Source organism: Pelodiscus sinensis, chromosome 2 (genome assembly GCF_049634645.1).
Source record: "Pelodiscus sinensis isolate JC-2024 chromosome 2, ASM4963464v1, whole genome shotgun sequence".
Classification (NCBI taxonomy): domain Eukaryota; kingdom Metazoa; phylum Chordata; order Testudines; family Trionychidae; genus Pelodiscus; species Pelodiscus sinensis.
In genome coordinates, this window is record NC_134712.1 from 3210736 (window position 1) to 3328497 (window position 117762).

General features: G+C 52.5%; 1 protein-coding gene across 4 annotated transcripts; it reads right to left on the reverse strand.

Moving 5' to 3' along the window:
- Positions 1-20645: 20645 nt before the first annotated feature.
- Positions 20646-81038, reverse strand: RHPN1 (rhophilin Rho GTPase binding protein 1). 4 transcript variants are annotated; one of them, XM_075920002.1, is made up of 15 exons: positions 80840-81038; positions 68417-68535; positions 60091-60219; positions 54743-54818; positions 52502-52579; positions 51207-51331; positions 50150-50316; positions 48364-48551; positions 42992-43148; positions 40360-40479; positions 32199-32393; positions 31016-31092; positions 28108-28254; positions 26323-26481; positions 20646-24255 (listed from the first exon to the last, which is right to left on the reverse strand). In XM_075920002.1, the coding sequence occupies exons 1-15, from the start codon at positions 80924-80926 to the stop codon at positions 24061-24063; spliced, it is 2019 nt and encodes a 672-aa protein (XP_075776117.1). In that variant the 5' UTR covers positions 80927-81038; the 3' UTR covers positions 20646-24060. The 4 variants fall into 4 exon arrangements, with proteins under 4 accessions (XP_075776117.1, XP_075776118.1, XP_075776120.1 ...); XM_075920003.1 differs by having other exon boundaries at positions 68417-68532; positions 80840-81035; XM_075920005.1 differs by lacking the exon at positions 68417-68535 and having other exon boundaries at positions 80840-80986.
- Between the last annotated feature and the right edge of the window lie 36724 nt (positions 81039-117762).

The window sequence follows — 117762 nt, forward strand, 5'->3', positions numbered from 1 at the left end:
CCCCGCGGCGGCCCGGCTGAGCGGCGCAGAAGTCAGCCGAGCGCCACGGCGGGAGGCAAAGGGGGATGGGGCGGTGACATACACGGCCAAGGGGCGGGGCCTAGAGCCACTGTCACGCTGCACATCACTGCCCCGCCTCCCTTCGCCTCCCACCGTGGCGCTCGGCTGACTTCTGCGCAGCTCAGCCGGGCCGCCACGGGGGAACAAGCGACCGTTTGGGCCCCGCAATCCCCATGCAGCACGGGCCGCCCAGAGGGAACAGCCAGCATTTCAGCAACAGCGCCGCCCAGAGGGTACAGCCAGAATTTCAGCAACAGCGCCGCCCAGAGGGAACAGCCAGCATTTCAGCAACAGCACCGCCCACAGGGAACAGCCAGCATTTCAGGCAACAGCACCGTCCAGAGGGAACAGCCAGCATTTCAGGCAACAGCGCCGCCCAGAGGGAACAGCCAGCATTTCAGCAACAGCGCCGTCCAGAGGGAACAGCCAGCATTTCAGGCAACAGCACCGTCCAGAGGGAACAGCCAGCATTTCAGCAACAGCGCCGTCCAGAGGGAACAGCCAGCATTTCAGGCAACAGCACCGTCCAGAGGGTACAGCCAGCATTTCAGGCAACAGCGCCGCCCAGAGGGAACAGCCAGCATTTCAGCAACAGCACCGCCCACAGGGAACAGCCAGCATTTCAGGCAACAGCACCGTCCAGAGGGAACAGCCAGCATTTCAGGCAACAGCGCCGCCCAGAGGGAACAGCCAGCATTTCAGCAACAGCACCGCCCAGAGGGAACAGCCAGCATTTCAGGCAACAGCACCGCCCAGAGGGAACAGCCAGCATTTCAGCAACAGCGCCGCCCAGAGGGAACAGCCAGCATTTCAGCAACAGCGCCGCCCAGAGGGAACAGCCAGCATTTCAGGCAACAGCGCCCCCCAGAGGGAACAGCCAGCATTTCAGGCAACAGCGCCGCCCAGAGGGAACAGCCAGCATTTCAGCAACAGCGCCGCCCAGAGGGAACAGCCAGCATTTCAGGCAACAGCGCCCCCCAGAGGGAACAGCCAGCATTTCAGGCAACAGCGCCGCCCAGAGGGAACAGCCAGCATTTCAGGCAACAGCGCCCCCCAGAGGGAACAGCCAGCATTTCAGGCAACAGCGCCCCCCAGAGGGAACAGCCAGCATTTCAGGCAACAGCGCCCCCCAGAGGGAACAGCCAGCATTTCAGGCAACAGCGCCGCCCAGAGGGAACAGCCAGCATTTCAGGCAACAGCACCGCCCAGAGGGAACAGCCAGCATTTCAGCAACAGCGCCGCCCAGAGGGAACAGCCAGCATTTCAGGCAACAGCGCCCCCCAGAGGGAACAGCCAGCATTTCAGGCAACAGCGCCGCCCAGAGGGAACAGCCAGCATTTCAGGCAACAGCGCCCCCCAGAGGGAACAGCCAGCATTTCAGGCAACAGCGCCCCCCAGAGGGAACAGCCAGCATTTCAGGCAACAGCGCCCCCCAGAGGGAACAGCCAGCATTTCAGGCAACAGCGCCGCCCAGAGGGAACAGCCAGCATTTCAGGCAACAGCACCGCCCAGAGGGAACAGCCAGCATTTCAGCAACAGCGCCGCCCAGAGGGAACAGCCAGCATTTCAGGCAACAGCGCCCCCCAGAGGGAACAGCCAGCATTTCAGGCAACAGCGCCCCCCAGAGGGAACAGCCAGCATTTCAGCAACAGCGCCGCCCAGAGGGAACAGCCAGCATTTCAGGCAACAGCACCGCCCAGAGGGAACAGCCAGCATTTCAGCAACAGCGCCGCCCAGAGGGAACAGCCAGCATTTCAGGCAACAGCGCCCCCCAGAGGGAACAGCCAGCATTTCAGCAACAGCACCGCCCAGAGGGAACAGCCAGCATTTCAGCAACAGCGCCCCCCAGAGGGAACAGCCAGCATTTCAGCAACAGCGCTGCCCAGAGGGAACAGCCAGCATTTCAGCAACAGCGCTGCCCAGAGGGAACAGCCAGCATTTCAGGCAACAGCGCCGCCCAGAGGGAACAGCCAGCATTTCAGGCAACAGCGCCCCCCAGAGGGAACAGCCAGCATTTCAGCAACAGCACCGCCCAGAGGGAACAGCCAGCATTTCAGGCAACAGCGCCGCCCAGAGGGAACAGCCAGCATTTCAGCAACAGCGCCCCCCAGAGGGAACAGCCAGCATTTCAGCAACAGCGCTGCCCAGAGGGAACAGCCAGCATTTCAGCAACAGCGCTGCCCAGAGGGAACAGCCAGCATTTCAGGCAACAGCGCCGCCCAGAGGGAACAGCCAGCATTTCAGGCAACAGCGCCCCCCAGAGGGAACAGCCAGCATTTCAGCAACAGCACCGCCCAGAGGGAACAGCCAGCATTTCAGGCAACAGCGCCGCCCAGAGGGAAGAGCCAGCATTTCAGGCAACAGCGCCGCCCAGAGGGAACAGCCAGCATTTCAGGCAACAGCGCCGCCCAGAGGGAACAGCCAGCATTTCAGGCAACAGCACCGCCCAGAGGGAACAGCCAGCATTTCAGCAACAGCGCCGCCCAGAGGGAACAGCCAGCATTTCAGGCAACAGCGCCCCCCAGAGGGAACAGCCAGCATTTCAGCAACAGCACCGCCCAGAGGGAACAGCCAGCATTTCAGGCAACAGCGCCGCCCAGAGGGAACAGCCAGCATTTCAGCAACAGCGCCCCCCAGAGGGAACAGCCAGCATTTCAGCAACAGCGCTGCCCAGAGGGAACAGCCAGCATTTCAGCAACAGCGCTGCCCAGAGGGAACAGCCAGCATTTCAGGCAACAGCGCCGCCCAGAGGGAACAGCCAGCATTTCAGGCAACAGCGCCCCCCAGAGGGAACAGCCAGCATTTCAGCAACAGCACCGCCCAGAGGGAACAGCCAGCATTTCAGGCAACAGCGCCGCCCAGAGGGAACAGCCAGCATTTCAGCAACAGCGCCCCCCAGAGGGAACAGCCAGCATTTCAGCAACAGCGCTGCCCAGAGGGAACAGCCAGCATTTCAGCAACAGCGCTGCCCAGAGGGAACAGCCAGCATTTCAGCAACAGCGCTGCCCAGAGGGAACAGCCAGCATTTCAGGCAACAGCGCCGCCCAGAGGGAACAGCCAGCATTTCAGCAACAGCGCCGCCCAGAGGGAACAGCCAGCATTTCAGGCAACAGCGCCCCCCAGAGGGAACAGCCAGCATTTCAGGCAACAGCGCCGCCCAGAGGGAACAGCCAGCATTTCAGCAACAGCGCCGCCCAGAGGGTACAGCCAGCATTTCAGGCAACAGCGCCGCCCAGAGGGAACAGCCAGCATTTCAGGCAACAGCGCCGCCCAGAGGGAACAGCCAGCATTTCAGGCAACACCACCGCCCAGAGGAAACAGCCAGCATTTCAGGCAACACCACCGCCCAGAGGAAACAGCCAGCATTTCAGGCAACAGCGCCGCCCAGAGGGTACAGCCAGCATTTCAGGCAACACCACCGCCCAGAGGAAACAGCCAGCATTTCAGGCAACAGCGCCGCCCAGAGGGAACAGCCAGCATTTCAGGCAACAGCACCGCCCAGAGGGAACAGCCAGCATTTCAGGCAACAGCGCCGCCCAGAGGGAACAGCCAGCATTTCAGGCAACAGCACCGCCCAGAGGGAACAGCCAGCATTTCAGCAACAGCGCCGCCCAGAGGGAACAGCCAGCATTTCAGGCAACAGCGCTGCCCAGAGGGAACAGCCAGCATTTCAGCAACAGCGCCGCCCAGAGGGAACAGCCAGCATTTCAGGCAACAGCGCTGCCCAGAGGGTACAGCCAGCATTTCAGGCAACAGCGCCCCCCAGAGGGAACAGCCAGCATTTCTGGCAATAGCGCCACCCAGAGAGAACAGCCAGCATTTCAGGCAACAGCACCGTCCAGAGGGAACAGCCAGCATTTCTGGCAATAGCGCCACCCAGAGAGAACAGCCAGCATTTCAGGCAACAGCGCCGCCCAGAGGGTACAGCCAGCATTTCAGGCAACAGTGCCGCCCAGAGGGAACAGCCAGCATTTCAGGCAACAGCGCCACCCAGAGGGTACAGCCAGCATTTCAGGCAACAGCACCGTCCAGAGGGAACAGCCAGCATTTCTACCGACAGTGGCCAGCACCAGGTGCCCCAGAGAGGGTGGACCGAAGACAATGATCAAGCGATTTGTCTCCTGCCATCTCTCTCCAGCCTCTGACAAACAGAGGCCAAGGACACCATTTCTATCCCCTGGCTAATAGCCTTTTATGGACCTAACCTCCATGAAATTATCTAGCTTCTCTTTAAACTCTATTATAGTCCTAGCCTTCACAGCCTCCTCTGGCAAGGAGTTCCACAGGTTGACTACACGCTGTGTGAAGAAGAACTTTCTTTTATTAGTTTTAAACCTGCTACCCATTAATTTCATTTGGTGTCCTCTAGTTCTTCTATTTAGGGAACTAATAAATAATTTTTATCGGTCCTCTCCACACCACTCATGATTTTATAGACCTCTATCATATCCCCCCTCAGTCTCCTCTTTTCTAAACTGAAAAGTCCCAGTCGCTTTAACCTCTCCTCATATGGGTCCCGTTCCAAACCCCTAATCATTTTAGTTGCCCTTTTCTGAACCCTTTCCAAGGCCAAAATATCTTTTTTGAGGTGAGGAGACCACATCTGTACACAGTATTCAAGATGTGGGCGTAGCATAGTTTTATACAGGGGCAGTAAGATATTCTGTGTCTTATTTTCTATCCCTTTCCCAATAGGGTTCAACTGATCCCTATATAGAGTGTGGCTGGGGAGATGGATGGCCAGAGACTTATTTTAATCCCAGCAGATCCTGTTTTTATAGTTTTTTATTGAGCATTTGGGGGGCTTTTGTCACAGAACACGCAGCCCCCTGCTCGCCACAGCTAACATCTGAGAACGGCTCCCTCCCTGATGTCCAGCATGGCCACAAGACCTGGTCACATCCCCCTCTCCTAGGCACATCCTCCCAGGAATTCAGGCTGTGACTTGCCGGCTGAACTCGGTGGAAGCCGGGTGCCTGAGGAAAGCTGCGATCTAGGATGCCGGAGCCCCGGAAGTTTCCAGCTCTGTGATCTCCCGGAGGAGGGAAATCCGCTCCCCAGGAAGAGAAGGCCCTAGGTCAGGTGTGTTAATCGGCCTCAGTCTAACACCGCTCGGTGGCTCGTCTCCCTCCATGATTGATGGCTCCCGCCGCGAGGAAAAAAAATAGCTGGCAGCAGCACGGCCCATCCATCAGCGGCTCTGTGCTCACCCGGAGCTAACACGGCCCTCTTCTCCTTGGCTGTTCTCCAGGCCTGCTTGGCCCAGGGGCTATCTCCCCCCTTCTGTGTTCGACGCTGTTTGGGAGCAAAGACGCAGGAGCTGCTGGGATCACATGCAGCAGAGAAAACTTGTAGCAGGTTTGCTGGACTCCCCCGCTCCTGGGGCAATAGACCCCAGATACCTGGATTGGAGGTTTGGTGACTATTTAGAGTGGGACCCTGGGACCCAGGCCAGCTCCTTCCGGTGGCAGGAGTGTTATCAATCGGAGAGACGTGTGGGGAAAGCATATGGGGTACCCTGCCCACCGAACCACCCCAACGCTGGCCTGTCACCCCCCTGCTCGGCCAGCTCTGAATACTCGCCAGTGGTCCCCAAATCTGGCCCATCGCACCCCTTACGATTCTGCTCTCTCCAAAGGCCATGCTCCCCCGTGTTTGCTATTGAGGAACCCAGGATAAGTTTCCAGGATATTCTCTGAGTCTCGTGGAAGCCTAGAACGTGTGTTGAGTCAGTGCAAAGCGCCGGAAGCCTGGACAGCCGTGGTGGGGGGCTCTTTGGGGTCCCAATTTCCCTACGTTCAGTCATCACAGAGATTCACACCCGGTGCCTGGCCAGTTTTTAAAAGTTCTGTGCACCCCTCCCAAGCAGCACGTCCTAAACCGTCGTGAGAGCAGAGGTAACGCAACCAATCCCTGCCTTGATCCTACAGCTCATTTGCATGCAGTAATGTCATTGGTTGGAAGAGGGAGCTCGCCCAAATGGCAGATCACATAGCCACGGCTAGTTCCTCAGGGAGTTTCTATCCAGTTAGGGAGCAAGCAAGGTCCGTGGTGACGCCTGACGGAAGCGAGCAGCGTGGTATCTGTGCCCGTGGCCAGCACGTGGCTTTCTTCCTGTGACCGGATTGGTCCTCTGGATGGGGACGTCTTGAAAGTTTCTTTGCTTGGCCTGGCCGGCCCTCCCCCAGCTCTGTTTGGTTCATGCGTCCCCCAAAACATCCCCTCGTGGGATGCTCTGAGGGTGCACAATCCCCCAGACTGTCCCTGAATGAACAGGGGATACAACTCAACCACCGCTTGTTAATCACAACAGCGAGAGCCATCAATAGACCTCAAAGCGTGTTAGGAAGGGGACTGTACCATCACCCCATTTTACAGCAGGGGTTGCTGCTGCCAGGTCGGGAATGGGTGTCGCAAACCCTCGGGAGAGATTCAGATGCCACCCTGCTGATTGGCAGAGCACCCACAGCCAGGTTCTTTGTTTCTACCGGTGGTGCACATTGGCGTCCGCTGATTGGAGGCCCAGAATCAGACACAACACTCCAGATGTGGCCTCCCCAGAGCCGAATTAAGGGGAATAATCACTTCTCTGGATCTTCCGGCAACGCTCCTTCTAGTGCACTCCAATGTGCCCTGCGCTGGCGCTGGGAGGTATCCCCTTTGCTGGATCTCGGTCCCGGGGTGACCGGTTGTCATGGGAAAGGATCCGGGATGCGGCTGTTCACACGGTTCTGCGTCACACGAGTCATTTGGAAACTCCAGGTCCTTCCTCAAGCACGCCGAGCAGGTGAGGAGACCTGCTAATGCAGGGACGGATTCTGAACCGCACCAAGCCCCCCTGCCTTTCGGGGCAAGCGATGGCCGCAGTGTCTGCCCGCCGAGCCTGGCACCACTCATAGACTCACAGACTTTAAGGTCAGAAGGGACCATTATGATCATCTAGTCCGATCCCCTGCACAGTGCAGGTCACAGAATCTCACCCACCCCTCCTAGAATAATCCTCTCACCTATATCTCAGATATTGAAGCCAACCACAGTAGCCATGGAGAAAGAGCGTGACCCTGGCGGGCACGCGGCATGGGCATGGTCGGTTCAGGCTCCCGCCTCCTGCCCCTTCCCCGCCACCTCCAGAAGCCGCCGGCTCCCCCCCAGCCCCAGTGGAGCAGGGCCCTGTCCGCCCTGGTGTTTAATTAGCACAAGTGAAGCATGTGTGTTGGGGGGGGGGGGGTTTGGGAAACTGTCCCTCGGAGGGACAGCCGCTGACAACCTTGTCGTCCCCAATTAGTGGGTAATTACCTCTGTGACGTACGTCTTCATTAATCCAATTAATAAAGCGGGTGCCGTGACCTCGGCCGATCCGCTGACTCAGCACGAAGCTCCCCAGGAGCGGATCGGCGGGGGGGGGGGGGGTGTCGGGGGAGGGGAAGGATTTCCCCTTCCTTCCTCCCCTCCCCCGGATTTGCTGCTAATGAAAACGACTGTTTACAAACAGCCCAGCAATCACCTGCTCTCCCTCCTCCAGGCACTTCCCGGGCCCTGCTCAGTCACCGGAGGGGAACCGGAGCCCTGCCACCTCCTGGGGTCTTTGTCCCCTGTCTGCCTGGATCCGCCTGCCGTCCCCTCTCTCCTAATGGTCACCTCTCTGGGGCTGCCGTCTGGTGCCGGGTTTGTGCAGCGCCTGGCGCGCCGGGCCCTGGGCTGCGGTATCCCAGGGAACACATCACAGCGAGACACTGACACGGTGCAGACTCGCTGGCGCAGGCCGGCTTCAGCTGCTTCAGCCGGAGCCTCCAGGCCAGTCCTGTTGCCAGGAGAAGACACACCCGGATGGAGCAGCCATTTAGCGCCGGGGCTCGGTGCTGCTGGTTCCAGCCAGGAGTTTGGCCTCCTGCTGCGAGTTCTCTGAGTGCTCCGCAAGCCCACCTGGGCTGAGGGCCTCAGAACGTAGCATGCCTGGGGAGGGCTGTGGGTGGGCAGGAGCTCAGATACCTGCAGGGGGTAGCGGGACGGGTGCCGGGGGCGAGATGAGGGCAGATCGAGAGAGAAGATGTGCATAGGGATAGATAGATAGATAGATAGATAGATAGATAGATAGATATGACGTAGTGGGGGGTACCTTGCTGGTTGCTATGCTGGGCAGTGGGTTGTGAGTGACCTCCACTGGCTGCTGGCTGCAGCAGGGCCCAGCAGGGCAGGGGATGAGTCATGATGCAAGGGGGCTTCGAACCTGTCTGACCAGTTATCTCCCAGGGAGCGGAACAATGGGAAGAAGGGGAGTGGAGCCCTGGCTGGGGGCAGGGCTGGAAGTGGGGGAGTTCGGTTTCTGCCTGGTTTCATGGAGGAAGCAGCCTAGGCAATGGGCTGGGATTTAGGGGCCCAGGCTCCCCCATCTCAAGAGGGGCTGAGGCATCCTAGGCCTGCCCTGGAACCAGATGACATCTGTGCTGTGCTGTATCCTGGAGAAGCAATAAACTCCTTCTATTCTACTGGCTGGTGGAGTCTGTCCGTGCCAATTACGGGGGTGCAGGAGACGGGGAAACCCCAACGCACCGTCACAATACACAGACAGACAGAGGGGGTGTGTGAGGATAGATAGATAGATAGATAGATAGATAGATAGATAGATAGATAGATAGATAGATAGATAGATAGATAGATAGATAGATAGATAGATAGATAGATAGAAGGGGTGGATGGGGATGGATAGACAGATAGAAGGGGTGGATGGGGAGGGATAGACAGATAGAAGGGGTGGATGGGGATGGATAGATAGATAGAAGGGGTGGATGGGGATGGATAGACAGATAGAAGGGGTGGATGGGGAGGGATAGATAGATAGAAGGGGTGGATGGGGATGGATAGACAGATAGAAGGGGTGGATGGGGATGGATAGACAGATAGAAGGAGTGGATGGGGAGGGATAGACAGATAGAAGGAGTGGATGGGGAGGGATAGACAGATAGAAGGGGTGGATGGGGATGGATAGACAGATAGAAGGGGTGGATGGGGATGGATAGATAGATAGAAGGGGTGGATGGGGATGGATAGACAGATAGAAGGGGTGGATGGGGAGGGATAGATAGATAGAAGGGGTGGATGGGGATGGATAGACAGATAGAAGGAGTGGATGGGGAGGGATAGATAGATAGAAGGGGTGGATGGGGATGGATAGACAGATAGAAGGGGTGGATGGGGATGGATAGACAGATAGAAGGGGTGGATGGGGAGGGATAGACAGATAAAAGGGGTGGATGGGGAGGGATAGATAGATAGAAGGGGTGGATGGGGATGGATAGACAGATAGAAGGGGTGGATGGGGATGGATAGACAGATAGAAGGAGTGGATGGGGATGGATAGACAGATAGAAGGAGTGGATGGGGAGGGATAGATAGATAGAAGGGGTGGATGGGGATGGATAGACAGATAGAAGGGGTGGATGGGGAGGGATAGATAGATAGAAGGAGTGGATGGGGAGGGATAGATAGATAGAAGGGGTGGATGGGGAGGGATAGATAGATAGAAGGGGTGGATGGGGATGGATAGACAGATAGAAGGAGTGGATGGGGATGGATAGACAGATAGAAGGGGTGGATGGGGATGGATAGACAGATAGAAGGAGTGGATGGGGAGGGATAGACAGATAGAAGGAGTGGATGGGGATGGATAGACAGATAGAAGGGGTGGATGGGGATGGATAGACAGATAGAAGGGGTGGATGGGGATGGATAGATAGATAGAAGGGGTGGATGGGGATGGATAGATAGATAGAAGGGGTGGATGGGGAGGGATAGATAGATGGATGGGGATGGATAGATAGATGGATGGGGATGGATAGATAGATAGAAGGGGTGGATGGGGATGGATAGACAGATAGAAGGGGTGGATGGGGAGGGATAGATAGATAGATAGACAGATAGCATATGTGGGGATAGTAGACAGACAGAGAGATACAAAGGGAGATGGGTGGATGGCCGCGCGGGCAGGCAGATGGATACACGAGGTCTCTGAGTAAATCTGCGTGTGGCCTGTTGCACCCGCGCTCTGAGATCAATGGACTCGGCTGGGAATCCAGCCCATCGGGGATCACTGCTTCCGCCGTCCGCGGGCCGAGCCCCGGTTTAACACCGTGTCCCTGGCGAGGCTCCGTCTGAGGAAGCCCCTGCCCGCAGCCGCCGCCCCCGGGGCTGCTCCTGGCCTGCAGGAACTCAGCCGAGGTCTGGGAGGGCCCTGGAGGCTGGAGCTGAGGGGCCGGCCCGGGGTCCTTCACTCCTCAGTGCGAAGGAGGCGGACGTGCTCTGGTTCTTTGCAAGGCCGCAGGTCCCGCCGGGCCGAGAGGGGCAGCCGGGAGCCGATAGCCCCTGCTCACCCCAGGCCCTTCTGTTCGTCACTCACGTACCTTGGCGCGTGGGGCTACCACACACCCGGGGGGCTTTTGGGGGAACGTCCCTGATTCAAACCTTGGCCGCCGGGCCTTGCTCTCTGGGCCTTGGCATTTCTTCCTCCCCGCCCGGGGCGGGAGCAAGGTGGAGACGGAGAGAGAGAGGCTTTCACGGCTCTCCTGAGGGGTGACCTCGCCTCTCCTCCATCTCTCCCCACAGATGGAGCCTCAATTAAATTCGGAAATACATTTTTTAATAGGACTTTCACCTCAGCTCCCTCTTGGGCTATTAAAGCCATTACGGCAGAGTTAAGTAAAGAACTCGCGGCAAGGTAATAAGCCCGCGAACCTCTGCTGCTGTCATCCCATGTTTATGGCCTCGCCAAGGTTTTCGTTATTAAAGATTCAGAAGCCATTTCCTCGCGGCTCGGTGCTGTCCCTTCCATTACAGGCCGGGCTCCGGCGAAGGAGGCCGCTTAATGGCGGTGGGGAAAGGAGGCGTTCGGACTGACGAGCTAGACAGCCAAGGGGGTGCGGGGCTGTCGTTGCTTGGACCTGTTTCAGGCAAGGGAAGGGACAAGAGGCGCTCGCAAGCTGGTGTCTTTGGGGTCCCCACAAGCCCTCCCTTCCCCGGTCCCTCCAATAGCCTGCGTCCAACGTGGCGCCCCCAACACTGCGTCTCCATGGAGAAGCCAACTCCTGTGTCTTGGTTACATTGCGCTAGCTCCCCCGGCAGTGAGCCACGCCCTTGTGACATCCGTCCGTCCGCCTGCCCGTCCGTCCGTCCGTCCACCCACCCCGTCCCGTCGTCGCCTCCTGCGTTTGGTCCAGGGAGCTGCCTGCTAGCGCTCTCTCCAACTCTCCGTCCCTCTGTCCGTCCTCTCTCTCCCCGGCACAAGGCGTCCGTGTGCCATGCGGTAGCGCCGGGTACACGCTACGTAATGGCGCCCGCCGGCGGAGAAAGAGGGATCGTAGAGCGAGCGAAGAGCAGAGATTGCCAGTGGTGGATGAACTTCCTGTGCTGCTGGCAGAAGCGGCACGTAACTAATACGCGGGAGGACGAGGTGGTTTCTCCCGGTGCTCTATCCCTGACGCTTTCTCCCACCTAGCCCAGCACAACCTCCCACACCAGCTGGAGGCTTCAGGGGAAGGTGAGAGCCGTCTACGCCGTACCTGCATCCCCTGGGCCAGCCTGTCCCCAAGGGAAGAAATTCCTTCCTGACCCTCGTAGGCAGGAAGCATGAGGCTGGATTTCCCCTTGGTAACCAATTGGCGCAGAATTCTTGCTCTGAGCATCTTTTTTCTTGCTGCCATGCTCCCCGGCACCATCCAGAGTGCTCGGCTATCCCAGAGCCCTTTGGCTCAGGCGTGACTCCCTAATAGCGGGTGGAAACCTAGAGCAGGGACACAAGGGAGGCCTGGAACCAGGGGGCTGAGTCGTCAGCCAATAGCCAGACCCTAGATGGTGAAAACTGCCCAGGTCACAACAATGGACTCTCCTAGTCCCGACCCACCTGGAAGATCCTCCCACCTGTGTCCTGGGGGCCAAGGGGATGTGCGCATATGTATGTCTGTGCATGCAGAGGGGTGTGTGTGTGTGTGTGTGTGTGTGTGTGTGTGTGCGTGTGCATATGTATGTCTGTGCATGCAGGGGGGGGGTGTGCATATGTATGTCTGTGCATTCAGGTGTGTGTGTGTGTGTATGTGCGCATATGTATGTCTGTGCATGCAGGGGTGTGTGTGTGTATGTGTGCATATGTATGTCTGTGCATGCAGGGGTGTGTGTGTGTGTGTGCATATGTATGTCTGAGACTGAAGGGCTCTGTGTGTGTGTTTGTGTGCATGTGCATATGCACGTCTGTGCATGCAAGGGTGTGTGTGTGTGTGTGTGTGTATGTGCATATGTATGTCTGAGAATGAAGGGCTCTGTGTGTGCGCGTGTGTGCGTGTGCATGTCTGTGCATTCAGCTGTGTGTATGTGTGTGCATATGTATGTCTGAGCATGCAAAGTGTGTGTGTTCGTGTGCGTGTGTATGCGAATATGCATGTGTGTGCATGCAGGGGTTCAAGTGTGTGTGTGGGTGTGTGTACATATGCATATGTGTGCACGCAGAGGTGTATGTGCGTCAGCATCTGCATCGCTGCGTCTCTGCAGGGATGTGTGCATACGCATGTCTGTGTGTGCGGGGGGGGTGCGCGTGTGTGCATACGCATGTCTGTGTGTGCGGGGGGTGTGTGCGCGTGTGTGCATACGCATGTCTGTGTGTGCGGGGGTGTGTGTGCGCGTGTGTGCATACGCATGTCTGTGTGTGTGGGGGGGGTGTGTGTGTGCATACGCATGTCTGTGTGTGCGGGGGGGTGTGCGCGTGTGTGCATATGCATGTCTGTGTGTGCGGGGGGGTGTGTGCGCGTGTGTGCATACGCATGCCCATGCATACAAGGGTGTAGGTATGTGTATCTGCATCGCTGTGTGTCTGCAGGGGTGTGTGCGTATGCATGTCCGTGCGTGCAGAGGTGTATATAAATGCATCTGTGTGTGTGTGTGTCTGCATGTATGAGTGCGTATGGGGCGTGCTTGCCTTCAAAAGCAGCAGCTAATATTTCAGCCGGACACACTGGAGCCAGCTTATTTGGGGAGATTCTCTGACCTCAGCTCCCGTCCTGCCCCCGCCTTTCACAGCCGTGCCAGGGCACCTCAGAATCGACAGCCCTCTAGCGGAGAGCCAGGGACACAAACTGCACCAAGTCAGCTGGCCGTGGGGGAGAGGAAAAGTGACACCTCGTAGCCACTATCACCTACACCTCCCGCAGGGCCGTGCACCGCTCACCCTCACGCCAATGGGAGCTGGGCACGTGCCCCTGCTGGATTGCTGGGAGAGCCCTTGTGTGTCCCACCTCTTCTAGTTTAATTTATCTAGTTCTGTTTTGAACCCTGTTCAAGTCCTGGTCTTTACCACATCCTCTGGCAAGGAGTTCCACAGGTTGACCGTGCGCTGCACGAAGAAAAATGTCCTTTGGTTTGTTTTAAAACTGCTGCCCATTATTGGCAATTCCGAAACAACTGGACACTGGGGTCATTTCATCTGGGCCCCGCATTAACTAACCCCCTCCCCGGCTCTCCTCTTTGCCAGGGGCCTGCGGGCACCTCGCGAGGGATCTGACCGCCATAACTTGGGAACGACCCTGGGGAGGGGTGCGTACAGGCGGGTGTTGGGCGGCAATTCGCTTCAGCCTCCTCTTTCAAAGTAAGTGGTGCCTTTTCGCCTGGAGGCTGGGCTGTTGAAATGCTCCTACACCTGCCCCCTGGTATGGCCCTTTGTAGGACCCGGTGTTGGTAAAAACAAGGAGGCAAGGGAGTGAATCCCCAAATCTGGTACCTAGGCCCACGGTCCTTCACCCGAGCTCAGCCAGCCACTGACTTGCGAGAACAGCCAGAGGCAAGCGACGAGGGAGAAAATCCAGGCCCAGGCCAGCCTGTCCCCAGCGAGCCGGCCTCGTCTCGGGCCCAACGGTCAGCCCAGGGCCCCAAATGTCTCAGGTCACTTGCAGGGCCGGCCAAGCTCTGCCTTTCTTCACTGCCTCTCTGACAGCCGTTTTCCTCCACCCTACCCAGTGCTTTGCTGGGTGGGGGGGCGGCGAGTCCCAAGTTGAAACGCCCTCTCATCTCTGTTGGCTGTTCTGAGCATCGACAGACGCACCAGTCTATGAGCGAGCAGGCGGGGGAGGGAATATCTGCTGCTGGGCCTGCATCTGTTGCTGAGGGAGAGCCCCGTGTCTCTCTGGGACTGACACGGCTTCAGCGCCACTGCCTCCCCTGACCCGCTCACCCTCAGTCCGCTAGCGTACGTCCCACCCTGTGCCGGGGAGCTCGACATGCCTATCTGACACACGCGCCTGCCAAACGCACAGCTGTCTGCTCCCATTAGCCACGCCAATGCCCGAGTCTTGCTGGCACTGGCTGCGGCGATCTCTTACAGCAGTGAGTTCCGCAGGTTGACAGGGCGGGCGGCACTTTGCAAAGTCAAGTCTTTGCTCTGGTCATTTGGAAGGCACTGCCCTTGGGTTGCATTAGACCTGTCCACAACACCCGCCCCCCCCCCCCCCCTCCATTCTTTTGCTCTGACACTCCAGGCTCACGGGGCCTGCCCTGGCCCAGCGCTGCCCCCCGGCTACAGCTCCCGTGCCCTTGGTCCAGACGGGGTGACTGGTCCTGCCCCAGTGCTGTGGTATGGCTCACCCTTGATCTGTATCTGGCCTCATTAATAGGCTCGCTGTCTCCCTCCCTCCTTCCCTCCCCGTTGGCACCCCAAACCTGACAGGCTTCTGCTCACATAGCTGTGCACCGGACAGGGCTTTCCAGTGCGCTGCCCATGAGTGACCAGGCATCTGCATGTCCCCTTCTCTGACCCCCTCATCTCTGGCTCTTGGGCCCCCACCTCCCCCCATTCGCTAGAAACAGGGTCACTTGCTAGCCTCATGTCAGAGATGGGGAAACTGAGGCACCAAGTGAGACACAGAGAGCCAAGAAGAGAATCCAGGGGGAGTCGCTCCCTGTACACCCTCACTCACCAACATGCTTACACTGTCTGCACAGACACCTGCAGCGTGTCAGAATCTGAGTATGCACATGCATGTGCCTGTGTGGACATGTGCTTGCAGCAACAGGCCCCACCCACCCCTGCCCATGCACACTGGGGCATACATTTGTACACATCACACACCTGCCCATGCACCTCGCTGTGCACACAGTGCATACCTGCCCATGCACAGCCCCATGCGTCCTATACACTAAGCCACGCGAGAACCCGCCCCACCACCTTACCACGGCCAGGGCCTTGAACCCACCTGCCCCAGGGCTGCCCGACTGCTCTCCTGGCCCATCTCGCCCCGGGGGAGACGGGACTCGAACTCACGACCCTGTCCTCCCCCAAGCGAGCGCCCTATCCCCGTGCACATCTGCCCCCGCACCCTTTGCACAGCTGAGCCCCGCCCAGCCCCGGCTGCGGGCGCTGTGCGGGCCGGCGCTGCCCTCTAGCGGCCGCCGCGGGGAGCGCCCCCAGAGCGGGGGGGCTGATGTCTGGCAGGGATGCTGCAGCGCCCGGCTCCTTCCCAGCCGCTCCCCGGCACCAAAGGGCTCGTGAGTTGGAGCCGCCCACGCGGCTTTCCCCCCCCCTTAACCTGTCCCAGCCCTGCCCCATTGACCCCCCCCCCCCAACTCCCTGCAAGGCACCTGGCCCCAGCCCAGCATCCCCCCCCCCCCCCCCCCCCGAGAGCAGCTGCTTCCTGCCGCTTGCTGGGCAGGGGGCTTGGAGGGGACCTCAAGGTGCCAGGGCTGGATCCTGGGAGGCACCAGCCCAGCTCAGCAGCTGGCCCCAGCTCCAGCCTGGGGCAGGGGGAGGGGCCTTGGCCCTGCCAGCCCCAGCCCGGGTGCTAAGCCCCCCCTTTCACATCCAGCCCGGTCCCGCCGGCCCCTGGCTCTGCAACCCCCAGGGACAGCACCTGCCCCAGGCTGCCCCAGCCGCTCTGTTCCTCGGGCCGCTCTGGGCCCGCTGCCCCCGGCTGGCTGCAGGCTGATGCCCCCAGCGGCCAAGGTGCTGGAGAAATGAGGCTACAATTAATAACCCAAGAGGGAGCCGGCTGGGGGACCGGCCCTGCCCCAGGGGGACTATGGGGCTGGGAGATTGGAGCAGGAGGCCTGCCCACAGCTCCAGGGCCCCAGAGCGAGTTGGGACAGGGCTCCGGGGAGCCAGGCAGGTGCAGAGCCCCATTGGAACGGCCAAGGGGGGGCAGGGCCTGACCCTGCTCCAGCCCCCTGCCAGGGGGGAGGGAGGGCCCTGTGAGCTGGGCAGAGCAGCCCAATGGGGCAGGAGCAGCAGCTGCTGAGTGCACAGGAGCACCAGGTGCCAGGCCTGCTGGGGGCACCCGGACAGATTCAAACAGCTCCCTCCCCGCTGCTGGCAGGAGCCCAGGCCTGGGGCAGCAGCGGGCTCAGCCCAGCCTGGGTGGGCAGGAGCAGAGAACGCCAGAGATTAGGGGGGAGGGGACCCGCCTGGCAGGCGACCAGCCCCTGGGGTAAAAGGCTTGGCTGGGCCTTAGAGGCTGCCTCCAGCGTTATGCAGGGGAGGGGGAGGCAGTAAACACAGGGACCTGCAGGTGGGCACTGCCCTCCCGTGGCCTGTTCCTGCTCTGCAGGCAGCTGCCCCTCTTCCACCCCAAGGCAGGGCAGCACCAGGACGGAGGATGCCAGCTACCCCTGGCCTTGGGTTGAGGCGGGGACACCAGCCATGGCCCAGGAGCGGGCTGGGCCAGGCAGGGTATGTTAAGACGGGACCGGCTGGAGAGGAGCGTTAAACCCCCCCCCCCGAACATGCTTGTCTGGTTTTATCCTAAGCGATAGCTGCAGGCAGCTGGCTGAGCTAAGAGCAGGAGACCCACGGCTCAGGCTCCCTGCCTCAGTTTCCCCAACTGTAGAGCAGGGGGCGTCATGACCCATCTGCAGGGCTGTGGTAAGAGCTGGTTGAGGTGATGGGGAGGGGGGAGAGATGGAGCCCCCGAATGGAGCCCAGGCAGGTAAGATACACCCCTAACAGTCCTATCAAAGGGCTGGATGCCAGACCGTGCTGAGGCGGGGTACAGGTCACACTCTCCCCCCCCCCCCCCGTCCCATGGCAGGGGCCATCTCCTCCATGGCCTGGTCTCACCCTGATAGAACTGGTCACCCCGACACCGGCAGCCCGAGCCCCGGGTGGGATGCCTGAAGAACAGGTTTTAGGAAGGAGAAGGGGCCCTTTGGGCCCATGGCTGTGCAGCTCCCAGCTCGGCCTTCAGTGACCCGCTGGCAGGCCCAGGCGCACGGCTGTTCGTGACAAAGCTTGGCCCCTCACGCTCCTTAACTCTGCCCCACAGCCATGCCAGCCCCCAGCTGCCCCAGGCCCCGCTGGATGCCAGGCTGCGTGAGAAGCGACAGCCACATCCTGCTCTTCCCCTGCGTGGGGGGCCCACTGAGTCATCCTGCCCCTGTGCCTTTCTGCTCCCCACCCTGGCGGGAAGTCCACGGCCGGAAGTGGCTGTGGTACAAATCCTCACAAGTGGCCATGTTAGCCCTGTCCCCACAAATCAGACTGGGGAGGGGAGAAGAGGGAATGGAGCTGGTGTTAGCCCACCATGCTCATTATTCCAGGAGGGTAGGATGGAAAGGCATCAGGAAGAGAATCTTTCAAACTTTACACCCTTCCTCTAAGAGAGCCGAGGTGCCATCTTCTCTTTGAGGAGCCAGGGATTCACCAATGCCAGGTGCCCCAGAGAGAGGGAACAGAACAGGTAATCTTCAAGCAATCCCTCTCCTGTCATCCATTTCCAGACATACAGAGGCCAGGGACAGCCCTTCCTACCCCTGCTGGCTCATAGCCATTGATGGACCTAACCTCCATGAACTTATCTAGTTCTTTTTTGAACCCTGTTAAAGTCCTGGCCTTCACATCCTGTGGCAAGGAGTTCCACAGGTTGACTGCACACTAACTGAAAACTTCCTTTTGTTTTAAGCCTGCTTCCTATTCATTTCATTTGGTGACCCCTAGTACTTATGCCAAGACCAATTCACCAGGAGTTATTACCTGCTGGTTATGGGTAGCTTCAGTACATTGCTTTGAGGACAGGCACTTACCCTGTGAACCACTGTGGCATGGAGTGACGAGGGTTCCCCTTCCTGGCATACTGGGGGAAGAGTGAAGGGCTGAGAGACACAACCAACCCCCCCTCCCCCTTTGCCTCGGATATGGATGCAGTTGGAGATCTCCAGCTATCAGCCAGATCACATCCCGGCTCCAGCATGATCAATCCCACGCCTGTAGCGGCCTCTGTCCAAGCACGCGTGGCCAGCAGCTGCTTTCCATCAATCGTCCCAAGGATTGCGAACAGTCTTGCCGCGCCATCCGCGGCAGCGACATTCATTCGATAGCCTGGCATGGCGCCAAAGGAGCTATTATGGTTTATAGTGCCAATGATCCATGAAGCAGGGAGTCAGGAATTGCAGATTAAAGAGCAGCCAGCGATGCCTGGACACGACTCAGCGGTGCTGCTCCTCATCATGTCAGGGAGATGCGCATTAGACAGCCGACAGGTAGTTTCTCTTACGCTTCTATTAAGGGATCAGCTGTGCACTTGATAAGGAGCAGGGGGAGGGCAGAAATTGGAGTAAAACAGAAGGGCTAATGCAGCAGCAGGGGCATTTTTATCAAGTGCAGCTGTAAGAAGTCACAAGAGAAAAGTTAAAGCTGGGTGCTCAGCTGATTTTCAGAGGGCCCAGATAGGTGGTATTTTCGTTAGTGGTGCACATTCACACAGCTCTTGGTGCACATAACAAAATGTATTCTGCACATGGGGGAAAAGAGTAGCGGGAACATGGGTTAAAGTCACAAAGCCAGGCAATTCAAAGGCCAGACAACATCTGACCACCACATGAGATAGAGAAATCAACCCATCTCCTGTTGAGGGCTTCAGGGAAGTGGCGTGCACCAGCCAGAGAGAAATAAATTAATGGAGATTGCCTATCTCCTACTTGAAGGGACCTTGAAAGGTCATGGAGTCCAGTCCCCTCCCTGCTTTCACAGCATTACCAAGTACCATCCCTGACAAATTTTTGCCCCACATCCCTAAATGGCCTCTGCAAGGATTGAACTCCCAACCCTGGGTTTAGCAGGCCAATGCTCAAACCACTGAGCTACCCCTCCCCCTGCACAGCATGGGGGAAAACTCAAAAATAAGCTACGGCACTCGAGCTACGCTCATTGCGTAGCTTAAGTCAAAATCTCTAGTTTCGACTTTTGGCGCTATCTACGCCGCAGTGATTTCCAAATGGTGCACGTGTTCCCTGACTTCCCTTACTCCTCGTACGATGAGGTTTACGAGGAAGAAACCTGTTATTTCACATCTATTTCAAAATAACGGGCTTGCTGTGTAGACACGCACAACATTATTTTGGAAGAACGGTGCTGGGCAGCCATAGCCGGAGTTACTGGCTTTGAGAGGTCTTTAGAACTCAGCCCACTTGACGTGTGGGTGTACGTTTTGCTGCCACAGGAGGAAGGAGGAACAGCTGCGTGATCGCTGCCCTTACCACCTTCAGGTGACGTGCACAGTGTGGTCCAATGGACACTTCTCTGCAAAGGACTGACCAGGCAGGTAGCACAGAACCCACATACTCATGCACACGCTCACAGAGCCAGCTGTGTCTAGTGAACAGAAGCTGGGGAGACTACGCAAAGAAAGATTCCTTGGTAAGGGGTCGTTTCTGCACCAGCTCTTTCACCTAGCTTTTAAGACATCACCATAGGATGGTGGCCATCGTGTTGCCGCTATGGCCGTTGGGTTTGCAAAACCGATCCCCTGAGCACCAAGGGATTTTAAGTGCACATTTGGGGGTTCAACGCCAAGTAATTCTGTAGCCTGTGCTCTGCCGTAGATCCTAAGAGCTGGGCCTTCAGAGCTAGGAATGGATCTAGTTCCAGACCCCCTCTCAAGAGCACCCAGGGGACCATGTCACTGCTGCTGCAGAAGCACTGAGCATGATGTACCCAGTAGCCTGTTGGGACACGTAAACATGAATAGCAGGCTGGGATACTGGCAAGGGGTCAGCCACAGCAGGCATTGTCCTTAAGCATGTTTTCCCCCCTTTGTTTCTGCTGTCTGGAAAGACAGATTAGGGTCCGGCCAAAGCAGGAATTGTCCTTTCTGATGCATAAATATGCTCTTTCCCTTCGCTTTTGCAGCCTAAAAAGAAACAGGCAGCTGCTCTTCTTTGTTGTTTACCTACCCTCACTGGCGCTGTATAAATATTTCAGGGTTACTTTTCTTGTAATCTCTAATCTGCTGATTCGGAAGGTTTGGAGCATAGAAAAGTGTTCATTTAATTAGAAATTCTGTAAATAATAATTAGGGGCCAGTATAATAATATTCATCACCTGCTTATTAACTCCCATACAATGAATATTAACATACCAAATAAGGTTTTAGGGAAATAGTGAGAGATGTGTGAATTAACATACTAGAATAGATAAAAGGGTGTAATTGGTGCCAAATTGTTGCCACTTGGAACAATGTGTTGGGCATCCCAGGTTAACGTGTGTGGACAATAAAACGGTTCTGTTTACCCCATCCACTCCTAGGTCACCTGTTTCTTTTCTAATATAGCCCACTAAGAACATTCCATTTTCAAATTCATAGGCTTTTTAATCATTGAAAGTTGAGCAGCCACATACAAATCAGAACCACCAGCGTTAGAAAGACACACAATGCATGTCACACAAACCCAGTGCTGTAAACCGACGCAGCTGGCGATACAAATACCACATGTAGTCACAGACACATTGCTTTAAATAAGTCAGTCTCTGGCTCAGAGGCCTCAGTTATGGCAGCAAAAATAAGACATTTAAAAATCCCTACGGTTTCTGAGCTTGAAGCTAGGATTTCTAGTTACACCCAAAATGGCGTCTCCCCATTAAGTTTATCGCATGGTGGCTGGGAAGTTTACCCAGGGTACTGCAGTAGATGGATCCGATTCAGTACGGCAGTTCCTGCTTGACAGTGGTCAGGCCCTGCTGCTTCAGAGGAAGGTGCAACAAGTCCCTTAGGGTGTGTCTACACAGCAGGGCTTACCTCGAAATAAGCGATGCAAATTGAGTATCTTATTTCAAAATAGCTTATTTCGAAACTGGGAGCACATTTCAAAATAGAGCACTCTTCCGACGTCCTACTCCTCGTACAATGAAAGTTACAGGAGTCGGAGTAAGAAGTAAGAAGTAGGGGTTCCCCTGATCCTGCACCCCCATAGCAGCAAGAACAGACTCCGCCAGCCGGTAGAATAGAGGGGTTTTATTGCCTCTCCAGGATACAGCACAGCATAGACGTGATGTGTTTCCAGGAGTCTGGGCCAGGATACCTCAGACCCCTCGAGATGGGGTCCCTAGGCCCCTGGATTCCAGCCCTCTCCTTAGACTGGCTCCTCCATGATTCCAGCCTAAGACTGCCCCTGCCCCCAGCACACACTTCCTTTGGTCAGCCTCTTCCCTTAACTGGTAGAACTGGTTTTAGCCACTGCCCGGGGGCGGTAAGGCGCCCATTACAGACAGCTGCCAGTGGGGGTCACCCACAGCCCAAGCATAGCAACCAGCAAGGAACTTACAGGACACCACATCCCCCCCCCCCCCCCCCCGATAGTATTCAGACATTATTTTGAAATAACTGCCTGCTGTGTAGATGTGGAAATAAACTAGCGTTATCACCTAGCTCTTTTTAAGGACTATATCAGAGTTTAAAAAAAAAAAAAAAAAAAAGCTAGATAGTTTCATGGAGGTTATCATAGCCAGGTGATAAAATGGTGTCCTTGGCCTCTGTTTGTCAGAGGCTGGAGAGAGATGGCAGGAGACAAATCGCTTGATCATTGTCTTCGGTCCACCCTCTCTGGGGCACCTGGTGCTGGCCACTGTCAGCAGACAGGATACTGGGCTAGATGGACCTTTGGTCTGACCCAGTCTGGCCGTTCTTATGTTCTTAGCAGCTAACGTGTGTCACAGAAAATCTCAGCCGGAGAGAAACACAGGATTTTTGTAAAAATAAAATAGAACCAACAGCTTGGCACATTAGCATTGCGCTGCGTGAAACAAAAGAGATCCCAGTCCAAGGAAGCTAACGAGAAGACAGACTGGGCACCGACTAGGGGGCATACGTGTTCGGTGCATTCCATTCGACTCTTGCTACGAATTATCCGTGACTTTAAAAAAAAGGGAGACAGACACACCATCTATGACTGGTACAAAAATACAATCCCATCTCTGAGGGGTGTTTTATACCTCCCAGCAGAAATCTAACATTCACAAAGACTGGACAGCTCAACAGTCTCCACAGAAAGGAGACTGAAAACAAATCGCGTGCCTTGTGTTGTTCTGATTGTTCCAGCACTGACAGGACCCACACCATGCAGAACACTGGCAGCACAGAACTGGGGCGATGGATCTAGTGCGCATTGCTAATACCAGGGCAAATACTAGTTGTTTAATAATTTGGAGAAGTTATTTGCTTGGAATGTTAATCTCACACAGAAGCAACAGCTGGAGGCCCTAAGGTTGTTAGGGAACCGGTTTTTGGCTAGTGGAAAAGGAGGACAATGACTATGTGGCTACATCTTTCTCTGTCATACAGAGATGCAGAGTATGTCCTGGCCTGCTGAACAGCTGACAGCGATGTATCCATTGCAGTAACTCACCCAGCCCCAATTCAGCACAGTATTTAAGTCTGAAGGGGGGGAGGGGACAAGCCAGTATTACCTGTGCACCTAATTCTCAGTCACAGCAATAGGTTTGGGTGCACAGGTCAAACCCAACCCCCTACAACTGCACACCGCTCTCAGTGACTTGGGTCTGGACTGCGCTCTCGAAGCACGGGAGTGGCACATCTCTGGAGAGCAGGTGGCGGCTTCCAATCGGAGTCAGGCGGTCTAGTTAATCCATTTGCCTTAGTCACAATACTGACAACTTGAGGGCTTTGTATTACCAATGCGAAACGTTCATTCCACATTCACAAAGGGTCACAGTTAGTCCTGCCGGGAGGGCAGGAGACTGGACTAGGATCACTCATGGTCCCCTCCCGTCCTACGATTCTATGAGCTGGAGCAAAAGGAGAGCTGAGCTGCTCGAGGGTTATGCTACCCAGACTGTAACATCTGCACTAGAAAGGACAACCGAGTGCACATGTGTAGCTGTGTCTGGAAAAAAAAAAAGTCATTGGAGTCACGCTCCCGCTGTGAGCATGGAAAGTCAGGCAGCACGCCAGCTTCCGGGCGCTGTCTCACCCTGTGCACTAAACGAAGCAGGATGCAAGCATGTGCCTCAGACCCTGACCACGATGCTTGTGCAGGAGGGGGCACAGTTAAGGTTGTGTGTTCAGTTTGACCACAGACATTCCCTGACTCTTCAGCACTTCACTCCGCAACCTTAACATCCCTTGAGCGTTCGGAGCAAATACGCTCCTCGTTTCTCCCCCCCCCTTCCCCCACCAGCCCCTGAGCTCTCTGCATGCACCTGGGGGCTGACAGCAGGCAGCTCACTGGCACAGAAATCCTCAGCCATCTCGCCGCCTGCCCTTTTGCGGATGAAGTTCAGAAACTCCCCTCCCCGGCAGGAGTCTACACATTTCTGCTTTGCGTATTAAGTGGTGAGCAGCTTGGCTACGCTGGCAGCCCCATGCCCAGAATTTGTACACGGTAGAGCGAGGAGATGGTACAGAACTCCTACCACGCACAGACGGATTCCGAGAGAAGGCTGTCTTGGTACTACAGTATGAGGCAAGAAAAAAAAAAATCAGTCCCTCCCCAAAGTGTTCCGCGGGGGATTTTGTACACGTAAACTCAGATAGGGAGTTGGCTGGTTACCAGCAACGGGAGCGCTACACCCGTCAGCCTGGTCTGGCAGGAAAGGGCCTGCTCCCAGGACCAGTTCTCCCTCTCTAGAGCAACAATCGCAACGACACCAGCGTAGCTCCCAGTGCCACGGAACCGCTGCGCTCTCCCCGGTTCCCACGCGGTGCCAGGAGTTAACAGGAATGAGCCGCCCCCAGCCAGGCCGAGGGCTCAGTACATGGACTCGTTGTCACCCACGGTGGCGAAGGGAAGGCTGTGAGCGCTGCTCTTGCTGCGCTTGCTCTTCTTGCTCCAGGCCAGTAGGGTGCTGGCGCCCTTGCTGTTCATGAGGCTCTTGCGGCTGTTCTCCTTGTTGTTCTTTGGCAGCCCGCCCCCCGTGGACATGGCCAGGGACTTCCTGTCCGCCTGCCAGAAAGAGAATTCAAAGAAGGGCGTTAAGGCAGAGCCCCAAGAGGGGAGGAACAGAAACGCACATGCAGTTTCCACGCGGGTAAGTGCCGCTCACACACGGGCAGTGAGAACGCTGAACGCACCCAGAGACGGACACTGAGTGTTGTGCAAACACTACGTCCATCCCCCGTGTTCCAGGGGGTCTGGGCTAGTTCCCCCACACACACACTGAATGGGGAGGGCACATGCACGGAGTCCGATTCTGATCTCCCCCCATTTACACCCTGGGGTGCTCCCACGCACGCAAGAGCAGAATCGGGGCCAGAGCGTTTGAAGGGCTTGCCAAAGCAGCTTGGAGACCGAGCTGAGATCAAAGGGCTCCCGGCTTGCAGCCCAGAGCTCAGGCGTCTAGCTGGTGCTGCCGACTCTCCACTTGACTTTAAGGATGCGGTTTTCCCCACACCTGGGATCATCCATGTCCCGCTCAGAGTCCTGGGAATGCTCTTGGCTTTATAATCCCTGCTCTCCAGCCACCAACACCTCTGAGCAGCAGGGCCTCAATGCTGAGCAATCCAAGCACCTGGCCACTAGTTCACGAGCCGCAGGGCAGGGCAGCTGAACATGGGAGGGCAGCGACCCTTTCCCATCCCCCAACAGCTGCCACCCCCCCATCCTCCCGACTGCTAGCCTCAGGAGCAGATGAGCAGGATTAAGCTGCATCTTCCACAGCACGGCGGGAAGTCTCCAGGCCAGCCTGTGGAGCCCGCAGTAGCAGGAGAATAAACCCCAACATGTTGCTGAAAGTCAAACTTCAGGGCCTGATGTGCTGAAGCGTGAAGCCAACGGGGAGCTGAGCGCTAGGGGTGATCAAACCCTGACTCAGCGGAGAGTGAAGTTACAGCTCCCAGGAAGGTCCCTCTGCACTCCAGCAGGGCCACTGACGCCTGGTCGACACAAAGCAGCTCGTGTTAATGCAGTTACGTCAGCGTACACAATGCAGCCATGGAAGGGGATGCCTAGGCCTAGTGGGAGATCAGCGCTGTGGCAATCCATCCCCCAGGGGGCCATTTAGCAGGTCTTTACTAGACCCGCACAATTGACTGCTGATAGCTCTCGACTCTACCAGAATGAGATGCCTAAGAGATGTTGCTGGGGGAGTTTGTCCCATTTACTCCACCTCAGGTATGTCAACACCAGCTACGGCATTCACATAGACTCTCCCCGCACCGGGCTGTGGGAGACGGAGCAGTCAGTGCTTAGTCCTGGTCTCCTGCTCCCTAGGCCAGATATTCACGTAGCTGGAATTGCGTGAATGACGTTGTCATTGCCAGGTAGCGTGGACCTGCCCTCAACGCCCACCCACCTCATAACGTCCATGAAAGGCAGAGGGCTTATCTCAGCACAGCTGGGGCGATGCAGACACGGTCTTACTGGCTCTCCACTCCCAGAGGAGCTGCTGCCTGGGCTGCCTGCACCCAGGATCCCACCTCAGACAGCCAAGCAGCCCAGGCCAGTGCCCACTCATGGCAGTGAGGAGGGGGGCAGAGACAGGGCTCAGCCCCTCCCCTCCTGTGGCCCTTCTTCACCACTGGGCAGATTTGAACCCAGGACCTCCGGAGCTTAGTGCAGGGATCTCTACAGCTTGAGCTATAAAGTCAGCTGGCTCCTGGCTCAGGCTGTCGAGCTCCCTTGCTCTGGTCTCTCGCTGTGCGCGGTCTAAGTGCCACTCCACGGGACAGTGACACACTCTAGGTGCGTGGTTGCATAAGCACTCCTGGGGAGGACGTGAGCCGCTGCCAAGAGCGGGGTGGGGTCAACAGCCTCCATGTTAATTACTGCCGGGGCTGTAACGGGACCTAATCCAGGTTGGCTTAAAATGTGCAGTGTCGACATGCCCTTGTGGCAGATCCCGTTGGTGACCCATGCATCCTCGCTGCCAGCCTCCACTCCCCGAAGCAGTAGCCTGAGACACACAGCAGCACCCCGCTCGGGTTGACCTCAGCAGGGGTCTCGCTGCCGGCCCTAGCTCTGCCGATCCACAGGGGCTCGTGAGGGCTCAGATAAAGCAGGAAGGTGAATTACAACGTTCTGCCCGTCGGAACTCCGCAGGGTTACCACGCCAACGTCCACACCCGCTTCTCCGACGCTCCGCAGCAGCTGCACCACCTCGGCGTGCTTGGCCCATCTGCAGTCCTCGCCGTTCACTGAAGCGATGTAGTCGCCTTCCTTTAGCCCAGCTTTCTGCAAGAGAGCACAGAGGTGCATGCGGCCACGCGGAGCCTGGGATCTCTCAGCAGCACGACAGCTCCCCAGACGCACACGGTCAGAGCCTCGGCATCTCCCTCCCCAGAGGTCGTTCCAGCCCAACCCTAGAGTACCGAAGGAGTCCCCCAGGGTGCAGAACGGAGATCCACAGGCATCGCAGGGGCTGCTGCAAGATCTGGGCTCGGTCTGGCCCAGCAACGCACGGACACAGCTGAGTAGTTCCCAGCTACTTCAGCGGGCAGCCGAGGCACGTGCCCAAGGGTCTGACTCGCCTGGGGCCACAGAGCCCAATCCAGCACTCAATGAGGCCAATGGGACGACGCCCCTTGGCTACAACGGGCACCAGGTGAGACCAGGAGCGAGTACGCAGGACATCAGACCAGTAACGATCCAGTAGAGACAGGCACGTCTCTGGTACCTGTTTGTGGGGGACCCCCTATGCGGCCCCCAGGAAAGGCTATTCCTTTGAGAAGCTCTTCTGCCCACGTGTGACTCCTTATGGCCATTTTCTCCCACAATCTGGGCCATTTTTCCTCACCGCCTGCCAGTCCAAATTCCTTTCACACCCTCCCCCCTGCTCCATCTCCCCCCCTCCACCCTCAACTTCGGCTTCCAGCCATCCCCCACTCAAGTTCTGTGCTTCCCTCCCTGGCCCTTTGTCCAATCCCAGCATCTCCAGCCCCCACCGCAAGCCCCATGTCTCTTGGCCCAGTTTCAGTTTTTCCCATGGCTCCACATGCACGGTCTCTTCTCCTCTCCCACGCTGCTTCTTAGTCATCTGTCTCATCCCCAGCTCCCAGTCTCAGCTGCCAACGTCCCTCCTCCCACCCACCATGCCAGCCTCCAGTCCAAGCATCTTTCCATCCCCATGGCTCCTTGCTCCGGTATCTAACATAGTCCCCAAGAGCCAGTTCTAGTCCTCTCCGCCTGCGATGCAAGCAGCTGCCCTCCTTCCCACGGCTGACACGTTACCCGGGGCGACACTGAGCACAGGTCAGTCTCCTTGCTCTCCGTTCTGGTTTCTGAACCTAATACAGCCCAGAGTAGCCAGCAAATCCAACTGCAGGGAAAGTCCCATGCTTAGTGTGGACAGAATCCTTGGGGAATTCAGCTGTGATTGTCTAGTGACTGCTGAGCATGTGCCAAATGGGATTTTTTCCCCCAAAGACTTGTAACTCAGGCAGATTTGGGAGGATCTCCAGGAGGACGATGAAGACCCACCCCAACACAAAGGCCAACCCCCTGCCAAATGTCAAGGGTCTGCTCCAAAGCACGGAGGCGCTAGAACTTCCCAAAGAAAAAAAAATAGTTTCCAGACGTTGTTTACGTGGGCAAGCCGATGCATTTGTCCTCTGCTTGTTCTCAAACAGCTCAACCACTTTGTCTGAAGAGGGGCGGGCGTGGGGGATTCAACTGGAGATTGTCCCCCAGCATAGGAACGATCAGCCCAGGCGGTTGAAGATGGGGAAGCGGGAAGCAGCTGGAATACAATCTCACTAGGAAATGCCAGGCACCCTGAGTCAGAGGCAGTGCTAATAACCGGCTGCGCACGCGCGCCTCCAGCAAGGTGCGACGGGGACGAGGGACGCGTTTGCTACTTACCGCCGCGCAGCCGCCTGGGATCACGGCAGCAATCAGGACGGGGGAATCCCCTCGGAGCGTGAACCCAAAGCCGTGTTCTCCTCTGACCAGGCGGACTTGCCGTGCAGGGCTCCACTGGTTTTTGGCTGAAAAGACTGACAGCGGGCCCTGGGCACACAGACACACGACGGCATGTTTCAGTGCGGCCGTGAGCTCTGCAGCCCAGCCCTAGTCCCCTGCCTCACAGCGCTCCCGCGGATGTGGAGTCACTGCCCAAGACAGAGCCATGCTTGGTCATTTGTGCTCCGCGGACAATCCGGGTTTGTGCCCACCAAGAATCCACGCTGACTACACGTCAGAGTGACTGCGAACTTGTGGCCGTTCAAAAGGCAAGGAAGGAGTTTCGGATTGGCACTGCTTAACTAAAGGACACTCAACCCATTCCACACCTTTCAACCCGCTTCTTGAGAGGACGGAGGCAAGATCTAACCACCTAGAGCAGCTGCCAGACCCTGGGGCTACGTCTAGATTGCATCCCTTTTTCGTAAAAGGGGTGCAAATTAGACGTATCGCAATCGCTAATGAAGCGGGGATTTAAATCTCCCCCTTCATTAGCATAAAAATGGCTGCCGCTTTTTTCCGGCTTGGAGCTTTGCTGGAAAAAAGCGCCAGTATAGACGCGGATCTTTCGGAAAATAAAGCCTTTTCCAAAAGATCCTTTATCCCTTATTTTAAGAGGGATAAGGGATCTTTCAGAAAAAGCTTTATTTTCCGAAAGATCCGCGTCTAGACTGGCGCTTTTTTCCGGCAAAGCTCCATTTTTATGCTAATGAAGGGGGAGATTTAAATCCCCGCTTCATTAGCGACTGCGATACGTCTAATTTGCACCCCTTTTACAAAAAAGGGATGGGAGTGTTCTCAAATTCTAGGGCATCTGGGGCTAGATTCAGACCTTCAGCCAAAATTAAAAGAAAGCAAAGACACAAATCTACTTCCCCTTGGTGCGTAGAACTGACTTTCAACTCCCTCCCATGGGAACAAAGCAGAGGAGGGGAAGGGGGGCTCTAGGTCAGGATTTTAGCTGGAGAACTGCAATCCAGCTAGGGTGGTTTTCATCTTCCACTGCTTTCTGGAACGCCAGCCCAGGGGGTGCGCACGTGGGTCCGAAGCAGGGCACAGCGACAGCTCTGTGCCCTTACAATCAGATCCTGCTTCCAGTGCAATTAACGGCAGAGCTTCCCTTGACTCTAGCCGGAGTAGGATTGGGCCTTCCTTAAGGGCACCCTGACTCCTCAGCTGTGGCCATCTAGCTACCCAGAGTGCAGATGCCTGTAGTATTCTGCTGCTCTACAGTCCTCTGAAGCTACGTGCCACACACATCCTGGGCACCCTTCACAAACGGCTCCACGAGCAGCTGGCAGTACTATGGGAATGGGGGCAGAGTATTCCCACGGTATTTTTGCCAGCAAGTTAAAGAAGTATGGCTTGGATGGAGGGGTGGATAGAAAGTTGGCTAGATGGCCTGGCTCAGCAGGTAGTGCTCAACAGCTCGATGTCTAGCTGCCAGCTGGTATCAAGCAGAGTGCCCCAAAGGTAGGTCCTGGGGCCGGGCTCAGTAACGAGCTGGATGCAGGGATGGGTTGCACCTGGAGCAAGTTTGCGGATGACACGAAGATAGGGAAGCGGTAGATACGCTGAAGGGCAGGGATCGGGTCCACAGTGATCCAGACATATTGGAGGATTGGTCCAAAAAAAAAAAAAAAAAAATCTGATGAGGTGCAGTGAGGGCACAGGCTACAGGCTGAAGAGCGACTGGCTCAGTAGCAGTTTTGCAGAAAATACCCTGAAGATAACAGGGGACAACAAGCTGGATAGGAGCCAACAGGGCGCCCTTGTTGCCAAGAAGGCTAATGGCGTATTGGGCTGCATTAATAGGAGCATTGCCAGCAGACCGAGGGAAGTGATTGATGTATTTGGCTCTCGTGAGACCACATTTGGAGTATTGCATCCAGTACTGGCCCCCCCCCCCAGCTCCTTTACAGAAAGGACATGGGCAAACAGAGTCCAGCAAACGGCAACGAACACGATGAGCGGACTGGGGCACATGGCTTATGAGGAGAGGCTGAGGGATTTGAACTTGGCTTAGTCTGAGGGGGGATTTGAGAGCAGCCTTCAACTACCTGAAGGGCAGCTCCAAAGAGGCTGGAGAGAGGCTGTTCTCAGTGGTGACAGATGGCAGAACAAGGAGCGATGGTCTCAAGTTGCAGTGGGGGAGGTCTAGGTGGGATATTAGGAAAAACTACTTCCCTAGGAGGGTGGGGAAGCGCTGGGCTGGGTTCCCTAGGGAGGGGGTGGAATCACCATCCCTAGAGGTTTTTAAGGCCTGGCTTGACAAAGGCCTGGCGGGATCCTGCTTTGAGCAGGGGCTTGGACAAGATGATCTCCTTAGGTCGCTTCCGACCCTAATCTCCTAGGATCTGCTATTAGGGATGAAGGGAAGGCAAGCGCGCGAGGTCAATTTCCAGCCGGGTAACAGACAGGCTAGCTCTGATCAGCTCACACTGCAGCGGAGCGGCGGCAGCACGGGTGGTGGGCTGGGCCAGTCGCCCCTATCGCAGCCCCACTCGGGACAATAGGAACTTACCCGTGCCACCCCCCAAGCTGTGTTCTTAGCACGCTGGCTGAAAGCTGGTGAGCACACGTCTACCTGGGCTGGATGTTGCACCTTCAGCTCGCACGAGACGTGACAGGCTGCCTGGAGCAGCACAGTCACATGGCCTTGCACTTGGGGCTGCTCAGGGCCCCACCCACAGAGCCTCGAGAAGATGCTACACGCAGAGGTGCCCCACGGGCTGGGCTCCTAGCAGTTACAGCACTGGGGTGGGTAGGTCCCAGGTGCCAGCCCGTTTCCTCTCGTCGGCGTACGTACCAGTCTATGGAAGATGTCGGTCACCTTCACCTGGGGGAAGTTGGGAGATTTTATCTCTGGTCTCTGATTGGTTTTGGCTAACGAAAAAATAAAATAAAATAAGCACATAAAGATGATGTTCCTTGGTTGCACAAATGAACCAGCAGCTGATGCTTCTGTACAGCTCTACTGGCCAAGCAGACCCAGCTGACCAATACGGTCTCGCTGTTTCTCTAGACTCCCGCGTCTGACTGCATCCATTGGTTCCTTTTTGCCTTATGCTCAGATTGTAAGCTCTTTGGGGCAGGCACCTCTTTGCTCTGCGTTTGTACCATGGGGGCCTGGCCAAAGACTCGATTTCTAGAGTAATATCACCAGGACAGCAGCAGCATAATCAGTAGAAAAGCCCCACTCTGCTCAAGGGGAGGGATAGCTCAGTGGTTTGAGCATTGGCCTGCTAAACCCAGGGTTGTAAATTCAATCCTTGAGGAGGCCCTTTGGGGCAAAAGTTTGTCAGGGATGGTACTTGGTCCTGCTGTGAAGGCAGGGGACTGGACTCAACGACCTTTTAAGGTCCCTTCCAGTTCTAGGAGATAGGCAATCTCCATTCATTTTAATTTAACATGGCAGGCCCAGGCTCCCAGCTGGTGTCAGTCAAGCTCCATTTCAGTCCATGGGGCTGTGCCTGTTTACTGCAGCTGATGGCTTGGCCCACAATGTACCCCACCCCATAACAACGATTCAGGAAATTGCCATGTAACACGTATTAAACTAACCAGCTGATCTGAGTGGTTCTGTGTGATCACTATGTAATCCTGGGCAGACCACTGTTTCCTTGCACTGCAGTTCCTCCCCCCACACCCTGTAAAATACCTCACATAACCACTTAAGGGGTGAGATGTGGGAGAGGGAGGAAATGGAGCTTCGTGTTTATGAAGCGCACCCAACTTCTTGGATTAGCAGTGCCACAAAAATGCCAATTCTACTCTCATCCTACAGGATGGAGGAAAGGGCTGGGTTTCACACCACAGTCTGAGCTGCAGAGGACATTAATAACGACACGAACTCTCCCGACACGGCTCCTCAAGCCCACATGCCTGTTTACTTCCCGAGGGGATAATCAGCATTAAGAGAGAAGGAGCCCGAAGGATCAGAGACCCAGAACAAAGCCCATGGTGCTCCCTCTGCCCTGAACAACACTTACGATGGATGTCCGGGGCATCGCCTGTTTCGAAGAAGTCTTCCTCGTGATCAATTTCCGAGTATCTGCTCAGCGAGCGCTTGTGAGCGAAGGAGAGGACCTCCTGGAGGATGTCCATCTTCCTCAGGATCTTACACAGGCTGTGGATCCTCATGGCTTCCTCGTGCTGCATGATCGCTTTTTTCAGATGAGCCTTGCCTATGAAGTACAAAATCCACAGCTCACCCCTTATTGACACGGGACAGATCATTCATGTTGCAGCACCTGCCCTCCAGCCCACTAGCAGATCAGCAGAAAGCAGACCCAGTACTGTCATTGCTGCTTCTGGCAAGCTAGCTCAATCACAGCTACATCAGCAGGGACTGTACAGGCGGCGATCACAGCTCCCCAGTGCAGCTCAGATCTACCCATGCACAAAATGCTCCTTATCTGAGTGGAGGTAGCACCAATCAGGGACTTGCAAGCCTCACTTCTGTGGCTCACAGGAGTAGCTGTGCTCAGTGGGCCTGGGCACTAACACTGGATTTTCACTTTAGTTCTTTACTGGCATAGGGGTTTCCCCTCTCCCAACACGCCGTGTTATTGCCCAGCCCAGTGGGGGTTTGGTTATAGTTGAGGGTGCATCTAAGATCTTCTATTGCCAAACAAGAATTGGGCTCTTTAGAGGAGGAACTGGGAGGACTTCAGGAGCTTGGACAAGGGGTTTAGATGTTCAGAAGGGAGTTAAGAACCTAGTCTGCCCTTAAACTGTGACTGTACGAATACAGATGCAAAGAATCAGGTTTCCTGTGATTGGTGATAAACCAAAATAGATACAGGTTGAACCTCTCTGGTCCAGCACTCTCAGGACCTGACTGGTGATGAATTTTCCAAACCACGGGAGGTCAATGTTGGCTAGCAGCATTACCAACACCTCCCTTGCTTACTAGGCTCTTTGAAACAAAAAGACAGGACTATGTAGCACTTTAAAGACTAACAAGATAGTTTATTAGGTGATGAGCTTTCCTGGGCCAGACCCACTGAGGAAGCGGGTCTGGCCCAGGAAAGCTCATCACCTAATAAACCATCTTGTTAGTCTTTAAAGTGCTACATAGTCCTGTCTTTTGTTTCAGCTACACCAGACTAACACGGCTAAGTTTCTATCACTATTCTACATGCTGGGCTTTGAGACATTCAGGGCTAAATGAGAGCACAAAACACAGAGCCAGAACTTGGGGCTGTGAACAAGCTTTATGGAACTGTGGAAAATTTGGCCATACCTGTGATAAGTGGACATTCGGCTAGCTAAAATCATGCTGGGCCATGGATATTGCCTGACCAGAGCGTGCCGGATTAGAGAGATTCAACCTGTACTCTTTTGACGACGATTTTAGGATAGCTGCAGTTTAAGCACACAAGATGGGAGCGTACACGCGTGCAAATCCAGAGTAATTCACTGGATTAAGAGAGCAGAACCAGACATACCAGATTCTGTGCCATACGTTTCTCAGAGGTGAATATCTGTGCTGGAGGATCTTAACAAGGTAAGAATCTTTAGGCCTTGTTCTCTGCTAGAAGAAATTCATTTAAGTAAGAATTTTTATTTCCTATCTAACCAGTCAATCTCCATTAAAAATACACACCACTGGCCATGTATTGAGAGCCCCTTTGAAATACTTAGATTCTTGAATACTGGTGGGAACTTAGTTTTGCAAATGCTATGAGGGACATCTTGCTTTTTCCTAGGATGTACAGAAACACACAGAGATGATCTATCTGGATTTGGAGATCAAAGGGTTAGTCAACAGATAATGACAATTAAGAAATACACAAGCCCATGCATGTTCTGAAAGGTTCTCAGATAATTAGGTTGCTTTCTAATTAAATCATTACATTGGGACAGGATGTTCTCTGGGGTGGAGGGAGACTAAGTTATGTTTAAGAACTATAGTCAACTGTCTAAGCAGGCTTTTCTGCCCAGAATATTAATTAGCTGAAGATGGTGTACTGACTGCTGACTACATGCTGTAATAGCGGGTCTAAAAAACAAAAAAAATCAATGGTTTTTAGACTTATTTGTGGACCCCTAAAACATTTTGATCAAAGAACCGGATCCCTTTGGAAGTCTTAAGCACAGTCTGCAGATGCACAGTGGTCCATGAAACACAGGCTGAAAACCACTGGTCTCAATGCATTGACGTTCTAATCCCCTGTGCCACAGAGGAGACAGGAAAGAGGGACCTTTCCGTGGATCTGTTTTACCCTCTGCAGGCTGGAAACATACAGGACCATAAATGATCTGTTGGAGAAAGGGGTAAGCAGTGAGGTAGTAAAGTTTGTGGGTGATACCAAACTGTTTAAGATAGTCAAGACAGAAGCAGACTGTGAGGGACTCCAAGAAGATCTCACCAAACTGAGTGATTGGGCAACAAAATGGCAAAGTATTAATAGGAATGGGCCTGGTATTTACCAGAGCTGGTTTTTACCACCCTGAGAAAACCTAGTTTGTCCCACTTTAAGGCATTTTTTATTTGGACAATTGTTTCATAAATGCATGCTGTATTACACTTGGAATACCTAAAACTACTTGTGGTTACATAAGGAAGCAGACCCTACAATTAAATTTAGGACTGTATGATTAAAAAAAAATAAGACTCCAGTGGGTGTAATAGCAATAGACGTAATTATACTACAGGTTCAACCTCCTAAATCCAGGATTCTCTGGTTTGGCAATATTCATGGTCCAGCAGGTCCACGGATGTTGCTGGACCAGAGAGCCCTGGTACCCGGCAGCGTGAACAAGCTGGTAGGCCCATCCCCAGGGAGTCCTGGCCAGGTGGGACAGCAGCAGGGCAGCCAGCAAGCCCCATCCCATCCCCAGGGATCCCCGGGGGAGTGCAGCAGAAGCGAGGCAGCCAACAAGCCCCGTCTCTGGGGATCCCAAGCCAGGCGGGGGAGAAGCGGGGCTACGGCAGCTGGGGAGCCCTGTCCCCAGGGAGCCCCAGTGGGCCACAGCTCAAGTCCAAGTCCTGCAGGCTGGAGCCCAGTGGCAGTGGGACCAGAGAGGAGATAGCCACAGGGAGGAGGAGTGTCCTGGGAGGCTGGAGGCAGGGGACCTCTCTTGATCTGGCAAATGCCCTTTTTTGGAAGAGGCCCAGTCCCGAGGGTGCCGGACCAGGCAGGTCCAACCTGCAGCAGACATCAGAATATCTATACATTGCGTTTTGGTAGAACTTCCCTGAGGAAAATACAAGTCACAAACCATATTTCAGTTTTCAATATTAAATAAACAAACGTCAAACACGTTTGATTACAAGAAAACAATCACGCAGAGCTGTAGGGCTTCAGCGATCAGAGCATGCCAAGTCGCAGACTAGCTCCATTTGGCTATGCAGCGTTCTGCGGCACCAAACTCGGTCTCTTGCTATGGATGCAGCCTATTGCTGAACTGACGCAGCCAGCATTTGAAAGGTTTTTTCCTGCAGTTGCTGAACTTGCTGGTCACGGATGCAACCGCACCACAAGGTCTAGAAAATCAGATGGAATCTTCAGGAGTTTTTTAAACCCTATTGCAGAGGAAACTTTTTCCTTGATAGTAGATCAGGGTTTCCCAACCTATGGGTTGGGACCCCAATATGGGTCGCCATTACATTTCAAAAGGGTTGCCAAGTGTCTCCCCAGTTGGCTCTGCTCTCCCTCCCCCCTGTTTTTGAATTGCCTTGGATCACCAAGTCTTCCTTAATTGTCAAAATGGGTCCCCATCTGGAAAAGGTTGGGAACCGCTGTAGTAGATGGAAACACTGATTTTGAAAATGAAACTTGTCATATTTATAGAAGTATAAGTAAGTTGGAATTTGAGCAACTACTGCCTTGAGAAGTCGCATTCAGCTGACCATTTCTTTCCTATGTATTTCAGGAGAAGGAGGTTGGCCTCTCCCTACAGGACTAACTGCCTCACAAAATTGCTTTTGTACTTTTACTCTGAACGGTGGAATATCTTCATTTAGATCCACGCTATGCATGCAACAGCAATGGTTGAGGTGTTACTTTCGAGCGTGTCTAGTGCCACAGCAGCTGGTTTCAACTGACTGATCAATTTCTTTGGCCGTCAGGAAGTTTCTTGATCTTCAAGTTCTGCCCCTCATGATCACACTCAGTCCTAAAATAATGTACTCAATTTTTAACATGAGACTCCAGGCAGGTTCTGGGATTATTCCATTATATATCACCTGGCATTGGGGATTTTACAGATCCTTGGAATTGTTTGAACCTGGCTCCAGGCTGAAGATTACAAAAATACTTCCATAAATCTACAGACATTTCATCACAGCACCTGGCATAAGATCTTGTCTAAAGGAGATTTAGCCATCGTGATGCACATCCACACACAACCAAAGGATCTCCAATTCTCGGTCCAAATCACTTCTCATACTTTGCAGCTCTCTCTCACTGTCAGGTAGCTCTTCACATAACCCTAACAGCTCATTTCCTAATGATGGGGTTTGTCTTACCAGTGCAACATAGTACTTTCCTGTTTTATTTCTTAACCCAAACCATCCCATCAGCTACAGGCCACTCATACATGAACTGGTTTCCCCTAATTCTCCAGTTAGCTCTCGCTGCATCATTGTGCACGTTACTCCAGCAATCTTGTGTTAACATAACTGCCTTTCCATGTAATTCATTGCAGGCCCCCACTCCCAGGCCATCAGTAACTGCATTATCTGCTTTGACTGCAGGGCTGAAGACTGTCTCAGGTGCTATTTGCAGGCTTGTGAAGTGTCTGAAGTCATCAGCTGCTGGAGGTGGAGGCAGGATATTCCCCATCTTCTCCTGATGAGACTAAGTGGAGTAGCCGTGGGATTTCCTCCTGCTGCTGCTGCTTCCTCCTCCTCCGGTATGGGTTAGCCTGCAGTGGGCAAGCGACAGATGAAGGCGGCGAAGGTGAAGGTCTTTGGCTCTGGTCCCTGGAAGGGTTCCCCAACTGTGACAGGACCCAAGGGTCTCAGTATGGCCAGTGCGGAGGGACTTGCATCTACAGAGGTCCATACCAGGACCCTGGTCCAGTGGTGGATTGCACGTGACGTGTAGAAGAGGCCTCGTGAGACTGCGACTGAATATTCCTTGCCCTCCTCTTCCATGTCGCTAGGGAAGGAAGGTGCTGTCCTCTGTTCTGGCAATGAGGATGGCAGTAGTGATAAGTCACATCTAAGGTGTGGGGACTCAAGCTCGTTGGAGACAAACAGGCCTTGGAGGTGGTATCCAGACTCCTGGGGAGAAGGGCAGAGCACCAGCGCATGTATCCATGCTGGAGGGGTGCATTCTCCTGAGGAACCAGCAGATGGGGCTGAAGACTTGCTCAGTGCTGGACCAGAAATCGGAGCTAGCAGAGATGTGGCTGCTTGTGGTTTTCTCAGTGCCACAATGCCTGAAATTGGCCTGGGTGGCACTGGTTTCAGAGGTCTTGTGTCTCTAGCATGGAGAGATGGTGCCGAGGACTGTAAGTCTGCCTGTATAGACTGTTGGCTGGTGCCTGATTCCCCTCAACTGCACAGCCGCCCATCTGTATCAGTGCACATGACAATTTATTCTGCACATGTGTGTGAAAAGTACGGGGGAACACTCACCGGTGCAGGTATGAGGCACTCCGGAGGAACCTGGGAATGTGCTCCCTATCCCAGGAGGTCACAGCAACCAACCGCACGGGGCTGGAGCGCTGGCAGGAGGCATCTCAGAAGGGAGGTAGCCAATATCTCTGCATCAGAGCAGAGAGGCAACTCTTTTGGAAGGACACTGAACAGAGGTTGGTAGATGAACCGAGTGAGAGGGGCCCGGAGGGGAAATGTCTGAGCTGGGGTCTGAAGTGGGACAGTGGTTTCTCTGTGAGAAGTCGCGAGCAAATGTCCCAGTCTTTTGTGGCCCTGGCAGCGATTGTGATAAGCACACTTCTGTGGGATGTCCCTCAGCCAGGCAGCGAATGCGCTGCGGGTGAGTGACAGCTACTGGGAAGGTGTTTGGGCAGGATACGCACTGCTTAAACCCCGGAGAGCTAACCATAAGAGTGAGGGAAAAGCTCTGCAGCTGGGAAGGGCTGGAAGTGGGAAATAAAATGGTATTATAATCTAACAAGGAGGTTAAGGATTACTTTATTTTTCCCCAGTTTAACCCAGTATTTACCAGCATCCTGTTTTAAGCTACTTTTTAAAGTTAAAGCTTTGTATGCCACTGAAAGCACACTGTCAGAATCACGTCAAAACAAATATCCCTAAACGCTAATGAGTGTTCAAGCAGCACATTTCTTACTTTGCCTGGCTGTAAACTGTGATCCTTACTGATGGGAACAGTCATCATTGTGAGCGTACTATGAAATCCATGGTTCCCAACATTTACCAGTAAACGTAAAGTCAAGTCTAAGGCTTCAAAGCCTAATCCTAAGACCCCTCCAGCTCAAGCTTTGGGATCCAACTCCCAGCTGAATGTGACACTCATCCCGTGAAAGAAGTCCAATTAATTCAGCTCATCAGGCCACTAAGTGAGTCCAATTCTGAAAAGCACCTACACACAGAGCTTTTGCTGGGATGTATTCAGAGTGGGAACTGCTGATGTCAACGTCTGAAGTAGGGATGTGAAAGACTAGTCGATCCCCCCCGCCCCTTGCTGCCTATCAGATAGAGGCAGCAAAGGGAGGGAGGGGGCGGGAAGAGGGGATATTTGGAAGTGGCAGTGCTGCAGTTGAGCCCAGGCTCAGCTGTGTGGCACGGTATGCGTGGAGTCCAGGGTGAGATTCTGCACTGGAGCCCAGGATCAGCTGGGGAGTCCCCAGCTGACCTCAGCTCCAAAATGGCATTTCAAAGCAGCAGTGCAGCATGGAGCCCGGGGTCAGCAGGGGACTCAGTTCCCCACTGACCCTGTGCTCCATACTGCGCTGCTGTTTGAAACGCCACTTTGGAGCTGAGGTCAGCTGGGGACTCTTGTACATTTCAAAGCAGGAACCCCCGTGCAGCCCAGAGTCAGCGGGACTTCCCGCTGGCCCTGGGCTGCACGCAGAATTCCACATTCCTCCTTTGAAATGTACAAGAGCCCCAGCTGGGGCTCTTGTACATTTTCAAAGGAGGAACGTCAAGTGCCTTTCAACTAGTCGATGGAATTTCCATCGATTACTTAACTAGTCAATTAACCGCTAGTTAACATCCTTAGTCTGAAGTAAATGTTCCTGCTTTTGCCTCCAGTTAGTTTCCGAGAGTCAGCCTCGCTAAATATTAGAGAGCTGGATTCCATTCTGGCTCCTGCATCACCAGCAGGATTTGTAACTAAGCTCCAACTACAGAACTTTTATTGTGAACTGTACGCAAGCTAGAAAGAGCCTGGCTTGGCGCACTGATCCTGGGGCACTTCCAGCACTGGCAGTTAGAAAAACTTCTCTGGTGGACAAAATAAGTAGATTTAACACAGCGTCAAGAGAAAAACTGTAGATCCCACAAGATGCTCTCTTCCCACACACACAGTCACTGGGGAACTTGGGTGGGCAGCGGTCTGTTACCATTCCCCTGAAAGCAGCCGTAGTGTCTGCTTTGGTCATAGAATTTCCAAGCAGAAGAGTTAAAGCGACAGAGTTCTGCCCTGAGGCACTAGAGCAGTCTGCAGGCTTAGGAAGACAGAACTACATTCAGGCACATTTGAAAGGGTCTTTGCAACCAGAAAGTTTAAAGCTACAAAAACTTCTTGGTTTTGTTTAACAGCTTAATTTCTACTGCATTCAGTCCATAGACTTCGTTCAAGGAAAAGGGTGAGAGAGTCCACGCATTTCTCTTGCCCCGGTCTCACCTAATTTGAGGTGTTGAGAAATGACGCAATAACCCTCCACGGCAACCTGCCTAATAAATAACCCCCACAGCTCGCTGGTGTGTGATTGGTAGTTAAAAGTTTGACTACGAAGAGGGAGATATCAGGCATGTTCCCGTCACAGCTTTTCAAAAGAAGCCCCCTTCAAAACACCAACCCAGAAGAGGCAGAGGCGGGGTGAGACGGGTGTTGAATATGGTTTCTCTGTACCCCTTCACCAGCCCCTCGTGGGTGCTGCCCACACCGAGGAAAGTAACGGCATTAGAGGAGACTTTGTGGGCATCAAAGATGGTTTCCTGGCCAATGCCGGACAAGGTTCACTGTGCCAAGGAAGGATAGTTACCCAGCTTCCTTCGCTCCTCCTGGTCTTGCAGCACAAGACGAAGCGACGGTCCCTCTGGCACAGTGACGTGGAGCTGGACAAAGGCCTTTTCGTGCTCTGCGAGGTCGGCATCAGACACAGCTATGGGATACAAGCAGGGGTACACAAGCTCAGTGGGAGAGTCGAAGCAAGACTCCTCCATAAACAGCTGGAAATTCCTAAGCAGGTAAGAGAATCTAGACAGCTTGTCTGCAGCAGCTCCTGGATTTACAGGACTCCTATAGTTTGGGGGGGGGGGGGGAGAGCATGCTTTTAATTACACTAGATTCAATGTGCTAATGGATCCAAACGCAGGGCAAGGGCAGCCTACAAAGTTACCAACAAATGCTGGAAAAATGTTGAATCTGTGGCCCAGCCCTAGTGTTTATACCACACCCAGAACTGCGGCCTGGGTCTCAATTTCTAAGTTGCTTCTTCAAGCAGGCATGAAAATTTAAAAAAGGTGTCCTAGCTATGTACGCCAAGATCAGAAATACGAGGGCCTGGCTACGCTGCAGTCAGGTGGGACGATCACCACACACAGGCATAGTCACGCTACTTTTGGGCTAGCGACAACAGCAGCAGCAATGGAGTCGAGGCAGCATGGACTAGCCACCTCAGTATGGGCCCGGGGGCCTGGGCAGAGCTGGACTTGGGAGCTGGCCCAAGACACCGCTGCCCTGTGGTTGCTTGAGCTAGATCCGAGCACAACCCTGGGGAGGTGGAATCAACCGAGTCTCACCACAAGCCCTGCAAGAACCTGGTATCGGCTGTTCGGTTTGTTTCCACTTTTCTTTTTGGGGAGGAGTCCCTGGCCCAAACTGCGAATGACTATTCTGTAATGCTTGACCTTCACCCAGACCTAGACAGACTCGTCTCCTCTCTAGGCAGTAGGGGCTGCTAATGAGGAATCGGGAGGGCTCCTGGACTGACCGCTCCTGTGTTCAGATGGCCTGGTTCTTAAGAAGGGCTTAAGAAACAGACAAACGAAGAGCATCAAGCCCCCGGTTCCCTACAACACTGACTGGAAGCTGCCGGGGAAGCCAGGCCTACGCCATGCTGGCTTTAGGGACGTGGATTCTCTCTGTGCACGTTCTGTGCCAGCTGGGGATTAAGCGGGGCCTGTTGCACTGGCTACAGATTGTTGCTCTGGACAAGGCCAGCGTCTACTCAGGGAGGGGACGATTGCTGTGGCATCTGAACTGCAGGTGTCCGCGGCCTTCCCAAAGCCAGAATGGGCCCGACGTAGCAACGTGGGGACTCCCGCGTTGAGTCTTGCATCTCCCCTCCGCACAGCTATTCACGGCAAGACAGCCAGTGGGCAAAACGCTCACTGCCTTGCAATGCTGTCGGCATTACACCCTCCTCCCCAGCTGCTTCCAGGGCAGTATCCAAGCTTCCCTCCCCAAGGACCCCCCCCTTCGTGGTGCTTCCCTCCCAGCTGGGCCTACTGACCCAGCACCCTCGCCCCACTCCGACTGTTACAGGCTCACTTTCTTCTGGACACCCGGGTGGAGTGAAGGACCGGGGCTGGGGAGGCGGGGGGGAAGAGGGGTGAGAGAGAATACAACCCCACCCCCGAAATGACCCTGTTGCTGCCGCCCCTTCCCACCACTCGGCAGGGAGCGCTCCAGAGGTGGGGTTAGAGCGCAGGCTTTTGGGGACAGGCGCCCGGCCTGGCTACCCTGCAAAGCGCATTGGGTGGGACCCACAGAGCTGTGCCGACTACAGTGGAGGAGGAGGGGATAGACTGTTCTCTAAGCTCCTCAGCCAGTGGTGCTGGGCTGCCTCCTTGGCCGGCAGGAGCCATTGAGAGCCAGGCCTCCCCCTGTCCTGCTGGGCAGGAAGCAGCAGTAGCAGCCTGCAGCACAGCCACGGGGAGATACACCAGGAACGTGCTGAGGCGGCTTTTATCGCACTGCCCGTCGGCGAGACGCACTCCTGGCCAAACCCCGCCCTGACCACAGCGCGTTACGTTAGCGTCTCAGACCCACATTGGTGGGCGGCTCCCGTCTGCTTACATGGGTCTAATCCCCTGCTCAAGTGCTCCCTGTGCTGGATGAGGGGAAGGGATCTGCCATCTCTCAGGCAAGCGCCTAAATCGACTGTAATTCTTCATTCTGCCCAATTAATATGCAATTAAATAACTGGACAACCACATCGAACCACTTCAATAGCAGAGAGAGAGAGACCGACCCACATCCGAGTGGCCCCCTAGACTAGCGGTTTGGGCACTCACGTGCCCGATGGCGAATCCCTGCTCAAATCTCTTCTCGTCGGGCAGAGTACACTAGCCACAGGCTAACGGTTATAAAAGAGATCGCCTCCTGCCCCACCCTGCTGTTCCTCAGAAGGATCGAATGTCACGCTTACCTCCTCTCCACACCCTGGTCTCGGTTTCAGACTGGAGCAAGGTTGCAGACGATTCTGTTTACACTAACGCGCCCTATGAGGTGTTCTGCTTCCTGCACTCTTATTTTGTGTGTCCCTCATTTTTGCTCACGTCCCACATTTGGCCCTTGCGGGACCAAGTGCTCAGCTGCTGCTTTGATGAATGCGGCCTAAAGACCGAAGCTAAACAAGTGTTTAAGGCAGCTGCGAGAGTCATACTCACAGGGGCAGTCGCAAAGTGCAACAGCAGCAAAGTAGTGGGAGAGGGCCTTGAAATGCTCGGACTTGACGTGAACCATGGTGGCCCATGAGAAAGGGACATAATCCTTCACGTGAGCCTGGGTCATGGTCTGATGCACCAACGAGTAGACTTCTTCAACCTGCAACCAGCAAACACACGCTATTAATGAGCAGGCTCCAAGCAGACACCAGTTCAGCTGCAAGGCCGTGAATGGATAACACGGATGTAGTCTAGATATGCCCATAGCGTTAGCCTCCCCTTATGGGCAAGGCTAACAATCCAGCTAGCCCAATATCCGATCTGCTGACAACGGCCAACTTCAGGTGCTGCAGAAGGAATGAATAGAGCAGATGATCAAAGGAGCCATCACCTCTCTGGCAATCAAAGGCTAAATAGTCTGAGAGATGGGGTGAAAGCCTCATCCCTTGGGACACAAAACTAGAATGGCCAAATCAACAGAACACATTTGGCAGGGGACAACCATGCACTAGCAGGGAGTAGGTCAGGCAACCCAGCCGGCTTCTTCCAGCTCTGATTTCTGTGGCACAATTACTTGTGTTTGTTTCAGGGCAACAAAGCACAACAGTACTTCCAGCTATCTTGCACTTTTAGCTCTAGATCTCACACTAACTGAGAAAATGAAGGCACAGGGATGTTAAGTGACTTGACCAAGGCCACACAGTCAGCTGCAGACTTGGGAATAGAATCCAGGTCTCTGAAATCCCAGAACTAAATGAGCTTAGTCCCAGATTTGTTCTACACAGTGCATTCACAGCAGCTGAAGAACACTCAAAGGGTCTACTGCATTACTTATCCCAACTAAAGCTATCATCCTGGCTTGGTGTTTTCACCCCAAAGTATCATCTTAGTAGATCAGTAAGGCGATGTCCACCCTAAGTTGACCTAAGTTATGCAACTCCAACTATGTGAATAATATAGCTGGAGCCAACATAGGGCATGTCTAGATTACCTCTCTTTCGAAAGAGGGATGTAAATTAGAAAGAACAAAATTGCAAATGAAGCCAGGATTTGAATTTCCTGCTCTTCATTTGCATAATGGCGGCCATGTGTTTTTGAAAAAGGGCTTTTCGAAAGTGAAACTGCTGTCTAGACGTGGTTCTTTCGGGGGAAAAAACCCTTTTTTGAAAGATTCTGTACTCCAAGTTTGCAATTTTGATCGAATTTACATCCCTCTTTCGAAAGAGAGATGTAGTCTAGACATGCCCATAGCGTAGGTACATCTACTGCAGTGTCTACACATGTTGGATTGACAGGCGGGTGTCTCGCTCTTCTCGTTTCGGATGAGGGTATCGGGTTAACTGGAAAACAACCTGCGGATGATTTGGTGGGTCTTCACCAGACCTGCTACATCAACCCCCCAGTGCATCGATCACCAGTGCATTTCCTCAGATGGTTGCGTCTATGTAACCTAGGACTCTTTAGAAACGAGGGAGGGTTCTATGGAGTCCTACATGGAGTGAGTATTTCTTGAGAACTCAATCTATTCTTGGTCTAGATCTAGCAACTGGTACCTGGATGGTAATGGAGTGCCACATGGGGACTGCATCACAGCAGTTAGCAATGCTAAGTGGACTGATTTAGGAGTTTAACTGCAGTTTAGGACTAGAGTTAGCAAAATATCCTTAAAACAGATTATGCATTAGGTCATCACAAAAAACAGGACTTCAAGGAACCTCAAGAGATAATCAAGTCCAGCCCCACCTCCCACACACCTTAAGGAAGGAGACCAAGTAAACCTAGATCATCTCTGACAGGGTCGGTCCAACCTGTTTCTTCAAAGTCTCCAATGACAGGGATTCCGCAACCTCCCACGGAAGCCTATTCCAAAATGTAACTACCCTCAGAGTTAAAATCGTTCTGTTAATAGCCAGCCTAAGTCTCCCTTGCTGCAGACTGAGCCTGTTTATAACAGCCCTTGCAACAGCTGAAGATTGATCTGTTTCCCCCTCCCCCGCTTCTCTTCAAGTCTAAGAGTTTAAAGGGTCTACAGGCAGTCCCCAACTTACGCGGATCCGACTTATGTCGGATCCGCACTTACGAACGGATCTTTTCTCGCCCTGGAGCTCACGGGCGGCGGGTCGCCACCCGTGTCCTCCGGGGCGAGAAAAACTTCTCCCGGACTCCCTGGTCTGCTGGGGGGGGGGGGGGGGGGGGGGGGGGGGTCCAGCAAAGCCGCTGGACCCCCCCAGCCGACCAGGGACACCTGAGCAAAGCCGCTGCCTGGGCGGCTTTGCTCGGGTGTCCCTGGTCTGCTGGGGGGGGGGGGGGGTCCAGCGGCTTTGCTGGACCCCCCCAGCAGACCAGGGGGACAGGAGCAAAGCCGGCCAGGCGGCGGGGGTCCTGCCGCCTGGGCGGCTTTTCTCGGGTCTCCCTGGTCTGCTGGGGGGGGGGGGGGGGGAGGGGCGCAGCTAGTGCCCCTTCCCCCCCAGCAGACCAGGCTTTTGTTGCGGGACACCTCGGGTAGAGCAGCTGGGGTGCTGCCGGGTTGGTCCTGTGGGAACCTACCGGCAGCGCCCCAGCTGTTCTGTCCCAGGCTCCAGATTCAGCAGCTGTTGAAACTGATCAGGCTGATTCCAGGAAGCTGGGGGCAGAGCAACTCTGCCTCCGGCTTCCTGTAGTCAACCCCTGGTCAGTTTCAGTGGCAGCAGCTGAATCTGGAGCCAGTTCCGACTTACATACAAATTCAACTTAAGAACAAACCTATAGTCCCTATCTTGTACGTAACCCAGGGCCTGCCTGTACTTGCTTCATACATTAACCTTTGATTATTTTTGTTGCCCTCTGTGGGCTCTCCAATTTGTCCACATCTTTCCTACAGCCTGGCAGCCAGAACTGGACACAGCTCTTCATGTGAGGCCTCACCAATGCCATGTCTCACATGACACTCCTATTAAATACACCCAGAACGGTATTATCCCCTCAGAACAGCGCCACGTGGCTGACTCATTCCATCTGTGAGCCACTCCTCCGAGAGCAGCCCACCACCTAGCCGGTTACTCGCCCATTTTGTATATGGGCAGTTGATGCTTTCTTCCATTCCTTCCCAAGTGCAGTACTTGGCACTTTTCTAAACTGATTTTAATCTTCTTGATTTCAGACCAATTCTCCAATTTGTCAAGGATATTTTGAGTCCCAACTCTGTGCTCCAAGGTGCTTGCAACTAGGGATGCTTGGTAGCGGGTAATAGTAAGTGCATGAACTTTTATTGGTTAGTTAACTATTCTAGAGTTGCCACAGGGGGTGGGGCCGGCAGCCAGTACAGCAATCTGGCCCTACTCCCAGAGCCCCCTGCTACCCCATGCTGCTACCTCGGATACAGAGGCAGCAGGGCAGGATAGCAGCAGCCCCTGTCCATAGGGGAGCCGAGTTCTCCACAGACAGAGGCTGCTGGGGAGGAGGGGGCGAGGGAGGCTTCCGCAAAGCAGCCCCTGTCCATGGCAAGCCAGTCTGGCCACGGACAGAGGCTGCTCCTCAGGTTGCAGAGCAGCCTCAGTCCGTGGCCAGCCTGGGCCCGCCTTGGGCAGGGGCTGCTGCTGTTGCTGTTGCTGTGAAGCAGCCTCTTCCCATGGCAAGCCCTCCTCTCCCACCCCCTTGCACTATGGACTCTAATCGAGGCAGCAGCCCAGTGTTGGGGGAGAAACATGTGACACCACGGAACTGGTGCTGGGGGTAACGGACTTTTAAACTGGCTCCCCCCCACCCTTGTTAGCTCTGTATCAGAGGCAGCAAGGGGAGGGGTGAAATGCGAGTAGTCAACTAGATTAATTGATAAACCTAGGTTTAGCAATGATTAATCTACCACTCATTCCCAGCCCTACTTGCACCTGCCCCCTCAACTCTGTGAGATTCACAGATCTGATGCGCTCTCCACTCCACTACTCAGGTCATTAGTTAAATATTAATTCATACCAGACCCATGACCAGACCCCACAAGATACATCCACCCGACTGTTGACAGCAAGTGATTAATAATCATTTGGAGTATAGAAGCTTCAGGGGGTAGCCGAGTTGGTTTTTTTCCTGTAACAGACTAACAAATGGTCTGGTAGCATTTTATAGACTAAAAAAAAACCATGTAGATGGTATCATGATCCCATCTACATGTTTTGTTAGTCTATAAAGTGCTACCAGACCATTTGTTGTTTTTTTCCTGAGTATAGTCTTTTGACTAGTTATTCACCAGCCTTATAGAAATTTTGTCTACAGTACATGTTCCTAGTTTGGTTATGAGAATGCCATGTCAGACTGCTAAAATCAAGATACATCATGTCTGCTGTTTCCCCTCCCCATCCTGTTACAGAATGACAATAATCAAGGGGAAAAAAAAAAATCAAGCCAAAGTAATCCAGTCCTTATAGAATTATCTTCTAGGGCGGGCACTTGCAAAATGATTACTAGTTTGTTCTAGTATTTTTCCAGGTAACACAGTTTGGCTGACTGATCTATAGTTATTTCTTGAGCCCTTTTTGTTCTCTCTTTTAAAGTTGGAAAACCATAGTTCCTTTCTCCAGTCCCCTGGAACACTCACTCATCTCTTAAGAGTACAAGAACAGATCTATGGAGTTCATCTAGCCCAATATTCACTCTTCCCTGTAAGAAGCTGTGTTTGTGTGTGGCTGATCAGGCGAGATTCAAATGCCACCCAGCTGATTAGCAGAGCACCCACCACTAGGTGTTGGTACTGGTGGTGCACATTTCTCTGTGCACATAAAATTATTCCACACGTGGATGGAAAAGCTGAGGGAATGTTGCCTGTATCATTTCTCTGACAGTGACCAATGTCGGACACCATGGAAAGAAAAAACAGAACAGGGTAACTGAGTGATCCATCATCCCCTGTCAGCCCATCCCAGTCACGAGATTGTGTCAGTTAAGGACTCATGTATGACTTAGCCCCAATTATCACAGAAGTTTCCTTTTTTTTTTTTGGAAGTAAGGATTAAGATTTAGCAATATTTACAGCTATTCAGGCATGGGAGCGCCCAGGAACCTGACAGCTGCCCCTCCCTATAGCTGTGACTAATGGTTACATTTCACCTAGTGGGCAATGAGCGTGCATAGCCCACAGTGCCTCCCTTGGCTCATTGCAATAATGACAACTCCATGTAGTCCCATCGCATTCCCTCCTCCCGGCCCCCCACTTCCCCACTGGGCATGCCTCATCCCTAGCCCCAAGCCAGCCGTGCTTCCTCCTCCACCTCCCTTGCTCAAGGGCGCTGCGTGGCCCTCCCTGCTGATGCTCCTCTTTTCCCACCACACCCTGGATGGCTAAGCAAAGCCAAGAGATGGGCAGCTTTGCCGGGTTTAGACAGAAGCCGTGCGGCAAGATGTACCCTGGCTGCTTCCTGTGCCAGCTGCAGCTGTGTGAAGAAGTCCTTCTGGGCGCTGGTCAGGAGGACTCTCTCGAAGACGCACTCCTGCACCTGGGCAATCATCAGTCGCACGAGCATGTTCAGTGAGGCCGTGCTCATGTCCAGGCTGGGGGCGTTGGAGAAGTTCTCCTTCAAGTAGTTAAAGGCACCTGCATGAATAGAAGCAACTGGAGTGAGATGTTCCACTGGTGAATGAGTGCAGAGATCTAAAGGGCTTCCAGACACCACCAGTCACACATGCCTCAGAACGAGGCACTTTCAATACTGCTCATGAAGTCTTGTTGCAGGGAAGGTGACATGGGGCACCTGCCCTACACTGGGCTCTCAGAAGGGCTAATAGGAGCTGCCAATCAAAGTCAGGCAGGCTCACAGAAGACAAACTACAGTACAGAGCAGCTACAGTCACTCCCTGGAGCTTGAGGAGGGAGGAGGACTGGCTGCCTTGCAGAGTGAAGGCAAGAAGCACTCTGCAGAGCAATGCTGCCGATGAAGACCTGGGGAACTAAAAGCAGCTGAGGGTAGGCTGCGGGGAACTGCAGGCTGAGGCCTTGAGCCAAGAGGAAAGAGGCTGGAGCTGTGGGGAGATATATTGATGAGTCAGAGGGGGCACTGCAAGCAGCAGCCACAATCCGCTTGGGTGGGAGTCAGAGTTGTGGGTGGGCGTGGGTTCCCTGGATCCCAAGATCCTGTCTGCCAACAGTGGCCAATGCCAGATGCCCCAGAGGGAGTGAACAGAACAGAGAATCATCAAGTGATCCCTCCCCTGTCACCCATTCCCAGCATCTGACAAACAGAGGCCAGGGACACCATTCCTGCCCATCCTGACTAATAACCATTGATGGACTTAACCTCCATGAATGTATCTAGATTTTTTGAACCCTGTTGAAGTCCTGGTCTTTACCACATCCTCTGGCAAGGAGTTCCACAGGTTGACTGTGAGCTGAGTGAAGAAAAACTTCCTTTTGTTTGTTTTAAACCTGCTGCCTATTCATTTCGTTTGGTCACCCCTAGTTCTTATATTGTGGGAATAAGTAAATAAGTTTTCCTTATTCACTTTCCACACCAGTCATGATTTTATAGACCTCTATCCTATCCCCCCTCAGTCTCCTCTTTCCTAAGATAAAAAGTCCCAGTCGCTTTAACCTCTCTTCATATGGGACCTTTTTCAAACCCCTAATCATTTAGTTGCCCTTTTCTGAACCTTTTCCAATGCCAAGAGATCTTTTTTGAGATGAGGCGACTACATCTGTACACAGTATTTAAGAAGTGGGTGTACGATGGTTTTAGAGAGGCAATAAAATATTTTCTGTCTTATTCTCCATTCCTTTTTTCATGACTCCTAACATGCGGTTTGATTTTTTGACTGCTGCTACACACTGAGTGGCTGTTTTCAGAGACCTATCCACTCCAAAGATCTCTCGAGTAGTTGTAGCCAAATTAGTCCCCGTCATGTTGTATGTATGGTAGGAATTATTTTTTCCAATGTGCATAACTTTACGTTTAGCAACATTACATTTCATTTGCCTTTTTTTTTTTTGCCCAATCACTTAATTTGGTGAGATCTTTTTGAGGTTTGGTGAGATTTTATAGCACAGCAAAGAGTTAGGGGGCACTGCCAGAATGTATGCAGCTAGCAAACATTCAACACCAAAGTCTCTCCCTTCAAACGAACAATAAAGTCCTCTTACCATTTTTTCCCCCGTTTAAAAACAAAAACAAAATGATCACCCCTCAATAGCTGCCTTACCGGCTGCCTTTTGAAAAGCGTCTATGGCCCGGTCGACCCCTGGCAGAGTCATGCGGTCCTGCCGGGCCCCTATCTGGGTGTGCAGAGCCCCGATGTTGAAGAGCACGCTTCCCTTTTCAAAAGCCAGAGCACGCTGATGGGAAGGGACTCCAGTGAGCGAGTCATACCTAGAGACAGGGGGGAGAAGACAAATTTGCAGCTTAAAACCCAGACTTGCCAGCATGCACAGGAGTATGGTCTATAAGCCTACCAAGAGGCTTGAAAACCCAGCCACTTTCAGTGTCTATATTGGGAGGAGAGCACTCATCACTGTGGCCATGAAGTGTTAAAGATTCCAAGGCCAGAGGGGACAACTGAAATCATCTAGCCTGAGTTCCTGTGTAACACAGGCCAGAGCCCTGCCCCAAAGTAAAGCCTAGAGCCGATCTGTTAGAAAATCACCCAAATCTTGATTTGGAGAAGGTCAGCAATGGGCAAGCCACCACAAAACAAACAATGCCCATGCACGGCTTTCCACAGGGCCGTCTGTGCCCAACCTGAACACATCCACTCAAGATCGGACATGAAGGAGACCTCAGGGGCACTGTTGTTTCAAACACACACAATCCTCTTGCCATTGAGTAAGCTCCAGATTCGTTTGCTGCTCACTATGTATTCCTAGTTTGCTCAACATGAATCCGAAACTGATCAACCTCTGCACTGATTCTACGACTTGCTGGGAAGGCTCTCAAATCACTGACCGATCGCAGGGAGGTTATGCTGCCCTTAAAGATACAGGAGGATTAAACCCCCCACCCTGCAGACTTTAAGGGATTTGCTTAAGGCCATGTGGAATGTAGTGCTGGAACCCAAATCTCCACGTTAATGCATCCAACTTCTGGAGATGAGGACAGACAAAAGGGCAGATTTCTGGAATATTTCAGAGGAACATGGTTTAGAGAGCCCCTGAGCATCTGGCTGGATTTACCCACAGCCCTCACCAAAAAAACCAACAGCACTGAGACTACACAAAAGTGTAAAAGACAGAACAACCCCGCTCTCACACACACACACTGACCAGTGAAAGAAGACACCCAAGTTTTTATTGGGAGGGAAGAATCGGTTGTCCAGGAAGTAAAGCTGGTTGTAATATTCCATCAGAAGTTCCAGCCCCGCCTCGTTCCGGCTGGGAGTCCGCATGGCCTGTGGAAGAGGAGGGAAAGAGGAAACAAGCTTTTGGATGTCAAAAAGGGCACCACTTGGCCGAGACAACACAAGGCGTATGCGTCACTCAGCGCCCCTTTCGCACTATTCTGAGGGGCCAAGTGTGGGATTTAGGAGGGGCAGAAGCCTTGGCTTTGGCAGAAGGGGGACGAATTTCACCCTATCGGAAAGTCTTTTCCCATGCTAGAATGAGACACGGATCAAGGGAGAAAGGGGAACAGCATACAGTCACAATTAGAGACTGCGCCTATGCATGGTACAAGAGGGCTGAAGGAGTTATTGGCAAACCTCTAACTTTTGAGCGCTTGTCTCTGCAACCTTTTAACACAGACATTTTGGATGTAACCGTGTGCATCCATTGTTGGCACCACCTTACTCCTATGAAGCCTAACAGAAGAGGAAGAGCAAGTTACATAATGCCCAGCCCTAGGCTGAACTATTATGACAGACCTCAGCAAACTAAGGGTGTTTGTACTGCAGCCTCACTGAGACAGCTGCATCTACCAACCAAAGCTTGGGGGGAAAATAGGAAATGTGATCAAACGTGGAATGGGAAGCAGCTCAGTTGGACTTCCAAGGCAATTTAAGACAACATGTTTTAATAGATTTGGACTGGAGCAGAATACTATGATTAATTAAAGCGTAAAACTTAGTCTTTCCATTCTAGCACTGGGCTTTTTGGCGGCAAGTTATCGGAGGCTCAGATGCTAGGGTATATTCTTGATAATTAATTCTGACAGTTGACAGTCCCATTTTAATATTTCCTCAAAAGGGCCCCAAATCCTTAGTCCTGGAGGAATTCTGCACTTACTGCATTTGGAGCCAAAGGGGGGAATTCGGCAATTTTACTATGGCTATAAATGCAGGAAGCGCAGAATTCCCCCAGGACTGTATCCTGTGGCTTGACCCACATAATACACCGTTGCATCAACACAGTATTTTGTAACCTACAAACTGAACTGCAATTTTTCCAACATGTGCTCCAGGGAATCTCAGATCCGGGAGGATATAAAATACAGTGTTCCAGGACAGCTCTTGAAGGGAAGTGTAAATTCCACCCATGGAGGAGTTAATGGATTTGCAAAGATTTTTCTCCTGAATTGGCCAAACCAGGATGGATTTTTCTTTTGAAGCGTGAGGGTCACAAACCTGCCGCAGCTCCATGAACTCTTTGATTTCCTTGTCAAATGAAATGTCATCTTCCCCATAATGGTCACGGATGAAATCCTGTGGGGGGGGGCGGGGGGAGAAGAGGAGGGGAGAAGAAAAGCTTTTGGCTTACTTTGTTGGGTGATGGATTTCTGTGGCTACCAAACAAGCAACTCACCAGCCCTTAGCAAAAGGAGTCAATCCTTTCTAAGCACATGGCAAACAATGCCAGGAGACAACTCCACAGTCCCACAACATCCCCTGAACTCACAAAGCTTCAAAACAGGTTAATACACAGAGGTTCATAGAGGGCTGGTTTGGCTTCTCTCCACAACAGATTGTAGGACAATTCTTTGGTGGCTTTTCCACGGCTTTCATCCCTTCTACAGCTAAAAGTGATAGGGACACGATCTAGCTTTTATTTGCAATGCCTTAGAAGCTGGTGTTACTGTGACACACAGGCCTTTCGGCAATGGGTCCCTTATCCTTCATAAACAACTCATTTCAGACTTGACAAACTCACTACACCACATACATTACATTGCTTACAGAGAATTTACCCATTAAAGGGTAACACAAAAGGACTCTGCTGAAAGTTTGCAACTTATTGATCACACATCATGGCATGATTATGTACAACTGGATATTTAAGGAATAATAAAACTCTATTGACGTTTATGCCTTTGAGTTCTTCAGTTTAAAAGGAGTCAACAGGAGGACAGCTGATTCACACAGATGGGAGGTGCCCCCCTTCCCCAGGCTGTGATGTAACACAAGCTCAATTGTCCACCACTGGCCCAATCACAGAACAGCCAATGAAAATCCAAAAGAGAAATGCAAGTTATCAAATCTCTGTTGAGTTAAAAAAAAAAAAAAAAAAGGACCGTAAACAGGAGACTGCGGTGTCTAGGAATAAAGACAAGAGAGACAGTGGAAAGAGGCACGCTGGAGCCAGAGAGGCAACATCTTGAGGGGTGTTTTTCCAGGAGAAACTGGATCTCATTTCCTGTGATGGCAGCTGGGGTGACTTCCATTCCATTCCTGGGTCTGTTGCTAAAGCCAGCAATGGACTGAACCCATCCCAGTGCTTCCCCACCCTCCTAGGGAAGTAGTTTTTCCTAATATCCAATGTAGACCTTCCCCACTGCAACTGGAGACCATTGCTCCTTGTTCTGCCATCTGTCACCATTGAGAACAGCCCCTCTCCATCCTCTGTGGAAACCCCCTTCAGGAAGTTGAAGGCTGCTACCAAATCCCCCCTCACTCTTTTCTTCTGCAGACTAAAGAAACCCAAATCCCTCAGCCTCTCCTCGTAAGTCATGTGCTCCAGCCCCCTCATCATTTTGGTTGCCCTCCGCTGGACCCTCTCCAGTACGTCCACATCCTTTCTATATAGGGGGGGGCCAGAACTGGACACAGTACTCCAGATGTGGCCTCACCAGTGCTGAATCAAGGGGAATAATCACTTCTCTAGATCTGTTGGCAATGCTCCTCCTAATGCACCTAATATGCCTTTGGCCTTCTTGGCTACAAGGGCGCCCTGTTGACTCGTATCCAGCTTCTCATCCACTGTAACCCCCAGGGCCTTTTCTGCAGAACTGCTACTCAGCCAGTCAGTCCCCAGCTTGTAACAATGCCTGGGATTCTTCAGTCCCAAGTGCAGGACTCAGCCCTTGTCCTTGTTGAACCTCATCGGAATACTTTCAGCCCAATCCTCCAATGAGTCTAGGTCACTCTGGACCCTGTCCCTACCCTCCAGCATCTCTATTTCTCCCCCTAAATTAGTGTCATCCGCAAACTTGCTGAGGGTGCAATCCATCCCCTCATCCAGGAGATTAAATAAAACCGGCCCTAGAACCGATCTTTGGGGCACTCCACTTGAAAACGTTAACCTGCAAGGCCAAGACAGGGCTGGCACAGCCCAGAGAAGAGTGCAAGAGTGGTAGGGAGCGAATAGCCAGCTTGCCCCAAGCAAGACTCCCTTACCTGGGGGCAGGAGGTAACATGGTGTCGAGCGATTCTTGGTACGCTGAGAACATCACAGTTACAAAGAAAAAGAGCAGAAAACGTTGAAGCTGCATGTTTAGCTTCCCACCTGCCAGCCCTCCCTCCCTCCCCACTTTCTTTCCCAACGCACATGACAGTACTCTTTATGCAGAAATATTTAGTCAAGTCCTCATGACCTGCCCATAGTTAGTTCATACAGCACATGTCAACTCAAATAACTTTAAGCAGGCTTACCTTTAATGGGGACATTAAATCCATCTCCTTAGTCTCCTTTAGCCCCAAAGGAATCATGGGGACGCTGATGGAGTCACTAAAACGAGAGATGACAGACAAGCACAATTTACGTTTCCAATCACTATTATCTTACACGTGTAAGGGATCCTCATGCTTCAGGCCATAAGTGATCACAAGCTGGGGTCAGGAAGAAACGTCACCTGATTAGAATGGCAAATATGTGGTTTTTAGTTCTCTCTGTGGCAGCCAGCATGGGCCCAGTGTCAGAGACTCGTCAGGTCATTACTATCATCCAGTGGGAGCACATTTTATACTCTTCTTTGACCTACTTCAAGGCAGCCCAAATGCTATAGTCCGAGTATCTCCAGTTAACGGTCACTCCACTATGGTGTTGACCAGGACTCCATTAACATCAAAGCCGGAACGCCCACTTAACTTAAGAGACCGGGCTGTGAGAAAGCCCATGGAAACCAGACCCAGATATTCTCAGCTGTGGTGGTTTGGAAAGAACTTGCATCAGGAGCAGCATTTTACCTCGACAGTTTGAGTCACTCCTACATCTTGTTAGGATCTGCAGTGTGTGGGTAAGCCAATACGGTGCTTTTAGGTTGATATTTTAAGGTTTTTAAAAGCAGCCAAAAGATAGAAACTGAATTGGCTGCAAGGGTCTAAGGTGTTTTAGTGAAGATCTCCTGGGCTGAGCAAAGGTCAGGGATCCAGCAGTTCCCAGTTCCACTCCCAGGCTTGACTGTTAAGAGACTTGCCCAAAGGGGTGGAAGTTAGGATGACTTAAGTTCCTGCCACCTATAAAACGGGGATTTTCACACTGGTCCTGTGATGTAGGCCAATGCTTGTAAAAACAGTCCGAAGATGCAAAGTGTTCATTAATGTGGGTCTCAAACTGTTTCAACATCAATTTTTAAAAAGAAGATTCCTGTCTAGGATGTAAGCAACTAGTGAGGTAGTCGAGTCACTACTCAACTAGTCACTCCTCTGGCTTGCTGCCTCTGCATCAGAGGCACTAAGTGGGGGGCGGGGAGAGGGAGGAAGGTAGCAGGAGTCAGTGCTAAGGGAAGTTGGCTTAAAAGCTGGTTCCCGCAGCAACGTCTCCGCACAGGGGAGAGGAAAGAGGGGGGAAGAAGGGGAGGAGGAGAGACAGGGAGGAGAGGCAGGGACCCAAGCAGTCTCCACTCTTGTGGGTTCCCCACTACACCTCTTCCTTTAAACGTACAAGAGCCGCAAGTGGCTCTTGTAAATTTCAAAGGCCATGGAGCAGCGGGATAGTCAGCTAATCGAGTAGTTGATGGAAATTCCATTGACCGGGGTGGACTGGCCCAGCAGGATACCAGGAATTTCCTGGTGGATCGTTGTGTCCGCACACCGTTGCCCTTCACTCCAAGTGGCTCCACGTCCGTGCTATATGCACCACGCAGAGCCCGACCTGCCGCCTGCCGGACATGATGCACGAGGTGGAGCTTGAGGGGCATGCAGTGGTGACGTCATAGGGAGGGCTGTTCTTAACCCATTTCCTGGGCCTATTTTGATTGCCAGTACACTCCTGCCATTGACTACTCAATTAGCTGATTAACTGAAATTTAACATCCCTATTCCTGTCAAGTAGTTTAAGATGCGCATTTAAGTGACTACAAGATAAAATGCAGCCCTGGCTTGATGGTTAAAATGTGAAAAATCTGAATTTTCATTCCATACCTTAGTTGACAAGAAGTTAAAGTAATAGCAGCAGGTCACCGTGTCTGCCGAATATTGCAGTTGCCACACTGCAATTTGGCCAAGCGATCCGCTCAATCTGGGTTCAGACCAGTTTGCAGAAAAGCTCAAGTCTCTTCCCTCAGGCTGTGTCCAGACTCAGGGGTTTTTTCAAAAAAAGTAGCCTTTTTTCGAAAAAACTTCACCTGCATCTAGACTGCAGCTGCGTTCTTTCGAAATTAAATCGAAAGAATGCGGCTTTTCTTTCGACGGTGGTAAACCTAATTCCACGAGGAAGAACGCCTTCTTTCGAAAGTGCTCTTTCGAAAGAAGGCGTTCTTGAAAGCAAACAGGCTTTTTAGAAAGAGAGCATCCAGACTCACTGGGTGCTTTCTTTCGAAAAAGCGGCTTGCTTTTTCGAAAGTTCCGCGTGCAGTCTAGACGCTCTCTTTCGAAAGAGGCTTGCAGTCTAGACATAGCCCTAGTGGGCAGGAGCTGAACACCAAATCAAGAACCCCAGTGCTGGGAAATTTCAAATGGGACCTGGGCACCAGATCTCCACATTTGGAGCCAGAGACTTGATTTTGGCAAGTAGCGACAGGGGGCCCAATTCCGCACTCAATGCTGTAATTCCATTGACTTGCAAATTAGTGTCATTCTGGGTCACCAGGTGAGAGCAGAATCAAGCTCCGCCAAGTTCAGCCCTTGATTAGCAAGGTTCAGCTTGGGCCCCCAACATCTCCAGAGAGCATTACCCAAATACAAGTGTCTCTTCCAAGTCCACAGGCAGATCTGGAAAGAAGACTCCTGCACAGATGAGAAAACACAGCAAAGCGAGCCCCGAGCAGTTATGATCCCACTTCTGGCTGCGTCTGTGATGGCCCCTTTGCGATATAAATCGGCAAATCCAGGATCTTCCATCAGAGCAGATCTGTTACCCATTCCCCTGTCAAACCAGAGCCTCCCTAATGGACCTACAACTGTTTATTTAAAGTTAGGAACTTATCTAAACCCCTTTACAGGGACATGCTAGCACAAACACACACAGCCTCCCAAAGGGCTGGTTCAAAGAGGCAGGAAAGGCTAGGACAGTGAGATCTGGAGAGGGTCACCTGGGGTCAGGACCATTACAGTCACTGTTTATATAATAACAGGTTATTTAACCCAGGCCTCTCATTAACACCAAGAGCTTATCAGCAGTTTCTGAACGATCACATGCTCATGAAAAATCAAGGGAGGGAGAAAAACAAACAGAGACATCTAGATCTGTTCATACTTACTCAGTCACTGAACAGCCAGCCTCCTGGGAGCTATAATGAGTGTGGAAAAGGGGTATCACTTTCTCTCCCATGAGATTCAATCTGAGCCAAATGCCACAAATAAATGAAGGGAGGGGTTGTTTGGTGGTTTTTTGAACTGCACCAAACTGCGCCAATGGGGAGTACCAAACAGGGAGTGACAGAGCTCAAGAGCACAACAGCAGCCCCCTGCCACACCAAACAGGAAAGAGGGGAAAGGCTTGGAGTGGCAGCGGGCTGTTGTGCTTTGGGCAGGGGCGATGGGGGAGGGATAGCTCAGTGGTTTGAGCATTGGCCTGCTAAACCCAGGGTTGAGTGTTCAATCCTTGAGGAAGCCACTTAGGAATCTGGGACAAATCTTTGTCAGGGATGGTACTTAGTCCTGCCGTGAGGGCAGGGGACTGGACTCAATGACCTCTCAAGGTTCCTTCCAGCTCTATGAGATATGTATATCTCCCTCTAGATCTAGCCTTAGTGGCTGTATACCACTGGAGAAGTGAAAAAAAGCTGCAGTCTGATATAGTTCACTACATTCAGAGGCTGCTGCACGGCCCCAGTGGGAGATGAGGGTGCTCAGCACATTACAGGGGAGACCTCAGGGTGCTTCCCCCTACATGCTTATTTTTAAAGAGGCCAGCATGCAGACCATCCACCCAGGCAGATCCTGGGGAGGGACTGCAAACTGAGCACGGCTCATTTGCGGAGCATGAAACCTCCCCTCTGCAAACTTTGCCCTATTGGAATACAAGTATCACACAGTAAGAAGGGACATCAAGGCAGCTCCACAGGCAGCACACACTGACCTGGAGCGTGTGTGTGTGTGAGTGTGGTGGGGAGGGAAGTGGGGGGAACGCCAACAGGCGGAACTAAACCGGAGATCTCTGGAACTTAGTGCAGGAGCCTCTACAGCTAAGGCTGTAGAGCAAACTCATTCTCTCTCTTTGTTAGCAAGTGGAGACACTGCCTACACCAGAGATCAATCTTCTGGAACCCGATTTAGCGGATCTAGTAAAGACCTGCTAAATCAAATGTTGAGGACACCTCTGGACAGCGCCGGTACTTCGATTCGCAAAGAGTAAGAGAAGCCGACGGGGCATTTGCTCCCGTGGACCTCCCACTGGGAAGACGGCACCAAGCTTGGCTTACAGCAGGTCGACTCCAGCTACATTATTTACATCAGGCATAGACCTGGCCTAAGTGTCACTACAGTTCCCCCCGCACCCAGTAGATTTGGGGGTTTCATGCGCACAAGGGAGGGGTGGGGGAGTCATGTCGAGCTCTGAGACAGCTGCAGCATCCCTGATATTTACACCTCAGGCATTTCTTCCCTTCTCACCCAGATAAACAGCTCAGCTGAGACGTCCCAGCATGTTAGCTTGCTGCTGGCTACAGTGCTAGGACTACCTCTGCTGTGAGTCAAGCAGATGAGATTGCTGGGTAAGCATTTCCAAGCAGCGATGTGCTGCAATTTATAAAAGTTCTTGCCTCTTAAAAAAACCCAAAAAACAAAAAAACCCACCAAACGGGGAAATGAAAGAATGTGAATAATCCACTTCACAAGAACAGGAGGCTAAGCACCTACTTCCATTACATACACAAGCATCACCTGCAGACAGTGCAAATCATGTGTTGGGAGGGGGAAGGGGGGTTTCCTTACACACACCCCCCACCATAGTCTTAGGAGAGATTTTTTTATCCACGTAAGACTTGCTTTATTCCTCCTGCATCAGCCTGCCACACCTGTCAAGTGCCATCTATATCAAAGCACTTAAAAACATTAGCTGATACAGCCTCGTGGCTATTACCCCCATTTTACAGATGGACAGAGCGAGGCACAGAGACTAAAGGGCTCTCTCAAGGTTACAGAGCAAGTCATGGGAAGGGCTGGTCCACAGTCCAGATCTCCCGGTCTCAGACCTGTGCTATCCACTGGTTAGTACACGGAGAGGGGGACAATTCCTACAGCCCAGATGTGCAGACACAACTAAGGCTCCTGTCAGCTCTTCACATCCAGCCCTGTTCTCCGTTTTCTCTCCTCTGGCCCGGAGCCGGTGGGTAGTTTGGGAAAGAGGAGGGTGCAGAGACCACAACTCTCTCCATAACTTCCCTGAGTAACGGGTCCCTGAGTCCACTTTGCAAACTTACTGAGGCTTACCACAGACCAAGGGTATCCCCCTCTCGGTATTTATATTGTGCCCATCACCATGGGGACTTGGCACCTGGGTGCCTAACACATCTGATTTCCCAGGGTTTGGGCCACTTTCTCCATTTTACTGGGCCTGGAAACTCTACCAGCTTTCATGCTCAGGGTAGGGACCTTTCGACACTCCCCCACTGGCTCACCTGTCATTCTGGTACACGTCCACACTGCTGTTCAGTTCTTCTAGTTCCTCCTTCAGTAACTGCAGATTGGAATTAACATAGCTAAGCTCCAAGGCGACGGTTTCTTTTACTTTGTGATTACTGGTGGCCCTGAAAATAAAAAGGAGATGGGGCAGAGGAGAAATCGAGTTAGGAAGTGGCCCGCAGGATAAAAGCCATTGCTCTATCACATTCAAACCACAAGCCTTCAATTCCCAATAAAACAACAGGTACAACTTTATGCATCTGGGCCCTTTCAGAATTGTTCAAGGTGCTTTGCAGAGGAAGGAGGTAAGCCTCAGAATGCTGCTGCAGGGTGGGGAAGTGTTGTTCCTATTTTACAGGGAGAGAAAACGAGACTCAGAACTTGGAAATGAGCCAGATGCACCCAGGTCTCTCATATTGGGAAGCAGGATTGCTCTTGGATCTCTGCTCTAACTCAATGCATCACCTTTGTACTTCCACAGAGATTCACAGCATGTATTTTGGGTCACACGTTTTCCAAGGTCCGGAGACATTCCCCCTATGATCAATGGTAACGGAAGATGGGCATTGAGGGGGGAGACTGGGAGGTTGAAAGACAAAAGAGCAACTAGGCAAGAGTGTTCAGGGGGAGGAAAAGTCACTGTGACCAGGGGAGTCGACAGAACTGGCAGGGCCCCAGGCAGTTTGGGGGGGGGGGGGGGGGGGGACAGGGGGCTCTTCACATCCAGAAGGGGTGGGGACAGGACAGCCAGTCCCCAGCACTGCGCAGATAGTGCGATGCTGCCCCTCCCCAGTCCTCAGCGCTGGCCAAAGCACGTGGTGCAGGGTTCTGGGGGCGCACCGTTCTGCGGGCGCACCGCTCTGCGGCAATTCTCAAGGGCCCGGGGCTCCAGTTGCCACTGCTGCTGTTGCAGTAGCAGCAGCAGCTAGCCCTGGGTCCTTTAGAATTGCCAGGCCCCAGGGAAATTGCCCCCTTTGCCCCCCCCCCCCCCAAATCCATCCTTCAGCAGCCCAAACTGTGTCCCAGACAGGCCTGCTGTGGGACATGGAAACCCGACTCCTTCAGTAAGCTTCTCCTAGGAGGTGTATTTCTATATGGCCAAGTCCCCACCTAGCGATTAGACCAGCATCTGGCAGCCTCCATAGCCTGCTTGTTAGGGGCAGCAGCCGCAAGGCAGCTTTCGACTGCATGTGCACCCTCACTCTCAAATTGCACTATGAGTTTAACAAGAAGTACAGCCAAGGGTTGGTCTTTCAATCTGCTGGCCCCTCAGATGTGTCTAGGCCCACGTTTGCTTCACGGTGATGGGACAAGCTGACTTTGAAAAAAAAAAATCAAGTTTCCTGACATTTCAAAGCCATGTAGTGCTGCCAGGTGTCCGGTATTGAACTGGACAACCAGTATTTGTCTTCTGTCGGGTAAAAAAGTTCCGAAAACACTGGACATTTAAAATGTCCTGTTTTTTCCCCGAGGCCCGATTGAAGGACACGTTAGCTTGCGCCGGCTGTGGAAGAGAAAGGTTTTTTGGGGGGGGCGGAGGGGGGGGGGGGTCAACAGAATTTTTTCCTGGTGGTTTTTGGGTTTTTTTGGCGGGGGGGGGGGGGGGAGAGGAGGAGAGAGGGTTTGGTATTTTTTGTGAAGCCATCTGGCATCCCTAAAGCCATGCCCTTTTCTGCCGCATAACATCAGGTTGGAGGACGGGACAGAATGCAGATTGGGCTTGCAGAGAACTTGCTAGGCCCTTACAGACAAGTCTGAATATTTTTATTAATTGTTCATATTACAGTAAAGCCCAGAGGCCCCAATGGAGATCAGAACCTCAGTGAGCTGGGTGCTGTATGAAACACACACATACTCCCTGCCCTAAAGAGTTTACAATCCAAACAGAGAAGACCGAGGCTGGGAAGGGAAACACAGGTTCAGAAAGGTGAAGTGACTAACTGAAGGTCACAGCAAGTCAGCAGCAGAGTCAGGAACAGAATCCAAGTGTGAGCTCTAATCCAGTGACCGTCTCACTAGAGAACATGGCCTCTTGTCCCTATATGCATGATCACAACTGCCAAAAGAACATTCAGGCTGCAAAGTTAGGAAACAGAATTAAGGTTCCCCATGCAACCTAGTGTCAGCCCCTTGTGCGCCTGCATTATGAGGCTTAGCACAACTCAATTTTTATAATTGACAAAGGCTTATTTTTAATCAATTTAAAAACGTACACAGTTGTGAAAAATTATGAGAACAGACAACTTCTTGAATATCAATGACTATTACTGTTAACAGTTTGTTTTAAGTTTATAAACCATCAACATCACAAGTAAATATCCTTAAATCAAGAAGTTCAAGCAACATTTCTCCCTACTTTGTCTATCTCTAAATTTCTATTGACCTTGGCCTTTCTGTTGTGTGCAAGTATGGTAAAATGGACATTTACCAATAAAACCTGAATCCTTTCAAGCCTAATTGTGATCTTTCATTATAAAATCATTCATACACTCCTTTTTCAACAGGACCCCAGCCTCACTCAAACAGGACAGGCCTGCTCTGGGAAATAATCAGCATCATGTATTGAAGGAGATTTGTCTGTAGGACCTCCAGCCTTATTTGGAGTGAAAAAGGTGAGTGTAATGAATGAAGCAGGGGATTTCAGGAAGAGAAAGGAATTAAGACATTGAATGCGGCCCTGGAGATTTGGATTCTGTCCCTGCCTCAGCAACAGAGTTCCTGTAATGCTGGACAAGCCAATAGCTCAATAAGATTTGAGCGTTTATTATGCAGACACATTTTCAACCGAGATTCCGTAGTACTTACACTTCATTTTTAGGTGTAATTCTTAAGACATGAAAAGTGCAGCCTTTCCAGTATGGACAGCAACTTGCTGCAGCTCAGAGCCAGTATTTTGATCAGCCAATAGCAGCATCCTGTTGAATGCCCTGCTTTCTATCCCATTTATTTTAGATCAGTAAACAAACAGAAAAAAGGATGGATTTCAGCAGCAATGAGTTGCCTGCTTTGATGAGACAGCTTTTCAGGCCAATTGCACCTTAACTCAGGGGAGGGGGAGGGAGATGGGGACAAGAAAAGATAACCTAGTGGTTGGGGAAAGCTGACAACACCCAAATGGTCTGTTGAAACATGTTCTAGCCTTGACACTAAATCAAGCTGGGCCTCTACTCAGCTGAGCCAAGTCAAGAAAAGGACAAGGCCTTACCTCAGGCTGGCTCCCGGCTAAACGTCTTCAAGCCTCTGGCAAGTTATATTCACTAATGCCAGGGTCCCACAGGAGATAAAACCACCTCAGAAAGCACACGGATTCTGAGTAGCCTAATACTTCTTTACTAATTGCATCCTAGATCAGCCTTCCTATAAAACTTTGCCTAGGGTTGAGGTCAGGATAACCTGGCCTATCATTTCCTGGGTCATCCATTTTCAATATTGGTGCAACATTAACCTCCCCCCCCACACCCTGCCCAAGTCCTCTATAGGGTTACCAGATGGCTTTAAAAAAAAAAAAATCTTGATCTCAGATGGGGGGGAGGGGGAAAGGAGTGTGAACCAGCTGGGAGGGAAGCAGGGGAGAAAAACCAGCCAACTTATCTTTGATAAGATAACGAGCCTTGTGGATAAGGGAGAAGCGGTGGATGTTATATACCTAGACTTTAGTAAGGCATTTGATACGGTCTCGCATGATATTCTTATTGATAAACTAGGCAAATATAACTTAGATAGGGCCACGATAAGGTGGGTGCATAATTGGCTGGATAACCGTAGTCAGAGAGTTGTTGTTAACGGTTCTAAATCCTGCTGGAAAGGGATAACAAGTGGAGTTCCTCAAGGGTCTGTTTTGGGACCCGTACTGTTCAATATCTTCATCAACGATGTAGATATTGGGATAGAGAGTACGCTTATTAAGTTTGCAGATGATACCAACTGGGTAGGGTTGCAACTTCTTTGGAGGATAGGGACATAATTCAAAATGACCTTAGCAAGTTAGAGAAATGGTCAGAGGTAAACAGGACGAGGTTTAATAAAGAGGAATGCAAAGTGCTCCACTTACGAAGGAACAATCAGTTCCATACATACAAGATGGGAAGCGACTGTCTAGGAAGGAGCATGGCGGAAAGGGATCTAGGGGTCATAGTGGACCACAAGTTGAATATGAGTCAACAGTGTGATGCTGTTGCAAAAAAAGCAAATATGATTCTAGGTTGTATCAACAGGTGTGTTGTAAGCAAAACTCGTGAAGTCATTCTGCCGCTCTACTCTGCACTAGTTAGGCCTCAGCTGGAGTACTGTGTCCAGTTCTGGGCGCCACATTTCAAGAAAGATGTGGAGAAATTGGAAAGGGTACAGAGAAGAGTGACAAGAATGATTAAAGGTTTAGAGAACATGACCTATGAAGCCAGGCTTCATGAACTGGGCTTGTTTAGTTTGGAAAAAAGAAGATTAAGGGGGGACATGATAGCGGTTTTCAAATATCTAAAAGGGTGTCACAAGGAGGAAGGAGAAAATTTGTTCCTCTTGGTTTCTGAGGACAGGACAAGGAGTAATGGGCTTAAAGTGCAGCAGGGGAGGTTTAGATTGGACATTAGGAAAAAATTCCTAACTGTCAGGGTGGTCAAATATTGGAATAAATTGCCAAGGGAGGTGGTGGAATCTCCCTCTCTGGAGATATTTAAGAACAGGTTAGATAGACATCTGTCAGGGATGGTGTAGACGGAGCTTGATCCTGCCTTGAGGGTGGGGGGCTGGACTCGATGACCTCTCGAGGTCCCTTCCAGTCCTATTATTGTATGTATGTAACAGGAAGCAGGGCTGGCCCAGGTGCACACAGATCCTGGGGAGCTACCTGTCCCGTGCATGGTCCCAGCGAAGCACAAGCAAGTCTGGTCCCGGGGATTCCACCCTGCCCCAGCCCCGGCCCCATCCCCTTCGTCTCTACTGCATAGTTGCATACTGCCTGGCTGGTTAGACACACTCATGCAGTGTGAAAGTGTCTACCAGCTAGGCAGTACACAACTACGTCCTGATACTCAATCAAGGATCACCAGCCGTGCAGTTCTGTGCATGCTCAGATCGCTCTATGCCGGCTCTTCCGGGTTGTAATCTACTTGCCACGGGCGAGTAGATTACATTATTTGTCGAGCCTTACTCATAATAAAACTTAATTAGAAAATACCGGACATCTATGTCTGGTATTTTCTCAATTTATTTCCCAGACAGATACCTCAAATACCGGGCTGTCCGGTTCAAAACCGGACACCTGGTAACTAGTCCTCTGGCATTTCTCTAGAGTGCCAAGATTTATTTATTTATTTTAAAACAAAAGGGGGAGCTTCAGAGATCTCCTGACCTATTCTGTTCAACATCCTCCTTAGATTTAATTATCTCTATAACATGCAACTACAGGCAGTCCCTGGGTTACATGGATCCAACTTACATCGGATCCCTACTTACAAACGGGGTGAGGCAACCCCGCACTAGCTGCTTCCCCCCAGCAGACCAGGGAGACGCAAAGCGGCTTTTCTCAGCAGACACCTCAGCTTGAGAATAAAGGACTAAGAGAAGTGAGGTGTGGGAAAATAAAACTGAGCTCTGGAGAAATGTTTGGCTAGAGTTTCCCCTACAATATGTACCAGTTCCGACTTACATACAAATTCAACTTAAAACCAAACCTACAGTCCCTATCTTGTACGTAACCCGGGGACTGCCTGTATATCATCCTACTACTTTCCAAATAGCTATTGAACACATCTGCCTCTTTTGCACCAAGAGTGATCATTTCAGCATACTTGTCTAATACTGGACCATGCCACTGCTAAGATTTCCTTTGGTCCGGATATATTTAAAGAATTGTTTGTTATTGTCTAACTGGCCATCAGTTTTTAATTGGTATTTTTAGCTTCCCGTGTCAACTATTTGCAATATCTAATGGCTGCTATTAGTGTCCCCATTTATTGTTTCTGAATTTCTGCTTTCACCTTCTTTGAGCCAAGTTGGATTTTTAAATGAAAGAGGCCTTGATTTGTGAATGCAGAATTGTGAGGTATTTTGGACATGTGAACACACTCAATTCTCAATTTGCATTTATAGTTTTATGGTCTAAATGTTTTTTTCCAGTGAGTTTTGCTCAATTTTTTTCAGCCAGGGAGCAGGAGGGAGAAAGAACCAAGTGTATAGGTTACAGGTCAGACTAAACTCGTTGCACATGGAAAATGAAACTAGTTAGGCAGTAAGCACTTCATGAAGGTCTGGTATGGAATCTCTCCAGCTTAGCTAGGCCGTGGCACCTCCCACACACACTAGTGCAACCCCCTAGGGAACAGCCAAGTGTTTTTTAAGGGCAAAATTTACTTTTGTGCATAAAGTCCTCACAAGGCTGATACACTGTTTTAAACTGAACTTACAAGAGTTTCCAGGTTTCATGCTAGCCTCTGCATGAGAGTGCATTCTGGGCTAATTAAGAACATACAATCATGAGTCTTGATCTGAGGAATTATCAAGTGTTTACCTAATTCTTTGTACAGACGTATTAAAGATATGGTTTACTGCCAACCCCTTGATTGCTTCAATGATTTAGCTGAGCCAGTGGTATTTGAACAAGATGGGAAAAGGACTTTCGTTGTTTAACTGTCTCAGTTTTTGTTTGATGGGTAAATAAACTATTACTGAAATAAAATGCAGTTTTGTTGGAGGCAAAGACACTATTCCCTACAGTTTCTTAAGAGGAATGGCGCTCCAAACATATCATTTTAAGGGGTTTGGTTCTGTCTACACTGGGATCTTGTCCTGACTCCAAGAGCCAATGTCCAACCACCCGCATAGTGTAAAATCCTGGTTAAAAAGTTAACCCGTTAAACGGAACATTTAACCAGTTACCCAGGATCCTGCCATGGAGGATTATTCTAGTCCAGCTGGAGCAGTCCCCTGCCAGTTAATAGGTTACCCTGATAAGCATGCTGGCTCAATAGTAAGATCCACCAATCAGCAGAAGCCACAGCTTTCCTTGGCTACATTTTAGATATTCAGTGGTGGAGACCTCTGGGACAATTTCTCAGAGCAGACATGGCTCAGAAGTCATCGTGGTAACCCTTGGAGAACAAGATCATGTACTTTAAAAGCTATGGGGGAAAAAACAGCAACGTTTTACTAAATGATTTTTAAATGTCATGTGTTTGCGAGTCAAGTTTTGCTTCTCGTTAACCCCAAAACTACAAGATGTAAGTGTGCAAAAATCAGATTTCCTGGCCAATCTCTGCTCAGAATGGCCCTGGTAGAGATCAAATCAAACAGGCTGGCAGAAGAAAGCTACCAGAGTGAGAGGTGTTCAAACTGCTGATCCAAACGCTTTCAGCAGCCTGAGGAAAAAAGCAACATCAGGGTGTTTTGCACTGTAACTTAGCACAGATGCACCTCACTTCCCAAAGTAATTAAGTTGCCAGTGTTTTGCCTGGCATTCCCTCTAGCTCCCCCACTTTTCTGCACTATGCTGGATTTGAAATGCCTACGTTAGGAGGAGGGGAACTACTTGCTGCCCATGTTCTTGCAGAATCTTATGAACGGCAGGTAACATCAAGAGGCAGATTCATAATTTTGATATAAACTGCACACACAGGCACATTCCTGAGGACAGGGAACGTTTCTGCTTGGTTTTATGAAGGAGGATCATGCAGCATAGGACACAACAAGATTTCAAGCCTTTTTAATTCAATGAGGTGGTAAAGCTGGATGCTTCGTAAGATCTAGGAGCAGATGGAGGGCTTGTCTGCATGATGGAGTAATGAGCACGCATGCGCGCGTGATTTTGACATGCACTAACACGTTATGCATTAATTGGTCTGAGTAGACCCTGCCGGAACATACTCTGATTTCCCTACTGAGCAACAGCAGGGAAGACACAGATCAATTAATGCATAGCATGTTAGTGCGCATTACCCCAACATGCAGAAGTGGCCAGAAGTTGACACCACCGGTAAAGAATTGCCAGGTCAACAGCACAGGGCTCCACTCTCCCTTTCGGGTTTCTAGTCAAGCTATAAAAGGAAGACGGGGAAAGATTTGGCCACACTAACAGACTCCTAATTAATAGGGAGAGTCCTATTCAGTCACCTTATCTATCTCCCAATTGACTAGTAGGGGAAACAATGATGGAAGACACTGGTGATGCAGAACAGACTCCTCCCCGGGTAGTGGCTAGTCTGGGTCAGCGAGCAAGCTGACATGTCCCTAGGCAATATGACAGATGCGCTCTTGCTAGGGAGGAGCAGAACTGGCCTACAGTAAGAAGCAGCTCAGAATGCTGGACCCAGGGGTTCTTGCAGTGCTCACTTGAAGAGGTTTTCTGCCCCAGCTCGCATGCGCATCTCCTTGTTGATCTGCTGGTTAATTCGGGCACGGCGGTGCTGCAGTTTGCTGCGCTGGGTCTGTGCAAAGGGATCGCAGCCCTGCTAAGAGAAAAGGACTGTCACAACATACCTTTTTCCAACAGAACATCTTCGCACGATGTGGAGCATCCTTTCCACCCCCCAGCCTCGCACGGCTGCTGCACTGCTCACAAGCAGCCGTGGTTCTCCAGGGTGGATCTGAATAAGGAGCGCTTGAGGATGGTGGCATAGCAAAATGGGACAGAAAGATGGTACTTGAAGACAAAAGCCTCCGCTTTTCCTTCCTCTGGCTTTGATCATCTTTCTGCAGTGTGTGTCCAAGTGCCAAGAACAAGAACATTGCTTAATATTAGTAAACAAAAACAGCGTTAAGTGTAGTTTCACAAGGTCTTATTGGCTACCGAGTATTTCAGTGCCCCGCCTTTCCTGTATAAAAATGGTACAAATAAATCTGCATCGGACCCAGAGGACAGCTGAAATATTGCAGTTCTCAGTTACAACCGCTCGCCTCCCCCTCCTCTACGATACTGAGCGATACCACTTGCTGACCTCTGCTCCCTTGTTCCCAGCACTAGCACTGTATTTCAGAATAGATGCCTCCTTTCTTTCAGCAAGTGACAACAGTTACACTGAATCACTGCAGAAAGCTACCTACTGAGGTCATCCAGTGATTCAAGCACTCTGGGGAAACAAGGGAGTCTTTTGAAAGTGTGTTACAATGATCTAGTAGCGTTGTTGCTTGCCTGGGCTTACAAGTAGGATATGGGACGTAAACAACTAGTCGACTACCCGATAAGCAAATGCTTATCAGGTAGTCAAGCAGGACTTCAACTAGTCGCTTCCCTCTACCCTGCTGCCTCTATCAGGAAGAGGCAGCAAAGGTGGGGGAGAACGAGCAAGTGCTGGGGGGGAGCGGGCTTAAAAGCCTGTTCCCCCCAGCACCGTCTCCACAGGGGGCAGTGGAGGAAGAGGGGAAATGGCTGGAGCAAGGATTGAAACAGTCCCATCCCACTCCCTTTGAAGTGTACAGAAGCTGCCTGTGGAGAGCGCTGCGGGTGGCTCCAGGACATTTCAAAGAGAGAGGGGCAATGGGATAGCGGTGACCCTCCACCCCCTCATCGACTAGTTGAGCAGTTGGTGGAAATGCCATCAACTATTCGATTAGCTGATTAATCGAAATTTAACATCCCTAAGTTGGATATCCTAGTAGTTTCAGGAGTGAAATATACCTGGTCTCCTTTACAGGGCTTTATCAGATGGACACAGCATGACAGAGCCTCATATGACAGTAAATCCACAAGTGCATGCTGGGCACTAGCACCCTCATTTTCCATGAGAGAGGAGCTCCTGCTGAATTCAGTGAGATCTTGCGCTGATTTTCAGAGTTGCGGAGCAAGCTATTACTTTTAAATGTAACCCATTTATCACTTATTCTCTCCCCACTCCCCACATTTTCTTTACAGACGGAATTGTTAGGAGTGCTATTCCCCAAAAGCGATGGATGAAAATATATATTACTGTATCCTGGAGTTTCGCAAAGGGAGGGAAACGAATATTAGAGGGTACTCCCAACAAAAGAACGTAAGGAAGGAGGCGCTCAGATTCTAGGGACACAAAAGCTCTACCCACACAACACTATTGCATTGTCCTCCCCTCCCCCAACAGAAAATAAAATGGTGCAATGTGCTCGAAGGAGTGCCACCGACCTAAACAAACAGCCTTTTTGGAGGGATCCAAGACAAGGGAATTGTATGAGAATGGAGATCTCCAAATGTGCTATTATGTTAATGTCAGATACCAATTAATTGCACCAATCTAACCACCCCCACCAGCAAGCTAAATTCTAGTTTACACATATAAAAAGGTGAATTTCTCTCAGTGCAGACATCAGCATGGGCCCTACTTCACTCCTACTTAGGTCACGTGCTGGCCCCCAGAACTCGGGGTGGCAGGCCATGGAAGTCACCCAGACTACCTCTCAATTCAAAGCAACAGAGTGGCGTTATTTTTAGCCAGTACACGGAGCCATAGCTTCAGAATAAAAGGCTAATTTCTTCTCTTAAGACCCTTTCAAGACTTCCGATAGGTCAAGTCAAAACAACAAACAAACAAAGCACTGCTTTTATTTATTTGGCCACACGCTAGCTTTCATCAGCTTCCCAAGTGGCATCAGCTTATTTCAGTTGTCTTTATCCCAATAACCATAGGGTGGGGATAGGGACATGTGCTTGGATGAAGATAAAGTTAAGTTTCCACGGAGAAGTTCCCAGCCAATACCCTGAAGTCTAGTCTCTCCTCCTTGCTTGCTTGGGGAATATATTACAGATGGGGCGGTAGCATGCCTCATGCAGAGAGTGAGCGCGCCTATAAATGCAAGCCGAGAGCTATGTGACCACCGCAGTACAAAAGCAAGACTCTAAAGGAGAGATTGCAGGCTTCAGCTCTGTTTGTGATGTTGTAAGGGAGGGGCCATTCAAAACTGAATTCTTGGCTGCTAAAGAGATATCGTGGACTGGAAACCTGCCCTAGTTAAGAAAAATGAACCAGATGGACAGAAAATAGGTATCACTTATTCAGGAGTGGAAAAATACTTGTTTTGATTAATAACTGAGATGGGTAGGAAACAGTCGCTTGGAATCTTTTCACAAACATTTATATCTACTGGGAGCAAATTGTTGTAGATATTTTGAAGTCATACCAGAAGACTGACTTTAGTGAGCTACTGGGTATATGCATGGATGTTTGAGATTACTGTTGATCAGCATTCTGCCTGCAGACTAATATAGCCGTTCCTCGGCTTCTAATAGTCCTATTAATGCTCAACTGGAACATGCAAAGGAATCTGTGTATGCATTCGGGGAGGCTAACCCCCACCTCTGCGCCTTATGCTCAAGACCCCATCCCTACCACCACTCCCTTGCCCATCAGGACAGCATTAGCTTAAATTTTTCCTTTTATGGCATCTTGGGAAGTTGCATTCTTTGGATTTCCCCACAATATTACATAGCTCTGATAAGGAAGATGCACAGTACTGCTCACAGTCGTGAGTTCATACAGCAAACTTTTAAACAAGTGTGGCTATTTACTGCCTTTTTAGTTGAACATTACATCTAGTCATTTAATCAAGCAAGTCTGGAATCCCTGCTCTTACTCCTCAGCTAGCAAGAAAACGCAATACAATTGTACTGGAAAGACAGGTATTGAACCTGGATCGCATAGCACAGGGTTACAAGGGGGTGACTTAAGCATAGGAATGCTAAACGAGACCCTGAGACAAACTGCTTGTAGGAAAATCCTTTGATTTGATCTCTCTGCCTCAGCTTTCTACACTCACTATAAAACCGAGTAACCTTCGCCCTTCCCTGAGAGATACTAGGTAAAACCTTTTGCAGATGAGAAGTGCTATCACCAAGTACACCTTACTGACCAGTTTATTTACATGAGCACTGTGCAACAGTCTCAGTGGGTAGTAACTAAGGGCTAGTTTTTCTAGCTGCTTGTCTTTTTAAAAGGCAACTGATTTTAAAATGAAGGAGAAAATAAAATTCAGCACTGGTGTGAGAATTTTAACCCAAAACCCAGTGAAAACAAACAAACATTCTAAAAATGAAGATTCTCTTGATTGGAAGTCAAGATTGTATCAACAGGTGTGTTGTAAGCAAAACTCGTGAAGTCATTCTGCCGCTCTACTCTGCACTAGTTAGGCCTCAGCTGGAGTACTGTGTCCAGTTCTGGGCGCCACATTTCAAGAAAGATGTGGAGAAATTGGAAAGGGTATAGAGAAGAGCGACAAGAATGATTAAAGGTTTAGAGAACATGACCTATGAAGCCAGGCTTCATGAACTGGGCTTGTTTAGTTTGGAAAAAAGAAGATTAAGGGGGGACATGATAGCGGTTTTCAAATATCTAAAAGGGTGTCACAAGGAGGAAGGAGAAAATTTGTTCCTCTTGGTTTCTGAGGACAGGACAAGGAGTAATGGGCTTAAAGTGCAGCAGGGGAGGTTTAGATTGGACATTAGGAAAAAATTCCTAACTGTCAGGGTGGTCAAATATTGGAATAAATTGCCAAGGGAGGTGGTGGAATCTCCCTCTCTGGAGATATTTAAGAACAGGTTAGATAGACATCTGTCAGGGATGGTGTAGACGGAGCTTGATCCTGCCTTGAGGGCGGGGGGCTGGACTCGATGACCTCTCGAGGTCCCTTCCAGTCCTATTATTCTATGATTCTATGAAGTGAGAGAGACCAGCCCAAGGATGAGCAGACATTTGAGACCATGTCAGATTTTCAAAAGCACCTAAGGATAGGATAGGAACGCAACTCCCATTGAAAGCAAAAAAGAAATTAGGCACTTTTGGGGAAGAAAAAAAAAAAAGTCACCCATAGTGTGCATCTCCTTAGATGCCTGAATTCAAGCGAACAAGGAAGCCTGTTTCAGCTGACTAGAGTCCTTGGAGATTTAAAAGGACACTATAAAGAAAAATAACAAGAATAAGAACAGTTTTCAGTTAGGACATTGCTTCCAAAGCCCATCAGTTATTTGGGCAAGAGGGGCACAAGGGATGGCTTTTAAACTTAAGTAAGAATTTCCTTAGAACATAAGAATGGCCATGGAATACTAGGATGGAAGGGACCTCGGGAGATCATCGAGTCCAGTCCCTTGCCCACATAGCAGGACCAAATACTGTCTAGACTATCCCCGATAGACATTTATCTAACCTGATCTTAAATATCTCCACAGATGGAGATTCCACAACCTCCTAGGGAAATTAATACGTCTTGGTCAGACCAAAAATTCATCTAGCCCAGGATCCTATCTGCCGACAGTGGCCAGTGCCAGGTGTCCCAGAGCGAGGGAACAGATAATCATCATGTCATCCCTCTCCTGTGATCCATTTCCAGACAGAGGCTAAGGACACCATTCCTACCCATCCTACCTAATGGCCATGGATGGACCTAACCTCCATGAATGTATCTAGCTCTTTTTTGAACCCTGTTATAATCCTAGTCTTCACAACATCCTCTGGCAGGGAGTTCCACAGGCTGACTGCACTGTGTGAAGAAAAACTTTTTTGTTAGTTTTAAACCTGTTACCTTGCTTATTTCCTGTACATCCTTACACACAATCCTGAAATACAGTTGCTTGCTACTGCAGCACAAGTCATATTTAGAGTAAACTTCTAGGTTTCGCACACACATCTAGGTTTAAACACATCTCTGTCAAAATTCTAGGTTTAAAAACACATCATCTCCTCTGTCAACAGGTGTCTATAAATTTTGTTGCGTGCACAGAAGTATCAGAAAGCACAGATTGTACATACAGGGTACGGCACGTTAAGAAAGCCATGAGAAAGAATAAGGTAGGGCTCATTAAGTTACACAAGTTGTGTCCAGCACTGAAGTTTATTGCCTCTGACAAACCAGGATTACAGCCAGTATTATTCTAGCAAATCCGTTCTATGCCCCAAAATCCTGCCAAACACTACAGTCAGCACTCAACACAAAGGAAAACAAAGTGTTCCGGAGAAACGTGCTACAGCTATGCTGCTGAGTACTGAAAAAGCCAGAGGGGACAAAACTGAGGGAACAAAGATAGATGAGGTTCCTTACTGTTAATGACAAAGTGTAAACTTCCACACGTAGACACAAGCATAAATTATACTGCTGTAATTCTACTAGTATAAATTCTCATGTGCACACATTCTGCTACAGAAATGTCTACAGAGGGAAATTAAAAAGTAAATATGGAAACAATGTTTTTAAATAATTTTGATGAATAGTATAGATGTTCATTTAAAAATTGTCAGTTTAAATTCTCACTGTTTGGGAACTTACGGGGTGGAGTCAATTATTTAATGACAGTAGATGTTGATATTTAAGAAGTGAATGCCTTATAACCATTAGGGCATGAATTGACAAACATCAATATATACAAGGGAGCTTACATTAGTGCAATTCACACAGAAGTTAGACAGGAGCACAGCAAGGACAATTCTGCACATGTGGCCCTTTGACTGTGAGTAGTGTTAGCTTAACTCCTGGACTGTGTCATATTGAGACGTGATGCACAATGGGAACAGGTTGACTGTTGAGAAGTGTGAAGCCGCATGTGGATATTGAGGGAAAGCTAGGACACACACTACTGCAAAGTAGGAATGTTAAAATGAGTAATTTGCTGAGTGTATAACCACTGAAAATTTCTGCACGTACACTGTTACACACTGAGCAGCAGCTAGCTCCCTGGGAGCCAGCGCATGCTGGAAGCCAGCTTTTAAACCTGCTCCCAGCATAAACCAGCTCCTGACTGCCCCTCTCTGCTGCTGACTGATACAGAGGCAACAGCCAGCTCCCCAGGAGCCGGACCAGGAGCTACGTGTAACCCTTTGGGTAACCAATAAGCTCATGCTTATTCCTAACCCGTTTAAATGGCTACATGCCTACATCCCTCGTATAAAGGTTCAAAACTTTCATCCTTCAGCAGTAATCTTTAAACACACCCAGAGGGACACCCTCATCTATCAACATGCAGCTGGGCCCCGCAGCGCTCTCATCAGCCCCTGCTACCAGGGACTGACTATTCCTAAAACACTAATGCAATGCCAGAACTTGATGAAGCCTGCTGTCCCATCTTAGTACACCATGCAGTTTCCATACTCAGATACAACCCTTAAACATTTTGGTCAACCTGCCCCTAGCTCTACCACATTTCTCTCAACCAATAAATTTATCTGTAATTGGCAATGTGAGGGCAGGGGAGCATGTGGTAGACTAAACAAGTCTTTAATAAATGGTGTAAAGGCACACAATTTCATCAAGAGCTAGGGTTGGTAACAAGTAAGCTTTTCCCCTAACAGGTGAGGATTACTAGTTACACTTAACCAGTGGGGGCCACTCCAGCCTGGCCAAAGCAGCCTCTGTCCACAGTGGGCTTGTCCTGGCTGTGGTGAGCAAGAAGCGGCCACTCCAGCCCATCCGTGGCAGAGTGGCTCGCCCCATTTAATCACATGGGGTCCCATAGAAGAGAGATGAAAAAGACTGGGACTTTTCAGCTTAGAAAAAGAGGAGACTAATGGGGGGGATGGAAAGAAATATGGTAGAAGTCATAAAATCATGATTGGCATGGAGAAACTGAATAAGGAAAAAGTTATTTTCTTGTTCCCACAACAATCACCAAGGGTCACCAGATGAAATGAATAGGCAGCAGGTTTAAAACAAACCAAGGGAAGATTTTCTTCACACAGTGCACTGTCAGCCAATGGATCTCCTTGCCAGAGGAGGCTGGGAAGACCAGGACTTGAATAGGGTTCGAGAAAGAACTAGATACATTCATGGAGGTTAGGTCCATCAATGGCTATTAGCCAAGATGGGTAGGAAACGTGTCAGTAGCCTCTTTCAGAGGCCGGGAATGGGAGAGGGATCGCTTGAATATTGCCTGTTCTGGTGCACCATGTCATTATGGTGAATTGCTGCTGCGTGTTTTCACCTTAGCCCCTGTCTTTGTAAGATGTTCACAATATGTGATAACTATCCGATGAAATGCCTGGCTAAAGAAGGATTCACAGTCTATTTGCTGACCATGGAGAACTGTATTCAGCTCTCTACTTGCTTGTGTGGATGCATCACCGCAAGCTCTGTAATGTAGCCAACCTAATCCGACGGGAGAGATTTTGCATCAGATTGAAACACTCCCCCTCCCCAAGAAGCTCTCGCCAACATAGTGCTGTTCACACCGGTGCTCAAGTTGATGCAGCTTATGTTGCTCAGGAAGGTGGCTTAGTCACACCCTGGAGCAACATAAGTGGTAGTGTAGACAGAGCCAGACTGTCAACTCTTTGGGGCAGGGACTTGGTTTTTTTGCTCTATGCGTGCATAGCATCTGCCACAACAAGGTCCTGGTCCAGGGCCATGGCTCTTCAGAATTACGGTAATGCACATAGTCAGGGACTATTAAGTGTTTCACTTCTAAGTTTAGGTTTGAAGGAAGCCTGGGGCAATTGTGACTGATGATAGTTTGGTACTACGCAGTGTACGAAGTGAGGTGAACTTGTACTAACTAGCTCATTTTCTGGTGCTCACATCTCACTCATATACAATCTCACAATCTCACTCACCTATCCTAAAAACCTGACTGGCAGCCTCAGGAAAAGCAAGAGACGGAATAATCCTTGGAGTCTGAATCATCATGTCCTCTGAGAGGCCATTCCACCAGATAAAGTCGAGGAACCTTGGTGAGGGCAGCACATGGGCAATACATACTACTACAGGTCTTGGTTTGTGCTAATCACCCAGAACTTTAAGTTTGCAGGGCTGCAAATTTAGCAACTCACAAACAGCAAGTTGCCACCACATGGTAAATTAATTTACAAATACTGTGTGCTCAAATCTGCAAGTTTGCTACAATATAGAAATATTGCACATTGTGTACCTGGGGAAAAGGACATGAGGAAGTTAGAAATGCTGAGCAAACATTTTGAAGACCCAATTCTACAGTCTGAGTCACTGAGAGCTCTTCCTGAGCAGAGTAGTGTTAAGATGGCAGGAATTAGCCACTGCATGGTAAATCTGAGAAGGTAAACAAAAGCCAAAACAAATTTTGCCCTTGAATAGCAACTACAGAGACAGCAGTAGGTACACACCCTTAAAAAACAAAAACAAAACAAAAAACAAAAAAAAACATACACACCCCTAACAGCTGCATCTGGTTTTTAATCCACCTTTTATTTTACTCTCAAAATACCAAAAACAGACACCATAACCAAGAAGTTATGGTATTTCAGACTTTATAAGGAAAGCCATTAGGCGGTACAATAGCTAAAGATAAGTGAAACTGACTACAGACACTAACCTCTCTCCCCCCCCCCCCCCCCACCTCTGTTCTAAAATCTGATTTGTCAATTTTGTATATGTGTTCACTTTTTTGATTGTATCCCTTTGGTAAATATGGTCATGCCAATTGTCTTCCAAAATTTGATCTGAGGAAGTGGGTCAGGCCCACGAAAGCTCATCACCTAATAAACCATCTGGTTAGTCTTTAAAGTGCTTTAAAGTGCTGCATAGTCCTGTCTTTTCTTTCAGCAAGACCAAACTAACATGGCTACATCAGAAGGGAACCTGATTAGCCTACTTTTGGGCCACCAGTCAAATGAAGAATAAAATGTAAGAGCATGAAACACAAGAATAGATTTAAGAATCTAATATTTTTGGCCCAAAACAATCCACTTAAGGAACTATCAACATTTGAGAAGCAATGCATGTTGTTGTAGCACAGCAGATCTAACAGGCAAATCTTACAGCCTTAATGTTTTGTCCTGTTTACATATGGAAAGCTACAGCCCTACAGCAGGCTGTATTAAGTGTTTAATACAGCCTCAAAGTCAGACAGCACCACACTGTAAGGAAGTCCTATTTTTCTGAGGGATGCTGCATTACAAGGTATGGTGTACTGTAAAAGCATAATAGCTGTATAAATTATAGACTTTTTATCAATCTTTTAACAAACACAGACACATTATTAAAACGCTGTAAAAATGGTCTCAATGTTGACTTATGGACTGAACAAAAGATAAATAAAAATGTCAAATCCAAATGCACCAGCTGTAAAAAATTAATCCAATTGTTGGGGGGGAGGGGGGGGAGGAGTGAGAAATCACTAAAATCAGACAGCTAGTGCAAGCATAACGAGTGGTCTGCATGCCACAAATGTTAGGGCACTAGGGCAGTTCTGTGCACAAGTAGGAAACAGATGTATTGGACCCTCAGGGTGCGTCTAGACAGTGGCACTATTTCGGGTTACTTCCGGTATCCCGAAATAACGTTCTCCGTGTCTTGACAGCATGCCTGTTATTTCGAAATAGCAGGTGCGCTATTCCAACATCCCTGCAAATCTTGTTCCATGAGGATTTAGGAATGTTTCAGAATAGTGCTCTATTTTGAAATTTGGTGTAGTGTAGACAGCGCCAAATTTTGAAATAAGCTATTTTGAAATTAACTCGTAATAAGCTTGCAATTTGCGTAGCTCAAATTGTGTAGCTTATTTCGAGCTAAGGATGCAGTGTAGACGCACCTTCAGTGACAGAACCTTGACTTGCCTAGAAGATACGTGTTACTGTAATCTCAGTGATTCTTCACAAAACAGTAAAGCCATCGCAACCATATCGACACAGTTCTCTTTCTGAGCAATAACTGCATTACTGATTCTTCTTTAAAGAGACACCATCAACTTGAAATCTCTCTCCTTCCCCCCGCAATGTCAATTCATAACAGATGCTATGGTAGTTTGAGTCCTCAGGACAGTTTTTGTGGTTTTGCAACCATGTCTTCTTACTTCAGAAGTTTCTCTTGTGCCTGTTTCTCTGAGGAACCCTCCCTCTGCCCCACAAAGTATAAACAACTGCCCTGCAAAATAGTGAAACAAACAATAGCAAAATAAACTATAAGACACACACGCACACACCCCTTAAATAGTCTTTTGTTCTAGATAGCACCCACAGTTATAAATATTTCAGGAAAGTTCTGAAACAAACATGACATAAATTGACAGTGTCCCTTTAAATTAAATCTGAAAGGTTAAAAATTAGTACTGAGTCAAGATTCTTTATTGATCTTTACCTAGCAGAAGCTATGGATTCAAACTTACAGCCCCTAATTCAGGCAAAAGATCTATTGAACTAAATAGGAGTTTTGTCTGAGGACAAGCTGTACCTTTAACTGATGTATATCTGCAGCAGATTACAATGACCATTTACTCCAAATTAGCAAACAGACTCTCAGGACACAGAAATTGGCACACTTGACAGTTTCAAAAGTCATTATTTACCCACCTTCCCATAGTTTTACATTCAAAGTATTTTACAAACACTAGTTGTTAAGAGCACATTGCCTACATTAAAGGACTGAACACAAGCAATGCCAACATTTTAATGATCTAAGAATACCAAATGAAATTCCTTTCTTCTGTTATTAATGTTTATTGCGTCACTCCTTTAATTAGCAGACAGATTGAGCACATAAATTCATGCAAACAGCTAAAAATATAAACACATACGGTGAAAAATGCCCACATGCTGACTACCACCTACGTCCACCTACTACAAACCTTCGCTACATAAACAAGAATACTATTCAGTGCCACGCTGCTCACATCACGGGATAAGTTTATAGCGCCGAGCAGAACAGAACACACTTTGGGCGGCTGGGAATAGTAACTTTCCCGCATGGAGAAGAGGATTAAGCCAGCAGAAGAAAGGAAAGCTGAAACACAACCAGCAGCCCTCACCCAGTACCGACACGCACTGGCTGGCTGCATCGCCCTGGCACTGGGGAGAGCTGCAGACATCAGGGGAAGGCTGCCCCCGGCCAGGGAGAAGAGGAGTGCTAGCCCATCCCGCCCGCTCAGGCTGGCAGAAATGGTGGGGAAGGGCGCCGCTGGCACAGATGAGGCAAGGGAAGCAGGCTGCTGGACCCCCTCCCATCCCCCCCCCCCCCCCCGGCTGCCACCACCTGGGGGAGGTGTGCACGGGGGGCGAAGGGAGACACGCTACCCCCCAGGCATGGGGTGGGCTGGCAGAGGGAGGGCAAAAAGGCTGCTACCCCCCCCCCCCGCACAAGGGAGGCTCGCAACGGGGGGAGGGGCACTATGCCCGCCACCCGGGCACGGGAGAAGCTGGCAGCGGGGGGGGGTCCCCATCCCCGGCACGGGGCGCCATGCTCCCCCGCCCCGGGCTGGGGGGGCAGGCTGGGCTCGGGGTGTGTGGACGGGGGGGTCCGCTGGCAGGGGGGCGGGGCTCAGGGGGGGTCGCTGGCAGGGGGGCCGCTGGGCTCGGGGGGGGGCCGCTGGCAGGGGGCGGGGCTCAGGGGGGTCCCCTAGCGGGGGGGTCGCTGGGCTCGGGGGGGGGGGCCGCTGGCAGGGGGCGGGGCTCAGGGAGGATCCCCTAGCGGGGGGGTCGCTGGGCTCGGGGGGGGCCGCTGGCAGGGGGCGGGGCTCAGGGAGGATCCCCTAGCGGGGGGGTCGCTGGGCTCGGGGGGGGGCCGCTGGCAGGGGGCGGGGCTCAGGGGGGATCCCCTAGCGGGGGGGGGTCGCTGGGCTCGGGGGGGCCGCTGGCAGGGGGCGGGGCTCAGGGGGGGCCGCTGGCAGGGGGGTCGCTGGGCTCGGGGGGGCCGCTGGCAGGGGGCGGGGCTCAGGGGGGATCCCCTAGCGGGGGGGTCGCTGGGCTCGGGGGGGCCGCTGGCAGGGGGCGGGGCTCAGGGGGGCCGCTGGCAGGGGGCGGGGCTCAGGGGGGTCCCCTAGCGGGGGGGTCGCTGGGCTCGGGGGGGCCGCTGGCAGGGGGCGGGGCGGGGGGAGAGTGGTCGGGGGGCGCCGCCCCCACTCACCTTGCGGACGCTGCCGCTCTCCGGGGGCCGCAGCAGGGGGCAGCCGCTGTCCCCCCGGCCGGCCGGGCTCCCCTCCGCCGGGCTCATGGCGGGGCGGCCCAGGCCCCGCGCTCCCCTCAGGCAGGACGGCACCAGGCTGGGGGCGCCCCCGCGGCGGCTCCTCGCAGGCACCCAGGCGGGGCGGGAGACGGGCACCGCGCCGGCCAATAGGAGGGCGGGAAGTCGTCGAGTGACAGCGCCGGTGCCCAACGGTCGCGAGGACAAGGGGGGGGGGGCAGTGGCGTCCCCGCCCCGTGCGCTCTCCCAACGGTGCCGGGGGGAGAGATCCCGTCGCCCCTGGCAACGGTGGGAATTAGAACGCCGAGGACGTCATGGGGGCGGGGCTGCCCGGGCACAGGCTCGTCTGCAGACGGGTCGGGGGTGAGGACTGCACGTGGCCACCCCCCCCGCCTCTGGGCAGCCCCTGTGCCACTGCACCCCCCCCCCCGCCTCTGGGCAGCCCCTGTGCCACTGCACCCCCCCCCGCCTCTGGGCAGCTCCCCCACCCCTGTGCACTGCACCCCCCCGCCTCTGGGCAGCCCCTGTGCCACTGCACCCCCCCCCCCCCGCCTCTGGGCAGCCCCTGTGCCACTGCACCCCCCCCCGCCTCTGGGCAGCTCCCCCACCCCTGTGCACTGCACCCCCCCGCCTCTGGGCAGCCCCTGTGCCACTGCACCCCCCCCCCCGCCTCTGGGCAGCCCCTGTGCCACTGCACCCCCCCCCCCCGCCTCTGGGCAGCTCCTGTGCCACTGCACCCCCCCCCCCCGCCTCTGGGCAGCTCCTGTGCCACTGCACCCCCCCCCCCGCCTCTGGGCAGCCCCTGTGCCACTGCACCCCCCCCCCGCCTCTGGGCAGCTCCTGTGCCACTGCACCCCCCCCCCGCCTCTGGGCAGCCCCTGTGCCACTGCGCACCCCCCCCCGCCTCTGGGCAGCTCCTGTGCCACTGCACCCCCCCCCCCCGCCTCTGGGCAGCTCCTGTGCCACTGCACCCCCCCCCCGCCTCTGGGCAGCCCCTGTGCCACTGCACCCCCCCCCGCCTCTGGGCAGCTCCTGTGCCACTGCACCCCCCCCCCGCCTCTGGGCAGCCCCTGTGCCACTGCGCACCCCCCCCCGCCTCTGGGCAGCTCCTGTGCCACTGCACCCCCCCCCCCCCGCCTCTGGGCAGCCCCTGTGCCACTGCACCCCCCCCCCGCCTCTGGGCAGCTCCTGTGCCACTGCACCCCCCCCCCGCCTCTGGGCAGCTCCTGTGCCACTGCACCCCCCCCCCCGCCTCTGGGCAGCCCCTGTGCCACTGCACCCCCCCCGCCTCTGGGCAGCTCCTGTGCCACTGCACCCCCCCCCCGCCTCTGGGCAGCCCCTGTGCCACTGCACCCCCCCCCCCGCCTCTGGGCAGCCCCTGTGCCACTGCACCCCCCCCCCCGCCTCTGGGCAGCCCCTGTGCCACTGAACCCCCCCCCGCCTCTGGGCAGCTCCTGTGCCACTGCACCCCCCCCCCCGCCTCTGGGCAGCCCCTGTGCCACTGCACCCCCCCCCCCCGCCTCTGGGCAGCCCCTGTGCCACTGCACCCCCCCCCGCCTCTGGGCAGCTCCTGTGCCACTGCACCCCCCCCCCGCCTCTGGGCAGCCCCTGTGCCACTGCACCCCCCCACCCCGCCTCTGGGCAGCCCCCCCACCCCTGTGCCACTGCACCCCCCCCGCCTCTGGGCAGCCCCCCCACCCCTGTGCCACTGCACCCCCCCCCCGCCTCTGGGCAGCCCCTCTGCCACTGCACCCCCCCCCCGCCTCTGGGCAGCCCCCCCACCCCTGTGCCACTGCACCCCCCCTGCCTCTGGGCAGCCCCCCCACCCCTGTGCCACTGCACCCCCCCCCGCCTCTGGGCAGCCCCCCCACCCCTGTGCCACTGCACCCCCCCCGCCTCTGGGCAGCCCCCCCACCCCTGTGCCACTGCACCCCCCCCCGCCTCTGGGCAGCCCCCCCACCCCTGTGCCACTGCACTCCCCCCCCCGCCTCTGGGCAGCCCCTGTGCCACTGCACCCCCCCCGCCTCTGGGCAGCCCCCCCACCCCTGTGCCACTGCACCCCCCCCGCCTCTGGGCAGCCCCCCCCACCCCTGTGCCACTGCACCCCCCCCCGCCTCTGGGCAGCCCCCCCACCCCTGTGCCACTGCACCCCCCCCGGCTCTGGGCAGCCCCCCCACCCCTGTGCCACTGCACCCCCCCCGCCTCTGGGCAGCCCCCCCACCCCTGTGCACTGCACCCCCCCCGCCTCTGGGCAGCCCCTGTGCCACTGCACCCCCCCCGCCTCTGGGCAGCCCCCCCACCCCTGTGCCACTGCACCCCCCCGCCTCTGGGCAGCCCCCCCACCCCTGTGCACTGCACCCCCCACCCTTGTGCACTGCACCCCCTCTCCTCTGAGCAGCCCCCCCACCCCGTACACTGCACCCCCCCCACCTCTGGGCAGGCCCCCCACCCCGTACACTGCACCCCCCCACCTCTGGGCAGCCCCCCCACCCCGTGCACTGCACCCCCTTCCTCCCCCGCCTCCTGGCAAACCTCCCAGCCCAGTGCACTGCAGCCCTCTCTTCCCCCATCTTTGGGGCAGGCCACCTCTCCTCCCAGCCCTACAACATCTGGTTCCTTGCTGTTTGGAGCGAAGCACTGGCAGTGCACGCAAACCCCTTGTCTCTGCCCCTTTTAGTGCATCACTAGCTTAGCAGCCACACGAAGCACAGACATCCAGGCAAACTAACCCCTACAAATATAAACACAATCAGCAGTCAACGCTGACCTCTCATCCCCAGCCCAGCAGGAGTTTACACTGCCTCCACCCCAGGCAGGACAACAAGTGGCCTGGTGCAGGCAGGTGTACACTACAGAACTGACACACAGCTATGCTGCTCACGGGTGAATTCACACCCCCAAGCTAAAGTAATTATACCAGCCCAAGCGCAGGGGTAGAGCGTGCCACGTGAGTGGGAAAGCTCCCATCAACCTGCCTCTTGCAGAGGCGAATTAACTACCCTGGTGGGAGAGTGCTCACCTGACTTCCTAGAGCAGTGTTTCTTAAACTTTCTAAGACTGAGGAACACCAAACAATTTTTAATGAGGAATTCCAAGGATTTTTTGTTGAGCAAAAAAACCCAAACAAAAAACAAAGAAACGGAGGGGGGGGAGGTATTGACTAAAAAAAAAAAAAAAAGTTGCCTGTCCCTTTAAGTGCAGCCATTTTGAACTCTGTACTTCTTTAAGAAACACTGATGTAGAGCAGTGGTCCCCAACCTTTAGAGGCTCCCGCGCGCCCGGGGCCACTCACGCGCCGGGCACCCGGGGGGGCGGGGCCACGCGTCCAGAGGCACGCCAGGGGACGGGGATGCCTTTGCACCCGGCGCCGGCATGTGCCCCAGGGCCGGCGGTGCTGGGGCCGCCCGAGCGCCTTGTGCCATGGGCCCGGGGCCGCCGCCCGAGCCGCGCGCCTGGGGCCAGCACCAGCGCCGTGTGCCCGAGCGCCCGCATATGCCGCAGGGCTGGGGCCGCCCGAGCGCCGCGCACCCGGCGCCGGTGCGTGTCATGCGCCTGGGACCGGCGCCTCCCGTGCGCCGGGGCTGGCCCAGGTTGTCGGCGGGCGCACACAAATGCCCCGGCGGGCGCCATGGCGCTCGCGGGCACCGTGTTGGGGACCACTGATGTAGAGCATCTTCAGCTAAGCACTACAGAGGTGCAGCTGCAGCCTTATTCGTGGACCAAGAAATCCAATTCACTATAGACAGAGGGAAGAGACAAAACCGGCTTGTCTCAGGACATGAAGTCCTAGGCTTTTTACAGCAGTTTCTCTTTCAAACAAGCAAGAGCTAGGCAACTATCAAAACTTTCTAGAGAGGAGGACAGAGGTTGCCGAGAAAAAAAAAAAAATCACTCAAGGGTCTGGAAACGACTCTGGTAAGGCTGCACGTGTAATATTAGCTGCTGCTCCAGTTATATCCCGACACGTGCAGTTTGGGCACTGGCTTACGCTTAAAAGCCAAATGGATCTAGCTGCTTCACACACACAGGTGTGACCGGAATGCAGGAGTATTAGAGTTTACCTCTGTGGTTTTCAATGATGGGTCCTGACCCAGCACTGGGAGGTGGATGTCGGGAGCTGGGTCTCTGCTGCATGGGGATCGGGTGAGCAGTGGGGAGGCTAAGGCAGCTTCCTGTCCGTCCTGGTACTGCAGACTGTGCTGAACCCCAGAAGCGGCTGGCAGTAGGCCCGGCTACTAGGTGGGTCGGTTGGCAGCACAGGGCTCCCTGCACTGCCCCAAGCTCTAGCTCTGCACTCGCATTGGATGAGAACCTGCTGCTGGCTGCAGCATGGTCTGCAGGGCCAGGAGAGACAGAAAGCTGCCTTAGCCGCCCTGCTGCCCGGGAGCCGCTCCAAGTAAGCCCCTCCTGCCCCTACAAAGCCAGAGCCCCCTCCCACACACCAGTCAAATCGTTGGGTCACAGACATCAACAATTTTCTTCCATTGGGTCAGGAGGAAAAAAAAAAAAGAGTCTGAAAACTGCTGGACTAGCTGATGTAACATCCCGCCCCCGCCCCCTCTGCTGGACATAGCCAGGTTGAAGGGAGATTGCTTTTATCCACCTCACTACTGGCACTCAGGGAGGTGGGAAACTTACAATCAACAGGAAACCCCTTTCTGTCAGTATCCAAAGCAACTATGCTACCCTGCTGTGACGCGGGGGGGGGGGGGGGGAGGGGGCTGTACACTCTTGGGTCCACTGTGGTTGGGCATTCACTGGTGTTATGCTGTGGGTGACCCCTACTGGCCTATGTCTGTAAGCACTGCCCGGCAGGGGGGTCGTCCTTGAGGGCAGTGCACATAGACCAGTGGTCTCCAACTTTAAGCACGAGATCACTCTTTGAATTTGTCAGATCAGGATCCACCTCAAACCCAAACACCCCTGCTCCACCCCTTTGCTGAGGCCCCACCCTCCGCACTCTGAATATGGGGTACAGGGGAGGGGGACAGAGAGACATCAGTGCTGCCCTGCCTCTATCTCCCCCACTCCGCACAATAAGCAAGAAGCTTCCAAGGGCAGTTCTGAGCAGGAGCAGAGGTAGGAAGGGCAGCTGAAGTCCTACGCTTGATAGTCTTCCAGCCAAACCAGCCAGGATCCCCTGTCAGAGGCGCCGGGATCTACCGGTAGATCCCGATCGACTGGTTGGTGACCACTGACGTAGACCATGTCTAGCAACTTCACATCTGGCCAGGGAAAGGGTTTAAACAAAGGAAGGGGTGTGGCTACCGGGGGGGTGGGGGGGAGGAAATGAGTGTTCTGTGGTTGAGAAAGGGCAGTCAGTGTGGGGAAGCCGACTAAAACCAGTATGAGGGGTTGAGGGGCCTGTGAACCCCTTCCCCCCAAGGGAACTAGGGCTGTCGGCCTAGCCTATGCCTGCATTGAGCCTATGCTGTGCTTTATCTTGGAGAAGCAATAAACCCATTTTTACTCTACGGGGTGGCGGGGAGTCACATTTGGCTGCGGACAGGGGTGCAAGGTTGGGGGGGCTCCCTGACGTGCCGTCACACCTGCTCCAGCAGAACAGCTTGAGACAAGGCAGGGACCAGCTGTCACGCAGGCCGAGGACAGAGGCTGCCACTTGTGCTGCGCAATAGGGTTCTTTGGACCGGTCCCTCGTCCAAGCCTCTTTCCCAGAGGTGACGGTGACCCCCTCCCGTGGTCTGACATGCCCAGACTGACCCCTGGGCACAGAGAATGTCTGGCCACGCGTGTAAAATAGAGCACCCTGCATAGTGGACTCACTGGGCACTCCTGCATTACAAGTCATAACCCTTTAATTACATGATCACATACCGTGGCCACCGGGGCCCAGCCTTCTTCAGCGTGCAGTCTGAGTGGTGCCCAATTAGATAGGTGTGCTCTCTTATTAACGAGGGTCACGTTAATATTAAACGTGGGGTCCTAGTAAGTACATAGAAGCCAACACACTGACTTAGCCCCACCTGTGCTTTTTCTAGCACATCCTCTGGCTGTCTCGCTTTCTCCAGGTTAGGCCCTTTAGGGCCAGGATCATACATCACACGCCAGTCACACACCACTGAGCACACGGTCACCACAATGCATAAAAACAAGGGTGTGTCTTATTTGGCACAGTTGGGTTCAACATCAGCGAGGCGGGGAAGAGAGAGATCAAACCCCGATGCCACAAAAAGAGATGCCCTGTGTTAACATTTGATGGGTATCAATGTAGCTGGTTTGCTATTTGGTCTGGGTTTGTTTTTAATTTCATTATAGGACCGAGTTGGGTGTGACCCAAAGAGATCCAAAGCAGCTTTCCATCCCAGAGGCACTGAGACCACTGGCAAGCAAGCATGAAGTCTGCGTAAGCAGCGAGCCAGCAGGCTTTTAACTCATGCAGCAGACGCGCATGGCTTTAGCCCCTAAGGTTGCAAGTTCAATCCCGCCCTCTACACTTGGATCTGTTCAGCACTCGAATGTGACAGGTTCCTAGCGCTTGGCTGGGAGTGACCCAGAAACGCCACAGCTTCCTGAGGAGCAGGATTAACTGGCCACTCCATCAGATTTAGGATAATCCAGTGTGAGCTGCAAGCTCCTGCCTCATTTATTATTTGCCTCGCATGTCCAGCCCTCGCTGTCCTGAATGCCTTTATGTGGCCAAGGGGCTGCTGCTGTATTTTTCAGCCCTACACCCTACCCTCTGGTAGAGATGACCAACTCGGCTTTGAAGAATAACCCTGAAAGTTGACTAGCCAAGACACCCTAAAAATGGCCATAGTGGGTCAGACCATAGGTCCATCCAGCCCAGTATCCGGTCTGCTGACAGTGGCCAATGCCAGTGTTGGGGTCACTGCAACACCAGGTGCCCCAGAGGGAGTGAACCGATGGTAATGATCAAGCCATCTCTCTCCTGCCATCCATGTGTACCCTCCAAAAAAAGGCTAGGGACACCATTCCTTACCCATCCTGGCTAATAGCCATTAATGGACTTAACCTCCATGAATGTATCTAGCTCTCTTTTAAACCCTGTTATAGACCTAGCCTTCACAACCTCCTCAGGCAAGGAGTTCCACAGATTGACTATGCACTGTGTGAAGAACTTGCTTTCATTTGTTTTAAACCTGCTGCTCATTAGTTTCATTTGGTGGCCCTTAGTTCTTATATTATGGGAACAAGTAAATAACTTTTCCTTATTCACTTTCTCCACACCACTCATGATTTTATAGACTTCTATCATATTCCTCCCCCCCTTAGTCTCCTCTTTTCCAAGCTGAAAAGTCCCAGTCTCTTTAATCTCTCTTCATATGGTACCTGCAACCTGCCCTTCTTCACCCTGATGATGGGGGGGGGGAGAGGAAGAAGAGAAATCAGCAATTATATTCACCTAGTAAGAAGAATCAGAGTGAGATTTTGCAAGCTGGCTGGAACCAGGATCAAACTGTTCCCACTCCAGAAGATGTCCAGGAACCCCTACTTCTGAAGAGTTTAGTTACTGCTCAAGAGCTGACAACATGCTGCACCCTGATGGGAGCCATCTGCAACCCCCCACTTGTGACAATCTCTGGGCCCCACTTTACTGCCCTGTCATGACCTTCACTGGAAACAGTGGTAGGCCCAGTGCATACCAGGACCCTCCGTCCAGAATCTCATTGCATCTCAGGGTATGTAGAGTCTTAGAGCTGGAAGCCAGTGGCCATCCAATTAGCAGCAGGTGGGCTAGTTTTGCCTAATTACAGCCAGTTGCAGGGGGTGGGTGGTGAGGCAGGAAAACAGAGCCATCCCCGCTCCATAGAGAAGAAAGCACTGCTGCTCTCCAAGCTTGCCAGGTAAAGTGAGGTTGGGCTCACAATAAAGTCTCCCCTTCCAAGAGCAATTGTGTTGCCTCTGCTGGTTGTTGTTTGCCTGCTCCTAGAAGCAGCCTTTAAAGCAGAGAGGCCGGCTATGCAGATCCATTGACTTGCAAAATGTTGGCTGCTTGTGAGGAGCCCTGTAGCACAGAGCATGTTTGCTCCCTTAGAGATCTGGCCGTGAAGGCGAAACAGCAGAGAGCTGCTTTCCCTAGCCATCGACTCGCCACTTTCCGAGAACCACCCCCCTGCAACAGCCTGAAACCTAGCAGGGCCTTGAAGAGCTGCTACTAACTCCTGCTTCTGCATGTGCGGACCTAGCTGTGTGCCGTAACCTGCTTGCTAGAAGGCACAGCAGAGGCAGGCTGCAAAATAGAGGCAGCTTGTGCCAGCTGTATGCTGCTTCTGGAAAAGGCACCCGCAAAGGAGTGGAGCCCATGCAGGAGCCAAGCAAGAAGGGGCCTGGGACCTCAGCATGTGGGAATGTCTGGTCTCATCATGGCGTGAGGTGGAAGGGAGCAAGGGCTGGTGGAGCTTTGCAGGAGGGAATGCTCTTTAGGATCAGCTGTTAACCAAACCGTCTGCACATTAAAAACAGAGCCCTGATGTAAATAAGGGAAGAAGCAGGCGGTTGCTGCTCCCCCCTGGGGATCCTAAGGAGAAATTAAGGCTATAGTGAAGCAGAAGCCTCCAAAGGCAATATCTATAGAAGGGGTGGGGGGTGCTGACCCACAGAAAAATCAGTTGGGGGGCACACAAGTGAGAAGCAAAAAACCTCAAAACATGGCCCCCGACTGAGAAGTACAAAGACATTCCCCTCACACACCAGAGCCTGGGGGGGCTGCAGGCTAGTCTGTTTTGTGTGCTCCGGCCCCATCATGGGAAAGCAAAGGAGCTGGAGCACCAGCATGGGGTCCCTGAGGGGCAGGGGGCCAGATCCAGGCAAGCCGAGGGGTCGCATCCAGGCCCTGGGCCTGAGGTTTCCCACCCCTGATCTATAGCATTGGAGTACTCCGGAGACTTTATTTATGTCTTGACTAACAAGTCATAAAGAATTCATCTTACCGCCAGCCTCTCAGGGAAATACAGCACGCTCCTATTGCAAACTTGGGGGAAGTCAAAACCACAGCTCAAGAAACCAATGCAGGAACACTGACAAAATACCGCACTTCCATCTCCCCCTCCATGAGAACAGCTGCTGCACCCACTAGCCAACCCAAGACTAGTAAAGCTAGAGGTAAACTGAGGCCCCTTTCATCTAGGTGAATTTCCCCCAGGATTAGAAAACCTCTTTCTTCTGCTTTAACTTTGATTGAAAGACTACATTTCCCAGAATTCTCTTTGGGCCTGGCAACTTCCAATCAGGGATAAGCAGGGGCTTTAAATCAAGCTCTTCCAAGGGGGCACTTTCCCTAGAGAGGCAAGCAGGGAAGCTGTGCATGACAAGAGTCTCTTCTTAACCAATGTTATTCAGCCGGATATTACCCCAAACAGGTGAGCTCCCACCAGCAAATCTGCAGTAGCATTTAAAGCCATGTAATGAAAGGACTTGTGGAGCATGAGGCTTTCCCCGGAAATAATGGTCTTATTTCTTCTGAAAGTGTGCCAGCAGTCCCTCAATTTACTCTCCCCCTTGTTTCTCAAGGTGAAAGACCCTGGTTCCTATAGGAGAGGGGCCGACCTTGCTCTGCGAAAGGAAGCCACCACATGTCTTTAACAGGTATGTTGTGAGCAAGACACGAGAAGTCGTTCTTCCGCTCTACTCTGCGCTGGTTAGGCCTCAGCTGGAGTACTGTGTCCAGTTCTGGGCACCGCATTTCAAGAAGGATGTGGAGAAATTGGAGAGGGTCCAGAGAAGAGCAACAAGAATGATGAAAGGTCTAGAGAACATGAGCTATGAGGGAAGGCTGAAAGAACTGGGCTTGTTTAGTTTAGAAAAGAGAAGATTGAGGGGGGACATGAGAGCCATTTTCAGGTATCTAAAAGGGTGCCCTAAGGAGGAGGGAGAAAACTTGTTCATCTTGGCCTATGAGGATAGAACAAGAAGCAATGGGCTTAAACTGCAGCAAGGGAGGTTTAGGTTGGACATTAGGAAAAAGTTCCTCACTGTCAGGGTGGTCAAATATTGGAATAAATTGCCTAGGAAGGTCGTGTAATCCCCATCTCTGGAGATATTTAAGAGCAGGTTAGATAAATGTCTATCATGGATGGTCTAGACAGTATTTGTTCCTGCCGTGAGGGCAGGGGACTGGACTCGATGACTCTCGAGGTTCCTTCCAGTCCTAGTGTTCTATGATTCTATGTCATTCCAGTCACACTTGGATTGCATGACTTGCATCCAGTACGGACTTGGATTTTTTCTCCAGTCCTTTTCCACACCAAGTTCTTAAGGCTTCTGTGGCTAAATGGAGTTGGTCAAACTCTCTTTTGCACTCTGGGTGGGCGGGGGGGGGGGGGCTGGTTTTTGCACTGTGCTGTGTTTTATTTTTCTGTTCTGGCCACTGGGTGCTCACTTCCTCATTATCTCATGTACGTGTGATGAATGTGCAGCTAATTCTGCGCCTGAGGTTAGTCATATAATAAACCCTAACCAATCCGTGCAACCGGCTTCATTCCTGCTTAGGTGGAAGGTGGTTTTGTTTAGGGGCAGAGCGAGGGGCTGGGGAAGGAGGAAGAGTCTAGATTTTCTTCCAAGCCCAGTGTAAATTTGAGTGCAATTTCCAAGTACAGTAAAACTCCAATAGTCCGGCATCCAATAGTCCGTCACTCCTGATAGTTCGGCATCATAATGGCAAGAGCCTAGTGAGTGAGCTTTGGCAAAAAATGAGTCACAAAGTAATAGCAGAAGCAGCTGAACTGAGCAAAAAGGGTAAAAAAGACTTAAAAAAACCTAAAACATTATTGTATACAGTATGTACAATAAAAAGGGTTAAGAACACTACAGTATATAATGTATACAGTGTGTATGTGTGTGTATATATATATATATAAAACCAGTTTATAGTACCTCCTGATAGTCTGGCATATTTGATAATCCGGCACCACCTAGGTCCCATAGGTTCCGGATTATCGGAAGTCTACTGTAGCTTGTAATTTGAGGAGCCTCCATTCTTTAGTGAGGTACTTCGGACTCTATGGGCAGGTGCCTCAGCATTATCTGCCCCTTGATTTCAGGGGGACTCGTGCCCCTCAGTATCTTCAAGGCTGCGGCCTGCAAGGCCTGATTTTCAGAGGGCGCTGGAGGTGTTCAGAAGTCACAAAGAGTGGTGAGCGTGAAATCGGGCGTGAATCGCTTCCTTTTCAGTTTAAACTGATTTCTGGGGGGGGGAGGGCTTTATAGTCAATATTACTTTTTCCTGATTTCAGTCTACCTGTGTCATTCAGATGTATATAAAAAAGCTTGTTTTATTAGGATAGTATAACCCAGTGCATGAGAGAAATGTTACGCTCATGCTTAGCCTGTGTAGAAGCAAAGCTGCCTGTTGGAGTAATGCTAGGTATTCATTTAGAACGGAGGGGAGCAAGCATTTTTGCAGGGGGCCCTCTTCATAATTTTTTTTGGCGGGGGGGGGGGGGCAAAAGGTGACCTTTTAGTGAGAATCCGTCTACGGAGCTTTCGGCAGGGTCGTAACTACTGCGCGCTTCTGCGGCGCCTCGCATTGGAGGGGCTTAACCTGTTTTAGGGATGTTGAGGAATTAAGCCATGGGAAACTGGCAACTGGGGTGGAACGGGATTGGGCCCAGCAGCGTCAGCCTCACCCGGGTCAGTCCCAGCTGTGTCAGCGGGCGCTCGACACCCCACTTCCTGCAGGACGGTGGGTCCAATGACTCATCGCGGGATGGGTCCGTGCCCCCTGCCCAGAAGGGGCGGAGCCTCGGGCAGAAGAGGTGGGGCTACGGGCTACAGAGGACGGGAAAGCCGGTGAGCATGCAGGTCAAAGAGAGACACTTGGGCTGTGTCTACACTGGGCCACTTATTCCGGAAAAGCTGCCGCTTTTCCGGAATAACTTGCCAGCTGTCTACACTGGCCCCTTGAATTTCCGGAAAAGCACTGACGATCTACTGTAAAATTGTCAGTGTTTTTCCGGAAAAACTATGCTGCTCCCGTTTGGGCAAAAGTCCTTTTCCGGAAAAACTGTTCCGGAAAAGGGCCAGTGTAGACAGCACAGTAGTCTTTTCCGCAAAAAAGCCCCGATCGCGAAAATGACGATCGGGGCTTTTTTGCGGAAAAGCGCGTCTACATTGGCCACAGACGCTTTTCCAGAAAAAGTGCTTTTCCGGAAAAGCATCCTGCCAATGTAGAAATGCTTTTTCCGGAAATACTTATAACAGAAAACTGTTCCGTTTTAAGCATTTCCGGAAAAGGGTGCCGGTGTAGACGTAGCCTTGGCGTGTGAGAGATAGGCTTTGTGAGACAGATTGAGTGTGTGGGGCAGTGTGCGCGTGACTGAGGGGGTCGGGGGGCAGAGACAGTGGGGCAGAGACAGGGGGTGCATGGCAGGCACAGAGCGTGTGTGTGCTGGAGAGTCTGTTGTCTCCTCTCCCTGCACTCCTCTGCACCTCTTACCCTCAAAGCTTGGAGCAGCTCTGCACCAGGATGCACCCGAACGTTTTCAAAAACCAGGCAACACGGGCGAAGTTGCAGGTACGTGCTGCAGATGGTGTGGTCCCAAAGTGAAATGTAACCGCTTAAACCAACAGTTTAAGTCTGCAACATTGACCGGTTTGTTCCAGTGCAAAGCTGTGTTTGGGGATTAGAGACGGGTGTTTTTTTCTTAGACTCAGAGATGGGGTTTTGCGCTCTGCAGCAAACGTCATTACTGCGTTGATGAATGGAGTTCAGTCTACTGAATCTTTTATTCCCCTGTCCTGCCATGCACCGAATTAAACCCCAGGATTTACCCAGAAAAAAAATTATTTGTCGTGGTTTCCCACTGATTCTCACCTGCTTTTTGTGGTGGGAGCAATAAACACTGATTCCTAGTAAAAACGAAATCTCCTGTATATTTTAGAGAGTTTCTGTCTGTCTCTTTGTTCAAGAACTGCACCTAAATGGTAAGAGCTAGGACCACCAAATTTGGCAGGCAGCTTCCTCTTATGGTAATTGAAAGCAAAGTCAGAGTTTGGTTGTGCCAGGACAATGGGATGAGCCTGGAATGGGATTGCGTCTCATCAAACCATGCACAAAAGAGACAGAATCACCAGGCAGTTGAAAGGGACTGGCTGTGGGTGTCCCCCCCCCCCCCCCAATATGGGATTATCTCAGCCCCGAGCTTTCCACCTCAAGGTGCCCTTTAGGGAAGTCGGGGGGGCTGAAGCTCCCCACCCCTGATTCATTCATATAGGAACATTGCTAGCAGTTCCCCTTCGTCAGGGAGTGAGTGCAAAGTGCACAGTTTCCTGCATTCCTCAGTCTGGCTGGAGAGTTCAGGGCGCAGAGAAACCTGGACCTGCCCCAGCTGGGAGACATGCACCTCTCCCGCGACTTCGCTCGCTGGAGCTGCAGTGACCATGGAGAGGAGCTTCTCACCTGGCCCCTAGCTGCTGCAGTGAGACAGGGCTGGGGCTTCTTCACGGAGCGCACAGTCAATCTGTGGAACTCCTTGCCAGAGGATGTAGTGAAGACTAGGACTTTAACAGGGTTCCAAAAAGAGCTGGATTAGTTCATGGAGGTTTGGTCCATCAATGGCTATTAGCCAGGATGGGTAGGAATGTTGTCCCCAGCCTCTGTTTGTCTGGAAATGAATGACAGAAGAGGGATCACATGAGGATTCCCTGTTGTGTTCCCTCCCTTCGCGGCAACTGGCATTGGCCACTGTCGGCAGACAGGACACTGCGTTAGATGGACCTTTGCATGAGCGTAACCCACAAAAGCCAGTGGTGGGACTGGGACCTCTTTGAGCAGAACATTGTGCTGGCCATCTGCATGGGCAAGACACATACAAGTGGTGGGGGAAACTGAGGCATGAGTGTGGCCCTTCTTGTGTTCTTATGGGTTGTCCTCTCTCCTGGGGCAACGGCATCCTGACCCCCCTTCTCCCCAGCTCCACCCCTGAGCCATGATTCAAATGAAGAAAAACAAAACTTGATCGAGTGAAGGACCCGCGCCACGCCGGGTTAATCTTCTAGTTTTTAAATAAAGCCCTCAACCAAAGGGCCCTGGGTACGTGTGAGGGATGGGAGCTACTTTTGCAAATGAGCGAGCCCCCCAGTGCAGAAACGCTCTTATGGAAGTGTTGCCTAGGATGGCGAACGCGAGGCCTCCGGGTCTGGGTGCTCCGTTTGCGAGAATTAATATTAGAAAGTGCCGTGAGAGCCTCTGATCACCAGGGGTCTAGAATTCCAAGGTGTCTCTATTAGAACCCCCCCCCCCCGGGGCGTGTTCCTGGTACTCTCTGTGTAAAGCTGCCATGTGCCAGTCCATGCGCCCCAGCTATTATTCAACCCATTGGACGGATCTTGTTGAGTGGCGCTTCGCTGGTGGCAGGATAGCCTAGTGGGTGGAGCATGTGACTTATGAGGAGAGGCTGAGGGATTTGGGCCGATTCAGTCTGCAGAAGAGAAGAGTGAGGGGGGATTTGGTAGCAGCCTTCAGCTACCAGAAGGGGGGTTCCAAAGAGGATGGAGAGAGGCTGTTCTCAGATGGTAGAACAAGGAGCAACAGTCTCAAGTTGCAGTGGGGGAGACCTAGGTTGGATATTTGGACAAACTATTTCCCTAGGAGGGTGGGGAAGCGCTGGGCTGGGTTCCTAGGGAGGGGGTGGAATCTCCATCCCTAGAGGTGTTTGTCCCGGCTTGACAAAGCCCTGGCTGGGATGATTGAGTTGGGATTGGTCCTGCTTTTGTCAGGGGGTTGGACTTGATGATTCCTGAGGTCTCCTCTAACCCTAGGATTCTGTGATGGAGCACATAGCTGGAAGTTCTGGGTTCTAATCCCATCTCCATCACTGATCTGCAATGTGGCTTTGGGAAGTCACCACACCGTCCTGTGCCTCAGTTTCCCCCACCGCTTGTATGTGTCTTGCCTGTGCAGATGGCCAGCGCAATGCTCTGCTCAAAAAGGTCCCAGTCCCGCCGCTGGCTTTTGTGGGTTATGCTCATGCAAACCGTCAATAATGAAAATACCAGTAGCATGTCTAGTCTGTTCTCGGCATCCTCTAATTTTACAGCTTGTTAAGAAAAATGTGACCAATCATAGAATACTAGGACTGGGAGGGACCTCGAGAGGTCATCGAGTCCAGTCCCCTGCCCTCATGGCAGGACCAGATACTGTCTAGACCATCCCTGATAGACATTTATCTAACCTGCTCTTAAATATCTCCAGAGATGGGCTTACGTCTACACTGGCATGATTTTCCGGAAATGCTGTTAATGGAAAAGTTTTCCGTTAAAAGCATTTTCGGAAAAGAGCATCTAGATTGGCACGGACACTTTTCCACAAAAGCACTTTTTGCGGAAAAGCGTCCGTGCCAATCTAGACGCGCTTTTGCACAAAAAAGCCCCGATCGCCATTTTAGCCATCAGGGCTTTTTTGCGCAAAACAGCACTGTGCTGTCTACACTGGCCCTCTTGCTCAAATGATTTGCGCAAGAGGGCTTTTGCCCGAACGGGAGCAGCATAGTATTTCCGCAAGAAGCACTGACAATCTTACATGAGATCGTCCGTGTTCTTGCGGAAATTCAAGCGGCCAGTGTAGACAGCTGGCAAGTTTTTCCGCAAAAGCAGATGATTTTGCGGAAAAACTTGCCAGTCTAGACACAGCCAACGAGATTCCACAACCTCCCTGGGCAATCCTGTTGGCCTGGCAGGCTTTGCTCCGTCGGAGCCCACGCTGCGTGTTTCGCCATGATATGCTAGTTTTGCGTGGAGCTGTTCTTCTTTCATTGCTTGATCTGGGACCTGAGCATGAAAATGCATTTTGCTTGCCATGCTTTGCCGCATTCCTGGTAGAACCACCCACTGAGCATGCTGCCCAGACTTGGTACCCGACTCAAAGACGCGGTGATTTAAGATCCCACTGGAGTTGTCTTGCAACTTTTCCGCAACCAGTGAGCACTTAGCAGGACTAGCGATGCCCCTGCCTTACGCCTTTGATTGGTGCTGCTCTTTCTTTTGCAGAGGTGAACTTGCACCATGACTGATAGCACCAAGTTGCCCGACGAGAAGGACATTGGGAATCATCACGAAACTGAGCAGACAGCATCTTCATCACTGAAGTCCAAGAATGACAGGAACAAGTAGGTACTTTCCAGCTCCAGCAATAATGGACCATAACGTCATGAAATAGGGGTGACTTAAATTGGGGCTTTGAGAGCTAAGCGTGTTGGCCGGCCAGTGTCTCAATCCCATTGGACTCCTTGATAGTGTCGTTTGTTTAATTAAATATTTTTAAATGTGGGTCTGCAGCTTCTAGCGTCACTAGTATAAAATACACGAGCTTCTCCTACCTGTCACCTTTTGCTTAAGGGTTTAAATTGAAGGTTCTCAAACTGAAGGTTGAGAATCTCCATCCCTAGAGGTGTTTAAGTCCCGGCTTGACAAAGCCCTGGCTGGGATGATTGAGTGGGGGTTGGTCCTGCTTTGGGCAGGGGGCTGGACTTGATGACTCCTGAGGTCTCTTCCAGCTCTCGGATTCGATGATCCTTCAGAGGGTCACAAGGTTATGATGTGAAGGGAGTTGTGAGCTGCCAGCCTCCACCCCAAACCCGGCTTCACCTCCAGCATTGATAATAGTGTTAAATATTTGTAAAAGTGTTTTCAATGAGAAGGGGGTTGCACTCCTAGGTTTGCTGGGTGAGGGACCAGCAGGTCGAAAGTCTGAGAACCCGTGATATAAATGCTCAGCAATCACGACATGCAAAAAATGAACATTGAATGGGCCACCTTGAGTCTGCCCCATGGGCGTCCGGTGACTTAGGCAAGGGGAGGCATTGCCTTGCCAAACCACCAGCCTGGCCCCGCCCACACTCTGCCCCCAGAGTGCCTGCTGTAGGCGTTCTGCGGGCAGAGTGCTGCTGCCCCAGATCGCCTGTCCTCCCCGTGTTTGGGGTGGTTTGGGCCATGCCGCTACCTCCCTCCCTGCTGCTCCTAGGGGCTGGGGAGGCTCAAGTCACAGCTGCCTCCCTCCATGGTGCTCCTGGGGACTGGGGAGGCTCAGGCCACAGCTGCCTCCCTCCATGTTGCTCCTGGGGGCTGGGGCGGATTGGGCCGTGTGGCCGCCTCCCTCTCCGCAGCTCTGGGGATGCTGGGGTGCGCTCTTCCCTTCCCTGTGGTGGGGCGGGGCCTCAGCAGAGTGGGCAGGGCTGTGGGAGGGGCCTCTGCCCCTTTGTGCATCCTTCGTGGGCTGGTCCTTAATTCTGTGACTCTTCATTGTTCCTCACATGGAGCAGTTTCACCAAACCCCCCCGCCCTCCCACATTTTTTTGCTCTGCTAGCATGAGAGATACCTGGATACAGCTGGTCGTATCTTCCCGACCAGTGACGAGCATCTGCTGTTATCAGCAAAGACACAGTTTGTAAGGGGCTTTCCAGCAACAAACCGTGTGGATGCTTGCTTGTAACACCAGCAAGGAAGGTCCAGTGGGTCCGGGATTAGCCTGGGACTCTAATGGTGCAGTTCCCGGCTGTGACACAGACTTAAGGTGTAACCTTGGGCCAGTCACTTAGGATGTGTCCGCATTGCAGCGGGAGCTAAAACCGCCATCTCAGCTAGACGTACGTGGGGTGCTAAACGCAGCAGTGAGGTGTGGGTGGCCGGAGGGGCTACCCGCCCCAAGCAGGATGCTATTTGAGAAACCTAGGTACGTGCTTGGATGCTGGCCTGTCCCACCGCCCGTGGCACTCTGGCTACCCGGCAGTTTTTAGCAGCTGCGTGTCTCCGGGGCTCAGTTACCCACCTGTTTAAAACAGAACATAAGAGCGGCCACCCCGGGTCAGATCAAAGGTTCATCCAACCCAGCATCCTGTCTGCCGACAGTGGCCCACGCCAGGGGGTTGAGGGGCATAGTCCCGTCGGTATCCCGGGGGTTTGGTGAGGATTAAGGCTGGGGAGCTACTCGGGTATTGTGCTAATGAGGCCATCCAGGATCATAGGCGTGGAAAGTAGAGGTGCCCCCGGGTTTTCCAACCGGCTTCTCCGTGCCCGGGAGCTGGCCTCTGCCAGCCCCAGCCTCCGGCCAGCCCCTCCACTCCAGGAGCCTGCCGGCCCCACCGGCTTTGGCACCCCCTGGAAGTTCTGCAGCTTCCGTCCCTGGGGCCCAGGGCACCCGCCCTCGAGGCGGCACAGCCGATCTGGGTCCTGCCGCACACCTGGGGCTCTGCCGCTGCCTCCAGCTGTGGCTACGGCTGTCAACTCGCCCTGACCAGACGGACGGGATGCCATGTAGGGTAAGGGCCTCTGGTTCGTCCGGCGTGGGGGATTGGGCAGCCCTCGGTGTGACCCAGGCCTGGGGCGGCGGGAGATGCAAACGGGTTTGGAGGCCCCCCCTAAAAACAGCTCCAGGGCCCCTGTCCAAGATGGAGGAGACATTTTGACCAGAGACGTCTTGCTGAAATGGCTCCGGGGAGTTAGGGGTTGCGTGTGGCCTGGCTTACGGCTGGTAAAATGCGATGAGCGTATCGACTGTACCGTTAGTCGGTAAGCGCCTCTGCAGAGCCGCGCCGGGGGTAGCTCCAGGAGCTGACTTGAGCCGGGACTGAGCTGTCGGGCTCCGGGAGCCACCCGTGCTGTGGCTCTGCGTTTGAAGGGCTCAGCACACGCTGGGACTGCTCGGTCGTGGCAGCCAGCCCTGCGGTTGCTTGGTGGCAACAGCCCCCGTCGCCGGGGTCCCCAGTTCCCTGCTGGGACCCCTGTGGATGGGCTTGCAGCAGTGTCCTCATTCCCCCTCCCCCCCCCCCCCCAGCTGCCTCTGATACAGGCAACGGGGGGGAGCAGGTGGCACCCCGGTGACGGTGGGGGGGGGGGGCACCAGCTTTTAAACTGGCTCCCCCCATCGGCTCCTGTTCCCCCCCTTGCTGCCTCTCATAGAGGCAGCATGGGGAGCCGCTGCAGGGAGCACGGGGCAAGCGGGTCCTGCTCGAGTCCCCCCTCGCCTCCCGCTCTCTGCAGCACTTCTGGTTTGAAATGTTCAAGCGCCTGTCCTGAAGCAGTCCTGGCTCGTGCTGCTGCCTCCCCTGCAGGGACGGTCCTGGGGGGAACTGGCTTTACTGGTTCCCCCCCAGCACCGGCTCCTGCTTCTCCCCGCCCCCACTTGCTGCCTCTCTCTGATAGAGGCAGCAAGGGGTGGGGGAGTGGCTGGTCGAGTCTTTACTGGACTATCCGATAGGCATTTGCTGATGGAATCGGCGACTAGTTGCTTCCAGCCCTGCTCTGGCTGTGTCAGCCTGGCTGGCGCATCCCGAGGAGACGGGACGAATGCCAGAACCGTTGAGAGCAATTCCTCAGAGGCATTGTCCTCTCTTGAAACCACGAATGGGGCCTGATCCCAAGGCACAGGGGAGAGCGTACGAACATCAGAACGGCCACACTGGGTCCATCCAGCTCGGTGTCCTGCCTGCCCATAGAGGCCAATGCCAGGTGCCCCAGAGGGAGTGAACAGAGCAGGGAATTATCAAGCGATCCCTCCCCTGTCACCAATTCGCAGTTTCTGACAAACGGAGGCTGGGGACACCATTCCTCCCCATCCTGGCTAATAGCCATTAATGGACCTCACCTCCCGGAATGTATCTAGCTCTTATTTTAACCCTGTTAACGTCATGGCCTTCACAGCCTCCTCCAGCAAGGAGTTCCACAGGAGAAGAGAAGGAGGAATTCATAGACGCCATAGAGCTGGAAGAGACCTCAGGAGGTCATCACATCCAGCCCCCTGCTCTAGGCAATCAACCCAACCAGGGCTTTGTCAAGCAGGCTTGTATTCTGGGGCTGGACTCCTAAACACAGCCTGTGCCAGCGTGTCGGCTGGTAGTTTAGCGCAGCTCAGAAACAAGATCAGGGTTTTATTTGCATTTTTGCTGTTACCCGCGGTGCAGTGATGGGGTAGATATTGAGTTGCCGTCTATGCACTGTAGAAAATAGCCCCAGGGAACTCAGCTGCAGTTGCAATAGGACAGGGGTGTCCAAACTTTTTTCAAAGAGGGCCAGATTTGATGAAGTGAACATGCGTGAGGGCCGACCATTTTGCCTGACATTCTTTGAACCATTCAAATTAAATGCAAATTAACTATTTTATGCAAAGTTTATTGCAAACGGCATACTTTTCATTTCGTCACATGGATGACCAATCTAAACAGGTGTTAAATCACTCTGCCTTTCATATCTGAAGGCCAGATGAAAAAAAAATCCAGGCAGCTGAAATATATGTCAGGAACATTGTAAAGTACATTACATATTATTGGTAATAAAGATTGTCTGTCAACTTTTAAGTTCAAAAAATACGAACAGGAACATAACACCAAGTATACATGTTGTGTCCAAATATATTTATAACGGATTTAGACCAACTGACATTAACTGAGATTTTACAATGTATTCATCTCAATACATATGGATTCGTTGGGGGCCATAAAAGATAGATATTGCCAAATTACCTGTGGGGCCGTATTAAACCAGAACACGGGCCGGACTTTGGACATGCCTGCAATAGGATCATTCCATTGCCTTACTCACTCCAAACTAGGAAGGCCAGTAACTCAGGGTGAGGTCTCAGAGGAGGGAGCCGTGTTAGTCTGCAACTGAGAGAAACTTAAACGACAGCGAGCGGCCCCGCAGCACCTTAGAGACAAAGAAACCACGTCGTGGGTCTCATGAGCGTTCGTGCGCACAGCCCACTTCCTCCGATGAATGGAGCAAGGGGTCCAGAGTAGCAAATGAATAGCAGAAAGAGAGGGGAGAAGGGGGCGGAAAGAGAGAAAGAAACCTTGTCAATTAAAGGGGCCGTGCTGAACGAGGCTAATAGAGCGGGCTGTAAGGGGGGTGTGGTGTTAGCTGGTGGCCTTAACCACGAGGAACCTAACTCCACTGGGTGCTTCCCCATCACACACAGGCTGTATCTACTCTGGCGGGTTCTTGCGCAAGAACCCGCAGACCGTCCACACTACCCGCCCGCTCTTGCGCAAGAAGATTTACAGTACGGCGTGGTAAGAGAGGGCTTCTTGCGCAAGAGCTACGCTCTTTTTTTTTCACTAGTGTAAAAAACAGCTCTTGCGCAAGAAGGCAATGCGGACATGCGGCAGGTGTTTCTTGTGCAAGAAAGCCCTGTAGCTAAAATGGCCATCCGAGCTTTCTTGTGCAAGAGAGCGTCCACACGGCCGTGGATGCTCTTGCGTGAAAGCACATCTCGCACGTGGCAGTGTGAACGTGTTCTTGTGCAAGACTTCTGGCACAAGAACCCTTGCTCAAGATGTTCTTGTGCAAGAACCCGCCAGTGTAGACATAGCCAGAGTTTTTCTTTCCTTTTTCAAGGAAAAGGAAGAATGTCCCAGAGCAGACGGGAGAAGAGAAGGAGAAGAAACCAAGAGCAGGGGCTCTGACCAGCCCGTGGGAGGAAGCCCAGCGAAAGGACCAGGTAGGAGGGAGTTGGCCTTTCAAGCAAGAAGCGACGGTCTGCCTGCTTTTATAAAAGAAGCTTCTGCTCTTTGCCTACTCATCTGTCTGGGAAAGGTTGTTTCTCCCAGACTGTGTTTTCAGCTGTCAGACCTTGAGCATGTCACTTAGTGGCTCCGTGCCTCAGTTTCTCTTCTGCAGCAGGGGGTGTCTGCCCTGTCTCGTGGGGCACCGTGAGGGTTGGGAGTCCGTACAGGTGCTTTCAATCTGTTGGTTTTTTCAGCTTTAGAATGTGGCAGGGAGCATTAAACGATGGACTCAAAAACTCACTCTCCCTGCTGTGGGAGGGAGCGTGGCTTAGTGGTTAGAGCAGGGGACTTGGAGGATCCCGGGTTCTGTCTCTGACCCGGCGGTGTGATTTTGGTGAGGGTGACAGCCGGGAGCTGGGTGTTCTGAGTCTGTTGGCGTCAGCTGGAGCAGCGGGGTTTCAAACCTTTTTTCCTCATGACCTAGCTGAAGAAAATCATTGATGCCGCGACCCAACATCATTTGACTGGAGTGGGGGCTCCTTGGGGCTGAGGATGGAGCTTTGGGGTGCAGGAGGGGGCTCTGGCTTGGGGGAGGGGTCAGAGCTGGGACAGGAGGGGGTTGATTGGCTCCCGGGCAGCGGGGAGGGGGGAGCAGGGGCTAAGGCAGCTTCCTGCCTCTCCTGCGCCCCAGAAGCAGCCCACAGCAGGTTCCCAGCCAATAGAAGTGTGGGGCTGGGGCAGTGCGTGGAGTCCTGTGCGCTTCCCCCACCTAGAAGTTGGGCCTGCTTCTGGGGTGCAGCGCGGTCTGTGCTGCCAGGACAGGCAGGGAGCTGCCTTAGCCCCCCAACTAGTCACTTGACCCCCTTCTGTAACGAGCCCCGGTGCCGCCATTCCACCCGCCAGTGCTGGGTCACGACCCGTCGTTTGGAACCCGCGGCCTAGAGTTTTGGGTGCACAGCGCTTCTGGGAAGTGGGCCCTGAGCTTGCGGGGCTCAGTTCCCTTCTCTGTAAAATGGGGATAAAGCTTCAAGCCAGCCGGGCTGAGACTTTGCATTACTTCTGGAGAGGGCTTGGAGACTCTCCACATTCGGGCCTTTCTCTCCAGGGCCGCCTTGTGCCCCTCCATCGACGGATCAGTTGTAAGGCCAGAAGAGACCCTGGCGATCCCCTCGTCCTTCCTGTTGGCGCGGGAGCCGATCTCTTCGAACCCCTGCCAATCTGGATCAAAAATGTGCCCGGGATGTGGGTACTTAGAGCCTGTAAACACCCCTCCCCCTTAGCCTGCTCCTTGACGAGCTGAATAGCCGGGACCCCTCCTGTAGTCTGGAGGGAGGACATTGCCCCTCTGTTCTGCCTCTCTTTGCGGGGAAGCGGCAGCGTTTGAACTCCGGACACACGCTGCCCTTCCCCACCGGGTGTTGTTTCCGTGCTGTTGCTTCCGACATGTAGCCCCCGGCGCTGAAAGAGAAAAAGAAGCAGCCGCGAGCCAAGGAGAAGCCGCTTCAAGAAAACGTCATCAGCAGGTAACTTTTGTCTTTTAATTCACTTGCCGGGACATCCTCCGGGAGGGAGGGGGAGATGGAGCAACTGGAACAGGGGAGTGCAAGCTGTGGGCCCGGTGTGGTCCTGTGTGTGGACGGGGCGCCCCTCCCCCTCCACCTCTCGCACAGTGAGGGGTCGGGGGAGGGGGCAGCGAAGGGATGTGCGGGCCTCAGTTTACCCACTTCACCATTTCAATCCTGTGGCCCACTGGGCGGAGGGAGGGCCCACTCCCTTGCCTCGGTGGCCCGTTAGAGCCGCAGAACGGCGGGTTTGCTAGGAAGCTGCCTCGGTGCTCTCCGGTCTGGACTTGGTCCCGTCCTCTTCACCCCCTGCCGTTCCAGTGCCCGAGGTCTAACCTATCAGTTCCCAGACTGTGGGTCGGGACCCCAAAGTGGCCATCGGGGCTGGTGTTAGACTTGCAGGGGCAGGACTCAAGTGACAGGCCAGAAGCCTTTGGCTTTGGGGCCTCCCACCTGGTGGCCGGGCTCAGGCGTGTTCCCCCCCCCGTCCCCCTCCCGGGTCCTGCAGTAATGTTTGCTGTCAGAAGGGGGTTGAGCTGCCCCGTCGTCTGAGAACCGCTGGTGTCAAGCGTTGCTTTCTCTGGAGCAGAAGACTGCGAGCTGTGCTGAATGTTATGGTGGATTCCGGGATGCGAATGACTTTTCCACTGGGGCTAGGCTTGAACCCGTGTCATTGCTGCTGGATCTTAGCTGGATTGGAGCCCTCCGACATTGGGGGGGATGCCAGCTTTTCCCCCTCCTTGTGTCAAGGAGCGACCAGCCCTGCTCCCCAAGCCCTGCCAGAAAATGTCCCGTCCTGTGGCTAATGGCAGGGGTAGTTCTCCTGAAAATTTGTGCGGATTAGTGATGAGAGGCGGGGTCACCAAATGAAATGAATGGGCAGCAGGTTGAAAACAAACCAAAGGAAGTTTTTCTTCACACAGCGCACAGTCAACCTGTGGAACTCCTCGCCAGAGGATGTGGTGAAGGCTAGAACTTTAACAGGGTTCAAAAAAGAGCTAGATAGATTCAGGAAGGTTAGATCCATCAATGGCTATTAGCCAGGATGGGTAGGAATGGTGTCCCTAGCCTCTGTTTCTCTGGAAGTGGGTGACAGGAGAGGGATCACGTGAGGATTCCCTGTTGTGTTCCCTCCCTCTGGGGCACCTGGTGCTGGCCACTGTGGGCAGACAGGACACTGGGCTAGATGGACCTTTGGTCTGACCCAGTCTGGCCGTTCTTATGTTTCTTTTGAAGAGGATGTTAGCCCGGCTCCGGAGGGTCCTAAACTTTAATGTGGTGAATGAGCAGAAAAGCTGATAGATCAGCGATGGGCAACCCAGGCTAGCGAGGGGGCCTTCTTCATTCCCGTGGGCCGCAAGATTGTCACAACCGAGACGGTCTCCCGGGATGGGGTCGTTCTGCTCGCGGCGCTGGCGTAGCTAGAATGTGCGGGGTGGGCCGATGGCACCACGACAGCGCTTTGGAGGCAGAGGGAGTGCTCGGCTCTCCCAAACAGTGCTGTGTGCAGCCAGCGCCCACCTCCCCTCATGTGCCCTGGCTTCACCTGAGTGTCGTTTTCGTAACACCGGGAGGAAAAACACGACAAGCCTGCGGAATCTGGCAGCCCTGCCTCTGGGCGTCGGTAAACACAACGTCTCGCAGGCTCCCGATGGGCCGCAAGGTGGCTCACCTCGCGCTAGGTCTTTGGGGAGAGAACAGAAATGGGTTTTGCTGCCTCGTTGGTTCACGCGTTTTTGCAAACGGGCCGGCCGGGCACACCCGCTTTCCTGTCATTCTGTCTGTCGGTTTTTGCTAAGAAGCTCTCTCAAGCAAGAGGCGGCTGAGAATGAGGCCTCTCGCCAAAAGTTGGAAGCCGCGTCGAAAGCTCCGGAAGAGGAAAAGGCCAAGGAAAGGCAGGTACGTCTCAAAGGCTTTGGGAACCCCGCGCCGGCTGCGATCCCTTCCCCTCCTCCTGACTCTTAACCCGGCTCTAGAGAGACCCTCAGCGTGAGAGTGAGGGGCGAAGCGCGATGTTCCCAACGCAAAGCTGGCAGCAGCCGGAGGACAGTGTGTTTATACACACGCACACAAGGGCGGCCCGTCCATATAGGCGAACTAGGCGGTCACCTAGGGGGCCAAGTTAAATGGGGCACCAAATGGTGGTGCAGTATCATCGAGGGGTTTGGAGGTGGGGGCGCCGATTGCATGGTTCGCCTACAGCGCCAGTCGCTGGCAGCTAGTCTAGGGCCGCCCCTGCACGCACAGAGCGCCCACAATGCACTAGGGATGGAGTACGTCACATGAAGGGCATGGAGTCGCATCCCCCAGAGCTGTGGTCTTGGGTTTAGCAGGGTGAGGCTGAGAACTGGTCTGTGCTCAGAGGGAGACTTGCATGGAAAATCCAGGAAGTCAAGGATAAGAAGCAATGGGCTTAAACTGCAGCGGGGGGGTTTAGATTGGATACAAGGAAAAACTTCCTACCTGTCAGGGTGGTTAAACACTTGGGCTGTGTCTAGACTGGCAAGTTTTTCCGCAAAAGCAGCTGCTTTTGCGGAAAAACCTGCCAGCTGTCTACACTGGCCGCTTGAATTTCTGCAGGAACACTAGTATCAGAGGGGTAGCCGTGTTAGTCTGAATCTGCAAAAGCGACGAGGAGTCCTGTGGCACCTTATAGACTAACTGAAGTGTAGGAGCATAAGCTTTCGTGGGCACATGCATCTGACGAAGTGGGTCTTTGCCCACGAAAGTTTATGCTCCTACACTTCAGTTAGTCTATAAGGTGCCACAGGACTCCTCGTCGCTTTTGCAGGAACACTGATGATCTCATGTAATAAATCAGTGCTTCTTGCGGAAATACTATGCTGCTCCCGTTCGGGCAAAAGCTTTTGCGCAAAAGGGCCAGTGTAGACCAGTTCAGATTTGTTTTGCGCAAAAAAGCCCCGATCGCAAAAATGCCGATCGGGGCTTTTTTGCGCAAAAGCGCATCTAGATTGGCTACGGACGCTTTTCCACAAAAAAGTGCTTTTGCGGAAAAGCGTCCTGCCGATCTAGATGCTCTTTTCCGCAAATGTTTTTAACGGAAAACTTTTCCGTTAAAAGCATTTGCGGAAAATCATGCCAGTCTAGACGTAGCCTGGGATACATTGCCTGGGAAAATCTCCATCTCTGCAGATATTTAAGAGCAGGTTGGACAGACACCTGTCAGGGATGATCTAGACGGTGCTTGGTCCTGCCATGAGGGCAGGAAGCTGGACTTGATGACCTCTTGAGTTCCCTTCCCATTTTAGTATCTAGGATTGTGAGAGGAATTGTGCATTCATATATCAAATGCCCACCGTATCCAGCAGCTCCTTAGCTCTATTCCTTCTCTTTCTATTCCTACTCTTTCCTCATTATGTAAAAAACCCCGTCTAGTTGTGGGCATGTGCAACAGCCAGGGTCTGTGGTCTTTGTCCACACAGGTTAGTAAGGATAAAAGAATATCAAAAGTCAGACAGGGGAACACAGCCCCAAACACTCTCTGGAGCAGAGACCCAGGCCTGAAAGCTGTATCGCCATGGCTAACACACCCTACCTTCTGCTCGTGTTGCCCTGGCGTGCTGATCCTCTTCTTTGGTGTGGCGGTAGCGGGCAACGGCAGTTTCTGGCTGTAGTTGGAGGGTGAGGTGTCTGGTTCCCTCGAGAGCGGGGCTGGGCAGCCAGCTGAAGGGCTGAGACACCTCCAGGAGGAGCATACGTTGGGCAGCCCACGGCAGAGTGTAGTGATCGCAAAGACTAGGGAAACCTCGGACCCCGCCCCCTTGTGCCACGAGATTTTTCTTGCTGCATCAGCATCCCCTCTAGCGCCCCAGCCGCATCCCAGGCTGGCTGCTTGCATCGGGTAGAGTAAACATGCCCTGTGCTTGCAAAAGGCTGAGCTGCGCAGGGTGGAATAATTAGAGCTGCATTTGGTGCAGCACTGGGTTCCAAAGCCAGTCGGGTAAAAGCTTCGTGAGTGTGTCCACTGAAGGCAGCGTGTTAATCTGAAAGTGTGACCACTTGGGGCTTGCCCACCCTTCAGACAGGAGCCCTGCGGAAAGGGATCTAGGGGTCAGAGTGGACCACAAGGAGTCAATAGTGGGACACTGTTGCAAAAAAAAAAAAAAAAGCAAACGTGATTCTGGGCTGCATTCACCAGAGTGTTGTGAGCAAGACACGAGAAGTCATGCTTCTACTCTGCTCTACACTGATTAGACCTCAGCTGGAGTATTGTGTCCAGTTCTGGGCACCGCATTTCAAGAAAGATGTGGAGAAATTGGAGAAGGTCGAGAGAAGAGCAACAAAAATGATGAAAGGTCGAGAAAACCTGAGCTGTGAAGGAAGGCTGAAAGAACTGGGCTTGTTGAGTTTGGGAAAGAGAAGGCTTAGAGGGGGACATAATAGCGATTTTCAAGCACCTAAAAGGGTGTTACAAAGAAGAAACAAAAATTGTTCTCCTTGGCCTCTGAGAATAGGACAAGAAGCAATGGGCTTCAACTGCAGCAAGGGAGGTTTGGGTTGGACATTAGGAAAAACTTCCTACCTGTCAGGGTGGTTAAACACTGGAATAAGTTGCCCAGGGAGGTTGTGGAATCTCCATCTCTGGAGATATTTAAGAGCAGGTTGGGCAGACACCTGTCAGGGATGGTCTAGACAGTATTTGGTCCTGCTGTGACGGCAGGGGACTGGTCTTGATGACCTCTCGAGGTCCCTTCCAGTTCTAGCGTCCTGTTCTATGAAACGCAACAAAGGCACAGCTGCGCTGCTGCAGCCCCCAGCCTAGAAACCATCTACACCTCCCGGAAGAGGGGCACCTCTCAGGGTAGATAACCCACCTCCCTGAGAGATGGGGGCGAGGTCGCTGGAAGAATTCTTCCATCAACCCAGCATCGTCCACCTGGGAACTCGGGGCGGCCTAGCAGGGCTGCTCGGGGGGTGGATTTGTGAGGTCCCTTGGATGGAAACGTCGGCCTGCCTGAGAGTTGCAAGGGCCCACATGGCTGTAGGGGCGGGGAATCAGTCGGGCGCTGTGCACACGGTTCTCGTTGAGCGGCATCTCTGCGATGGGGAACGCAGTGGCCCGTGGTCTCTTTTCCACCGGCCACGGCCTCCCAAAGGACCAAGCTGATACAATCTCTTTCAGGTGGCAGCTGAGCCCGCCCCACCCGAAACACCAGCGTCCGGGCGAGAGAGCACAGCCAGGTGAGACCCATGTGGTTCTGCGTAGGGGGGGAGGGCGGGCCATGGGGCAGATGGGCAGGAAAGGCTGTTGGTGCAGATGCATTACGTTTCTGGAACAGCTGGTTTCCAAAGGTGGGTTGGCCTTACCGCTGCGAGTGAGCTGCCCAGCCCGGGTAGACAGCCCCGCGCTAGCTTGCCGTGGGGTGTCCTGGTCTCAGCGCTGACCCACCTGACTTCCCTGAGATCTCTCCGAACCCCATGGTCTGCAGGGAGATGCGAGGCTAGATCGTACACTGCTTGGACCGCTACTTGGAACAGCGGTGGAGGGAAGGGCTCCTGGAAAGGGTGGGACACTTGAGTGGGTGCAGAGAACTTCTGTGAGAAAACCTACGCTTCCTCTTCGAGGCATCATTGAAAGACACGTATCCTATTCACCGTTCTGCCTTGTGGCCTTGCTTTCGCTTCCCCGGGCTTCTGGTGCGACGTAACCTCTGTGTGTCATTTCCTTTCCCGTGTTGTTTGCACGGGGAGCCTTTCCCGATGGTTGGTAGCCCCAGATTAACCAGGGAATGGTTGAAACGTTGCAGCTCTGCCATTTTTATCCAAAGTGCTACTGTACTAAATTGATTTATTTTCCTCCCTATGAGAAACTCACCCTACTCCCTGCGGTATTACGGTGAGCAAAGCAGAGAGCTAGCTACTCAATTATCAGCTCTCGTTTGCCTAGGAACGCAGGGCGAAGACATGAAGTTTTTGTGTGATCCTTACATTCCACTTGGGATCAGATCCAACACCGACGTTAGTGTTCGCTTGGTTTCAGTGGGTAGTTGATCGATCCCTTAACCCTTTGCTTCATCACAAAGAGGAGAGAAATATCAAAGGGGATCACTGATTGATAAAATGTCCTTAATAAATCCAGTGATGGGCTTTATAGAAAACACTACGGCTACGGCTACATTGGCAAGATTTTGCGCAAATACTTTTCACGCAAGAGTTTTTGTGTTAAAGTATTTGCGCAAGAGAGCGTCTACACCGGCATGTGCTTTTGCGCAAAAGCATCCGTGCCAGTGTAGACGCTCTCTTGTGCAATAAAGCTCCACTAGCCATTTTAGCCATCGGGCTTTCTTGTGCAAGAAATTCACGTTGCCTGTCTACACTGGCCTCTTGCACAAGAACAGTTGTGCAAGAGGGCTTATTCCTGAGCGGGAGCATCATAGTTCTTGTGCAAGAAGCCCTGATTTCACACAGTAGAACGTCAGTGTTCTTGCGCAAGAACTCCCCGCCAGTGTAGACAGGCAGCATGTTTTTGCGCAAAAGCAATTGCTTTTGCGCAAAATCTTGCCAATGTAGACACAGCCTAAGGGTGCATCTTCACAGCAGGGCTTAACAGAAAATAAGCTACGCAAATTGAGCTACGTCAATTGTGTAGCTTATTTTGAAATAGGGAGCATCGACACAACACTTATTTCGAAATACAGCGCTCTTCTGCCGACTTCCCTTACTCCTCGTACAATGAGGCTACGTCTACACTGGCCCCTTTTCCGGAAGGGGCATGTTAATTTCAGCTATCGTAATAGGGAAATGCGCGGGGGATTTAAATATCCCCCGCGGCATTTAAATAAAAATGTCCGCCGCTTTTTTCCGGCTTTTAGAAAAGCCGGAAAAGAGCGTCTACACTGGCCCCGATCCTCCGGAAAAAAAGCCCTTTTCCGGAGGATCTTATTCCTCCTTCAAAGTAGGAATAAGATCCTTCGGAAAAGGGCACTTTTTCCGGAGGATCGGGGCCAGTGTAGACGCTCTTTTCCGGCTTTTCTAAAAGCCGGAAAAAAGCAGCGGACATTTTTATTTAAATGCCGCGGGGGATATTTAAATCCCCCGCGCATTTCCCTATTACGATAGCTGAAATTAACATGCCCCTTCCGGAAAAGGGGCCAGTGTAGACGTAGCCTGAGGGTTACAGGAGTCGGAGTTAGAAGTCCTCCAGCTTGACAGTATTTTGACATTATTTTGAAATAACTGCCTACTGTATAGACACGGACCAAGTTATTCCGAAATAATACTAGTTATTTCAAAATAATGTTGCTGTGTAGATGTACGCTAAGATTAAGACAAAATTCATCTGGAATCCGAGAGATTTCCATTTTCTATACATTGCTGCAGTCGGTGATGTGGTGATATGAAAGGAAGGAGTTCATAAGAAGTTGGCTAATATTAACTTCTCTCATTTTAGTGACTTCCCTACGGCCTCTTGTGGGGAATGAGAGACCTGGTGGAGGTGGGGTTATCCCCCTAGATAAGTGGTTCCCAAACTTTTTGGCATTATGCCCCCTTTTTGATTTTTTTTGAAAAATCCTTATGCCCTCTCCCCTCCTCCCCCCCCCCCAAAAATAGCAGCAAAGCTTGTTGAGCCCCAAAAAAAGAAACTGACTAGGGCAGCAAAACTAGATGGGAGTGGGGGACAGAGGCTGGGTTGCCTCGCACCCCTCCTGCAATTTCTTCAGGCCCCCAGTTTGGGAACCCATGTCCTAGATGTTTCAGGGGAGTCGCAATGATTTTCTGTACCCCAGCATGCTCTGCTTTTCAGAGGAGGTTAGGTAACAAATAAACTGTCAGCTTTCGACTTAATCAGATTGGGGGAATTTGGTGCATTTCACAAAGCACGTCGGTTTCATGCTTAATGAATTTAGCTGAAATTGCGTAACTCTTGCGGGGGGGGGGGGAAATCCAGTACGTTTCCCCCTTCTTCTTCGGCAGACTACACTGAAGGCTGTAGGGGAGAAGAGGACACTGAACGGGAAAAGCCAGTTGTGAACTTGTATTATTTATATCAGCCCAGAGGTGCCAGCTAAAATTGGGGCTCTGTCGTGCTTGGCCTACCACGCACGTAGTAACCAGACACAGCCAAGAAGAATGATCCTCATTTTACATATGGAGAAATGAACATAGAGCGGGGCGGGCAGGAGGAGCAATCGACTTGCCGGGCCCTTGGACAAGGTGGGTGGGGGCCAGCTCTGTGCTCCTGGAAGGGGCGGAGCCTCAGACTAGGGGGCGGAGCTGGAGCACCACACCGGCTCTCCCTCCCCGCCACCAGGCAGCCCTCAGAGCCGTGCGGAACACCCAGGCCCGTGCTCCGGCGGAGATTTAAAGGGCTCTGGTGCTGTGGTGGCAACGGCTGGAGGCTCCTTCTGAATGGCCAGACAGAGGGGGCAGCTGCCCCCTTTCCCCGGCTCCCCATCAGCAGACCCAGAGAGGAGTGGCTTCCCTACGCTCACACAGGAAATCATTAGCAGAGCAAAGGTGTGAATCCAGCTCCTGTGGGAATCCCAGTCCAGGGCTTTTAAGCACCAGCCTGTGTCTCTTCTGCGTGTTTGTCTCAGATTTCACTTACTAGAGCGTGGGTTCCCAAACTGGGGGGCGTGAAGACATTCCGGGGGGGCGCGCCAGGCGACCCAGCCACACCCCCGCATCAATTCCACCCCAAGTTTTGCTGCTATTTTTGGGGGGGAGGGGGAGTTCTCAAAATCAAATCAAAAAGGGGGCGTGATGCCGAAAAGTTTGGGACCCGCTGTACTAGAGGAAGTGTCTCTGTTTTGTCTGAGGGATGGGAAGGCCGGGGGAGGGGAGGAGGGGATGTATCATGACCTGCGTCCTTCCTGAACACATCAGACCTTGTTAGCTGGGAGCTGTCAACATTGTGGGGACATGTAAAGTGGATCTCGAGAAGCACAAAAGTCCCCGCGGGGTGTTGCTGTGCAGCGCCCAGTGCCTCAGAATAAGAACATGGCCCATGCCGGGAACAGCTGGTAAATAGAAAATTAAGCCCTAATCTCCGGTCTCTTTAGACCACGCCCCTTGCTGCGTCGGTGGTGGAGAAAGGGATCCGTTCCCCCGCACCTCTCGCTTGCCCATCCCAGATTTAGAACGTCCCCTGGCCAGAACCAGTTCAACGAGTTCTTTGCTTTTCTCCTCTCCAAACCCAGCTCGCACGCAGAGTGAAATCCCAAGCCGGGCCAGGGATCGCCTCGGGTGTCCGTGTGAACCGGCGCCAGTTGGCGCTTTACTCCAGGCCTGGGCGCATTAGTCAGTCCACGGAGATGTCAGCCACGTGGTCCCCTCGCTTTGCCTGAGCGATTCAAGCAGGTCCCAGATAGATTTTGTTAGGATCGTCCCGTCTGGCCGGCTCGCCAGCATCCTCACCCAGGGTATGTCAACACTACAAAGTTAGTTCGAACTAACGGACGTTAGTTCGAACTAACTTTCATAGGTGCTACACTAGCGCTCCGTTAGTTCGAACTTAATTCGAACTAGCGGAGCGCTTAGTTCGAACTAGGTAATCCTCATTCCACGAGGATTAAGCCTAGTTCGAACTTACTAGTTCGAATTAAGGGGTGTGTAGCCCCTTAATTCGAACTAGTGGGAGGCTAGCCCTCCCCAGGTTTCCCTGGTGGCCACTCTGGCCAACACCAGGGAAACTCTTCTGCCCCCCTCCCGGCCCCTGACCCCTTAAAGGGGCACGGGCTGGCTACGGTGCCCGTGCCAGGTGCAAGCCTGCCAGCACCCAGCCAGCAGACCCTGCACCTGGCACTGCTCGAGCCAGCCACCCGATGCCCCCCAGCCCTCCCCCTCTTCCCGGGACCAGGCTGGCAGCTCCCGGGAGCTTGCCCGGGACCGCAAGAGGCGGGCACCCGCCTGGGCTAGTGCGGACATCATGGACCTCGTCCACGATCTCCGCACTAGGCACAGGAAAGTGGCCGTCTAGGGCAGGAGAGCTGCCAGCCTGGCCACCCAGGAGCAGGTTGGCATGAAAATCAAGGGGGTCCACTGAGACCCCCGACCCTGAGCCCTGAGCTTACAATGGCCGTCCTGGGTCAGACCAAAGGTCCATCTAGCCCAGTAGCCTGTCTGCCGACAGCGGCCAACCCTAGGGACCCTGGAGGGGATGGACCGAAGACAGTGACCAAGCCATTTGTCTCGTGCCATCCCTCTCCAGCCTTCCACAAACCTTGGGCAGGGACACCACTCCTACCCCCTGGCTAATACCACTCCATGGACCCAACCTCCATGACTTGATCTCACTTCTCTTTAAACTCTGTTCCAGTTCTAGCCTTCACAGCCTCCTGCAGCAAGGAGTTCCACAGGTTGACTCTTTGCTTTGTGAAGAACAACTTTCTGTTATTAGTTTGAAGCCTGCTACCCATTCCTTTCCTTTGGTGTCCTCTAGTCCTTCTTTATGGGAACTAATGAAGAACTTTTCTTAATTCACCCTCTCCACCCAACTCCTGCTTTTAGAGACCTCTATCCTGTCCCCCCTCCGTCTCCTCTTTTCTAAGCTGAAAAGTCCCAGTCTCCTTAGCCTCTCTTCACATGGGACCTGTTTCCAACACCTGATCATTGTAGTTGCTCTCCCCTCTCCCACCCTCTCTCTTCCCCTCTCCCACCCTCTCTCTTCCCCTCTCCCACCTCCTTTTCCCAGTCTCCCCCAGTTTTGTTCAATAAAGACAGATTCTATTTTTGAACACAATTGTCCTTTATTTTGTACATCAGGAAGGGGGGCTAGGGAGGGTAAGTGGAAGGAGGTGAGGGAGGAATGGGGTACGAGCTCCCGATGGGGAGGACTGGGCTGGCTCTGCGGGCTTCTGGGGGTGGAAGCTCTCCTGCAGCCCCCCAATTGCCTCCTCTCCCCAGATGGCAGCCTGCGGCAAGTGCAGCCGGTCTGATGGCCGAGTGCTGTGATGTGCCCAGTGTGGGTACTCCGGGCACTCCAAGCCAGGACTGGTTTTCAAGCGGGGCACCCCTGAGAACTGTCTGTCCGGGGTGGGGGTCGGGACCCTTTAAGCACAGCCCTCGGCTAGCCTGAGACAGCAGCTCCACGCTCTAAGTCCTCCTCTGATGCCCTGCCGGCACTGCTTCCGGCCATCCTTAAGCCCGGTTCAGTGTCCACTTAATGTGGACATGCTAGTTCGAATTAGCAAAACGCTAATTCGAACTAGTTTTTTAGTCTAGATCCATTAATTCAAACTAACTTAGTTCGAATTAGTTAATTCGAACTAAGCTAATTCGAACTAACCTTGTAGTGTAGACGTACCCCCATGGATTGCCGTAAGGGGAGGGGTTTAGACGTCTTTGTTATGGGACAGTATTGAACTCATGACTAACCCGATTATGCTTGCTGGTTCTCTGATGCCAGTGAGCCTAATGATGGATGACTAATTAGAGCATATCTTTGAATAAGTTGCTTAAAATCCCTTTTTCCGTGCAGGAAATCATCCAGGCCAATGGGAACTTTGTTAAAGGCAGAGAATTTTCTGTCCTCCAGTGTCCAGCGAGGCTGGCTCTCTCTATCTCTGGGAGCAGCCTGCTGTCATTGAAACCCCTGTGGTGACGCTGATTATTTTCCGAGCTGCTGCTTTATTTGTTTTTCCAAAAAATAACCTGGTACCATTTCACAACCCCCTTTGCATCCAGCCACTTTGCTTTGGAAAGCCATTGGCTCAGAGACAGGAATTCGGAATTGCCCGCTTGGTGACCCTACTTAACTTGTGGCTGCCGATATTCAAAGCTTTCTGCCTGGCCAGAGTTCAGCGTTAATACTGCTCGCTAATCTGCATTGGATCTGTCTGGGCTGTGGGAATGGATGTCCGGGAGAGAGGTGGCCACCGCTGCGTCATAGACCAGCTCCCCCGCACTCAGGATAAGAGCTTAGCATGGTGCTTGAAGTGCCACTAAACCGTGGCTGCAGGATAATTGCACCTGACGTTGCGCTTGCATCTCTTTCAGGAGCAGGGCTGTGGTTGTAGCAAGCCGTAAGCAGCCAGGGCCGGTGACGTCCGCTCTCTGACATTTTGCTGGGGAGCATGCTGCGGATTAACCCCGGGCATTCCCAACCCTGGCTCTTTCCACAATGACTAGTGTTTTGGGGGATACCTTGAGGACTTGGTGCTTCACCTGATACCCCAAAGGGGCAGATTTCCAGAGGGCAGGTGCTTGGAACACTCCAAGAACTGGGGCCTCTTAATATGTCTTGTGGAACTCCTTGCCAGAGGAGGCTGTGAAGGCTAGGACGATAACAGAGTTTAAAGAGAAGCTAGATAATTTCATGGAGGTTAGGTCCATAAAAGGCTACTAGCCAGGGGATAAAATGGTGTCCTTGGCCTCTGTTTGTCAGAGGTTGGAGCGAGATGGCAGGAGATAAATCGCTTGATCATTGTCTTCGGTCCACCCTCTCTGGGCCACTGTCGGCAGACAGGATACTGGCCTAGAAGGACCTTTGGTCTGACCCAGTACGGCCGTTCTTATGTTCCTGCGCTGTCTTGAGCCTCTGTCTCCTCTCTCTGTCTGCGCCCTTGCGATCTAATGGATGGGGCACTGGACCACAGCTTGGGAGACGTGGGTTCTGTTCCAGGGTCTGCCACTGAGCAGCTGGTACCTTGGGCAAGTCGCTTCCCCTCTCTGGGCCTCTTATCTCTCCCACCCTTTGTCTGTTTCGTTGTGCGCATGTAGGGCAGGGGCTGGCTCTTACTGCATGTATATGCAAGCCTGAGCGGGTGGCAGCAGGATCGGGGCGTCGGGTATCGTGTTGCCTAGGGGATGGGTTCTCCCTTTTTACTTCTTTGGCAAGGGAGGGTGGACAGTTCATCTTGCTAGGGATGAAAGTGACCAGGCTGACTCTCTCTCTTTCAGAGTCCTTGAGATGGCTGCCGACTGTGCGGATTGTAACGGGCAGGAAGTTCCTCACCCGAGGGAGCAGGAGGAAGAGGGACGGCCCAGGGAAGGGAACGCTGAGAGGTTTGCACACTCCCGGATTCTGCAGGTCAGTGTGTCCCACGAAGCCAATCTAGGCCTGAGTCTGTAGATGTTTTCAGCCTGCTGCTCATGTAAACGCTCCTCTCTCCTTCGTAAGGTGCCAGGACAAGAGGAAACCGAAACGAATGGGGTTGGTGGTGAGAACGGGGCCGTCTCTGGAGATCCGGAAGGTTCAGCTGAGGAAATGGACACGGCAGCCAAAGAGGAAAAAGGGGAGCAAAACACTGAGAAAGAGTTGGGCTCATTCACCCCTGAGGGGCAAAGAGGGGAGAAGCGAGTAAGAGATGGGAAAAGAAAACGGGACGAGGTAACGGAGAGAGGGGGCGGGAAGCAGATGGAAATGGAACAGAGGAAGAAGGGGAAACGGGAGCGAACGGAAAGTAAAGGCAGTGGGAGGAGCCAAGAGAAACCGAAAAAGGAAAGTGCTCCTGGGGAGGGAACAGGCCGGGAGCAGAGAGATGGTGCAGAACCCAAGAAAGCCACGAGAGAGCAAGGAAATGCTGATGCCACCTCGGGCAAGGATGAAGGGCCGGAGGAGACGGGGAGGCAAGAGGGTCCCCCGATATGGGAAGGAGCAAAGCAGCCGGAGAGTTGGGATGATGCAAAGGGATTGGAGGACCAAGGGGACAGGGAAAAGCCAGGGAGGGAGACAACCGGGGAGGTGGATGCGCATGTAGGAGAGGATGAAATACAGCGGGAGAGAGGAGAGGCCCGAATGAAAGAGAGAGACAGGGCAGAGGGTAAAGCAAAGCCTGCAAGAACAGGAGAAGAGGAGAACAAAATGTCCAGTAAGGACACTGAGCGAGAGCAAACGAAAGTCAAAGCAAATAAGGCCGGAAAGAACCAGAAAGAGAAAAGGCAGGAGAAGCGGGAAGAAAAGGTAAAGGACCCGAAAAACAAGAG

Bases quoted from the DNA above. Each gene is read 5' to 3' on its own strand.
- RHPN1 (XM_075920002.1), bottom strand. From the start codon at position 80,926: ATGAGCCCGGCGGAGGGGAGCCCGGCCGGCCGGGGGGACAGCGGCTGC. The intron at 52,580-54,742 runs GTAAGCCTGCTT...CCCCCCCCACAG, and splicing joins ATTTAATGTCCCCATTAAAG to GATTTCATCCGTGACCATTA. The intron at 24,256-26,322 runs GTAATTCACCTT...TCTTTCTGGCAG, and splicing joins GTTCCGACGGGCAGAACGTT to GCGGACAGGAAGTCCCTGGC.